This window comes from Lepidochelys olivacea (assembly GCF_965140295.1).
Source record: "Lepidochelys olivacea isolate rLepOli2 genome assembly, chromosome: 24".
Taxonomy (NCBI): domain Eukaryota; kingdom Metazoa; phylum Chordata; order Testudines; family Cheloniidae; genus Lepidochelys; species Lepidochelys olivacea.
In genome coordinates, this window is record NC_140434.1 from 8823140 (window position 1) to 8963267 (window position 140128).

Sequence of the window (140128 nt, forward strand, 5' to 3'; positions counted from 1 at the left end):
GGCAGTCACAGGGTGAGACAGGTCTCACTGAAGGAGCTTCTAACAGTCATGAGGATGCACGGGTGTCCCTGAGCTCTGCCTGCAGAACTATCGTTACCGGGGATGATGCAGGTGAAAGAATGAGCCCCGCTTCCCATTTGGATCTCAAGGTGGATTGTTGAGCATGTAGGTGATGGAGTTGGAGGCATTGAGCCGGGAGCCCAGCGAGGCCTTTCGGAGAAGAACCCCACCTCAACGTTCTGAGACCGGTTTGTCAGTCGCTGCAGGGCAGTTCCAGTAAGGGTGTAGACAAGGAGGCCGCGTTGTGCCAGCATGTGTCCACGGAGCTCCCAAACACCTGTCTGATGGGACTGATGAAGTCACAAATAACCTCTGCCAGCTGGAGCTCTCTGCTTTCCATAAGAGCACCCTCATTCCTACCTCCTTGAGGAAGAGACAGAGGCTCCAGGAGAGGAGACTTCCTCAGTCAGGCGTGTCAGTAGCAGAGTTTGGGATCTTGACTCCCATCCTCTGACTCCCCATCCTGGGCTGCATTTGACCCTGCATTTGAAAGGCTCTGTATCCCATTCCCATGTGCCTGGCCCCCAGGCTGGGAGCTGTGAAACTGGAGGGTTTGATTAGTAGTGTGTGGGGCTGCTGCCCAGGTTCCTTCTACCAGGTACCTTCTACCTGGCAGCGGCATACTCTGCAGTTTTTAAACTGGCGTGAAGCTCAGTTCTCCAGTGGCCGAGCGGCTTCGGCTTGGTCTGCACAGAATTGGATGTGGGGAGTGGAGAATCGTAAGAAAGGGGAAGTGTTCTGGAAAGCCGCTGTGCTGGACAAGCACACCAGAGTCTGAGATAGAGGCCGGAAGGGACTTGTAATAGTATGGACACTCACCCCGGGAGCTCTCCCTGTTGCCCTGCACACCCCCTGGTGGCCTGGTGCTGAGTCTCTGTCCCCCCCAATGGACTTTCAGTAAGTTCAGTGAAGTTCTTATGTAGCGAACGGAGCCCCTTCGGGGGTCTGGTTTATTTAAACAAAGGCCAATCAGCTGTGCAGCAAGTCTTCACCCCCGGTGTCCGGGGTGTGGGGAGGGAACCAATCTTAGTCTGTCGGCCCCACCCAAGTCCCTCATGGCCAGGAAGGCCCCATTTGATCATCTATTAATATGGAAATTCTAATATAAATGTAATATTAGTGCAATGTAATAATGCAGTTATAAATTAGAGTATATACAATATATTGTATGTACTAGAATGATAATAAATGATGATCATGCCTATATATAAACATAATCATAGTCCATTTGCAATTCATGTAGTTATAAATCAATACAATTATCATTAATATTCAAATTATGATTGCAGAATGCAAGATTCAGCTACCTACAGATCTTTGATCATAATCATTAACTTTCAGGTAAAATGGACAGCAGACACACCAGGTGAAACATTTTAAAATATTTCTTCTTTGAAAAATGTCATTTATTAACAGAGGAATTTCCCCCCATCTCTGGCTGTGGTGAGGGAGAAACTGATGAGTGTGGATATTTACCACTGAAAATTGAAAACTTCCAAGTTTAACTTGGCCGTCAATTTAACTTTGCCAGTGGCTCAACCAGTGATTTCCACCGACTAGCAAAGCAAAATAAGAATACCTAACTCTTAGGTATTGTTCATAAGTACATCTCAAAACACTTCAGTCTTTGAATGTACTCATCCTCGTGACACCCCTGTGAGGCAGGGCAGTGCTATTATCCGCATTGTACAGATGGGGAACTGAGGCACCGAGAGGCTAAGTGATTTACCCAAGGTCACCTGGGATGTCTGTGGCAAAGCAGGGATGTCTCCTAAGCCCTAGGTGTAAAACTGCCTTAAAGGTTCCCCAGTTGGCAGGGAGATTTCTTCAGCGTTCAGTGCTGCGCTAAAAGCCGCAACTTTAAATGCACATGCCTGCAAGAGGAGGGAATGCTCGCTGACTTTAGATGTTTGTTTAATTTAGATGTTGAAAAATCTAGACTGGAAAAGAAGACACTCCCCCCTTCTCCCCTCCCCAAGGCTGCAGAAGTTCTGAACTAGCTGATCCTGCAGCATCAGACTCTTGAACACCAGCGCACGCAAGGGGGGAAAAAAGGCCCCTTGCAGCACTGAACTAAGGGTAAGTCTACACTGCAGTGTAAGCCCAGAGTTTGCTCTCAGGCTCCAGCCTAACCCTCCTTTCTGTCTACACACAAATCACACTAAGCCAGGCCTCAGACACAAGGTCTCAGGACCCCATGGGGGTGAAGGGTCCCAGCCTGAGTCAAGCGTTATTGTTTTGCAGTGGCGATGCAGCCCCACTGAACTCATGCTCTGGGAGGCTGCCAAAAGTATCCCACGGGCTGACTTCCTTTGTCCTCGGGAGTCAGGTTTTCCTGCGGTGCACCACGAACAATGCACTAGAGTGGCCACATTTTGGGAAGGAGCTAGGAGGTCTGGGATATGGGGGTTGGACTCAGGCCCCCATCACACAGCGTAGATGATAGAGCCCTCTCTTGGGGCCCCAAGGTTCAACGGATCCGAACCTGGGGTTACAAACGAGTGTAGACCCTCAATTAACAAACCCAGGGTCTGCTACCTCGAGTTCTACGAACCCTGGGCTGCATTGCAGAGGGGTTGAGACCTTCGCAAGGGTCCCAGCCCAAGCCCCAACATATACTCTGCTGTTTTATAGCCCTGCAGCCCGTGACCCTGAGTCAGCTGACATGAGTCAGCTGGGGGTGTTTTATTGCAGCATCGCCATACCCTAAGGGATGAAGTCTTGAACCCTGGGTCCCGGATTGACTCCGGCTCGGACCTCCCACCTCGTGGGGGGTCAGGGTGAAAATGGAAGGGGAGTTAGGCTCAAGCCTGAGTTGGCAGCTCGGGCTCGCGTTGCTGTGTAGACAGCCTCCCACCCACCTCTGGTCTATTTCCCAAGTCCGCTGTTTCCAAACCCTGCAGTTCCCCTTTCTCCCAGCAGGGGCCAGGAGCGACGAGGAGGGAGCCCTCCGCTGCGCGCAGCTGCCTTTCCGCTCCAGCAGGGGGCGCCTGTGCGCGCTCCTCCCTGCCCCTCCCCCCCCCGCCTTGCCCTGCCCGGGAGCGCTCCGTGCAGCCAGCCAGACTCCCGGCGTTCACCTGCCTGTACCTGCCCCCGCCCCCGCCTTCCATCTCTGCCCAGCCCGGCTCCTCTCCTGCTGCCTTCCCCCGGGAGAGGCTCTGCTCTGGGGCGCCCGCCGCCCCCGGGGACGTGCCGAGCTGCTGCAGGACAGGACGAGCCGCCCCAGAGCCGGCGCCAGCCATGGGTCCCTGCTGAGCCACCCAGGGCGGAGGTAGGACGTGGGGAAGAGTCACCGCGATCCAGCCATGGTGAGTTTCCTGCTCCCCCTGGAGACGCTTCAGTCCCTTTAAGATCCAACCCCCCCCGCTGCAAATCCCATAAAGGTCCCGTCCCCGGCGTTCCCCAGTTTAATTATTAGCTAATGGGACGTTTGGAGGGAGGGTGGGGTGTTTTTTTTTGCATCTTAAATCCCCATTCCCCCCCGCCCCCCGCCGCCCCTGTGAGCAGCAGCTGCCATGAATCACCTTGCAAATGGGATAGAAAGAAGCTGGGCCAGAAGTAGCCTCTGGGGCTGCGAAGGATCCTCCTTGGCCTGATTGGGATTCCCAAGAAACCTTCGATGAAGGGAGCTGTAGCCCACGAAAGCTTTTGCTCAAATAAGTTAGTCTCCAAGGTGCTACAAGTCCTCCTTTTCTTTTTGCGGATACAGACTAAGACGGCTGCTCCTCTGAAACTTTCCTTCTCGCCTCACTCTCTCTTTCCTCCGACTTCTCTTCTCTGCCGGAACCTCTGCACCTTCTGGGAGGGTTGGTTTTGCTTTTCCGAGCTAGACTTCTTAAAAGGGCCAAATCCTTGTTGCATCGCTATAGAGCGCAGGGAGAATATTGCCAGACCCCAGCCAGCTGCCTGTGTAGTCCCCACACTTTCTCTGTCTAATCGGGGTGCTTACGGCCCTGTCTGAGTTCTGCCCTGAATATTTACGCCTTTCCCTTTGTGAAGGTTTGGGCCCTTGATCCTGCTCTTGGATCTCTGCACTGGGTGACCCCTGAGCGCCCCCCCCCCCACCCCAGCCTGTCCAGATCCTTTTGCAGGATCGGGGCCTTACAATGGACATTTAAGCTGATGCTAGGTGTCCCGGAGGAGTTTAGACAGGAGATGGTGATGTTTTTAAGGGGTGTGTGTATGTTAAGGGGCTTGGAAGATGGGGGTGTTATTCCTGGCCAGGTTGCCCCGGGAGCCCCTGAAAGGCACCTGTTTCCCCTGATGGTGTAGCTGGAATTTCTGCCAGAGCGCAGGCTGGAAGGAGGGGCTCTGAGTGTCACTGACTTTACTGGAGCTCATAAAAAACACCTGGGAGCTTTTGTGTGGCACTTAGGTGAGAGGCACTTTAGAAATGTTAGTACAGCACCTGGCGCGGTGAGTCCCAGGGCCCCTGAGCTCCTGGGAAGGAGGATGGTGTTCAGATCCCAGCTCAGGGTTCCCATAACAGGACTGTGCTAGGAGAAGGGGTTGTTTTGAACCTGATGCTTAAATGGCTTAGCCATTCCCTCCCCCTGGCATGGGCTGGGCTTTGTTTTAATGGCTGCTTTGGTTTCTGAGGGCAGTGGTGAGAGAGTGCATTACAGATGGGTTTGCAAAGGGATTTGGGGGAGCTCTTTGTGTCGAATTGGGCTGGGGTTCCCGTTGCACCGGGCATCGACCTGAATTGCAGGCCCGGGGCTGCACTGTCGGTGTTGAATAGATTTATTTTGTTTTTAAAACACCAAAAGGTGCCGTTCTGATCATCTGATCTGGCCTCCTGCGTAAAACAAGCCAGGGACTCTCCCTTCGTCCTTGTCTCCATGAGGAAATTGATGGGTGTAGCAATTCCACAAGAGCTTACATGTGAATGCTCTATTCCAGAATAATTACTCACAAAGTGGAGTAATTATTTCTGAGTACAATCACTTTTATTCTGAAATAGTTTGTCTACATGGGGGAGTTACTCTGGAATAGCTATGCCAGTCAAGTTCCCCCATGTAGACAAAAATACCTAAAGATCCCTGCATTCAGCCCATATCTGGTGGTTGACCTACAGTCCATCTTTTGGAAAGAAATGTCCAGTCTCAATATCAGTGACTCTAAGTGCTGGAGAATCCACCCTGTCCCTTGGGAATCTGTTGAACAGATTAATTAGCCTACCTGTTCAATGATGTTTTACTGGGTTCTTGCCTGGGTAATTTTGTAGCAAACAGGAGGAGCTAGTTCTGCTCCTCATCAACCACATGTGCACGAAAATCTGGAGTAAAACAAACCGACTGACCACATATGGGTGGTGGTGGTTATAAAGTTTTTGAGGTTTTAGGGTTACACTCAGGCTGGGTTTTTAAGCTTTTCTCCATGACCATGAGGGTGGGAAACATGTTCTTTCCTTCTAATTTTGAGCAGAGTCTCTCCTGTATTCATGTGACTCCAGCAGCTGGAGCTTGGCTAAGAGTACCAGCTAGTGAGAGGTGGCAACACTGCCGTTTCCCAGCTTGGATCCAGGAGTGTCCTGTTCCTTCAGGACACTGTCATGACAGGCCCTGGCTGCACTCCTGTGTAAGGAGGTTTCGGTCAAGCAAGCCCATCCCCGGCCCGGCCTGCTGCTCGTGGCCCTGGCTCCAGGAGCCAGACCCCTCAGAGCTGCACAGTTTTCAAACCTTTCCTTAAGGTGCTTGGACTTATTGCAGAGCCTGCGTAGACGGCGGCTCTCGTGTGTGGCAGAGGTTTGAATTTTTGGTGGTGCTTAAAACGTTCTGTAGAGAGCATCTCTGCTGCCCGGGGGGTGTGGCTGTCCAGCCTGGGGGGAGGGGTACAGCCGCTTCTCACCCCTGGGGCAGGGGGTGGGGTGGGGTTCGGTGGACCTGCTGAGGCACTGAGGGAGGGGCATCGTGGGCACAATGCCCAGACCAGCATGGCCGGCCTCCTCTGTGATGGGGTTTTAGATCCTGGCAGTTCCTCTCTGCTGCCCCCACTTCCCATCCCCCAAATGCTGACGGGGCTGCAGTCTCTGTGCTGGTAACTTCCCTCCCTGCCCCCCCACCCCAAAGAGACTCCCCGCTCGGCAGGGGGAAGCTGCGGGTTGATGGGGTGCCCGGCACTGGTTCTAGCCAGCAGCATGGGATTGGGGCAGCCCCACCCCACCTTTCAGGGCCAGCAAGCGCTGGTCGGGTGCGGGGGTCACTGACTGGGGTTGGCACGGGGTCTCCATCTGCAGGCTGTGACTGGGGGGAGCACAACCACTCTGCTCTTCCCAGGTGGTGGGGGGTCCCAGCAGGATGCTGGCTACCAGGGCCTGTGGTCATGGCTGAGACCCACTGGGGTGGATGGTGAGCATGGACCCTGCTGGCTTCAATCCTGTGTGTGGAACAGGCTTCCCCTCCAAGCCGTCCGTGGTGCGGCTCTGCTCTGATAGGCGGCTGCGCCCAGCAGGTCACTGGGAATCTATTAATAGAGTGTGATTAATGCGTGTGTGCGACAGTCATCTCTGCTGATTAGAGCCCGGAGTGGGGATGGGAGGGGAATGGGGATAGAGCAGGGGGCTGGGAGCCAGGACTCCTGGGTTTTTTTTCCCCAATCTGTCACTGTGACCTGAGGGGTGGGCAGTCCCTGGGCCTCGGTTTCTCTACCTGGCGTGGTGAGGCAATTTGAGAGCCTCAGACCAAGCCAGGCCCGTCAGTGATGTTGCTGGTCCCTAGCTCCTCACAGAGGAGCCTGTCTCCCTGGGGTGCTTTGGAGAAGGGGGCGGTGTGGGGAAGGGGGTCACGGGTGGCATGGGGAGGGGGTAGGTGCTGTGTGGGGCGGCGTGGGGAGGGGGTTGCGGGGTGCTGTGGTGTAAGGGGGTGGTGTGGCAGTGTGGGGAGGGGGTTGTGGGGCGCTGTGGGGGAGGGGCATCTCTGCTAAGATCAGGGAGGGGCGTGTTTCACAGCGCCACAGGATCAGGCTCCTTGCCTCCAGCCTGACCATCAATTCCTGCCCCCGCCCCCCAGCTGCACCAGGCTGGTTCATCCTTCATCCTGCTCCCTTCCCCGGTCTTTGTGCAGCCGGGGGAGCCCTGTAGGCCCCACCAGGCCGGGGCCCCTGGGGCAGGATCAGGCCTGTGGAGCCACATGCCAGCAGCCTCCCACACCGAAATGTCTGGCCCGGGGCCGTGATTCAGCCCAGTTCCTCCTGCCGGGGCTATGCTTAGCTGCAGCCTCCCGGGCCTGATGGAGGGATCCCCCCTTCCTCCCGGCTGGGCCCTTTGGGGGCAGCCCTGGCCCCCTGTTAGCTGGGGGGCGGGTGTGGCAGAGCCGGCTGGGTCTGGTGCTGTGTTTGTGGGGACGCCGCGCCATGTGCTGGAGGAGCTGGGGGGGGGCAGGGGGGGCGGGCGTGTGTGGGCATGACCGTGCATTGGAAGGGGCAGGAGCATGTGTCTGCTAGGGGGGGCACTGGGGTCATGCCTGCTGGGAGTGGGGGTGTGCATGTATAATGGGAGGATGGGAATGTGGGTGGGTGCCCTGAGGGGGCACTCAGGGGGCCAGATCTTGCCCTAAACCCCTCCACCCCCACGCACAGCGAACTGATGGGTCTGGGTGGGGCCATTATTACATACATGAGCTGGGGCAAACCTTGGCCTGGTAGCAGAGGCCTGGCTTTCAGCCCCCCCCGGCCGAGATGACGTGCTGTACCCCAGAGCTGCCAAGATCCTGGCTCGGGCAGTGCCCGGCCATGCGGGGATAACGCTGCCCATAGCGAGCCCAGTGCCTCAAACAATGGATGCGTTTGTCCCGGCCCCCGGTTCCTCGCTCTCACGCTGCCCTTGCTGGCTAGCGGGGGCAGCTCCGTCTCCGTGAGCCGGGCGTGAATTGCCGTGGCTAGTCCTGTGCCAGCGAAATCCCGCTGCTCTTCCAAAGCCTGCCTGGTTCCCCCTCCGACAGCCCTGCCACCGGGGCACCCTTTGCATGTCCCTGCCTGCAGCGGGGTGAGCGCGTCCCGTGACGTCGAGCGTGTCAGGTTCGGAAAGGGAGCGGCACGTGACTGTCACAAACGGCCACGTGGCTTGTGACATGGATTATGGTAGCATGTGAATGTCCGGATTGAGATTGGGGGACTCCTCATTGGGCCGGGCCCTGCGCAGACCCTAAGTGAGATCGGGCCTCCACCCTGTCGCGCCGGGCCCTGCGCAGACCCTAAGTGAGATCGGGCCCCCCCCCGTCGCGCCGGGCCCTGTGCAGACCCTAAGTGAGATCGGGCCCCCCCTGTCGGGCCGGGCCCTGCGCAGACCCTAAGTGAGATCGGGCCCCCCCATCGGACCGGGCCCTGCGCAGACCCTAACTGAAATCAGGGGCCCCCCTCCACGTCAGTCGGGCCGGGCCCTGTGTGGACCCCAACTGAGATCGGGGGGCCCCTGTCAGGCCAGGGTCTGCACAGCCTTCCCTCCCCCAGCCAAGATCAGGGCCCTCATTATGTGGGACCCTGCAGAGACCCCCTCCCCCCAACTGAGATTGGGGCCCCTTGATGCTCATGCACAAACCCCAACCAAAATTCGGTCATACCCTCCCTGCCCCCCATCGTGCCAGGTGCTGCACACCCCACTCCCAACTGAGATCGCACAGATGTGTTTAGGTTCTAAACCCTTTGGGACAGGGAAAGTCTGTACAGTCCCTGGCACCATGGCTTCTAGGCGCTACAGCAGCAAGATGACAAATAGTTCCAGACAGACACAGGGTGGAAGGGGAAACAGAGGCACAGAGCACAGGTGGGACTTGCCCAAAATCACCCAGCAGGCCAGAGTCAGGAACAGAACCCAGGTGTCCTGAGGCCCAGCCCTGCACTCTACTCACTGGACCATGCTGCCTTTCGTTAATCCTTGTAGTGGGATTGGCCCTGTTGTAGGACCTCCCCAAGGTGTGGGGTTTTGCTGGGGTTAGTAACCCGCAGAGGCTGAAGCGAGGTGCTATTGCGGCTGAGCCCTTCTCGGCGTTGCGTCCCCGGGTTGGCAGGCTTGCATTCGCGGCTGTGTGGACGTGAGGCGTGGAGCCGCTCTGGATTTCAGGGACGCTGTGGGACGTTCAGGGTAGCACGTGATGCATTCCTTGGAGTGCAGTGAAGTTCTCCTGGGAGTTTTCCTGAGCCGATCTGGGATCTTGCCCACACGCCCAGCTCGGGTTAATGAATAACGCCACTGGAGAAGGCAGTTTCACAACCATATGATACGGGGCTGGCTCTGGGCTGAGGGTGTGGAGACGCTGAAAAGGGTGAGGCAGTAGGAATGCAGCGTGGTTTAGTGGTTAGAGCAGGGAGGGACAGGGAGGCAGGACTCCTTGAAGTCTAGTCCCTGCTTTGAGGGTGAGGGGTCTGGTGGTGGAGGCTGGGGGTCTGGAAATCAGGACTCCTGGGTTCATTTCCTGCCTGTGGGTAGGAAGTGTGGTTGAGTGGTTAGAACGCTGAGCTGAGAATAAGGGCCCGTAGTTCTTTTCCTGGCTCTGCCACTGACTCGCATTAGAACCTCGTGCAAGTGAGTCACTTCCTTCCTGCATGCCTCAGTTTCCCCCTTGGCAGCCTGGCAATAGCACTTCCCTTCTCACAGGCCTGCTCAGACTTAACATGGCCAGAGCTCCAGATTGCCCAAGGGGGTGGGCCCGGCCTGAGACACCCTCCTCACTTGGGGAGGCTGGTATGCTGTCACCTAAGCGTCCTACCCACCGGTGGCCAGGCCACGGGCTCGTTATGCGGCAAAGGGGTGGTAGGGCTGACATCACTAGGTACAGTCGCTAGCCCTGGGGTCTCACCAGCTACCTGCCCCACTCCGTGGGCACGAAGGCCCTTCCACCAGCCCTGCCCACATGCCAGGCATATGCTGCCGCTCGGGGAAGCTGGGGTGCTCTGGATTGAGGAGCAAAATCCGTCCTGGGGCAGCAAGTGTTCTGAGCAGCTCTCTGAGCTCAGACCACCCTGGGAGGGCCCTGCCTGCCCTGGCCCCATCCGGGCTGGGATCGGAACGGGGCTGCTCCCTGCCCCAACGAGCTGACCCCTTAAATTTAGGACAAGAGCAGAGCAAACCCAGGCACTGTTGGCCCACAGCTCCACCCAGCCCAGTCTCCCCCCCTCTGGTGGCGACTGGCACCAGCTGGCTCAGAGGAACCCCGCAGTGCCGGGCTAGCCCACCCCGGGGCGACTTTTCCAACCCCCCCTTTAATTAGGGCAGGGGTCCCCCAACTTTGGACTGCTGCACGCTGTCCTCCCCGTGGGAGAGCGAAGCTAATCGCGTCCGCTCCCAGCCCTGCCCTGCGTTCAAGTCTTATCCGCCTTAGACGCTTTCTGTGCCCCGGCCCAGCTTGGCCTTGAGACCCATCCCGGCCTTTGGGGCAGAGCGGAACTAGTGCTTGGCCAGTGCCCCCAAGGGTTTATATCCCCTCCCCCTGACGAGCTCTCGGTTTGTGGTATCTGCGGCAGGGCCTCTCTGTCTGCTCCCCCTTTGGCTGGCACCGAGCGCCCATGGGCCCTGCCACCATCCAAATAGGTCATATTTGTTCCCCCTATTTACTCCGCATGCTCTAGACCTGGGACAGCACATGGGGAGAACGAGGCAGGGGTCACTCCCAAGGGATCATGCACCAGGGGTCGCTCCCCGCAAATCACCAGATTGGCTGTAAAGGTTCTGCAGATTTAAAAAAATAAAAATAAAAATAAACGTTGGGTTTCTTTTTATTTGCCGCCAGCTGCTTGAGCCTTCAGGCCTCGTGCCAAGCTTTCCACAGGGAGGTGGGAGGGCTCCGTGGTTCGGCTGCCAGCCTCGGCCTCAGGAGTCCTGGGTTCAATGCCTTGCTCTGTCACTGACTAACCGTGAATCAGTCACTTTGTGCCACAGTCTTCCCCTCTGTACAATGGGGATAAGCGCGCTGCCCTGCCTCCTGGGGGGCTGGGAGGGTAGACACACTGAAGAGTGTGAGGTGTTTAGATGCTATGGAGATGGGGGACAAATAAGAAACTTGGGTTTTCTTAAAGGAAACAGAATCTCACGTGACTCGGGGAGCTGGGGATTGAATTAACCCCCGTCCCCCCCCCGCAATACTGCGGGAGGGCCGGCAGCACCACAGCTATGATCAGAGTAGCAAGCAGCGATCATGCCCGGCTGTCTGACCCTGCTCCATGCAGGCCGGGGTGGCCCGGTCAAGCACCCGCAAGGAGAGCATCGTCCTAGCCTTGACCAGAGCCTCTGCAGCGTTCCCCCCGCGCTGCCCCTCCTCTCGCTGCCATCCCTTCCCTCCGCGAGTGCCACCGGCATCGGTCGCATAGCAACTGGCCGCTCGCATTGTCTGAGTGGGCCGGGGGACGGAGCGCTTGGCAACAGCCAGGAGCCTGTCTGAAGTTTCCTCGCTGGCTCAGAGCGGGGATGGGGGGTTTGATCACAGTCACCCGGCCTGGGGAGGGGGCAGGGCAGAGCCACCCATCTTCTGTGCTGATGCAGCGAGGAAGTGTGGGGGGGAGAAGTGGATTGTGGGTTGTCTGTTTTTGTGGGGGGCAGTCGTGTGCGCACACATAGCCCAAACAACACACACACACACACGCTCACTCTCTCTTCCCCCCTCCCTCGCATCTCATCCTGGGGTACTCCGGCTCCTCCCAGCTGTTAACCCAGGGGGGCAAGAATTGCGGTTCCCTTTGCCACTACCCTACATCCCAGCCTTCCCCGCCCACTGGGCAAAACCACTAGGTTGTGAGCAGTTTGCACTGCCAGGAGGATTCTGTTTCCATCCGTCTTGGTCAGTTTCTCTCCCAGCTGAAATCAAGGGCAAAGCGTCTCTGTCGATTAATAATGGAGATTGGCAGAGAGGGGAAAGTCAAACCCTCATGCTGCACTCGGGTTGTTAACAACACCTGGCAGGGCTGCAGCAGCCTCTGCAAAGGAGGGTCAGTAGCACCTTTGCTATGGTATAGGTGGGGAAACTGAGGCACACCCATGGAGGGAGAGGGGGGTGACTTGCCCAGAGCCATGCACCAAGTTCGGGATACAGCACTTGCAGGGTTGCCAACTTTTGCCATTTTACCATGCGTATTGCAATATATGGTTAGTTTTTCTTCAAGTCCCGGCTCCTGGAGTCATACGAGCGCTTGAGAATCTGAGCTTTAATTTATTTCTTTTCTAAAGGCAGGTTTCTGGCCCCCGTGCTTATGCAGAAAAACTTGGAAGCAAAACTCTCTAAAGGCTCAGAAAACATGGCCCAGCATTTCTTTGTTTATTAAATCTCATTATTTTAAAGCCAATCTCATGATTTTTGTGGGCTCAGCTCCTGGTTTTTGAACCCCTGGGGCTGGCAAGACGATGGGAATTCCTGGCCAGAAGAAGGAAAAGAGAGAGCGGAGTTCTTTGTTGGCGCCGGATGGAGGGCGAGACCCCAAAGTCTTGCTAAAACGAGATAAATTTTTGTGTGTGTGAGAGAGAGAGACACACACACACACACACACGCAGGTCGTGCCTTGGTGCTAAGGCAGAGGCTGATCATAGCTTTACATCCTCTCGGTCTTTGTAACGTCGTCGTCCTGCATGTCTCTCTATAAGCTACAGACACCCGGGCATCATGCAGCCTCTTCTAGGGTGGAGCACGGCCAGTCACGTAGGATGAAGCAGAGGAGTTTGGCCTTAGGGCCCTGGGAAAACGGCAAAGGGCCAGGGGTCTTGAGTACTCATGGAGACCAGACAAGGCTTTGACTTTCATGATAGCATCTACACTGCACAGCCTTTGGGGCAGGGACAGTCCGGTCTGTGTTTGTACAGCGCCTAGCACTCTGTGGTCCTGGTCTATGACTCAGCTCCTAGGCGCAACGGTAATACACCTAATAAATAACATAGAACGCCTAGTGCCATGCCGTCCTGGTTCATGACTGGGGCTCCTAAGTGTTACCGTAATACACCTAATAAATAATGTACAGTGCCTAGCACCATGGGATCCTGGTCCATGATTGGCTCCTAGGGGCTACCGTAATACACCTAATAAGTAATGTACTGGGCCTAGCACAGTGGGTTTCTGGTCTGTGACTGGGGTGCCCTGGCGCTACCGTAATACAGAGAATAGAAGACCCAGATGAGATTGGGGCTCCACTGGGCCAGGCGCTGCACAGACACAGAGACCGTTCCTGTCCCGCAGAGCCCATGATTGAGACAGACGAAGCCGGGGAAGGGGATCCATGTTTTATGGATGGGAAACCAAGGCCCAGAGAGATCATGTGACTCTCCCAGGCTGTCCATGAACCTAGATCCCCTGATTGCCAACCTGGTGCCAGACTCTCATGGCCCAAACCACCAGCTTAGCAGCCCGAAGCCATCCCCTCCCTGTCTGGAGCGGAACCCGACAGAGGCAGCCGAGGGCACCGTGTTTGCTGAGCACTGGCTTCCCCCGCCCCCCCCCCCCCCGGCCTGAGCTTTGCCAGTCCTGTGACCTGTCCCGTTGTGTTCCCCTCCCCGCGCAGGGCAGCAAGGAGCGCTACCATTGGCAGGCGCAGAATGTCAAGCACAGCGGGGTGGACGACATGGTGCTGCTGGCCAAGATCAGCGAGGATGCCATCGTGGAGAACCTCAAGAAGCGCTTCCTGGATGATTACATCTTCGTATCCTGGCCGGGCCAGGCTGGAAGAAGGGAGGGCGACGCCAGGAACTCGGGGTGGGGGGAATGCCGATTGCTCCCTGGCCCAAAGGGACAGCAGTTTGCAAAACTGCATGGGGATAATTGGGAAATGGGGGTGGGGGTCAAGCCCCAGCTCCCCCAGGATTGGCTGGTTCTGGGTCAGCCCATTGCCAGGATAACACATGGAGCAATCTAGGGGTCTCAGGCATCAGTGAGATGCTTTTAATGATCGTATCAGTATCGTGACGGATTATTAGTATAATTTGTCTCTTGGTAGCGGCCCCAGTGAGATCAGAGCCCTGTTGGGCTGGGCCCAGGCAGAGCCACAGAGTGAGAGACAGTCCCTGCCCAGGAGAGCTCATAGTTTGAATAGGCATGATAGACAAAAGGTGGGGAGGGGAAACTGAGTCACAGAACAGGAATGTAAATGCCCGAAGTCACCCAGTAGGGCTGTAGAGACAGAAATAGAACTCAGGCATCCTGAGTGCTTATCCAGAAACTATCCCTAATCCGTGCTGCCTTGATGGATGGACGGGACCAAATTCAGTATTTTACTCAGAGAATCCCCTAATTAGAGCTGGTTGGAAAACAGATTTTCTGTCTCATGAAAAATTTGGAGGTTTCAGGGTTTTGTTTCATCCCGAATTACGATGAAAAGCCAAAATTTCAAAAAAATCTGCAAAACGAAATTCTGAAGGAAAAAAAAATCATTTGGGGTCAATGAAAATGTTTCATGTCGGTTTTGACCCTTTTACTTTTTAAAGATAAAATAGAGAAAATTTCAAACTCGACTGTCATTCTGAAATGAAAAATTGGAACTTTTCTGAAAATGTCCAGACAGGTTTGAGATTTTTGAAACATTTTCCAATTTTTTTCATGAGACTTCACAGAATCATAGAATATCAGGGTTGGAAGGGACCTCAGGAGGTCATCTAGTCCAACCCCCTGTTCAAAGCAGGACCAATCCCCAATTTTTGCCCCAGATCCCAAATGGCCCCCTCAAGGATTGAACTCACAACCCTGGGTTTAGCAGGCCAATGCTCAAACCACTGAGCTATCCCTCCCCCCAAATGGGACTTAATGGAAATTGAGATGACTGTGCAAAAAAAAACCCTTCAATTTTGAGTAGATGGTGTTTTCCGATGAAAACTGGTCGAAAACTTTCCATCCAGCTCTACTCCTAATCTCAGCCTGGATCCAGGTCTCTCCTTAGTCCCCTTCCTGCTGGACCTCTTAGTTTCCGCTGTGCCACAAACACACACCACAGTCTTGAGCCTGGGGACTGGATAATGAAACTGACTAGGAGCAAACGCAAATTGGGAGCCGATCTCACTGCTCCAAAGGAGGAAAGTGGAGTGGAAGGGTGTGGGGTGATCAACCTGCATTGATGGGGATGAGTAACAGAGATGCTGCAAATTTCTTCTGTATGTTGAATAATCCTGGGTGCTTTTATTAATGGCCAGGTAGGGAGTTTAATTGTAAATGCAGGGGCTCTTGCTTGTCAGGTACATCTGCCTGATGGGGAGTTTATAATGCACGGGTTGCTGTGAGGTTGTAATGACCCCTTGTGTGGGACTGAACCCACCACAGCATGTCCCTCCACCACTTGAGTGAAAGGGGGAATTCTGTTAGCTGGTAAGAGGTAGTAGGCTATTACCCTAGAAAGAGACATGGTGCACAATTTACCGGCAGGTAGCAATGTCCGTGTGTCTGCTGTTTTGCAGATTCGATGGGGGGGTGATTGTGATTTTATGTAGTAACCGTGTGTGGTCCTTTAAATACGGGGTGGGCTGTGTGGGACTGGTGGCTCTGGATCGGGTTCTGAAGAACGCTGGGTTCTTTTCCATTGCTCCTTCCGCTTCCTATTGTCGCTGGTCGATCCTTATCTCGGAAACCCCAGACGTACATCGGACCGGTCCTCATCTCCGTCAACCCTTTCAAACAGCTGCCCTACTTCACCGATCGCGAGATTGACATGTACCAGGGAGCCGTGAGTAATGGCAGGCCGGGGCGGGCCGGGGAGTAAGTGGGGAAACGGCCTCCAAAACATCCCACCGGGGGTTCCAGTTTCCCTGTGACCCCCTCCCTGCAGCAGGGGCTGTCGAGTGGGAGCAGGGGTACCTCTATGCAGGATAATTATCAAATAGCAGGGTGTGGGGACATGGATTTGATTCAGATCATGGAGATGGCAGGAGCCATTCAGCATCAGGCTGGCCTCCCCCACAGCTGTGGATCTCTGCCCTGTTATCCAGACCTTCACATTGTCCGGATCCTGCCCTTGTCCCACAGCGTGAGTGTATCTTGTATCTCATTCTGGGGGACAAGGAAGGGAGGGGGGTAATGTGGCAGTCTGGGTAAATGGGCATATAGCGCATGTGGGAGACCATTACTGTGTCCAGTTCTGGGGCCCACACTTCCAACTGGCTGTTGGCAAATAGGAGAAAGTTCAGAAAACAGCTAGAAGAATTATTCAATATCTAGAAAACCTGCCTTCTAGGGAGGGAGTTAATCTATTTAGTTTACCAAAGAAAAGGATCACAATATGATCTCCGTCTGTAAGTACCTCCGGGGGGACGAGATTTCTGATAGGACGCCACTCTTCAGCAGCCAGCCCAGGGCCGCCCAGCTCTGGTGTCTCCTGGAGCAGGCTCCAGGCAGATCCCCGGGCACATGCTGAGTGAAAACGTTGGTTAATCCTGGGTTGGCTAAAAGGGTTGGCTGTAGTTTGAAGAAGGGTTTCCCCATCAGTGCCTGGCCTGCGAGGGGGTGCATGCAGCGGGGTGACCCACAAGGAGCCCCGGGAGTGAATCCCGGCTGGGAAAGGCCCCTTCTGCCCTTGGGAGGGGAAGATAATTCCTGAAGCTGGTGAGTCACCCAGGCAGGAATTTCCAGCTGGGAGCCCTGCCCTGCTGCCGGGATGCCGAGGGGGCATGTGTGATCCACGCCCCGCTCCCAAGGTGAGATCAGCAACTGGATCCGCCGATGCCTGCAGCACCCCATCTCCCCTCCCCATGGGAGCTGCCTTGCTCCCAGCCTGCCCCCTAGTGGCAGGTGCAGAGACCTTCCCTGCTTGGTGTCCTAGCTAGATCCCAAAGAGGCGTCCGGTGCTCCAATTTCTTTGCTGTTTCAGCGGCAGCCGCCCTATGTTCACTGCAGTTCCCGATTCCCCTCCTGAAAACCCTGCAGCCTTGTTACTGTCCTAAGAGCCGTTGTGGGCTGGGCCCCATTGCCGCGGCGTTCACAGCAGAGTGCTGAGCCCCTGCAAGGGGACCGTGCGCCCGCCACGCTCCTGATCTGCTGGCATCTCCTCTCCAAGGGTGCGGCTCGGGGCTTGAGATCTGTGGACGGATCCGAGGCAGGCGCTATCCCCCGGCGTAGCTGTGAAGGCGCTGAGAAGGAGATCTAACCAACGGCTTTGCGAGAGGCCCGGGGAGAGCTGGCTAGATCAGCCCACTAGTTCCCAACAAGGCTGTTTCCAGGGACGCAGGGGTCTAGGCTGGCCAAGGGATGTGCAGGGAGGCTGACACAAGACTCCTGGGTTCTCTTCCCAGCTCAGCCGCTGACCTTGCGCAAGTCATTTCCCCGTGCCGAGCCTCAGTTTCCCCATCTGTGAAATAGGGGTGGCACTGATCTACCATCCCTGCGAGGGTTAATTAATGTCTGTGAAGTGTTTTGAGATTCTTGGGAGGAAGGCAACGGGATAGCATGATTTGGGAGACCTCGTCCTCTGCCCCCTAAGCCCTGTGTCATTTCGAGGTCACTGTGTCCCTTAAGCCCTTAGCAAGTCTCTTGTGCGTTTTGTTTGCCAAGCGCTCACCAGAGTGGGTGGAACGATGGGAACCAAAGGTCCCTGGTGCTCTGACATGGACTGTAAGTTCTTTGGGGCAGGAACTGTGTTCACTGTGTTTGTACAGCCTACCCACCGCAACGGGGGCCCCCCAGTGCCACCCAAGACAAATAACTAGAGAGCTGGGGTCGCCTCCTGGCTTGGCTCACCAGTGTGATGAGTTGAAGGGGGTTTCAGCCTAGCCCTGTCTCCTCCCCTTCCACCTCCCTGTGTACAATTGTCCTGCACGGTGGAATAACCGAGTCTCCTGCCTGTGTGTTGGTTGCAGGCCCAGTACGAGAACCCGCCCCACATCTATGCCCTGGCCGATAACATGTACCGCAACATGCTGATCGACGGGGAGAACCAGTGCGTCATCATCAGGTAGGGCAGAGCCGAGAAGAGGGGCAGAATCCACTAGGGCAAGGGGGGGGAGGGGGCAGAAGCAGGGTCCACATCTGGAGCCCAGAAGGGGAGGGGGGCAGAAGCAGGGTCCACATCTTGGCATGTGCCAAGTTCTAGTTCTAAGGTCTGACGGCCAGGTCACACACGGGGGGGTGCCAGCGTGGCATGGCTCTGTGTCTGGCTGGCTGTAGCCCTCCAGCGCAATGGCAGAGACTGCTGGGAAAGCCCCCTCCTCCCCCCATGACAACCTAGTGTCGGTCTCTACATTTTACTGATGGGGAAATTGAGGCACGGTCCTGCAGTTCCTGCAGGGTGGGTATGGACGCCAGACAGGAGCTGATGCCTGCTGGGGCGGGTCCCAACACCCACCCTCCTCGCCCATATTCGGGGAGGAAGCTCTGTCTCTGCCTTGTTACCAGAGTACCTGAGCACCCCCCAGTTGTTACCGTATTTATCCTAGTAACCCCCCCGTGGGGCAGGACTGTTCCCTGCAGGCTACAGACGGGCATCTGAGGAACTGAGAGAAGCTAAGAGACTGATGGAGCAGAGAGCTGAGCCCGAGTTCGAGACTGGTGCCCTGACCACTGGGCCATCCTGCCTCCTTTAAAGGAGAGTCACTGTCTGGCTTTGAGCAGGACAGGAAAACGTAGATGCAACCAACCAGCTTCTCCTCCCAGGCTCCCTGACCTCCAGAAGGGACCGGGCTAGGGTGGGGTGTCCTCCCTGGCGGGGCGGAGAAGCCGGCGTTCACCCTTCTCTCTTGCAGCGGGGAGAGTGGTGCTGGCAAGACCGTGGCGGCCAAATTCATCATGAGCTACATCTCCAAGGTGTCCGGCGGGGGCCCCAAAGTGCAGGTGCCACAGGGCGTGACAGGGCGGGGGGAAGCAGTGGGGATCCGGGAGCCTGGGCTGGCTGGGAGCCGTTGGGCTGGGGGTTCCCGGAGGGCCGGAGCCGACGGCCTCATCTACCGAGCACTCTGCTTCCCCCCCAGCACGTCAAGGACATCATCCTGAAATCCAACCCGCTCCTGGAGGCCTTTGGAAATGCCAAGACCGTACGCAACAACAACTCCAGCCGCTTCGTAAGTGCCTGGGCTTCGCCAGTGCCTCCTGACTGGGGCGTTCGGCAGCGCCTGCCGGGGCCTGGCAGACAGCCTGCCCCCTGCAGCCGGCCATCGCTGAGCGCTTCACAGCCACTAACCCGCGCAGCCTCGCAACCCCTCCCTGCAGCTTAGTGCCATTCGCTGCACTTTATGATGGGGGAACTGAGGCACAGAGAGGGAAAGGGACCTGTTGCAATGCGTCCGTGGCAGAGCTGGGAGTGGAGCCCAGCGGGCTCCCAGTTTCCTCCTGCAAAAGCCGCTAGACCCCACTCCCCTCCCAGAGCTGGGGACAGAACCCAGGAATCCTGACTCCCAGACCCCCCACTCTAAACCACTGGCCCCCACTCCTCTTCTGGAACAGAACCCAGGAGTCCTGGCTCCCAGCCTCCCCCAACCCACTAGATCCCACTGCCCTCCCAGAGCTGGGAATTGAACCCAGGAGTTCTGGCTCTTCCCCCGCCACACTCTAACCACTAGCCCCCACTGCCCTCCCAGAGCTGGGGACAGAACCCAGGAGTCCTGGCTCCCAGGAGTTGGCTTGACCACCGGATCCTGCTCAGCGAGGGAGGAGGCCAGATGAACTCTTTGCCGCATGGGGCATTGCTGTCATTAGGCTCCCGGGTGGGGGGTGCTCTGGGGGTGGTGTCTCTGCTGTGGGGACCTAGCCAGGGGGTCCGGCTCACCTGGCCTCCCCTCCCGCCCCAGGGCAAGTACTTCGAGATCCAGTTCAGCCGTGGCGGGGAGCCCGACGGGGGCAAGATCTCCAACTTCCTGCTGGAGAAGTCGCGGGTAGTGAGCCAGAACCCCGGCGAGAGGAGCTTCCACGTCTACTACCAGGTGCGTGGGGGGGCAGGGTCTGTGCTGCGCGGCCTCCCCCCCCCCCCCGCCAACCAACACGTGACCCCTCCGGCCTCTGTCCTCTCTCCCTGCCCAGCTGCTGGAGGGAGCCTCCCCGGAGCAGCGGGAGAACCTGGGTATCACCAACCCGGATTATTATTACTACCTCAACCAGTCGGCGATCTACAAGGTGGACGACATGAACGACCGGCAGGAGTTCCACGAGACACTGGTACGGGGCGAGCGGGGGTTTACACAGCCAGAGCGGTGCAAGGAGCTCACGTCCCCCCATGGTGTCCCCAGCCCCCCCCATCCTGCTGCCCTCATCCCCCAACCCACTTCCTGCTCCCCCCCAACACCCCCATCACAGTGCCCCCAACCTCTTCCTGGTGCCCCTCCATCTCAGTGCCCCCATCCCCCAACCCACTTCCTGCTCCCCCCCAACACCCCCATCACAGTGCCCCCAACCTCTTCCTGGTGCCCCTCCATCTCAGCGCCCCCATCCCCCAGCCCACTTCCTGCTCCCCCCCCCGCCACCCCCATCACAGTGCCCCCAACCTCTTCCTGGTGCCCCTCCATCCTAGTGCCCCCAATCCCCCAACCCACTTCCTGCTCCCCCCCGCTACCCCCATCACAGTGCCCCCAACCTCTTCCTGGTGCTCCTCCATCTCAGCGCCCCCATCCCCCAACCCACTTCCTGCTCCCCCCCCCGCTACCCCCATCACAGTGCCCCCAACCTCTTCCTGGTGCTCCTCCATCCTAGTGCCCCCATCCCCCAACCCACTTCCTGCTCCCCCCCAACACCCCCATCACAGTGCCCCCAACCTCTTCCTGGTGCCCCTCCATCCTAGTGCCCCCATCCCCCAACCCACTTCCTGCTCCCCCCCAACACCCCCATCACAGTGCCCCCAACCTCTTCCTGGTGCCCCTCCATCTCAGTACCCCCATCCCCCAACCCACTTCCTGCTCCCCCCCCAACACCCCCATCACAGTGCCCCCAACCTCTTCCTGGTGCCCCTCCATCTCAGCGCCCCCATCCCCCAACCCACTTCCTGCTCCCCCCCGCTACCCCCATCACAGTGCCCCCAACCTCTTCCTGGTGCTCCTCCATCTCAGTGCCTCATCCCCTAACCCACTTCCTGCTCCCCCCCCGCCACCCCCATTACTGTGCCCCCAACCTCTTCCTGGTGCCCCTCCATCCTAGTGCCCCCATCCCCCAACCCACTTCCTGCTCCCCCCCCCGCCACCCCATCACAGTGCCCCCAACCTCTTCCTGGTGCCCCTCCATCCTAGTGCCCCCATCCCCCAACCCACTTCCTGCTCCCCCCCCCCGCCACCCCCATCACAGTGCCCCCAACCTCTTCCTGGTGCTCCTCCATCTCAGTGCCTCATCCCCTAACCCACATCTTGCTGCCCCCCACTTCTGCCACCATAGAGCCCCAAACCCCAGCTGTTCCCCATCCCCCAACCCCCATCCTGGGCCCCTGAGCTCCCATCCCCCCGCCGCGCCCGGCCCCCATTCCCAGCCTGACACCTCCCCCTGCTCCTGGTCCCCAGGCGGCCATGGAGGTGGTGGGGCTCTCCGGGGAGGAGCAGACCCTGGTGCTGCAGATCGTGGCCGGGATCCTTCACCTGGGCAACATCAGCTTCCGGGAGGAGGGCAACTACGCCGCCGTGGAGAGCGAGGACTGTGAGTGGGGGGCAGGGGGCACCGGGATGGGGGTCCCTATTGGGATCTGGCTCAGAGTGGATCTGGAGTGGGGGGGTCCGTCAGGCCTGGCTCAGGGATGGGTGTAGGGGGGTCCCCATCAGGGCCTGCATTGGCGTCTGGTGGGGTGTCACAGCCTGGCTCGGGGCCTGGGGGGAGCCCCCTTCGGGGCCTGGCTTGGGGTTGGGGCGTCCCTGTCAGGATCTGGCTCAGAGTGGATCTGGAGTGGGGGGGTCGGTCAGGCACCTGATGCTGGGGTGGGGCCTGGCTTGTGTGCCCCATGGATCTGCCTCCATCCTTTGGGGGGCCCCACCTTCTCCTGTTTCCTTCCCCGCTCCCATCCTCTCCCTCTGGGGAGGAGGGTCCCATGGGGATACGGCTCCACCGGCCCCTCTGGATGTGCGGGCGCCGAGGAGGCCGATACCCCACCCACCTTGAAGGCAGGCGGGGTGAGGGGAGGCGAATCCAGCAGCCGGGGTTGGGGAGAAAGCGGGGGAGCCATGCTGAGAGGCAGACGGGGTTGGGGTGTTGCCCCTGATACCCTCCCCCCTTATCCTCGCCCTCCCCAGTCCTGGCTTTCCCCTCCTACCTCCTGGGCGTCGACCAGGGCCGGCTCAAGGAGAAGCTGACCAGCCGCAAGATGGACAGCCGGTGGGGCGGCAAGTCGGAGGTGATCGACGTGACGCTCAACGCCGAGCAGGCCAGCTTCACCCGGGACGCCCTCGCCAAGGCGCTCTACTCCCGGCTCTTTGACTACCTGGTGGACGTGAGTCACCCGCCCCGGGGGCCCCAGCCCTGGCCCCCCAGCTCAGCTGCCGGGCCCCACCTCTCTCTGGTGGCCTGGTATCCGGTGACCCTTCCAGGTCTCTGTCACCCCACCACACACGGGGGGGCTGGAGTTTTGGCCTCTAATTTTCCAGGCAAGACCCTGAATTCCCACCCCCGCCTTTCTCTGCTCTGCCCCCAGGCTGTCAACAAAGCGATGCAGAAGGACTACGAGGAGTATAACGTTGGGGTGCTGGACATATACGGCTTCGAGATCTTCCAGGTACCGCGGGGCAGGGGCACGAGAGAGACCTTCCTGGGCTTTCGGGTTCCTAGGTCCCCACCTGGCTCCCCAGCATTAGGGGGCTAGGGCCAGCAGAAGAGGAGAAACACTTTGGGATCCCCGCTCCACCAGCCATTTGCAAACCCCTTCTCCCTCGGGGGCTGGGGGCCGGGGGGAGGTGACAAACAGCACGTGAGCTGGGTGCCAAGGATGCCCCGTGGCTGCTCCAGGGCCTCGGCCTGTCTCAGCTCTCTCTGACACTCCCTTCCGCTGCTCTGAGCGAGCCAGAGCCCCTTTTGGTGACGCTCTGCCCCTCCATGCCAGCACAGCCCTGCCCAGCGGGGACCCCGGGTGCCTGACGGGTCTGTCTCTCTCCCCCCCTCACCCCCGCGCAGAAAAACGGCTTTGAGCAATTCTGCATCAACTTTGTGAATGAGAAGCTGCAACAGATTTTCATCGAGCTCACGCTCAAGGCAGAGCAGGTGAGGGGCAGGGGATGAGGAGGGTAAAGGGAGGGGGCAGGGGGAGGAACAGGTAGTGGGGTGGGGGTGGGGGCAGATGAGAGTCAGGGGTTGGATAAGGGGGGGATGGGGTGGGGGAGGAGCAGGGGGTGGGGTGGGAGAGGGGACAGATGGGGGACAGATGAGGGGGTGGGGGAGGGGACAGATGAGGGGCAGAGGGAGGAGCTGATGTGGGGTGGGTGGAGGAGCTCAGCCAATGGGGTTGCGAGGCAGCGTGGCCCAGTGGACGAGGCACTGGGCTGGGGCCCAGGGCCCTGGGTGCTGTTCCCAGCTCTGCCATTGACCCTGGGCAAGATCCTTCCCCTCTTTGTGCCTCAGTTTCCCTTCCCGCCTGTTGCCTACTGGGCCCTTCGGTGGCACGGCGCAGCCCCCGCCCGAGTTGGAACCTCTGTGGGCTGTGCAGTCTAAGCGCTCGTATCTGCCTGCGGTGGCCGGCCCCCACAACTACCACCACCTGTGGCTGACCTGCAGCTGGGGGTCGTCCCCCCCCGGAGTTCGGACACGGGCAGAGCCCAACTCTTGCTCCCACACAAGATCTGGGGCTGCCTCGATCCCAGCCCCTCCTCACAACAGTCTCCCTCCCGTCCCCCCCCGCCAGGAGGAGTACATCCAGGAAGGGATTCGCTGGAACCCCATCGATTATTTCAACAACAAAATCGTCTGTGACCTGATCGAGAGCAAAGTGGTGAGCGAGCGGCCGGGCTCCCCCCTTCCAAACACCTCCGGCCTGGGGGGGAAGACAACCTGTGTGACCCCCTCCCCCAAGCCTGGGACCCCTGCCGACTTGAGTCTCTGATCCCCACGGAACCTGGATCCCCATAACTGCCCCTGCCCCTATCTGAGCTTGGTGGGGGGCTCTGCCCCCCCAGATCCCCCTTTAATCAGGGTGTCCCCTGTGACCTGGGCTCTGCCTGGTGACCTCTCCTAGTCCCCTTCTTAATCAGGGGCTCCCAGCAATGTGGGGGACCCCCTCCAGCTGCCCCTTAATTGGGATCTCCCCGGAGCCAAGGGTACCCCCAGTTCCTCTCCCTTAATCGGGGTCTGTTCAGTGCTGTGGGGGACCCCGCACCGAGCCCCAAACCCTGCCTCATTGCAGCGCCAGAGCTGCCCGGGAGGAGATGCTGGCTCTCCTGCAGGCCTGCGTTGGGAGCGGGAGGGGCTGGGAAGCGGCGCCCCCCTCCTGGCTCAGCGATCTGGTGTCGTCCCCCCCAACCCCCCCCCAGAACCCACCGGGGCTCATGAGCATCCTGGACGATGTGTGTGCCACCATGCACGCCAAGGGCGAGGGCGCCGACCAGAGCCTGCTGCAGAAGCTGCAGATGGCCGTGGGCACCCACCAGCACTTCAACAGCTGGAACAAGGGCTTCATCATCCACCACTACGCCGGCAAGGTCAGCGCGGGGGGGGTCCTGGGGAGGGCGATGGGGTGGGGTGGGGGAGGGATACATTAGGGTAGAGGGGAAAAGGAGAGGGAGGGGGTGCTGGGGACAGGGTAGAATAGGGGGGTCAGGGAGGGGGATGTGGGGGTGCTGGTAGGGTAAATTAAGGTGGGGGGGTATATGGGGGTGCTGGGGGAGGCTGGGCGGGTGGATTAGGGTGGAAGGGGAGGCTGGGTTGGAGGGTAAAGGGGGTCAGGGTTGCGGGGGGGCTGTCATAGTTGGGGAGTGGGATTGGAGGGGGGTGAGGACCTGGTGCTTCGCCCCAGTAGCTGCGTATTCTAGGCCTTTGGCGTGTCCTGTCCCCCTGGCCCAGTTTGGCGCTCCCTGGCCGAGGCTGGCCTGGCTCCAGGCCAGGCCCCTCTGGGGGGGACGGTGGACATGGGCTCTGTGATGGGGAGGCTGTGTGAGGGAGCCCCCCCAGCATGCCGGCTCCAGGCTGTTCCCTGGGCCGCTGCCTGAGACCCCGGCTCGCCGGCCCGCAGGTCTCCTACGACGTGGAGGGATTCTGTGAGCGAAACCGCGACGTGCTCTTCACCGACCTCATCGAGCTGATGCAGAGCAGTGAGCTGTGAGTGCCACTTCCCTGGGTCGGGAGGGCAGTGCAGGGCAGTGGTTAGAGCAAGGGGGGCCTGGGAGTCCGGACTCCTGGGTTCTGTTCCCAGCTCTGGGAGGGCAGTGGGGGCAAGTGGTTCGAGTGCGGAGGGTTGGGAGCCAGGACGCCTGGGTTCTATCCCTGGCTCTGCTGCTTTAGGACATGGCACTGATACGAGCTAAACGTTTTCATTGCTTTGGGTTATGTATCCGTTACAATAACCCTGCCCTGGAGGTGGTCCTTGGTGTGTGTGTGGGGGGGGAGTCCCTGGCCCCTCTGCCTAGGCTGCTGTGGAGATGGCTGAACAGCATAGTGGGTTTTGTGCTGTGGACGATTATCCCCTTGGAGCTGAGCTGGGGCCCAACAAACTCGTCCCATGCTGGGTTGCTCCTGTGCTGGCCTCCAGCTGGTGACGGAGAGGGCAAAAGGCTCCATATCCCAGTCCCTCCCCAAACCTCCCCACCCCACAGGGCACTGACTTAATTTCCCTCTCTGCCCACCTTAGCCCCTTCATCCAAGACCTCTTTCCTGAGAACATAAACGCAGAGAAGAAAGGGCGCCCCACCACAGCCGGGAGCAAGATCAAGGTACCCGATGAGGTTGGGGGGGGAAGCCCCGTCCCTTTCCTTCGTGGAAATCTCACTGCTTCATCTCCAGGCCTCCCTATAGCTGCTTGGAGCCATCGGGGGATTATTCTGGCTCCTGTTCTGGAGGGGCTGGGGCAGGTGCTGGTGAATCTGCTCCGGTCCAGCTCCACTCGGCAGATTCCCCCCCACCGTTCGGCTGGTTTTTGGCTAATGATGCTCAGCTGTCTTATCTCCCGCTGTCCCCCACAACCCCTCCGCAGTTTTCATTGGACACAGGATGCCTAGCGTTGCCAGACTGTGGCCACGCCCCACCCCAGAGCCAGCTGCGTTTCAGCGATCCCTGGCTGGGCCGTTTAGTAAGGGGGTGGGGTTTGAGAGATTGGACAGCAGATCTGAGCTTTATTTTCGTAGCAGTGGGATGTCTGTCATCATGGGGGTACTCCGGCCGCCCATCACCCTGGTATCTGAGTGCCTAACTTGGCAGCCGTATTAGCTGTGACCCCATTTAAAGGATGAAGGCAGGTGGGGGGTGGATGAAGGTGGGGAGTGTGGGGGGGGTCCAGTTACCATAGAGACCCTCTATCTTTTGGGGCTTAAGTTGATTTGTTCCTTTGAAGAAACAAGCGAATGACCTGGTGAGCACCCTGACGAAGTGTACCCCCCACTACATCCGCTGTATCAAACCCAACGAGACCAAGAGACCCCGCGACTGGGAGGAGAGCAGGTGGGGACCAGGGCCGGGGGCCGGGCTGCTCCGCCCTTCTCCCTTGGGCAGCTGTTGTCCCTGCCCTCTGCCCCCCAATCCCCTCACTCCCAGGCTTCGGCTGTTCCACCCTCAGCCCCTGGGGCGTTTCCCCTTCATTCCTTTCCAGACTGTTCCCTGCTCTATAGGGCCGGGCGGCCTCTCCGAGTGCCTCCAGCCCCCGGCTCAGGGGGTGGCTGGACCCCCATCTCCCTACATGGACGGGGTCTGCTGCCCAGCCAGGAGGAGACGGGTCGGGGAGCGGGGTGTCTGGTTACCCCTTCCTTGCTCAGACCTACCTGTCTCCCTCTCTGGCTTCCTCCAGGGTGAAGCACCAGGTGGAATACCTGGGCCTGCGGGAGAACATCCGGGTGCGCCGGGCTGGCTATGCCTACCGGCGGGTCTTCCAGAAATTCCTGCAGAGGTAGGAGCCGCCCTCCCCTGGGCAGGGGAGGAGACAGGGCACAAGCCTCCGTCCGTTGCCGCAGGCGCTAGGGGAAGGGGCGCCGGGCAGAGGAGCCGGGGTCCCCCCTAGCAGGGAACCGGGAGGGACGCAAGTATGAGCCCATGCTGCCGCAGGGGTCCCCCGCCCGTGGCTGCTCCGTGTCAGCGGCGGCTGAGTCTGGGGCCCCTCAGTGCAGAGGCTTGTACGGTGGGCTCGGTTTGATCCCAGCGCCGGGGGCCAGCCCACGAGGCTGGTGGCTGCTCTGGTGGTCTCTGTGGTGCTGCGTGGGCTCAGCAGGGAGGCTCTGGTCCAGGAACCAAGCCGGGGGCAAGGCCAGGGTTTCCCTGCATCACACCCCATCTCGCTGGGTCCCCGGGGGCTGCCGCTGGAGGGCAGAATGCCAGCTGCTGCCTCTGGGAGACATCCCTCCGCAGCTCCTCCAGCCCGCTCGTTTACTGAGCCCCTAGGACAACCGCCCTCTCCCCCCCAGGTATGCCATCCTCACCCCCGAGACATGGCCGGCCTGGCGGGGGGACGAGAAGCAGGGCGTGGTGCACCTGCTACGTGCCGTCAACATGGACCCAGACCAGTACCAGCTGGGCCAGAGCAAGGTCTTCATCAAGGCCCCAGAGTCGGTGAGTTGGGGGGGGGCAGTCCCTGGAGCTGGTGAGAGGGGGAGGGGGGCTACTTGTATAAGTAGGGGCATAGCGAGCAGATCGAGGGACGTGATCGTTCCCCTCTATTCGACATTGGTGAGGCCTCATCTGGAGTACTGTGTCCAGTTTTGGGCCCCACACTTCAAGAAGGATGTGGATAAATTGGAGAGAGTCCAGCGAAGGGCAACAAAAATGATTAGGGGACTGGAACACATGAGTTATGAGGAGAGGCTGAGGGAGCTGGGATTGTTTAGCCTGCAGAAGAGAAGAATGAGGGGGGATTTGATAGCTGCTTTCAACTACCTGAAAGGGGGTTCCAAAGAGGATGGCTCTAGACTGTTCTCAATGGTAGCAGATGACAGAACAAGGAGTAATGGTCTCAAGTTGCAGTGGGGGAGGTTTAGATTGGATATTAGGAAAAACTTTTTCACTAAGAGGGTGGTGAAACACTGGAATGCGTTACCTAGGGAGGTGGTAGAATCTCCTTCCTTAGAGGTTTTTAAGGTCAGGCTTGACAAAGCCCTGGCTGGGATGATTTAACTGGGAATTGGTCCTGCTTTGAGCAGGGGGTTGGACTAGATGACCTTCTGGGGTCCCTTCCAACCCTGATATTCTATGATTCTATGACCCCCTGAGTGGGCAGCGGGGGAGTCCCCAGGGTTGGTGAGTGGAGGGACCAATGGGGGGGGCCCAGTCCCTGGAGCTGGTGAGGGGGGCTGACCTCCTGGGGACGGAGAGTCCCTGAAGCTGGTGAGCGGGGGGAGGGGAGAGGCCGATGGGGGCACTCCCTGGAGTTGTGGAGGGGACGGGCCCTGAAGTTGGTGAGTGGGATTGTCACTCTGCAGAGCAGGGGGCTGGCTCCCAGCTGGGGATTAGGGAGGCTGGGTCTGGCGTGCACGGCGGAAGGGGGGGGATCCCCTGGTAGCCCCCCTAAGCCGGTGCTCCCTGCCCCCACAGCTGTTCCTGCTGGAGGAGATGCGGGAGCGGCGTTACGACGGATACGCCCGGGTCATCCAGAAGGCCTGGCGCAAGCATGTGGCCGTGCGCAAGTACATCCGCATGAGGGAGGAAGGTGGGTCCCGCACCCCCCCCGCCCCCCCGATTGCCCAGCCCTGGGGAAAGCAGAATCCGGCCCGGCCACCTCCAGCTGTTGCGTAGATATCAGGTGTATGACAGTAGTGCCTAGAGGCCTGAATGGAGAGCAGGGTCCCAATGGGCCTGGTGCTGCACGGACACAGGGCAGGAGCCAGTTCCTGCAGCTTGGCCCTCACGCACTGAATAGACCCAGGCTGGGAGAAAGGACGGAGCATTGCCCTCACTTTCCGGTTGGGGAAACTGAGGCCCGGAGCTGCAGTGTCCTGCCCAGGGTCGTCCCCATAAGCCCGTCCCTCCTTCTTTCTGCTCCTGCGGGTGGCAGCGAGCCTGAGGTTTCCCCACTGAGCGATGCAGCCATCCCCTCCATTGATCGCTGTCCCTGGGGGTGCACGCACACGTACACCGGCCTGGGGAAGCCGGCATGACCCCCGTGCTCTCAGGCTGGGGTAGAGGTGGCTCCTGTTGGTAAGGGACGGGCTCCAGGCGAACGGTTGCTGGGTGTACTGAGAGGGCCCATGCATGGGACAAAGGCAGAAGGGCTTGTCCATCCTAGGAAAACTGCCCCCCCCCCCCGACACACTATTGCTGTCTAGATCAGTGATTGTGGAACAAAATTAGTCTGTCCATCCGTTCCCCCCCCCACCCCGCTGGACCGGGCAGGACTCCAGGTCAGAGTCCAATTCTGGTGCCCACCCCTCGAGAAGGAGGTTAGTAAATTGGGGAGGGGCCAGAGAAGAGCCACGAGGAGGATTCAGGGATTAGAGTGAGAGACTCCAGGAGCTCAATCGATTTAGCTTAACAGAGAGGGATAAGGGGGGACTGGATCCCAGTCACTAATTACCTACCTGTCTTTAATAACGGGCTCTTCAATCTAGCAGAGAAAGGTCGAACACGCTTCAGGGGCTGGAAGCTGAAGCGAGCGTGGGTTTTTAGCCGTGAGAGGAATGAACCCTGGGATCAGTTTCCCCAGGGGCCGGGGGATTCGGTGTCGCCGACAGGTTTTCAATCCAGATTGGCCGTTGCTCTCTGAGCTCTGCTCTGGGAGTTAGCCGAGGGCAGGGCTCTGGCCGGTGGTCGGACTGGCTGGTCACCGTGGTCCCGTCTGGGACCGGAGTCCGGCACTTGGAATCCAGGCCCCGCCTCGCCCCAGAATCCGGCCCCGTGCGGACGAGGCCTGAGTCAGAGTCGGGGCGGAGGGAAGGGGCTACGCTCACCCCTCCCCTGCTCGTCAAGGTTTAACGAGGTCTGACTCCGAGTCTCCCCCTCCCAAAGCCTCCAACCTCCTGCTGAACAAGAAGGAGCGCCGGCCCAACAGCCTCAACCGCAACTTCGTGGGCGACTACATCGGGCTGGAGAACCGGCCCGAGCTGCGGCGCTTCGTGGGCCGGCGTGAGCGCGTGGACTTCGCCGACACCGTCACCAAGTACGACCGGCGCTTCAAGGTGAGCGCGGGGCCCCCCGGCTGCCCTCTCTGCTGCCCACGGCAGGACCGGTCTCTGCTTCCCCAGGGCCAGGCTCGGCTACCTCCAGCCTCCCTCTTCCTGCCTGTGGGCCGAGCTCTGCTCCCCCATTTCCTCTCAGCCCTGCCCCCCCCCAGCCCCACGCACTTGTCTCCATCCTACGCCAGGCCACGAGCCAATGGGTGCTGCCTCCCCACTCCCTCATGCCTCCCAGGCTCTGCTGGGCTTGCCCCACCTCCCCCTCAGCCCCCCACACGTTCCCTGCCCCACCTCCCCATGCCCCCGCTTGGCTCCCCCCCGTTGCGCCTGCCTCCCTCCAGTGGCCCCCCCCCGCTCAGCCCCTCTCCCCCCACACAGACGGTGAAGCGGGACCTGATCCTGACGCCCCGGTTCCTCTACCTCATCGGGCGGGAGAAGGTGAAGCAGGGCCCCGAGAAGGGGACGATCAAGGAGGTGCTAAAGCGGCAGGTGGAGCTGGAGAAGATCCAGTCAGTGTCGCTGAGGTAGGAGCCCGTCGGCCGGCCTGGCAGGCCCGGTGCCCCCGGGGGCTGGTTCAGCCCGGCCCTCTCCCGGGTGCAGCGGGGGCTGGAGTCTGCTCTGCTTCATGCATCTCCCCTGCCCCGGGCGGGGCCGGTGCCCTGAGCTGTCCCTGGGCACCGCCCGCAGCTGGCCCCGGCCTCGGAGAGAGCCTGGTGGGGGCACCCCTGGTCTCGCGTCTGACACAGCCTCTGTTTCCCCCAACCCCGGCAGCACCTTGCAGGATGACTTCCTCATCGTCCACGGGCCGCAGTACGACAGCGTCCTGGAGTCCGTCTTCAAGACGGAGCTGCTGAGCCTGCTCTGTAAGCGCTACGAGGAGAGGACCCGCCGGCAGCTGACCGTGAAGTTCGGCAACCAGTGAGTCCACGCTGCCGCCAGCAGGGGGCCCCGCTGGGCAGAGCTGGCCCAGGCAGCGGTGTTTGGTTACTAGCAGGTTGCGAGGGGGGGCTGGGAGAACCCGGACTCCTGGGTTCCATTCTCAGCCCTAGGAAGGGAACTAGTCCTATGGACCATAGCCCCTTGCAGCCCTAGCCATGGACCATGACCCCATGGCGCTAGGCACTATACAAACAGAGCAAAGAGACAGCTTCTGTCCCAAGAAGCTTACAGTCTAAAAATGGGGTCTAATTAAAGGAGGGAAGATAGTCGGGGCGTGTCAGGACTCCTGGGTTCTATTGCCAGCTCTGGCAGGGGAGCGTGGTGTCATGGGTTAAAGCAGGGGGTTGGAGTCAGGATTCCTGGGTTCTATTCCTGCCCCTGGGTTGAGTGCAGGCCCCTGGTTCGAGATGGGGACTGGGTCTCACATGATCTTCCAACTCACCTTTGTGATATGCTGCTGGTTGCTTGGTACCAGTACCAAGGGCTGCCTGGATCCAAAGCCACAAAACTTCCTCGAGCCGGTGCCTGGCTCCCTGTCTCCCTCCCCGTGCTCAGGCCCCTGTGGTGTTGTGCTGAGCCCAGTGCTTTCCCTCTTGCTTATCTCAACCTCCGATTTCTCAGCTGATTTCTCTCTCCCTCCTCCCCCAGGCTGGAGTTCAAGGTCAAGAAGGACGGCTGGGGCCCCTGGGGGGCAGCGGGCTCCCGCCAGGTCCAGTTCCAGATTTGCCAGGGCGATGTGGCGCTGCGTCGGAACAATGGGAAGGTGCTGATCGTCAGCATCGGGCCCGGGCTGCCCAGAAACGCCCGTGAGTGTCTGCGGGCAGCGGGGAACAGGCTGCAAGGAGCAAGCCCTAGCTGCTGGCTTTCTCCTTCGGCCCTGGGGAAACCTGCCCGGAGGGGGCAGAGTCCCGTTGTGGATGGGACTTGATCTCTATCAGACAGAGCTCTGGGCAAGATGCTGCAGGGCACAGCCCTGCCCTGTAGGGAGGGAGCTGAGGGAGGCCAGCACAAGGGAGGGCTAATCACAGTCGTTCCCACTGCAGGACCCACGCGGAGGGACACCAGGAAGAGCAGCAGTATCCCCGGCCGGAACTACCCCCCTGCGGCAGGTACAAGGCTCCTCTTGCAGCATGGGGGTGGGCTGGGGGGGAGCGCTGGGGCAGATGAATCCAAAGCATCCCATCGCCCCACGGCGGGGGGGAGGGGAAGAGAAGATATGGCCACAGGATGCCTCCGTCAACTTGCCCATAGGGCCAGCTCAGCTGCTTTCCAGGGGGGCCTACAAGACACACATACACTGCCACCCCCAAGAGCTGGACTTTGCCCAGGGCCATGTATTCAAGGCTATGGGGGCACATCCTCCCCTTGGTCAGTGATGGCTGCTTGTACGGCACAGGAAGGGTTAATAGAGGTTGGGAGGTCCAGATTCAGCATAGGAAGCCCCAGGACGTGCCAGAAATGAAAGGGTTAATACACATACACACACTTGCAGGCTGGCCTCTGTGTTCCAGATGCAGGATGCCTGGGTTCCTTCGGCTCCAAGTGATTCTTCCCCGCACCCTTCCTTTCCAGGCAGAGAGAAGAGTGACGCCAGCCGGCGCAGCGGCCCCGGGTCCCGGCCCCCTCTCCAGCACCGTCTCTCTGTCGCCCGCCAGGGCAGCATGGAGCAGCCCACCCTGCCCAGACATGGAGCCAGCCCCAGGGCCAAAGCCTTACCTGCCCAGCTCAACCTAGACTTCATGAATGTGCCGGATCAGGGCGCGGCCGGGTAAGTGCCCAGGGTCACCTCGCGGGGCTCTGGCCCTCTAAGGGTTAACCCCAGCTGCCCCGGACAAGCAGCAGCCTCCCCCAGATGCCCCAGCCTGGCAGTGGAAGCCAGTGGCGCAGGGAGACTCCAGCCCCGAATGCCTCCCGCTCCCCTTTCCTCTAGTCAAACCAGGTGCCTGAGCTCAGCAGCCCCCTGCCTGGCCCAGCTGTGGCCTTTTCCTGAGCTGTGTTTTTGGCTTCCCCTAGCACCCGCTAGATGGCAGCCTCACAGAGCTGGGCTGGGCTAGTCCAGTCCAGAAGGGACAGGAGAGGCGCTGCCTTTCCCCTTGCTGGTGCTAGGCAGGGGTGCTCAGCCTGGGGCTGCCTGGGAGTCCCCGATCCTGCCCCCGGCGCGAGCCCTGGTTCCTAAGGGCCCTGCTGCAGGAATGCTCTGCTGGAGCACCTGTGGGTTTAAAGCACGAGCCCAGGCCTGATCCTGCCCAGGTCCTGCAGGCTGATCGCTTCCTCCCTTCAACTTAGCTGGCAGCGGAGGCTCTCGAAAGAAGCCAAGCCTGTCCCTGGAGGCGGCCGAGCCAAACCCAAACCCAAGCCAAAGCCCCAGCCGCGCCTGCCCCAGTGCCGCGCCCTCTACGCCTACGATGCCCAGGACACAGACGAGCTCAGCTTCAACGCTGACGAATACATTGAAATCATTAGAGAAGGTAAGCAGCCACCCCCCGCCTGCTCACCCCTCCTCCAGCACTGGGTTGTACTCCTCCAAGGGAGTGTGGGTGAGTGGTTAGAATAAGGGCAGAGGAGGGGTGTGACTAGGCTGGCACAAAGGGGATTTGGAGCCCGGACTCCGGCCTCCAAATCCCAATGTCTCACCCACCTGGCTTAGGGCGTTGATCTTGACCTACAGCCCCAGTGGTTAGGGTAACGGACGTGCCTTCCCGGAAGGGGCAGCCCAGGCACAGGAGGGCTCTGGGCCTCCTCAATTTGTCAGTGCGAAGAGATGCTGCCCAACAAGGTTAAAACACACCCCAGCGAGAACTTTGCCCGTCCTGGGAGCACAGGTAGCTTAGAGCCCTCGGCCCCACACCCTCACCGCTGCATGGGCCAAGCTAAGGAAGGGACGGGCAGACGCCAGCCCCCCAGCAATGCCGTGCTGAAGAGAGGGGTTTGCATGCCCAAGCAGCTGGCCTGGTGCTGTCTGACAGGCCCCAACTCGGGCACCCAGGAATTTCAGCTGCAAGCCTTCTCCTGGCGTTTGGTGCCTAAGCCAGGTCAGCCCCATGCCAAGCAGCTGCCAGGCTCTCTGTTGTGCAGGCCCTGCTGCGAGAGAGGCCTCCCCTGCTCCAGCGTGTTAGGGCTCTGAGCAGTGGCTAGCAGATACTCCTGGGCCTAGGCCGTTACGCTGCAGCTTTGAAAAACATCAGAGGTACTTGTGGCACCTTAGAGACTAACCAATTTATTTGAGCATGAGCTTTCGTGAGCTACAGCTCACTTCATTGGATGCATTCCACGGTATGCATCCAATGAAGTGAGCTGTAGCTCACGAAAGCTCACGCTCAAATAAATTGGTTAGTCTCTAAGGTGCCACAAGTCCTCCTTTTCTTTTTGCAGAGAGAGACTAACACGGCTGTTACTCTGAAACCTATCAGAGGTGCCTACAGCTGATGCCACTAAGGATCTGGGCCTGACCAGCTGGGACCCTGCCCTTGTGCACTAAGTGCTGGATGTAGCTCTTAAAGCTCTGCTGGACCATTATGATAATCTAGGCCGAGCTCCTGGGTAACACAACTCAAGTCATGCTAGGCCCAAATTCCTGTTTGAACTAGAGCATAGTGTTTAGATCCCTCAGGGTTCAAAACATGCAGCTTGCTTCCAGCTGCTGGCTCTCCTCCTGTCTTTCGCTACAGGGTTAGAGGTGCCTACTATCAGCAATCTCTCCCCAGGCTGTACCCGCAGCCTGAGCACTGTGGTGAGTGTAAATCACTACCAGGCTGCCTAGGTAGCATTTTATCTGTACTTCGCACTGTGCCAAGCACCAGCTCTTGGTATAACATGGCAGCAGCTGCTGCCCCATCATGTTTTTGAGACCAGCTCTTGGTACAACTCTCTGTACAGCCAGCCGTGACTGCTGCCTGCTTTCTTTTCCTTTTCAGACCCCTCAGGCTGGTGGCAGGGCAGGATACGGGGGAAAGAAGGGTTGTTCCCAGGGAACTACGTGGAAAAGCTCTGATGGCCGTGCCAACTTTATTGCTCCGATTCTGACCCGGGAACCTAGGAGGGAAGAGATATGTCTGCAGGACCCAAAGGGGAACAGCATCAATCAGCCTTGCTCCTGGATTATACATTGCTGCAGGGCTCGATTGAGGCCACTAATTTAAAGCAATTGAGTGGGAGGACGACGACTGGATCATGTTGAGAGCTCTCTTCCTCTGAGGTCTTAGCCCTCCCATCAGCGTTTTGTCTTTCTTCTGCTCTGGGGTGCACGGCGGAGGAGGCAGGTAAGCCTGCCTGTCCTCCTGACTGAGGAGCACCTTGGCAGGCATTGGGCATCTCTTCTCAGGAACCAGCACCCACTGCTTGGACTCAGCGGGACAAGACCAGCTTCGCGGTCTTGTTGTGCAGGGTAAAAAAAAAAAAAAAAAGTCTCCTTCCTCAACTGTATAAAAAGAATAAATTGATAGTTTATTTTCTACACTAACCTCTGTGCTGCTTTCAAAAACAGCTGCAGATTTTTAACTCATAGATGAACATGGATGAGGCTTGCTCGCTTTGTTGGTATTCATTGGCTCCCATTTTATGCTGGAACTGGAGAGCCAAACCTTCTCAACTGTTATTGGACAAGGCCAGCAGGCTGCCTGGCTACCTTAAAGCGATTTCCTTGAAACCCTACAATTCCTCTTCGTTAATAGTTACTACTGAAGAAAAACTACCAGGTAATCAAGTGCGCCATTTTGGCAGGCACACGAGGACACAGGAAACTCATCGAAGAGCAGGTTTCCCAGGTTAAGTTCAGCTGATGTGGTGTGTTTTTTACCTTACCCAGCAGGGAGGTGTCCCCTCCATCCCTTGGAAGACTCAGATGCTCCTAAAACCCTAGGTAAATAGTGGAATGAGTTTTCCCTTCAAACAAAGGCAACAGCAAGTGGATGGCAGAACTGGCCGGTTCAGTAACAGAAGAGCTCCAAGTCCCTGACACTAAAAGGGCCTATGCTGAAGCCCATGTCAGGGGAAATGGACACTGCCACAGCCATGTGTGTTTTAAAAGGCAGTATTGTTCTCATCTCATCATTTCCTCTTTGCTGAGACTGCAGGGAGCTTCTTCCCCAAGTGTTTGCTTTGAAGTGTCCAGCCGCCCATTCAAGTTTCCTACCCCGTTATGTGTCTGAAAGAGAGACTTTAACGAGCCTCTTCCTCAGCTCAGTCCCGGACAGCATAAATCCTCTAGTTTTGTCTATGCTGTAAAAACCAAAGACAGCAGCTTGTAGACGTTCCGACAACGTCTCCCGGCAATAAAGTGCTGTCTAAAGGAACCTGCACCACCTTTCATCCAGCTTCATACACAACCTGTCCCAGCCCTCTGGGACCACATCTATCGACTACATTCGGCCATGCAGACAGTGCAAATGCCACATACCTGGGTTAAAGGGGGAAGTTTCAAAAAAACCCTGCAATTAGAGTCTTTAACAGCTCAGCTGAGCCTTGCCCTGGTGACGAAAGTCAGCGTAATTGCTCTGCAGCTGGCGATGCACCAGGCGTTCAAATCCAATTTCCACTAGATCAACAGTAATAGCATAGAGGGAACGCTGGCCTTCATAGCAAGCTGCTGTGCTAGCCCTTAAAAAGCACACCTACTTTCTTGCAGGCAAGTTTATCCCTCCTTTTACTGTACTGCACTGGGAGATCCTGCAGCCTGTACAAAAAGATGCAATTTTTAAACCCTTATTGCCAGGCAAATATGGTCTTTGCAAGATTACCGTGTTGCCATCAGATAACTCACTACATAAGAACCTGGAGGGATGTTAAGAGGTAAGACTGTCCCCCACTCTATGCCTTAATACAACACAAACTAAGCCACTGTGGCCGTGAGCCATTTGGTACCCAGGCCATGTGACACACACCAGACAGGGGTATAACCACATTTCGACCTAGAACCGGCTGCAGAACCAGGCCCCCAAACAAACTCCACTGAACATGACTGTCTCTAGTTAAAACTGTGGCAACCATTTAATTAACACAATGTACAGCAGAAGTTAAACCACTAAAAGTTTTAATTGCATTATTACTACAAGAATAAAGAATACCTGAGAGCCTTTTGCAGTGCCCATATTTTTAATGTAGCATAATCATCAGTTCACAAACCCCCTCTAAAAACAAAATGCAGTCACTTTTTTTAAAAACAGAAGTCAATCTAAAGGCACTGAAGTGCATGGGAAATAAAATCACCAAAGATTACAAAGCAATTTGTTTATCTTCTTCTCTAAAACTGTAGAAACTTTAGGTTCGTCTATATTATTGAACAGCATTTACACTTTCACAGCTCCAAGCGAATACATTTTTTTTAAAAAAAAGTGTAGGGTTTTTCGGGGTGGGGGTGGGAGAAGAAACAGTTAAGACAAAGCAAAAAACTGGGAGGAAATTTAAAATATGTAGTTACCTTCATTTCAGCTTGGTTACTCTTGCCAGTGGAACTTAATGGCTTACACACAGTTACCACTCCACTGCTGACCGTGACGGAAAGCAGGTTGTAACAACAAGCGTTGGGAATATTGGATTGCAGGTTTATACAGTGAAAGGTTTGAGGTTTTTAAAAACCCCACATGCTGCTGCATAAACATGCAGTTGGATCCAAAAAAAATTGTTTACTATGAATTAAAAAACAACCACCGCCGCATTTGTTCCTTTCAACCAAACCGTCTTCGGAGGGGGGAAGAAAGTTTATCCCATTGAACTTAAAACCAGCAAATCCTTGTTCCTAAACAAGAAAAAATAAATCACAACAGTAGCTCTTTTTTAGTGTATGTTACAGAACTTTTTACAGTTTCAGAGTTATTCACCATGAAAAAAAAAACCCCAAAGTTACCGAAATAATTGCTCACACAACACCCTAATTGAAGCACAGAAGCCAAAGCAACAAACGAAACAAGTTGAAATCGTTTTTCCAAACATGATTTAAGGATGCAGCCATTTGCACAAATTTTGAAAATTCTCGTGGATGCTGCTGCAGTAAGGACAGTCCAAACCTGCTATTAAGATGCGTCCGAGCCCTTACCTTGGCTGTGATCTTGGTCATGGGGTCTAGGAATGTGCTATCGGTGAGGTGGTAGGTGCTGCACTGGCAGATGAGGGACCCAGAACCCAAAGTGTGGGGGGGGTGGGGGGGGAAGAGAGAGAAGAGATGAAAGCTGAACCCAAAGGGTGAGTTTCAGGGCAGTGCTTGCTCTGATCAATGGACATGGCCTGGAGTGGGGTTTTCCCTGCAGATCTTGGATCGAGGCCCTGCAGAGGTTGCAATGCCAGCTGCCATGATTTAAGTGTGTACCGGTACAACAGGCAAAGCCCACCGCTGCAGCCAACGGGCCTGTGTGTGCATATGAAAGCATCTAAGTTAATTTAAGAACTGAATTCTGCATAATTTTTTTTTAAAAGAGGGTTTGGTTTCCCCTTCTGCTTCTAACAAAGCACGTTCTCTTACCCTCTAAGTTACCCTGGTTATTTACAACCAGCTGGGACTTTAAGGATGTGGTAGGTTGGAAAACCCTGGCAGAGGTCCTTTGAACAGACTCTCTCAACTCCCTTGGATTCAAGATCCAAGTTCTCCTGGCAGCCCCAAGCAAGGAAATGGGGTTGCTACCCTCTTCTGTTACCAGATTCTGGGCAAACAGCATTTCCAAGCAGTAGCAGAGATCAGGGGCCCATGGAGTTCCACCTCATCCCACCGATAAGATTAAAGCCCAGCTCTCAACCAACAAGACCTGGGGGAAGGGGGGTCCGGGTGCATCCTTTTGGGTGCCGATTCTCTCCCTCCCCTCCCCAAAATAAAATCCCCACCTGCAACAAAATCTCTGTTTTTGATCAACTGTTCTTTGACCCTCACAGCTGTAAAGAGATTTAGTATTTGCTGATAACTTGGTTCATTTTTTGGTAAAGAGAGAAGAGCTCACAAGCAGAGACCATTACAAACGCTAGCAAGGGGGTGGGGGAAAACTTAATCAGGACGAATCACCCCTCTGTGGTTTCGAGGGATGGCCTTGGGAGGTAGGCAAGGATCAAACTAAACTGTTTCTGGCTTCTCAGACACCCTTTATATAGTACATGCAGGGTTAACTGCACTGCTCTGGCTCTCGGTCCATTTCCCTGCCAGACCTCACTTCCTGAGGTTATTGCTTTCATTTTCAAGACACAAACACACACACACACACACACACACACACACAGAGTTGTGCAGCTCTGCTTGTCACCTGCAGCTTAATAGCCAAATGTTTCCTTTTAAATTCAGGCCACTTGCAGCCGTCAACCCTGTACAGATATTTCAGTTAGTACAAAACCCAGAATCGCATTAAGTTAGTGCAAGTGAACCTGTGAAGAGGATTCATGACACATGCATTCAGTGGGTGAATATACTTAGTGAACAAACCATGAAAACTCGGATCGATGCTGTCAGTTAAGATCCCAGGCAACTACCCGAGAGTCAGGTCAAGATTTCTTCCCGGAGCTCCAGATGAAAATACAAAATAAGCAACATTACTTAAAAAAAAAAAAAAAGAAACCCCCAAAAGTTGGATCCTGCTGTGAACATCCCAGCCAGTCCCCTATCCTGGGCAGCGGCTGGGGGCTTCCCCCACATCAGCGCTCCTGGAGAGAAAGGACTCCCTTCGGACAAGTCCGAATGCGGCAGAGGCATGCTCCCAGTAAACGGGGGAAGCTCCCACCAGAAAGAGCAGAAACAGGGCTCAGGAAAGGTGTGACATCCTGGCACCGGAGCCCTGCCCTCTGAGCTGGGAGACAGCTCCCTGGGCTACAGACCACGCTGGGTAGGGACGACTAACTTCCCTGATCCAATGAGGGGAAGCCACCGCCCTCGACAATCTGAACACGTGCTTACATACAGAGCGGGCCGCATCCCTTGTTATCATTCAGAGCAGCATACGAACCGTTTGCTTGCCTGTGTAGTCTCGGAGCTAGGCTAGACCTGTTGCTTCCCTACACTGTAAACCAGCCCAATTCCCCACCTCGCGTTGGGCTCAGCCGGGCCAGCAACCGAGAGAAGCCAGAGAGCGGATCCGTCCGACATTCCTCTAGGTTTATAAATAAGGATCTCGTTTCTCTTCACAGCTTACATATCCAACCTACGTTCTGAAACGGTGCACAGAGAGGGGAGGCCCAGCTGGGAGCCGGCCCTACGAGCTCTGTGCAGAGATTATATACACACACTGCCCTCTCCCTCGCACCTAGTTCTCGGGGCTCACGTTCTGCCTGGCTCTGATGAAGGCCATGCCATGGGTGCGGAAGTGCGTCTTCAGGTTGAGCTGAGTGTCAAAGCACTTCCCGCACACCTTGCACACGAGTTTACCGTCGGCCGAGCGCTGGGCCCCTCCCTCGTGGCCGCTGCGGTGGCTGGGCTCCTCCACCTCCCCCGCCCCCTTCTTCTTCTTGTGGGTGATGAAGCGGTGGCGGTTGAGAGAGACCTGGGAGGTGAAGCAGAGGCCGCACTCCCGGCACTGGTGGGAGCTCTCGTCTGTCCTGTGCTGGGGGATGTGCTCCTGGAACTCGGCCGCGCTGCAAGCCACGTAGCCACACTTGCGGCAGCGGAAGGGGGCTTTGCGGTCCACCTTGGGGTTCTTGGAAGGTGGTGTGGTGCTGTCCGGCTCCTCGCTACACGAATCGCCCTCGTCCGAGGAGAGCTTCCGCTTCCTGCTGGACACCTGGGGGGAGGAGTTTGGAGAGGCTTGACCCCTAACGCTGGGCAGGGCCTGGGCCCTGTGTGCTTAAACTGCCTGTGCCAGACAAAGGCCTGCCCCACGCGCGGCGGGGGACAGGAGCAGCTCCAAGGAGCTCAGACAAGATGATCCTTTGGCTCCCTTCTAGCCGCAAGATCTCTGGCTGGATGAAAATCCCAACACAGGATCAGCCAGCCCTGGCAGCGGACTCAGCCCCGCCCGCATCCGCTCCTTGGCCTAAATACACTCACGCCACAGCCTCCACTCTGAAGCGCAGCCGCCCTGGCTTCCCTGCTGCCGCCGGCCTTTCAAGCCTACCAGTCAGACAGGAGACTGCCAGCCAAAAGCCAGGGCGCCGCACAAAGCAGCGCTGGCAATTCAGCTGGGGCCGGGCCAGGATTCATGCACTAGCAGGAACGGTGCTGAGGGAGGAGTCCCATAGCCGTCCTGCTAGCGCCCAGCGACCTTCTACCTCTGTAAAACCCCCCTGGAGATGAGATTCTTTGCTTCCTGCCCTGCCCTATTGCACTACGTTGCTGTGGGTTGTTCTAATGGCAGCCATGTTCCCCCCGAGAAGTGGCTGCATTGATTGTAAGTTATTTTAACCCCTCCGCCCCCACTCTCTCACAGCTGCGAGCGTCCATCCTTGCAGCCATCGGCCCTGTACCTGCAAGCTTCCGGGTCCCATCCGGGCAATGACGACCTCTTGGCTCTTGGTCTGGTCGGTCACCTTTATCCCGTGCCGCACCTGAATGTGCTTCTCCAGGATCAGCCGGCTGCTGAAGGTGCGTTTGCCTTCGGTGCAGTACCTGGGAGGGACCAGAGCCAGGGAGGGAATGAGGCTCCCCGGCACCTCGCCCACTGGAGGTGGAGGTGAACAACAGACGACCCCTAGACCTGGTCTACTGCTTCCATCTCAAAGCGCTTTGTGGGCGTCAAGCCCACTTCCCACAGGGAAACTGGCTTGGAGAGGTGAGGTTACCTACCCAGAGGTCACACAGTAAGGCAGTGGCAAAACCAGGCCTAGAACCCAGGAGTCCCAACTCCTAGTCCCCTGTTCTAACCACTACAGCACACTCTCTCCCCAACAGCAGGGCAGGAAACTCAGGAGAGACCCACCCAGTGCCCCAGTCAGACCCCTTCTGGAGCTGAGACTAGATCCCCAGGAGTCCGAGCTCCCCACCTCCCCCAGCTCTGACAGTCTTGCGGACTGCATGAACACCTCCCACCCCGAGCTTCGGATGGAAGGGAGGGGTGAGCTAGTTCGCTTTCACCCCTCGAAACCAGAAGGCACGGAGGCTGCTCGGTACCGGCAGGGATAGACTCGCTTGATCCCCTCGTGGTTCACTCGCACATGTCTCCGGAGGCTGGGGGCGGAGCAAAACGAACGCTCGCACAGACGACACGGGAACTTCTTCACTGACTGGAAGAAGCAAGAGAACAGGTCATGCCACATGCCCTGCCATTGTGTCAACTCATTCTCGAGATGGCCCCTTCTCCCATTGCATGGCGCTTTTATTGGGTGGGGAAACTGAGGCACAGAAAATGGGTCGCTTGCCAAGGTGACGCAGCAAGTCAGGAACAGAACCAGGAGACCCAACTCTCCTGCTGTAACCATTAGACAACACAGCCTGCCCCAGCCAGGAACGGACCCCAGGAATCCCAATCTGCAGGCCTCTGTTCTGTACAATATACAAAACACTGCCTTCCCTACCACCTCAGTGTTCCAACAGGGCCAGGTTCCCAGTGGATAAACTCCACCAGCTCAATCGCCCTGGGATTCCTTCTTACCTTCCCGTGATCCTTCTTCATGTGTGACACATACTCGTCTCTCTCCGGGAACCAGGAGTGACACATCCCGCACGTCCAGCCGCTGCTTTTCGACTTGCTCGCATCCGTCTTGCGCTGAAAGCGGGTCCGCTTTGCCTTGCGCAGCTCTGGGGAGCTGGGTGGCTCGTCTTCCTCCGAGGATGAGGACGAGGACTCAGATATCTTGGAGACCGGTGCTTCCACGGGCTCCTCCTTGGGGGTGAGCAGGGCGACCGGCTTCTTGGTGAGATCCTCCTTGGGTTTCTGTGGCTGGTGAGTGTTCTGTAAGACACAGACAGGGGCATCAGCCTGACAAGGCTTGGATCCGGGTTCCGGCAGCAGCCCATGCCATGCAGTGATCCCGGGGGGAAGGCAAGCCAGGCTTCCCCCAACTCTGCCATGCTGGAGAGGACAGACATGTTTATAGGATACAGAAGGACCTAGACCAATTGGAAGATTGGGCCAAAAGGAATCTGATGAGGTTCAATAAGGATAAGTGCAGGGTCCTGCACTTAGGACGGAAGAACCCAATGCACAGCTACAGACTAGGGACCGAATGGCTAGGCAGCAGTTCTGCAGAAAAGGACCTAGGGGTGACAGTGGACGAGAAGCTGGATATGAGTCAGCGGTGTGCCCTTGTTGCCAAGAAGGCCAATGGCATTTTGGGATGTATAAGTAGGGGCATAGCGAGCAGATCGAGGGACGTGATCGTCCCCCTCTATTCGACATTGGTGAGGCCTCATCTGGAGTACTGTGTCCAGTTTTGGGCCCCACACTTCAAGAAGGATGTGGATAAATTGGAGAGAGTCCAGCAAAGGGCAACAAAAATGATTAGGGGACTGGAACACATGAGTTATGAGGAGAGGCTGAGGGAGCTGGGATTGTTTAGCCTGCAGAAGAGAAGAATGAGGGGGGATTTGATAGCTGCTTTCAACTACCTGAAAGGGGGTTCCAAAGAGGATGGCTCTAGACTGTTCTCAATGGTAGCAGATGACAGAACGAGGAGTAATGGTCTCAAGTTGCAGTGGGGGAGGTTTAGATTGGATATTAGGAAAAACTTTTTCACTAAGAGGGTGGTGAAACACTGGAATGCGTTACCTAGGGAGGTGGTAGAATCTCCTTCCTTAGAGGTTTTTAAGGTCAGGCTTGACAAAGCCCTGGCTGGGATGATTTAACTGGGAATTGGTCCTGCTTTGAGCAGGGGGTTGGACTAGATGACCTTCTGGGGTCCCTTCCAACCCTGATATTCTATGATTCTATGATTCCCCCTTCCCCTCTAAGGGGATCAGCTTGCATCTGGAAGTCTGAGACTCCCATTAGCCCCACACAAGCCGGCAGCTACGCTCTGGGATGGGGAAAGGCAAGAGGTGGACAAGTCAGTGAGAGCGAGAGCATTCCTAGCACTGCACGAGATGGCAGCGTCACTCAGTGGCCCTGATCAGGGCACCCCTGTGCTAGACAGACACGTACAGACAACGAAGAGGCAGTCCTTGTCCCAAAGAACTAATCATCTATGAACGTACTGGAAAGGGCTAGCCTGACAAATACTAAAACCAGTTACACAGGCCTCTAGGGACCAGCACACAGATACAGGCCTGAGCCGGTTCACAGGCCAATCCCAGTGCAGGTAGCGTCCCGCTAAAGAGAGCTGAACACATCCGGGCACCAACACACTGCCCTGCCAGACGGAGAACGTCCAGGCTAGGCCTGTGGAAAGCTGGGTCTTCAGTGAACAGCAGCATTGTGGCAGCTCTGCAACATGGTTACGACCATCCCCACTTTACATGTGGGGAAACTGAGGCACGGGGAGAGAGTGACTTGCTCAAGGACAGAGGGTGTCAGGGAATAGCGCTCGGGGGGTTCCTACTCAGATCTCACCTACCTCTCTAGTAAACGGGGCCCCAGTGCCTGACTCACCTTCAGATGTTCCAGCATGGTGCGTTTCTGGGCGAAGAGCAGCGGGCAGTCAGGACACTTAAAAACGCTGACCCTCTGGTTGAGCAGGTGTTGGTCAAAGTGAGAGGAGAGCAGGGGCTTGTGGGTAAAGACTGTGTCACACATTGCACATTTGTAAATCATCCTGAAAATTGGGGGCGGGGGGGGGAGGAGAGAGAAGAGGAGAGGCGGGTTAGAAATAATCAATGTAAGTTTCTCTGAATTTGGTTCAAACATGAAAGCCCCCCAAGGAATATTATTTACATACTAGGGGCCAGCTGAGATCAGGGCCCCGTAATGCTAGGTGCTGTATAGACAGTGCCTGTCCCAAAGGGCTGACAATCTAAGACAGAGTCAGAGCGGAAGTGACTTGCCCAAGGTCACCCAGCTACTCAGTGGCAGAGGTGGGGATAGAATTTGGGTCTCCAAGTCCTGGGCCAACATCCTGCCCACCAGGCCACACTGCTCATTAAAGATAATTCAACCTCTTGAGTTGTTTCCCTAATCTCAGCAGCACACTGGAGGATGGCGGACACTGTGTGCTTCCAAAGGGAAGCACAGATCCAACTGACCTACCCTGAGGAAAGTTTCAGATTATTTTTAGCTCCTCTGATGGAGGGCAGCAGAGTGCTGGGTAGGGAGAGAGACTCTCTAACAGAGTTCTTATCTAGCACCTTTCATCCAAGGATCTCAAAGCACTTTCTTTTCGTTACCACTCAACCTCCAAGCCCTGACGTATTTAGACCCATTTTACAGACAGAGCCACAAAAAAGCTAAAGTTGAGTGGCTGCCTTGGGCCACCCGCAAGTGACTTGGGGCTTGTCTACACTGGAAACAGTACAGCGCCACCAGTGTGTTAGGATATAGATCTTTAGGCCTGTCTGTAAAGGCCTCTACTCTAATTTAGGTGTATTCTTATCACTTAGCTAGTTCTAGAGGTGTAAATAACTAGGTAAGAATCAAAATCACTGTCTGCTGGTGTAAGAGCCCTCTCTTACTGTGACAGTCTGAGACCCTGTTCTTAGGCTAAGGCCTTTGGCTAAGCAGCAGAGGCAGCCATAAGCTGGGAAGCGACCGGTCACATCCTCACATCCCAAACCAGTCACATTGAAAGAAGGTGCTATTGGGCTGTTAGGATACAATCCTGTCCTGATAATGCCTATCGCCTCCAGAGAAAGGGAAGTGCCTAGAAGATGTAAAAGGAAACTTAGTTTGATAGCATCCTGTCTGGCAAGAACTCACTTATCAATAGCTGGGATGTGAAATCCTCATTTCTTTGTTGTTCTATCACTGTAGTCCCCATTTCCCTATTGTTTGTCTGTATAGTCTGTCTGGTTCTGGGATTGTTTCTGTCTGCTGTATAATTAATTTTGCTGGGTGTAAACTAATTAAGGTGGTGGGATATAATTGGTTAAATAATCATGTTAGGATTGGTTAAGGTATAGCTAAGCAGAACTCAAGTTTTACTATATAGTCTGCTATAGTAGGAGAGGTGATGTTAGTCAGGAATCAGGAAGTGAGTGGGGAAAATGGGAACAGGGAATGGGGGGGTAAATTGGAATCATGTTTTGCTAAGGGGGAATAGGAACAGGGACACAGGTAAGGATCTGTGGTGTCAGAGCTCGGAAGGGGGAACACTAAGGAAGGAAACTGGAATCATGCTTGCTAAAAGTTCACCCCAATAAACATTGAATTGTTTGCATCTTTGGACTTTGGGTATTGTTGCTCTCTGTTCATGTGAGAAGGACCAGGGAAGTAAGCGGGTGAAGGAATAAGCCCCCTAACACAGTGCTTCAGTGTAGATCCTCCCTACAGCGACAAGAGGACTCGTAGTTAATCTGCATCCCGGAGAGGTGGTAGCTAGGTGGACAGAAGAATTCTTCCATAGCTCTTGCACTGTCTACACTGGGGTCAGGTCAGCTTAACTACATAGCTCAGTAATGTGGATTTTTCACACCCCTGAGCACTATAGCTGGGTTGACCTAACCTTTGAGTGTGGACCTGATCTTAGGGGTAGAAACAGAACCCAGGAGTCCTGTGCTGTAAACTCAAGAGCTGCTGCCGCTCTCCAGATCAGGCTGAGCACTGTCTAGTTTTGCAAAACACACCGTGGGCTCTTTAATGACAAGTTGTCAGGGCCTCTGGTTTTCCCTCCCGTCTGACAGGCAGCGGCCTGAACAGCACAGTGCTCCTAGCGACTAGCTACTGTACTTATTGAGGAACGGTCTTTCCTCCATTCCCTCCTGGAGCACCAGAGAGTTTTCCTCAGAAGTTTCCCCACTCCAGCTATTGACCGGGTGGGACCCGGGGTCTGCTCCCCAGATCCCAGCTCGCGGTGGTACCCGGCTGAGGTTACTTACTTGGACTGCTGATTGCTGAACCCCGGGTGCTGCGTGTAGATATGAGCATGGGCGCTCGGGGCCGACTTGAACGCCATGGGGCAGATCGGGCACTTGTGGAAAACCTCGCAGTGCGAGGTCTGGATGTGGGACTTAATGGAATTCACCCCTCCGAACACCACGGCGCAACTGGGGCACCTGGAAGCAAGAACACACGGTAAGGAGGCAGGAATAGGTCTGGGACTCCCCTCCCGCACCCCCTCCCCCCCGTACCAGTGAGCAAAGATGGCCCACGCTGGGCTATGCGCTGGCAGAGTTCAAAGCAGGCTTAGTGGAATGTGCCCAGTTGGAATTCCTTTGCCACTTTCTAGAGGCAAGTGCATCTGCTGCTCTTTGGTCCACCTCTCCCCCCGACCCGGATTTTAGCCCTTCGGTGGGGGTCACTGTCTAATGGTTAACAGAGTAAGAGCAGGGGACAGCTACTCAGTACAGTCAGCTAATGCATTCCTATCTGATCATTGTGCTTACAGAGGAACCCGAAGAGATACACAGGGGCGGGATCAAAATCAGCTCTGCTGGGAGTGAGACATGTGGCCCTACAGGCAGAGAGAGACTTTCAAGACAAAAGCAGTCGAACAGATTTCTACTTGGAAACGATCGGACGAATACAGGGACGTTGCCACAAGCTGCTTGTCTGCAGCCAGCTGCACTTCTCTGCTGCGAGATCTCTGCCCCAGAGAGCCTGCGTTACTGCCCAGGAATGGGCTGACTCACTAGAGCATTTTGGATCCTTCCTGCAGGGTACAGGAAACTGTTCAAAGAGGGAGAGAGCAGGAAACAGCACCAGTTCTGAGTTCTGCTGAAGATAATTGATGTGCATGGAATAAAAATACCACCTATTTCTCAGACAGTGCTTTCCTCAAACCGCTTCACAATCTGTAACGTATTTTTAAGAACGGCCCGACTGGGTCAGACCAAGGGTCCATCTAGCCCAGCATCCCATTTCCAACAGTGGCCAGGGCCAGGTGCTTCAAAGTCAATGAACAGTACAGGGCAATTATCAAATGATCCATCCCCTGTCGTCCAGTCCCAGCTTCTGGCAGTTGAAGGTTTAGGAACACCCAGGGCAGGGGGTTGCATCCCTGACCACCTTGGCTAACAGTTGTTGATGGACCTATCCTCCAGGAACTTATCTAGTTCTTTTTTGAACCCAGTCAGATTTTTGCCTTCACAACATCCCCCTGCAATGAGTTCCACAGGTTAACTACGCATTGTGTGAAGTTCTTCCTTATGTTTGTTTTAAACTTGCCGTCTACCCTCAGAACACCCCTGTGAGGCAAGGCAGGGCAGGGCAGGGCTATTCACCATATTGTACAGATGGGCCACAGAGGCTGACTTGGCCAAGGTCACACAAGGGGTTTTGTGGCAGAACAGGGAACTGAACAGGTCTAGAGTCCTAACCGCTGGAGCATCCTTCTCCTAGCTGCTGGCAACAGGAGACCAGCTGGCAATCCTGGATCCAGAAGGCCTCTTTATTAACAGGCCAGGTGCACCACGGGATGAGTCAGGTTCCTGCCAACAGTCGGCCTGCCGTGGTGTCTCAGCCCTGACCCAGAAGGGCCAGGCTCCACCACCATTCACTCCTTGGCCTCTGTTGAGATTGATAATCCCAGGGGCCAGTTTGTGCCAGTTAAGACAGTGGGGCATGCTGTGGACATCTGCCCAGAAAGAACTGGGATGAGCCTCACCCCATCCCTCCAAACCCCCTAATTTCACATGGCCACCAGCCATCACACGTTTCAGTTACAGCCAACCAGGGATGGATTTGAACTGCTCACCTAGGAGCTCTTGCCCCTTCTTACAGCAACAGGAAAATTCTTCATCAGCAGTTGAACGGATGACAGCCCAAAGAAGGAAGCAAAGCTGATAGTTCATCCTCCACTTTGCACCAGTGACCGAGCCAAGCAGAAAGAATCTGCACGGAAACCTTTCCCTGTGGCATCTGCCCCCCAAAGCCTGTGTCATCGGGCTAGCCCCGTGCTTCTCAACTTAACCTGACTGGGACCCCTCCAGGCTACTCCTACCTAGCTGGGACCGAGTCAGGACCCATCCCCAGCCCTGCGGGAAGGCCAGGGTGATCACAAGCCCCTGATACCGGTTTATGCTGCCAAAGTTGAGACCCGCGTAGCTCCTGGTGTCATGTAATGAGAAGCTGAAAGCATGGCAGAACTGCAGCGTCGTACCTGTACCCCACCCTCCTGGAGAAATGCAGGCAGGCCTCCTTCAGGTGGGCCTCGAAGTTCGCCAAGAGGAAGTTCCCGCCGCACTCAGGGCACACGTGAGGGGGTCGGTTTTTGTGCATCCGTTGATGAGCGTTAAAGCTGCAAGGATTGGGCATCATCATGGGACAGGTCGTGCACACCTGGGGGGCGGGGGAGAAAAGCAAGCACAGGTCACGTGAGCGTCCATCGCACGGCACCTCCTGCTGCCACCGACTTCACTAGGTTGTACAAGAGCAACACACTGGCCACATGTCCCCTTCCCTCCTGGCTCTATTCCTAGCCCCAGGAAAGCCTGTAAACATCTAACCAAGCCCAACGTATGGTAGAAAGAAGCGGTGGGTGCGTGGTTGAATTAGGCCTGCACAAGTTTTGATTTTACAAAGAGGGGGCTGTTTTTAAACTGTTTTCCAACCCAGCACAGGCAGGCAAGGGTTAGTATCATGATAGCGCCTAGAGCAGGGGTGGCCAGCCTGAGAAGGAGCCAGAATTTACCAATGAACATTGCCAAAGAGCCACAGTAATATATCAGCAGCCCCCCAGCAGTCCCCTGCAGCGCCTCCTGCCCACCAGCAGCCCCGCCAATCCGCACCTCCCCCTCCCTCCCAATCAGCTGTTCCATCAGTTGTTTCCCAGCATGCTCTGGGGGGGGGGAGGAGTGAGGGCAGGGCAGGCTTAGGGGAGGGGGTGGGAAGGGGTGGAGTCGGGGCAGGGCCTGTGGCAGAGCCAGGGGTCGAGCAGTGAGCACCCCCCAGCACATTGGAACTTGAGCTACAGGCTCCAACTTTCCAGAGTCGGTGCCTATACAAGGAGCCGCATGGGGCTCTGGAGCCCAGGTTGGCCACCCCTGGCCTGAGGCCAGCTGAGATCAGGGCCCCATGGCACGAGATGCTGTATAAACTCATAAGGTTGGACTGAGAAAAGGCCCTGCTTGTTACTGCCACTAGGTGCCTCAATAGCTCTGTACCTAACCCATGGTAACAGAATCCATGCCCCAAAGAGCATATGAGCTAAACGGAAAAGTCACACGGGGTAGGAGGAGAAACTGAGGCACAGAGACTTGCCCAAGGTCTCTCAACAGAGCCAAGAAAAGAACCCTAGTCTGCAATATACATTAATATGCAACAGTCAGTGTGAACCAGCCCAGCCCAAATACAGCCACCCAGCCAGGTTGCTTGGAGGGCACTGCTTAGCGAGGGCAGGGTATGTCGATTGCATCGGCACTGCAGCACTGGTTCAGTGACTTGTATCCCTTGGGCGGCTGCTGCTTGTACTGACTTGCTTTCCAACGGCTGCTAGGAGAACACAAAGTGTGGAATAAAAGTGCCTTTTTCTGCTTCTCAAAAGCGTAAATAAAAAACAAACAGATGGAAGAGCCCCGTTCAATGTAAGCCAGAGCGGTCTGTTAGGAATTTCGCTCTGCGGTGCATCTTCGATCCAAACTGGTTCCAGAACCCACCCCCTCTTCTGCCATTGTACGAGACTAAATTAGAGGGGAGAGAGACATTAAGAGGTACAGACAAGGGAGGGGAAGGGGATATTTACAGCTCAGATTGAGAGAGAGATTCAAGGAGGCAGTGAGATACCAAAAGCCTGTCCTGAATGGCAGGAGCCGAGGAGGAGTGGACTCGGGAAGCTGTAGCAGATGGCCAGAGAAGCTGAAGGTGATAGTGAGACACCCCCACACCAGGTCTGTGTGAATCCATAAAAACAGAGGGCAGTTTGGAACTGGATCCTAGAACAAACCAGCAGGCTCAGCGGTAGAGCTGCAGGTCTTTGTATGTGAAAGAGCTGTGGTCGGTCAGCATGTGCCGGGACTCCAGAAGGCCATGCTTCGGGAAGCTGTGGTACTTAAGAGGGAAGCAGAAGCCTGGATAAGGCTTTCAGGAGGCGAAGGGGGCCACAGGAAGGGTGATGCTGGGGAAGGAGCTGTGGGAGGAGAAGCCAAGGTCGACAGCTGGAGCCAGTGGATGGAAGGAGAAAGGAGGAGTGCGTGCAGAAGTCTGGGAAGGACAGAAATGCTTGAATTAACCCTTTCAACGCGGACGGCTCCCCATGAATTTGTAATGCGCTTTGGACGCATCTGGAATTTAAAAGGTTGCTGCATAAATCCACAGCCTAGAGCCAGCTACCATATACCTCCTTTCTGGGCCCCTGACATTGCTTCCCCCAGATACCTCGCCCTGTAATTACTCAGGCTTGGGTCCAATGTGCTAGGAGGAGTACAATTTAGCAGCAAGAAAATAGCAGGGAGCAATGGACTGGACAATAGAAAGCAGCAAAGACTAGTTTAAAACAGCCTAGGAGTTACAGGCTTGGAGCGGTTTGTTGTACGCTGACTGGCGAGCCTCTCTCTCAACAATGGAGAAAAGGGATTGCAACACCCTTGGAGCTAGGGCAGACAATCAGAACTCAAGGGGCCCCAGATTGGCACTCCATTGCTGAGTCCAGGCTTGCATGCTTGGGAGAGCATTTTGCAGGACACGCCAGTCCTGACTTTTCCTAAAAGAGACGGGGAAAAGGCATGTGTGTCTGAAGTGCACCCTTATTTAGATTTGGCAACCAAAGCTGCAATTAGATCAAGCTTTCAGAGCTGTGTGTGTATTCACTCCAGCTCTGTCCGATCCTAGGAGTTACTGAAGCAGAGAAAACTCTGCTGACAAGTTCAGGCAGCACAAGAGATTTAAACAACAAAGGAAAAGCAGACAGGAGGGTTTGGTTAGGGGACAGGCCAGTCATAACCAGATCTGGGCTTTTGAGATCAGACATCAAGGACATAACACAGGCAAAGAAGGACAATACAGTTGCCTTGCAGTTCTAATGGCCTCTTGTTAATTCACTTTGTCAATGCAGAGTTAAGGTTGCCTGTCTCACCATATCTTGTGCCCTTCCAGAACATGTGAATTCAGCTAAACTTCCGAAAGCCAGGAAATAAAGAGGTAAGGTACATGCCATCTCCGCAACTTCCCCTTAAGTCTGCCCCCTGGGGGCTGGCAACTGCCCCTGGAAATCCTTTGGTAAGGGTGACAGTAATAAGGGGACATGAGGAAGTTGTGTAGGTCGTGTCAGTAGCAATACATGGCTCTTCCCTGCCATGACAATTGGCAGACGCGGTCTGTGGGGTTAATGGGCGGGGGGGTAAGTGGAAGTATGGTGCTAATTGGAATCCTGAGGTAAAGTTGAAGAGAGCGTAAGAGGGGGTTACGGCCTTGTACAGTTCAACCATTGTGGCCTTACACCTGTGGAGCAGACTCGGTGCGAGTGCAGGGCAGCCGTAGGTAGCTCCTGCTGAGCACGCGGCTCTAAACACATGTTTTGCATTAGGCCTGGTCTACACTGAAGCATTATATAGTCACAGCTGTGCCAGCCAGGGCTGAGAGAAAACCCTTGCTCCTGCCCAACGCCGCTATGCTGGCAAACAATCTCCCCCGCATACAGACACAGAAGAGCGCTTCTGTCACTGCAGCGGGGAGGTGGGGTTCCCATGCTGTTGGAAAAACCCTGGCTGACGGGGCTATGCAAACAGTGTCTGTGGCCCAAACATGCCCATAGGTGTTAGAAGCCGCTCCCGTGCTCAAATGCCCTGTTACCCAAGTGTTCTGTACTCTGAAGGCGCAGGGCTAGGATGCATGTTGGCCATTGTGCAAAGATGACAGAGTTACGGTTGCGTTGCGCAGCTGGTGTCTCCCTTAATTCTAGTTCCTGCTTTTCAGAAGTTTGAGTTGAGCTGAACTCGAAGTCCTGGAAAGGCACAAGGTACCACCGGGCACCCTTAACTCTGCAGGACCAACGCTTCTTGGCAGTGAATTTTTTTTCGGAACCAGAAAGAGCTGTTCTTTGCAGGAGACAGGGTTAGCGGAGGGAGGCGTGATTATCAGGTGGGCTTGAAGGTAAGGGGCTCCTGTGCCAAAGGACGTGGTGTCATTCTCAAAGTGTTCTTCACCCTTCTGTGCATTTTGTTGTAGTACAGTGGTGAGTGTGGCCCTGCGGGGAAATGTCTGGAGGGCGCAGTTGCTAACAAGGCAGGGAGAGAAAGCACAGGCCTGGGTTATTTCAGAAGGGGTTGAAAGTTTCATTCCATGTGGGTTACCATAACTAAGTGTTCGCAAGGAGGCAGGTGTGCATCTCCCCTTCTCAGCCCCGCCCTCCCCAGAGCATATTTTCCCTCTCCTTTGCCCCTTTATCTACCCTTCCACCTTCAGCTTAAAGCAGATCTGGTCATAGGCTGAGCCCTGGCTGGCTAAGGAGCATGATTGTCCAACCTGTGAAACGCCCAGCGTCCACTCTCCGCAGCTATAGAAGCCAGGGGCACGCTCCATCCCTCCCACGGCTGGTAGTGGCACTCGCCCAGTCACCTTTTCTCAGACAGACACTTTCAAAGGGCACCTCAGCCCAACCGTCCTGGAAGAGGAATCTGCTCGCTGCAGCCCTGACAGACACCCTAAGAATGTGGCCCCACATCTTGGCAGGCATTGATGACAAACTGTGGGGCACGCTCTGGCAGATTGTTTGGGGCGTGGGGAGGTGGGTGAGTGGTGACACCAGGCAGCCTGTGGCAGGGACCCTACAGAGGGCAGGGAAGGAGCGCCACCTCCACCCCATCTCAGCTCAGCGGGCCACACAACCTAGAGGCAGTGTTAAAACATTGGGAGCCCTAAGCAAGTAATTTCCCCTCCTCCACCCCCCCCCTCAAATAGATAGCCCAAGCCCACCACTGGCCAGGGCTTACAGCCTGAGCTGGCTGAGGCGCACAGATTACATAAAATCATGGAATCAGTGACCAACTGGAGCCATAACAACAAAAAGTGACTAGGGGGCCCCCTTGGGCTGCTCAGACCCAACCAATTGCTTACTCTGCTTATGCCTAGTGCTGGCATAGCCTTAGTTGTGCAGTAATGGGGGTGGGTGGGGCATGGACAGATTCCGTTAATGGTAAGGGGGCGGTGCGACTGGAGAAGTTTGTACACCACTGCTCTAGGTGACTTTAGCCTTGAAAAGACCTCACTCCCTCCTGGGGCAGACAGACACCAAGTCCTTCCATGGCTAGCCCCTCCTGCTGCTATTTAACATTAGCTTAATCACAGCTCGACCCAAGCTGGCAATTCCACCTCCGGCTGCAGTATCCACCACCCACCCGTCCCCAAGAGCCACCACACCTCTCCTACAAAGGCTACTCCTCACTAACACTCCTTGGGTCTCAAGGAGCTTTCCAGACCCTTTGGGAATCTCTACATCAGACACCCACAGCCTTTGTAACCTAGCAAGGCCCCGAAAGGCCAGCCTTCCCCATGGTCTGCATGCTATCCGTAACTCCAGCTGTGTGAGAGTGCTGAGTCGGCAATTCAGGGCATACCCTGTTCTCCAGGTACACGATCACTTCCCCGCAGAACACTCTGCACGAGTCACATTAACACGCCGGGCTGGAAATTGTATCAGCTGAGAAAGCGGTGCCGCCCAAGCCAAACCTAGCACCAGGGCCCAGCATTCGTTCTCAAAGGCCTGCTGAGGGCAGGACTCTACCTCATGGTCTAGGAGTTGAGCCACCAGAGCACGTCCCCCGTGCCCGTCCAGGTCCCTCTGGAGAGGAATCAGCGTGGGTCTACCCTGGTTTGCAGAATTCCCTGCAGTACACTTTGCATGATCCAGGCATGGGCATCATACACAGCATTGCAATATTCAGAGCAGCAGTACATTCAAGACACTAACAGGGCCTTCTAACTTTGCTGGGATACTAGATGCTACTTTCCAAACAGTGTAAAAGAATTCCTTTCTAACAGGCAGAAATAGCCTACTGCCAGGCTCGAACCCCCAGTCTATGAGGATGGCTGGGGGTCACTGACTACAGCACATCCCCCTGAGCTACTCTGGGACTCTGAATAAGCAGAGCTGATGGCATACTTACGCACATTTCCACATCCTCCCCCTAATCCCCACGCACACACACATCAGTTTGGATCTGTTCTCTAGGTCCAAATTCTCAGGTCAATAACTTTTTCAATATTGTGTCCCAACAGGGTGACGGGTGCCGTGCACGAGGCAGAGTAAATGCCAAGTGACAGACATAGTAAGCGCCCCAGATGTCTGCAAACAAGTGTTACAAGAACCAGCTGGATTTGTCCCATGCTGGTTTTTAAGAGGGCTGTATCTCAGGAACCCCTTACTCAAATAGCCCCAAATTTGGACTGCTATCCCCACTCTGCATCCTCATGGGGCACAGCAAGTTCCAAGCCAATTGCAGTGAGCAGGAGGATTTTAGAGCCAACCTTTAAACAGAGAGCAATGCTCAGCCTTAACTACAGCGTTGTAATACCTGAATTTAAACCATCGTCTGGCTGTCACAGTGCTCGGAAGTAAACAAACAGTGAAGGTGCAACAGCCAATTCCTTTCACAGGAAGGAAGCCAATGAGCCTAACAATTTAAAAGGACAAAGTTAAGGTGGGCAGTATTTGTAGGTCCCCTATGGGACTCTGGATACCAAGGTACGAATAAACTGTATTCAAGCTCATTCTGCCTTTTAAAAACCAAATCTATACTCCGCTTTAATACGGAGACACTGCTGGATGCCATCATGCCGAGCGAACCAGGATGTGTTAGCAGCAAACAGGAAGTGGACGGGATCTCAGGCCTAGCTCTCAAGCAGGGAGCTAATACATCCAGGTTTCTCCACGGATTTAACTTGATGATTAGAATTAATTCCTCTTTGAACAAGAGTTCTTTTTGATTAACCATCCAACCTTGATTTAAAAATTGCCAGTGACGGAAAATCTACCCCACCTGGACCACCACAGAACTAAACCATAGGTCTGGTGCTTCCAAGAGACTCGCCACTTTCCGAGTGATAATACAAAGAAATGTGTTTTTTAAAAGTGCAACAGAGGATTAATTACTTGCTAACAGTTAACATTCCACAGAGGATTAATTACTTGCTAACAGTTAACATTCCATGACAGTGACAGAAGCTGGGGAAATTGTCTGGTATCTCTGAAATATACATGAGTTGAAAGGGACCAGGTGTAAGTGGGTTACATAGAACTGAATGTGCAACTTTATGCTCTTCTCTAACCAGATACTGGGGGCATGTAGGACACTAACTCTGAACTCTCTTGGGAGCTGCATATCTATGTAGAGTCAGCAGACCCTGAACTGTAGTGACAGAGCAGAGAGACCATCCAGTCAATTTAAGATCATTGGTTAGTCTCTAAGGTGCCACAAGTCCTCCTTTTCTTTTTGCGAATACAGACTAACACGGCCGTCACTCTGAAACCCTTTCAAATAGTTTTTCAAGGTTTCTCCATTTCAGCTATAGGCTTCCCTACGAATTTTCCCCCAGGCTAACTAACAGATCCAGTTGTCTGAGATTACCTTTCCTGCGCCACTCTCAGCAATCTTCCTCACCTTCTGCTCCTTCCAGTCTTCAAACTTTGCACATGCTTACATCCCCTATTTCACTAAGGGCAGCACATTTAGTCTCCCAGGTCAATTCCTTCTCTTTTACAAGAAGGTTTTTCAACCCAAAACTTGGCTACCAGAACGTGTCAACGAGCCGTATGGGAGTCAGCTCCCTTGGCTCCAATTCTATGGGGCTGGCCAGGCTCAGCTCCATCACGACAGGAGCAAGCCGGGTCAAATTTGAGTGGCACTGTGACTCCATTTACCAGGTTGCAACGCCACTCTCACAAATTTGGCCTGGTCGTCCAGCCAGGGGAGCTAGGCCATATTAGTGCTGCAACCCCGGAGGTTGCGGGAAGCCGAGCCCAGCCAGACGCGCAGTACTAAAATTGCACTATCTGCTGCTAGGGTAGGCACGGTGTACTTACTACCTTAACGTCTCTCTCACATGTTGTAGGTAAGATATTTCGTAAACCAGATTTTTTTTTTTGCACTGAAGCTATTTACTGGGTCGCAACAGGCCACCAAGGTTTACAAATGGGTCCTGAGCCCCCAAAGGTCAAGAGCCGCTGCTCTACAACAGCCTGGTTTCCTGCAACAGAAGCTGCCTCTGTGAATAGAAATTTTGCAAATAGCAGCCGCACGATACAGGAAGTAATCAGGTACGAGGCAGTAGAGAGAGCTGCTAACACAACAGAGTGCATATACCCAGCGCCTTTCCATCTCAGGATCTCGAATGCCTCTACCTGTGGGCAAACAGCTTCATTCTGCAGAGGGAGAATCTGAAACAGAGGGGAAAGGACTTGCCTGAGGTCAACACAGTGAATCCGTAGCAAAGTCGGGAGTAGAATCCAGGTCTCCTGCCTGCTATGCTCCCTGTCTCACCATTAGGCCATGCTGCCTCCCTCAGGAAAGAGCTAGCAGCCCTGCAATAAAAGAGGGGGCCTCTGGCAGAAGGTTGGAGCTGTTCTACCTACCGTGCTGGGGGTTGTTCCCGGGGTCACAGCCTGCTGGAAGTGCGCAGCGAGCCCGGCTTTGTCCTTGCATTGCTCCTTGCACTCCAGACAGCGGAAGCAGTTATAGCTGGTTTGCTCCGAGCTGCCGGTCAGGGGCAGGATGGGTTGGTCCTGAATCCCGTTCGCTGTCCCCATGGCCTCCTGAGGCACTCCAGTCACTTTGCCAGCGGCGAGGGAGGTCACCGACACTATGGGGGTGATGTCCGGCTGGCCAATCATTTGATCCAGAGCAATAGGCCTCATGACCAAGTGGGAGCACTGCATCACCAGGCCTTTGTCCTTGTGCTCCCGAGCATGCAGGAGCAAGCTGCACTTGTTGAAGAAGACCAGGCGCTTGGTGCAGTGGTTGCAGGTCACTTCGATGCGCATGCTGCGCCGGTCGTAGTGCCGAGCCAGGCTCTTCTCCAGGGCGAAGGAGTCCCCGCACTCCAAGCAGCGGTACCCGAAGGGCGGGAGAGCCAGGCTGGAGTCTGCCGGAGGATTCAGGTTGGGTTTGTAGGTTGGTAAGAGGTTTTTACTGTTCAGGATCTTGTTGAAAGCCTCCACCAGGCTGGACTGGCTCCTGGAAATGACCGTGCCGGCAATGGTGGGCGAAGGCTTCTGCGGCTGCACCATCACCACTGTGGTGCCGTTGACTTTCTGGTTGGCCGTGGTGGTGACGGTGGTGGTCTGGGTCACCGTGCTGACATTCGTCCTGGTGTCGGCTTTGGGGAGGGTCTGCGGCACCAGGTTGATGATGTTCTTTGTCACAGCCTTGCCCGGCAGCACCACGGATTTCTGCTGGGCCACGCTGGCAGCAATCAGCATGGCACTGCTGGCGTTCTGGATGGTGGTGACCGGCAGGACAGTCCCTTTGATTTTGGTGCCATTGCCGAGTTGGACACTGACAATTTTGGGCCCTTCTATGACTTTCAGGGGGCTGGAGAGCTCCATTTTCTTTTTGGGCACCTCCAGCATGCTCTCCTCTTTCACCACTGCAGCCGGGAGCACGGCGCCCTCGGTGGCGGTCTCCTGAGAACCTGGCTCCGAAGGCAGCTTGGCAGCTCCCGGCTCCGAATCGGAGGAGACTCTGGTCACCGTCCGGGTGATGCTGCCGGAAGACGTCTTGATGGTTTTAATTCGTACCTTGAGGGGCCGCGAGGAACTGGAAGAGGGGGAGTCGTTGCTGCCATCATCGTCGTCCTCCTCTTCCTCCTCACCGCTCGACATGCTCCGCAGGGGTTTCTCTAGAGCCTCCTGCTCTTCCTTGAGGGGGCTGCTCCCCAGCAGCTTGGGGGAGCCAAGGGGCCCGGGGCTTCCCTCCGCCAGCGGGGAAGGTTTGAAGAACGGCTCCTGAGGGCTGGTGGGCGAGTCTTTCACTTCGGGGAGGTTGCTGGTGCTGCTGTCAAGGTTTGGATCTGAGCTGGGCCAGGACGTCACAGGGGAATCATCCGTGGAATACCGGACGGTGACCGATTTCAGGTGCCCCAAGGGGCTGTCACGCAGGGCTTCAGCCAAACCCTTGGGGCTGGCCCCATGGTCCAGCTCCTCTGAGTCGGATTCCTCTTTCTTGATCAGGGGAATGGTGGCAGGGGAGCCATTCATGGCCCCTGCTTGGCTGGTTTCAAAGGGCTGCGGGAAAGCTGGTGGGAGGCTCTCTGTGCTCTCTCCAGCTGGCTCTTTGCAGTCTGGCGACAGGGCAGGAGATGGGGTGGGGGATGGGGAGAGAGAGGGCACAGAGAGGGCTTTATCTTTCTGTTTGCCCTCCCGAGGCCCGTCGATCAGATCCGCAGAGTTCTCCTCATGGGGATCGGGGCTGAAGTGGGAAAAGATGTCCAGGGGTTTTGCCCCTTTTTCCTTCGATGCCCAGCACTCTCCATTGGACGATGCCACCACTTCCCCCGGCCTGGAGGTGGGGGACCTGGGCAACTCGGGGGCACCAAAGCCATTCTGCAGCAGGCGGGGCCCGAGGCCGTGCCCATCTTTGCCGCGGCCATCCAAGGGGTCGAGCTGCTCGGGGCAGACCGTGTTCTTCACTATCACGCTGACGGCAGTGATGTCTGTGTGCGGGAGGACATGTTCAGGGGCCACGGGCTCCCCGGGGACCTGCTTGATGTGAGCCTCAGCCTCCTCATGGCCAGAATGGATGGCTTCATTGGTGTCGATGTCCGGAATATCGAAAGCCGCCAAGAGGTCATCGAAATCCGGGGTCTTCATGTCACCCATGGTGAAGAATCCGGAAGAGTCTAAGAAAAGGAAGACAGACGATTTAATATCACAGTGCAAGAAACTTTCCTGGACTGACACGGACCCTGCTGGCATCACAGAGCAGCAGGCCATGCACAGGACCAGAAGCTCGGACATTGTAACCCCAGCTGTCTGTCTGTGTCTCAGGTTCTGACCCCCGTCACCATATGGGCCTCTGTATTTATCCTCACAACCCTTGGGCGGCAGGGCTGTTACCCCATTGTACAGAGGGGGATCTGAGGCACAGAGACACTTAAGGCATGTCTCCACTGCAGCCCCAGGGCGCGATTGCAGCTCACAGACACATACACACTAGCCTTAACCTAGCTAGCTTGGGTTGTGGAGCAGTGAAGCTGCGCTGCGAGTAATTACTCAGGTGGGTTTGTATAGCCTTCGCCAGAGCCCACGCCGCCCAGGCTTCGCTACTCCGGGACCCGCGCTAGCTTCAATCTAACCAGCTCGGGTCCGTCTACACGAGCTGCAGTCACACCCTAGGACTGCCGTAGGGGCATAACCTTTTTGACTCACCCAAGGTCATACAGGAGGCCTGTGGCAGGATGGGAAATTGAACCTGGTTCTCCCAAGTCCCAGACCAGTGCTCTAACCACTAGGCCATCCTTGCTGTCTAGTCCCAACTCTGATCCCCTTGGGCATACATCACTTTGCCCCTCTCCGCTGCATCTTCTTCTGTAAAATGGGAATAAGCACAGCCCTCCCTCCCATGGGAGTTGTGAGCGTTTGTTCGCTGTGTGAACAGGATTCAGAGCGCTCAAGAAGCACACAGAGGCACCAACGATACGTCTCCAAAAACCCCGTTAGCAAACCCTGAAATCCCATTCTTCACAACTCTAGTGTCACGTCTGGCACTTGGATCCTGCTAAGATGTGCCTGTTGAAATGCCCAAAGGATCTAAAAAATATTCTTTACTGCCTCTTGGAACACAGCCAAAGTTCTCTGTGGACAGCCAGAGAAAACTTTTAGTCAAAACCCCAATTTTTCTTTCGGAAAAAAAAAAAAAAAGTTTTGATGTAAAATTTTCAACCAGCCCAAAAGATCAGAATAAAACAAATCCTCCCATCTCCATCATAAAGGAGCCGTACTGCCTCTGTGGGTGGAGTTCCACTGATGTGAACGGCACTGCACTGCTTACACCAGATCTGAATGTGACTTCGGATTCTGAAATCTGCAGAAAGACTGAGAATAGAAAAGGATCCAATTTACACCCCAAAGAGTGGATTATCTGAAACAGACATAGGCCAACTTCTAGCAGTAACCTTCAGATAACCCATTGGAATATTGTGCTATAAAACCATATCTAACCCTTTTGCTCCGTAAGGCGCTACAGAAATATACATGATGAAGTTTACTAGAAGAATTGCCCCTTTGATGTCATAGATTTGTATGAATAAGTGGCAAAATATCTGGCAAACCCCAAAACACTCAAGAAACCCAATTCTAAGACGCTGTATGAAAGATCTTCCATGATTTGGCCATATATTTCCCTACCTCCTTAATGATTGTTTACAACTTTGTAAGAGTTCTACGAGTGGCTGGGTTTTTCACCCCTCATCTTAACTGTGACACTTCCAGGAGTTGGTACTTTAGCTAGCAGGCTTCTTTAGCTACACGGAAGTGTCAGGTCAACCCAGCTACTTCACTCAGGGGTGACACAAATCCACACACCTGACCAATGTAGTTAAGCTGACCTAAATCCCCCTGTAGCAGCACTAGGGCAATGGAAGACCACTGACCTAGCTACTGCCTCTCAGAGAGGTGGACTGCCTATGCCGATTGGAGCATCCCATCAACATAGATAATTTCTACGCTGCAGCGCTACGGACAAGCCCTATGACTATCTGTCAGCAGCATGTTGTTCTGAGTCCCCACAAACACATACGTTAGCAAAACCATTCTGTCTCACTAGGTTTATTTGGGGAAGGACAGGACAAGTTTCTCAGAAGAGCCCTTGTTGGTCTGAATACTGATGTTCTGTTTTAAAATTGGCGCGCACACATGCATGTGGTCTACACGACCAGTGGGAAGCAACAGCTACTCTGTGGCAGAGGGGATCAACGAGGGAGTGGTCTCTCAAAGCACACCTAGGAAAAGTGTCCTAAATAAGAAATGACAGCATGTCTTCACAGACAGCAAAGTCACATCATACAAAGAACACAGCTACAGCGCACGCACACCCTAGCCTGCTCTGGTCCTGTCATTGCGGCTCTGCACAAAACAGATTGTGGAACGATACTAACCTGGATTAAGGCTGCATCCGTTCCAAACTTTTGTAGAACAGTGGTTCTCAACCAGGGGTATGTGGACTCCGGGGTTACTCAGAGGTCTTCCAGGGGGGACATTTACTCATCTCGCTATTTGCCTAGTTTTACAACAGTCTACCTAAAAAGCACTAGCAAAGTCAGTTCAAACTACGATTTCATAGACAATGACTTGTTCATACTGCTCTATATACGATACACTGACATGTAAGTGTAATATTTATATTCCAGTTGATTTATTTTACACTTCGATGGTAAAAATGAGAAAGTCAGCAATGTTTCAGTAATAGTGGGGCTGGGACACTTTTGTATTTTTATTTCTGATTTTGTAAGCAAGTCATTTTTACGTGAGGTGAAACTTGGGGGTACGCGAGACAAATCAGACTCCTGAAAGGGGTACTGTCATCTGCAAAGGTTGAGAGCCACTGATGTAGAAAGCCATCACAAACACTCCTGTGTGATGGCACCAAACCAAAGGCTAGAGCCAAAGCATGGTCTTTATGGTGAAGGCACGTGGCTAAGTGTAGCAGGTAACTGTCTACACTAGCATAATGCATTTCCATGGTCCACTACGGGGGAGGCTACATTGATCTGCAGTGTTCTAAGAACATGGGAGTGGCTGGGTAATTACACAAATTGAATCTATTTCCCCATGTTAAGTGTCCTCAAACCTTCTTGTCAACTGTCTGAAATGGGCCATCTTGATCATCACTACAGAAGTTTTTTTCCTCCTGCTGATAATAGCTCACCTTAATTAATTAGCCTCTTAGAGTTCTTATGGCGACTTCCACCTTTTCATGTTCTCTGTATGTATATATCTATCTTCTTACTGTATGTTCCATTCTATGCATCTGATGAAGTGGGCTGTAGCCCACGAAAGCTCATGCTCTGATAAATGTGTTAGTCTCTAAGGTGCCACAAGTCCTCCTGTTCTTTTTGCGGATACAGACTAACTCGGCTGCTACTCTGAAACCTGTGACTAAGAATGACATAGACACCATGGAAGTGAACGTTTTAACATGGTTCAGGTGGCCAGTACATATGGGGCCAAACCAGGCTAAGAAACCTAGTTCTGAGTCTCAGCTAGACCTGTTTTTATATATGGTTTGGTCTCATTCATTTCAGCCAGACCTCATTAGAAACGTGTTACACTATGACTGAGCTTAAGCAGAGTTTTAAAAACCACTAAGAAAGCCACTGTAGACAGCTTAGTAAGTAGGTTTAGTCTAGTTATATTTTTAACCCTCACAATAGGTCATTCCAAGGGGGATCTCTGTTCAGTTGATTGACCACCACCAGAGACATCACCACACTGCACCAAGGACATCTATCGTACCATGCAGGTGAGCTTCTCAGTGGTACTCTTCCAATGCCCAGCCAAATAGCTCTGCCCTGCAAAACAGACACAGTACGTCTACACTGCAATTAGACACCCCTGGAGGGTCTGTGCCAGCCACTCGGGCTCAGGCTAAGGGGTGGCGATGTAGGTGTAGACTCTGGGACCCTCCTACCTCACATGGTCCCAGAGCCCGAGCCCAAATGGCTACAGTTAAGCAGTTAAACAGCTCCTTAGCCCGAGCCCGCTGGCACTGGTCATCCATGTGTTTATAATTGCAGTGCAGATATAGGCTAGAAGGAGGCTAATGTGGCAAACAGAGTTTGTTCAGAGTCCTCATCACACTTGAAGGGGAAGAGAGTATGAAAAGATGACTCTGCAGGGCCGGGTACGGGACTGTTGTCTACAAGATTGGGAAGGGTTTCGATAGGAGGAAAGGAAATGGCTGGGAGGGCACAAAGGGATAAGTAATACAGAGAATGGGTTGAAATTACAAAAGGGAAAATTTAAGCAACACTGAGACCTATTAAGGCTCTGGCATCATCTCCCAAGGCAAGAGGAGCCCTGTCTCCTGAGACATTGAAAAGCAGATTTGACAGAAGATACTGGAGGGAACAATCCTGTGCTGGACACCTGAGTAGGAACAGAGGGGATTTTATTCACAATAGAAGAGACCTCCTCTATGATTAAACCCCATCCTACACAAACAAGTTTCAAGAGACCACATGATGTTCTTCCAGTCATGACTGGTGACAATGCAGAGATGTCATAAGTGATGTGGGAGGAGAGGCTCCATTAGACCTCTCGGCAGAAGGGCTATGATGAAAAGAAGTGGGATTTCAAAAAGCCGGGACAGAGGATCTCTGTACGTTACGCTCAGCTCCAGCATTTGCCATCTGTTTTCCCAGCACACTCGCCCGCTTAGCCTCACACACGATTCTGCAGGGAAGTTTGTTTTTCAAATAATGATTTTTCCTCACCCCGGTTTGGCAGGTACGACTATTTACAGTCAAGAGAGGAGACAAGCAGGTTGCTGCACACAAAGACGCCCCGGAAAAAAACAACAGTTTGCCTACACCAACAAAGCAAGGATTTGTTTAGGGAAATTCTCCTCCCTGGAACAGATTCAACATGCTCCCTGGATTTCTAGTTTACCTGTGCACACTCCCTCCAATACTAACATGGAGGTTATAGACAGCGCAAAGGATTCTCCCCTCTATGCACAGCTTCCCTCTCACTAGGAACAGACTCGTCCACCTGTGGGCATGGAGAAGAGACAACCAGGAGGGATTTTATGAATGCCAACTTTGACATTGGGGAAGCAGCTCAACCTCAAACAATTTGAAAAGCAGCATTGGACACTGCTTCAGTAACCAAAATGACCTCACGTTTGAGCAGCATAACTCGTCTTTGTCCAGATCGTCAAAGCGCTCAATGGCCCGGGCCCAGCAAATTTAAGACAACGTCTACACTGCGGCTGGGAGCATGCTTCCCAGCCTGGGTAGACAGACAGGTGGCAGCTCTGCTTGAGCTAGGGTTGCCGGAATCGCATGGGCGGCAGTTTGGACTAGCTGTGAGTGCAAACACACCCAGGATACGTACTCAGGCGGCTAACCTGAGCCACCGCCAGTGTTACGCCAGCTACGGGGCTATTGCCAGGGTGCCATTAGCGCAAACAGAGCTAGCGTGTTGCTACCGACAGCGGGAAGCACGTTCCCAGCTACGTAACCTAAGAGAGCCTCAAGTTCCAGGATGGGGAGCACAGTGGGCAGCTCTGTTCCTCAGGCCCAGAGGAACTTTCCACCCTCAGGGTACAGCTTGGCTGGTGCCAGACAGAGCTTCTTTTGGCTGTGGAATGATCTCCCGTGGGAACAATCCCAGACCTCCTCACCTCCTGCTACAAGTGCCAGGTGCACTCCGTCAACCCGCCTTTCCTGATAAACACAATGCAGCGTCTAATGTCTGAAAACAAAACCCTACCAAAACAAAACACTCCACATAAAATCCTCCCTTGGGAGGAGAGAGGGAACGAGCCACCCGTGACAGCTGATGGGCACAATCACAACCCACAACTGGAAGGTGCTCCAACATTAGGGTGACGAAGGCAGCATAAGAGCCCCGACAGAACAGAATCTTTCAGTGGCAGCCTCCGTAGAGATGCCCAAGACCTGGAGGAACCAGAGACTGAAACTAGCTTGGGAGCGAGCACTGCCCATGAAACACCAGTTCTGGTATACTGGACACACCAATCTCGAGGGCTGTCACTTCTCACCTGCAGTGAATTCTCCATCAAATAGGCATATTTTAAAGAATGCTTTTGAAACACTGATCGTAGGCTTTTACGCTGTTGAGACGAGCCCCATCACTATGCGGCCTGGTGTCACATGCAACCTGCACGCTGCTTTTTATTTATGCATCAGACAAATTATTCAACATCTGTCCTAACATCCGGCGTTGCAGTTTACTCCCACTTATTCTACTATAAACAATTTGCATTTATGTCTTCGTACAAGCAGAGGCCCGTGATCTCCACTGAGGGAAAAACCCCCAGACATTTCATTTCTCAAATATAGGGTTACGTCAAATTCTTCCCCTTGTCGTCCTGGTGTTTCCACAGATTAGTTATTTTCTCCTGTGCCTCTTCGGATTAAGTTTCTTGACTTTTTTTTTTTTTCTTTTTTTAAATACACCCTGCCCACCACTGTAGGAGACCAGACCCCATTTTAACCTCCTTCTGTTGTCTTTGAAAACCTCACCATTTTAAAAACAGAAAGTAAGAGGCATTTACAAACCGTTCATAGCTTCCATGCTCCCAGAGACACTCTTCAACTGATCACTCCCTGAAGAAATTGCTTTTTAGGGAGGATCGTTGACTCTGCACAGGGCTGATTACATGAGCGTTTCCTCGTGGTTTCGTGTCAATGGCAAATTCTCCACCCCCACAGGGGGGTTGTGTGTGTTCTTAGAAGTCACTGTTCCACAGAGATCCCATCTGCACCACAGCAACCGTGCCTGGGTCTTCACTCGGAAAACCGGCGGGGTTCTTAACTCGAGCTCACACACGCATGGTAAAATCCCAGTGAAGACAAGGCAGTTTGTAGTTTCCACATGAGTTAGCAGGGCATGGCAAACTCAGACTGTCATGGGACAGCTACTGTGACCTGCTAACTTATGTGGACGCTATAAACTGCCTTGTCTTCACTAGGACTGCAGCAGAGTTAGTTAAACATGAGACTAAAAAATACACTTTTAAAAAGGTTGATCATTTTGGGGGCACTCCACCGCCATAGTTTGGTTACTGATGGTACTGAAAGGCATTCCACCCAGGCTAGAGCGTGACTCAGGAACCAGTTCTTACTGTACTATTTAATCCGCAGATATCTAAGCACTCTGTAAGCGGGGAAGGGCGGGGGAGAAATTAATTATTTTTTGTCAAGGTATAGTCAAGGTCCAGACTTCAGAGAAAATCATACAAAAATTATAACAATGATGATAATAAGCTTAGAATGATGATGACAAAAAGATTTTGCAGTCCATTCAGAAGTGTCTGGCAGTCCGGATTTGGCCAGCAGTCCGCCTATCGACTACTCGGTATAGAGTCACTCTCATTTGACAGATTGGAAAACAGAGTGGGGAAGTTGTAGAGTGACCTAGAGGCAGAACCAGGATTAGAACCCAGATGTAGCCACCCCAACCCTGCTCAACCACAATCCCCATTTTAAAATTAACTAGAGATCAACGTAAGATTTCAAATCTAAAAGCTCACGGTTCTGTTATCAAACTACCACCCATCCACCAAAGAGCACAGTATACAGAAACACCACAGACCAGTTTGTTCTGGCTATGTCTGGGACAAGATGATGTGTTTTTAAACGGAGATGAGCTCAGTGTAAAGATGCACCTCTTTTTCCAGTGAATCCAGAGCCTCTGTCCCCAGTGCCTGGGCTTGGTTTGGATAGTCTGGAACTCAAAAGCAACACAGCCGTTAGGGTCTCGCAAAATGAGGAACTCTTAACGATGAGCCATGCTGACAATCTAAGGGAACATTTGTGCCTTCAATTTCAAGCCAAAAGGATATGGTTTCTGGTTGGCCCCCACGCACATTAACCGTGAACCCTTCATGTCCATTTCTGGCTGGACACGCAGTATGCACAGTATTGCCATTAGAGGGGCGTTTTCATGGCAACTCAACCATGTAACTACTGTTCAATCCGACCGGGGGCATTGAACGGGATACCGGATTACTGAACTGCAATAATCAGTCCAACATGCTTATTAATGGCAGACCAAACTCTCGGTGGGGTAGAATAGTCACTGGCTGAAATGCACAGGCCGCATTGCAAGTGGCCTCCTTGCAGAAGGAGGAAGCAGCTTCTGCAAGTTGCTCTGTAAGGAGAATCAAGTTTTATTCTCCCTCCCCCTAAAGCCCGTTAGCGGAAACGAGTGGCTTGTCTAAGAATGGCCTGTGTGCAAAGGGCACAGTGCAACAGGGAGACAAACCAGATCATGGGCTGCTGCTCTCTGCTAATTGCAGAGCTGGAAAAGTTTGCCAGATTAGAGGCCAACCCAATGGCAGAGGGGTGGGGGTAGGGCAAAAATATATGGTAACTACAGCGGGGTCTACACTGAAAAGTGAGATGGACCCAGCTATGTCACTCAGGGAGGAGGTGAAAAATCCACACTGCTGAGCGATGTAGTTAAGCTGACCTAAATCCTGGTGTAGATGGTGCTAGGTCAACTGAAGAATTCTTCCCTTGACCTAGTTACTGCCTCTTGGGGAGGCGAATTAACTACAGCAATGGGAGAACCTCTCCGGTTGCTTTAGTGAGCGTCTACACTGATGCGCTTCAGTGTTTCTAGTGAAGCCGTAGCTTAAGTTCTCAAACCCAGACCATATGGAGATGCCCCTCTTCCTCCCCTGCTCAGTCAACAGCACTTCCTATCTCGCAGCACCTCCTAACTCTAGGACCTCTCTCTTCAGGCATGGGTGGGGTGTAACAGTGGTTACAGCTCAAAAGGGGTGGGGTGGGGATGGGATTGGGGAAGTGAAAGCTGCGTGCCTGCTTTGGGGATGTCCTGGGATCCTGAGTCTTCTATGACAGGTTTCAGAGTAGCAGCCGTGTTAGTCTGTATTCGCAAAAAGAAAAGGAGGACTAGTGGCACCTTAGAGACTAAGCAATTTATTTGAGCATGAGCTTTCGTGAGCTACAGCTCACTTCATCGGATGCAGCTGTAGCTCACGAAAGCTCATGCTCAAATAAATTGCTTAGTCTCTAAGGTGCCACCAGTCCTCCTTTTCTTTTGGAGTCTTCTATGTCAGTGTTTTTCAAGGCGCTGGGTCGCCTTGCTCTGGTCAGCACTGCCAACCGGGATGTTAAAAGTCCCGTCGGCGGTGCTGCCCGGCTAAGACAGGCTAGTGCCTACTTGTTCTGACACCCCGCTGCGCCCCATAGCGGCCAGCAGCAGGTCCAGCTTCTAGGCAGGGGGGCCACGGGACTCTATGCACTGCCCCCGCCCCGAGCACCATCTCCGCACTCTCACTGGCCAATGGGAGCTGGGGGGAGGGGCGGTGCCTGTGGGCGAGAGTCGCGCGCCTCCACCTAGGAGTCAGATCTACTGCTGGCCGGTTCATGGTGCCAGGACAGGCGGGAAGCCTGCCTTAGCACCCCGGCTGCACCACTGACCAGGGGCCACCAAAGGTAACCCCAATCCTCTGCCCCAGCCCTGAGCCCCCCCCCAAACATGGAGCCCCTTTCTGCACCCCTAACCCCGCACCCAGAGCCTTGATCCTCTCCTGCACCCCAACCCCCTGCCCCAGCCCTGAGCCCCCCACAAACCCAGAGCCCCTCCTGCACTCCAAACCCCTCATCCCCAGCCCCACCCCAGAGCCTGCACCCACACCCCAGAGCCCTGACCCCCTCCCACACCCCAACCCTCTGCCCCATCCCAGAGCCCCCTACCACACCCTGAGCCCCTCATTCCTGGCCCCACCCTGCAGCCCTCGGCCCCACACCCCAACCTCTGCCCCAGCCCTGAGCCCCTCCCCCATACCTCAAACCCCTCATCCCCAGCTCCGTTGGGTCACGGGCATCAACAATTTTCTTCAACTGGGTCCCCAGAAAAAAGGTTTGAAAACCACTGCTCTATGTTGTTAAGAGGCAAAAGTCCCCGTGGCTCTGCAGAATGGTGTAAACCCAACTGCCCCCCAGGCTAAATGGAGTTTCAAAGATTTGAAGGCCAGAACAGATCATCCTGCAGAACATGGGCCAGAGACTCTCACCCCAAAATTACTGCATCAAGCTGCTAACTTTTGGTTGAGCTACAGCAGATCTCTTAGAAGACAGTCTTGATTTAAAGACTCCCAAAGCCATGAAAAATCCACCACTTCCCTGAGTAAACTGTTCCAATGGTTAATTATCCTCCCTGTTGAAACTGCTGAATTTATCTCGTGTCAGCTTCTAGCCACTGGATCTTGCTTTCCTTTTTCTACTAGATTAAAGAGGTCTCTCTCGGGAATCTTCCCACATAGGTACTTGTAGACCGTGAACAAGTCACCCTTTAAACTCCTCTTGGATAAACTAAAACAGGCCGAGGCCTGGTCTACACTAGAAAATGAAATCTGTTTAACCATGTTGGTCGGAGTGTGAAAAATCCACCCCCCTGAGCGAGGCAGTTAAACCAACCTAAGTCCCCATGTAGACTCCCATTGACCTAGCACTGCCTGTACGGAAGGATTCTTCTGTTGACCTGGCGACTGCCTCTTGGGGAGGTGGATTGCCTATGCCGAGGGGAAGAATTCTGAATTCCACACTGAACCGCTAGAGCACGGCAGCGGTGCTGAGTCTGTCTGTCTTAAGCGAAGACAAGCCCTGAGCTTCTTTAGCCTTCCTCCATAAGGCATGCTTTCCACACCGTGAATCGTTCTTGGAGCTCTTTTCTGAACCCTTCCCAACTTAACCTTCTTATTTAAGCGCGTACCTGCAGACATTAGAACTGGACACATTCTCACTAATGCAGGGGGGGGGCAAACTTTTTGGGGTGTAGAAGGGTGCTCTGGGCTGGGACCGAGGGGTTTGGAGGGCAATCAGGGCTGGAGCAGGGTGCAGGCTCTGGCCGGGGGTGCGGGCTCTGGGGTGGGGATGAGGGGTTGGGAGTGCAGGAGGGCGCTCCTGGCTGGGATCGAGGGGTTAGGAGTGGGGGAATCAGGGTTGGGGCAGGGGAGAGGCTCAGGGGTGCAGACTCCAGGCGACGCTTACCTCAAGAGGCTCCTGGAAGCAACGGCATGCCCCCACTCTGGCTCCTATGTGGGGCTGCAGCCAGGCAGCTCTGCGCACTGCCCCGTCTGCAGGCACTGCCGCTGCAGCTCTCATTGGCCACAGTTCCTGGCCAATGGGAGCTGTGGGGGCAACGTGCAGAGCGGAGCCCCCTGGCTGCCCCTACACATAGGAGCAGGAAAGGGGCCATGCTGCTGCTTCCAGAAGCAGTGTGGAGCGGCCCCCGACCCTGCTCCCCGGCTGGAGTGGGGCCATGCTGCGGTTTCTGGGAGCCGCATGGATCGGCCCCTGACCCTGCTCCCCGGCTGGAGCACCAGAGCAGGGGGGCAAACACCAGACCCCGCTCCCCAATTGGAGCTCGAGGACCAGCTTAAAACAGCTAGTGGCTGTAGTTTGCCCACCCCTGCACTAATGCTATATACGAAGGTAACACCACTTCCCTACTTGATATTCCCCAGTTTATACAGCAAAGAATCAGATGTGCCCACTTAGCAACAGTACTGCACTCTGAGCTCAGGTTCAGAGGTTATCTACCCCAACTCTCAAGTTCTTTTCAGTGTCAGAATCACAGAATATCAGGGTTGGAAGGGACCTCAGGAGGTCATCTAGTCCAACCCCCTGCTCAAAGCAGGGCCAATTCCCAATTAAATCATCCCAGCCAGGGCTTTGTCAACTTAAAAACTTCTAAGGAAGGAGATTCTACCACCTCCCTAGGTAATGCATTCCAGTGTTTCACCACCCTCATAGTGAAAATGTTTTTCCTAATATCCAACCTAAACCTCCCCCACTGCAACTTGAGACCATTACTCCTTGTCCTGTCCTCTTCTACCACTGAGAATAGTCTAGAACCATCCTCTCTGGAACCACCTCTAAGGTAGTTGAAAGCAGCTATCAAATCCCCCCTCATTCTTCACACAGTACTCCAGATGAGGCCTCACCAATGTCGAATAGAGGGGAACGATCACGTCCCTCGATCTGCTCGCTATGCCCCTACTTATACATCCCAAAATGCCATTGGCCTTCTTGGCAACAAGGGCACACTGCTGACTCATATCCAGCTTCTCGTCCACTGTCACCCCTAGGTCCTTTTCCGCAGAACTGCTGCCGAGCCATTTGGTCCCTAGTCTGTAGCTGTGCATTGGGTTCTTCCGTCCTAAGTGCAGGACCCTGCACTTATCCTTATTGAACCTCATCAGATTTCTTTTGGCCCAATCCTCCAATTTGTCTAGGTCCCTCTGTATCCTATCCCTACCCTCCAGCGTATCTACCACTCCTCCCAGTTTAGTATCATCTGCAAATTTGCTGAGAGTGCAATCCACACCATCTTCCAGATCATATATGAAGATATTGAAAAAAACCGGGCCCAGGACCGACCCCTGGGGCACTCCACTTGACACCGGCTGCCAACTAGACATGGAGCCATTGATCACTACCCGTTGAGCCCGACAATCTAGCCAGTTTTCTACCCACCTTATAGTGCATTCATCCAGCCCATACTTCTTTAACTTGCTGACAAGAAAACTGTGGGAGACCGTGTCTAAAGCTTTGCTAAAGTCAAGAAACAATACATCCACTGCTTTCCCTTCATCCACAGAACCAGTAATCTCATCATAGAAGGTGATTAGATTAGTCAGGCATGACCTTCCCTTGGTGAATCCATGCTGACTGTTCCTGATCACTTTCCTCTCATGCAAGTGCTTCAGGATTGATTCTTTGAGGACCTGCTCCATGATTTTTCCGGGGACTGAGGTGAGGCTGACTGGCCTGTAGTTCCCAGGATCCTCCTCCTTCCCTTTTTTAAAGATTGGCACTACATTAGCCTTTTTCCAGTCATCCGGGACTTCCCCCATTCGCCACGAGTTTTCAAAGATAATGGCCAATGGCTCTGCAATCACAGCTGCCAATTCCTTTAGCACTCTCGGATACAACTCGTCCGGCCCCATGGACTTGTGCACGTCCAGCTTTTCTAAATAGTCTCTAACCACCTCTTTCTCCACAGAGGGCTGGCCATCTACTCCCCATGTTGTGATGCCCAGCGCAGCAGTCTGGATCACTGCATTGCAGTGTCACTGCATTGCAGGAGACAGTCCCCCATCTTCTCCAGGTGGCCAGCCCTTCTTCATTTCTAGATGCAGGACCTTGCCTTTGGCCACATTAAAACATGTTCAAATGAGCCCCCGCCCCGAGTGATCCAGATCTTTCCATAGAATTGACCTGTCCCAATCAATATTTACCACTCCCTCAGTTTTTGTGCCATCTGCGAGTTTGTATCCTGATCGTACAGAGAAACTGAGGCACGATGAAGGAAGGAATTCGCCCAAAGTCACACAGCAAGTCAGTGGCAGGGCTGGGCATGGAACCCATCCTCTCTGCTCTAAGTACTAGACCATACCACTTCCCAAAGCAAGGGCTAGAACCCTGGACTTTAGGGTCCCAGCCTCGGATCTAACCCCTAATCATTACCACTAATATTAGGCAGCTTTCTACACAGATGCACTGTAAAGCTTCCAACATCCCTGCAGCTGCTCCGCCCAGGGGTTTAGTGCAGGTGCAAGTGGCTTTATGCTTAACTAGGAACCAGGACTGCTGACTGGAGGATACTACCCCCACTCCCATTTAAAAAATACCAATAGAGGAGGAGACCTTCGGTCTATCAACAGAAGCCATCTTTGTGCACTGATGCCCTGCAGTTGCTGGGAGTATTAAGTCCCCACTCAGCACACTGAGAACACAGACCGCGCTGGAGAGTCGGTGCCAGGAACAGCCAGAAAGGCACACAAGGCTCAGACAAAAAGAGGGACTGAATGGTGGGACTATTTAAAGGGCCTGCTATTTCTAAAAGCTGCTTTTCCTGTTCCCCTTCCTGACCAGTGCAGGGTGCTGCCTCCCAGGAGCATTTAAAAAAATAAAATACAAAAAACCAACCCTCAGAAAACACGACATCTTAATGAAGTTGTTAAACGCCATTTGGAACGTTTCCCTCCCACCCCCAGGCCTTCAGCCCTGCCTGTCACTGCGTCCAAGGCCAACTGGAATGGCTGAGCTCCGAGGATCACATGACAAATGGATTAGCTTCCGAGGCACAGAGGCACTGCTCTCCCTGGCCCACTGCTCCTCCCAGGCCTTAAGCGCCCACCCTGGGGGGGGGGGGCCGGGGGGAGAGAGGAGGGAGGCAATCCCTAAGAAAATGACAGATTTACCTGCCAAGGAGACCCAGATTAGGAGCTGGGCAAACCACTCCCTTCTCAATCATTCCTAATGCTGTTCTGAGCTATTTTAAAACCATTCCCCTGCTTTAAAAAAACCTCCAGCCTTTGTGGGCCCTTCAAGAGCAACTGTTTTTAATGAGCAAAACTAGCGCCAGGTGTTCTATAATCTCTCTCCCCAGCTGAGACCTCAGGCCAATGTTTTAGCAGACAGTCTGCAGAAGGCCTTGAACTGGGAGGGAGGGGAAGGGAGAAATCTCAGAGCAGCACGGACCCGGAGCACCTGGCCTTGCTATTCCATATTTCATTCCTCACCCCACACACATGTACACGCAAACAAAATCCTGCACTGTTGGCAACTGGTTTAAAAAAAAAAGAAAGACAATCAATGGCCCTGCTTTTTTGTGCATTATTTATGCAACAGCTAGTGCTCATCCGTTCTAATTCCCCTCTCTGGGGGTAGATTCCCCCCCCACACACCCCAAAGCTGTGCTCACATGGAAGATCAATGCTAATTGTTGACATGATTCCCAGCTTGTGCTGACAAGGGAGTGGGGATTGAACCCTGGTATATGCAACAGGATCTACCAGCTTAGCCTTGTGTTTGGGGCACATCTGCCATCACAGCAAAGAGCTCCTCGCTTTGCCAAACATGCAAATGCAAATGGTCGGCAACAATGGGGCGCTGAACGCTCTACAGAGCGGGTACCTGGATTCTGCGGTGAAGGCAGATCATTCAGATCAAGGGGAAGTGCTATGTTTATTTTAAGACCAAAGAAGTTTTAACAAGTTTTCACGAAAGCTGGCATGAAGAGATGCGGCTTTGGATTGAAACCTTCCCTCACAGTTTGCAAGAGTTGGGAATGTTCTGACTGCTCTAACCATTCAATCTCTCTGCTCTCCAGAAACAGCAAGAGAACAAGAGTGAGATGCAAAAGGCTGTTTTAGTGGGTTCCCCCCCGCAAAAAGGGAATCTACAGGATGCAGTAAGATCGGAGATTTTGAACACTCCAGCCTTGAGAAGCAGAATATGAAACTGACAAAGAAAAATCACGTGAAATTGAACAGTATAAATTTTACTGCCCAAGTTGAGTGAAGTCCAAGAATTAAACAAGATCTCCAGAAGAGAAGATTTTTTAAAAGTTATTAACCTGATAGCACCCCAAAAATAAGAAAAAAATCAGTTGTTCAATAAAGACAGGTTGCAGCTGTGAATTTATTAGAGAACTATAGTTTTATCCCATATCTGAGTGTGTGTATATTTTGGGGGCTTTCCTCCTCTCTAGAGGAACCTGCATTTCTAAATAGCATTTTCCTCTGAAACAAAGACTTTGCATGTACACAGCATTGTTAAGATCTCAAGCACTTGACAAGGTTGGGTATTATCTCCCATTTTACAGATGGGGAAATTGAGGCAATGGGAGGGAAAGTGATCAAACAGTGAGACAATGGCTGAGTACAGAGTAGGATTTAAAAGGCATGGTATTACCTAAACCACATCAACGCTCAATTTTTTAGAACAAGAGAGTGTATACTTTAAACTGCTCAAGTCAAAAGCCTGAGTTAATTTGATCCGTTTAGCATATGTTAAAGTGAACGCTGTCTTGTCCACACTGGACTTTTACAGCATGGTAGCTAACGTGTGATACTGTAAAACCTAACACAGAAAGAGCCGGGAGCAGAACACAGATGTCTCGACACCTCGGCCTAGAATACTTTCAAAAGTTTTACCAGCATAGCTGTCGGGGGGGCGGGGGAGGGAGGGATGATTTTTTTTTTTCAAACTGACACAGCTATCCGGAAAAGCCCTAGTGAAGGCAAATGTTATATCACTAAAAAAAGTGTTTTATCAATATAGCTTATGCTGATGTAAGCACATTTATACCAACAGAACTGTGTCCACAGTAGAGGCTATTGCTGGTATAGCTCCGTGTAGACAAAGCCCTCGTCTCCAGCTCTGACGACTAGACCATGTTGCTTCTATTTCATTACCCAATGACTCTCACTTCATTGGCAGGCACTGCAAATCTCATACCTGTTCTTGAGCCATATTTTCCTCTCTGCCAACTAAAGCATTCCAAGCTTTCTGCGTTATGCCACACCTAGGTTGTCTTCTCTGGGAACACAGCATTGACTTATGAGCCTATTTCTTCCTGCCGGACAACTTCTAAAGATCTCCAACTTCAAAGTTCTTCCCTCCCCACTTTGCTCTGTTTGGGCACTATAATTATTTTTGCTAAGATAGAAAGCAGAAAGAGATCCAGCTGAGCTTTGGAGGAGAGACACCGTTTATAAACAACCTTGTGCATCTCGAGTGTCTTTAATTTGGGGATTTACAAACATTAAGTCTCACAAGCCATGTAGGAGCAGAGGAATATTACACCCCATTTAAGGATTGGGAAACTGAGGCACAAAGTGGGAACTGACTTGCCCAAGATCACAACAAGTCAGGGACAGAGCTGGGTACAAAACCCAGATCCCAGTTCCCCTGCTTTGACCAACAGAGAACAGTCTTAACTGAAATTTATCAGGGCACCTTCAATGCCAGGCATGGAGTCATGGTGAACCACGCTCACTTGCTGTTCAGCTAAGGGGGACCTGCGTCTTTGTTCTGCAGAGCACCGCGCACACTTCAGGTGGCATATAAGCGATGCCACATCTACACAATTCTCCAAATTCACTCACAGCTTCCCCCAGTGATACACCCCCATTTGTTTGGCAACCTATTCCAAAACCACAGCACCTATGCCAAAAATCCCTGCAGCCGAGAGGTTTCCAATACACTGCATTTCTTGCTTTCGGCCTTCCTGATCTCATCCGAGTTTGCTTATCTAGCAAATCTTCAGCAGTATGATTTGCCAACTCAGTCACCCTTCAGTTTCCAGAGCCAGACACCCGATGCAGTACTAACCTGCTAGAAGGGAGCTCCGTGGAGGAGTGCAGCGGGCCGGGAAGCAGGCTCGGGTTTCACATGGAGGAAAGGGATGATAGAAAGCCACACTGGTTAAACAAGCAGCAGCAACACGTTCTACGCCCAGCGTGACATCATGAGGTCAGGGCTCAGCAGGGACAGCTGCAGTGGGAGGGGAGGTTCAGCAAAACAAGCCCCGAACTCCTTGGCGGCTGCAGCTGGCCTTTTGGGAGGATGGCTTTGGCTAGGAAGCGTGGTTTAAGGCAGCAGCTACCCATCTGATGCTCGGTGCAGAGGCGCAAATCCTAGGCCCCTCCACTGCCACCCTCTCTGCCTTGCCCCCAGCAACATTGACTAATTCGTGGGAGGAGCGCCACCTCCCTTGCCATCTGCCAGGGCTGGGATCAGGAGCTCACCGAGTCCATCCTGACGCAGCCTGGCAGGTTCAACACCACACTGAGGGGGAGGGGGACACAGGTATTCCAGGTCTCTTGGCTTCAGATTCTGTTCATCAAACCAGGGGGACAGCACCAGGAAAAGGGGGGAGATGGGGAAGACAGGCAGCAATCACAGCATACACCGCTGGACTCCTGGGTTCCATTCCCAGCTAGCAAGGATTTTATCCTGCCGCCCATCACCACAGCATCTGTGCGCTGCCCGCGTCAAACCACCAGCAGTAATGAAGTCCCTAGTGGTCTTTATCGAGTTCCCCCAGCTCTTCTCCTTGTTCAGGGTGAAATCCCGGCTGGGTTTGGGGTAGGGGCTGTGCATGTGCTGGTTGCTTTGTTTGTGCCAGGTTTATCGAAGGCGAGGGTGGGGTGGGTAGATATGGGCGTTAGTGCTGAGATGGTCATTCTTGCCGTGAGGAAAGGCTTTACCAAAGAGGAAGGTTTGGCAGCATTTCCTAAAAGATGGTCAGATTCTGGATTCGCTGCGGTAGGTTAGGTTAGACAACAGTCAGAATGTTTGTGTTCTGTTCCCCAGCTCTGCCCCGCTTCGCTGGGCAACCCTGAGCCAATACCATCACCGCTGTGCCTCAGTTTCCCCACTTCTAACATCAGAGCCTCACATGGAGGTCATGGGCTTTCAAATGCTTTGAGATCCCTAGATAAACAATGCTAGAGAAGGGCAAAGCAGTGTGTAACCCAGATTTCAGAGTAGCAGCCGTGTTAGTCTGTATTCGCAAAAAGAAAAGGAGCGCTTGTGGCACCTTAGAGACTAACCAATTTATTTGAGCAGAAGCTTTCGTGAGGGTAGAAATACAGGAGTGAGAGATTTTGGTGTTAGAACCACAAACCCATGGCAATGTCTCATCAGCACGGTGCAAAACCCACGCTGAAAGGGTGGGTGGGCAGAAGTGCTGCTAGACAGACATTGTGCTAAAAGATTCCTAGATGTCTTGCAGGAAAAACAAACGTTAGCAGCATCCCCAAAGGCATAAGCTGGCCCCTAGTCACCTTGATGGGCAGTATTAAGCCTCAAGAGGCTAGTTAAAATGCGGGCATTGTTAACTTACCTCTATGACAAAGCAACTCAGCAAGTGTCCAGGTGCTTTTATAAGCTGTGACCTCTATGCAAAGCCCCTGGCTCTTCCTGCATTGATGGAAAACACAAAGGCACAAAAGACCTGGAGTTCCCCTACTTTTGGGGTTAACCTGCAATTTCCTTTTTCTTCAAACACTAAAGTTATTCTGAAGAAGAGCTCTGTAAGCTCAACAGCTGGGCCAGTCATCAAAGATATTCCCTCCCCCACCTTGTCTCTCCAATATCCTGGCATCAACACTGCAAACAACAGGGAAAGCTTTAACAGTGATACTAAGCTCAAACCCCTTATAGGCATTAAGGGATGAAAGCCTCAACCCTGAGAGATAGGGAAGAATCATTCCCATTTCATAGATGGGGAAACTGAGGCATGGTGATGTGACAAAGGACACATGGCAAGCAAATAGCAACACTCCAAACAGAACCCAGGAATCCTGACTCCTTGCTCTGTGTTCCAAATCAGTTTCTTGTACTCTCTGGCCCCAGCTACCCAATAAATCAAGCCCAAAAGATATCGTCAGGTCCTGTCCCCAACCATGACAAAGCAGAGGGTGAAGCTCTTGCTGCTAACTCAATACAAAATTCATAATCGAATTGTCGCCCTTAAAAGACGCTGGGCACCTGCTCTGTGAGGCGTGATTTCCATGTGCCAAGTATGACTATCAGCTGTTTCATTGGCTACTGCTGATCCACGTGGTCATTTCCAGTGAGGTCTCCCCCGCCACCTCCCAACAAATGAAACAGACCCGGAGAGACACACTGAGCTTTCCACAAAAAGCTCACCCCTGGGCTGAGACCAAATGAGGAAAGGATCAGCCCCAGAGGAGAAGGTGTCAGAACAGCATGAACAGATCAGAACTGAGCTCTCTCTGTATGCTGGAGGGGGGCTGTTTGGGGCAGGGCTAGGAGGGCTTCAAAGATGGTTTTTCAAGTGGTGGAAAGTCTCCATCCCCAGGTGTTTCCAAAGCCAAGCTACAAAAATGGCCAGCAAGGGGACCCAGTTGAGGAGCATTTGGGGGGTACAGGATCCAAGTCAGTGGCAAGGACATTGCTACATTTGCCCTGAATCTCTGGGCGTTTGTAGCTTACAGAACATAAGCATACATGGCTCCCAACAAAGTCTGTTATTGTTGAAACGGTTTCCTGACATGGAGATGATCAGATAAGCGACTGTCTGACAAGGGACTGTTTGTAAGGAATGCCTCAAGGCCGCACCTAATGTGCTGGTGCGCCTCCCAGCAGATGGGCAAGCGACCGAGCGCTCCTCAGAGTCCCAGCTCTGCAGACCCCAGCACGTGCTGCTGCTGACCTCACCCAGACAGGGCAACAGGGGCACGTTCACTCCCTTCCTCTGGTATCTGGACCAGCTCCAGATTCGTTTCAGGAGCCTTTTCCGCCTTGGTTTTAAATCCCTCTGTAGATTAGCACCAGCTAACCACTCTGATCCACTCTCTCTATGCTCCTCCCTGTTTGCCTAGCCATAATCTACCCTTTGTTGGTGCAACAGCCTTCTCCTGTGCATCTCCTGCCATCTGAGACACGTCCCCTGAACCCCTCTACCACAACCTCGCTGTTTTCTCTGAATTTCTCCTAATTCCTCCCCTGTTCTCCACCTGCTGTGCAGCTAGCCAAGATTAACGTCTTTGTCCCTTCTGACGTCGAGCCTACTGCCACCCGGCACTTGCATGATTTTGGTGGGGTTGCTCTTTTCCCTACTGTCCTTGGAACACCCTGTCTCCACATCAGCAACTGAGGCAGGAAGGAGGACAGGTAACCACAGTTCTCCCCAAGAACGGTCTGGTCAGAATTCCAACCTCCCACCGGATTCATTCTGGATAGGGGTGTTTTACAGCACAGCCAAGAAGAAATAAAAGCAGCAGCTAACATCTAAAACCCTGCGAGGTGTAGCTTGGCCTCTCCACAGCATCAGTTACAGAAAATTATTAATTTACCCTGGTGGAATTCATGGCTGGCCACTCGCTCAGCAAGGACAACCTGGTACTTCATAGAATCAGTTCCCTTGTGTCCATTTATCTTGGGAAATGGACCCTTATCTATTCCCTGCCCTCATGCCTTCCTGTCTCTGGAGTGCTCAGGGACGGCTCCTTTCACCTCTCCAGGGGGCCAGGTAGGAAACAGTACTCAGCCACACCTATTGATTGGACGTTTGAAGCCATCCAGGGTTGTTTCCCCCTCCCTCCCCAGGCAGGGGTGAGTGATTGGAACTTGGCCATTATGCTAGTCTCTTTGTGCAGCTCCCCCCAGCACAGACACGCACCCTACAGCAATGGAAGTTGACAGCCTACACCACCTCCCCGAGCGGTTGTAGCTAAGGCGACAGCAGGGGTTAGGCTGGCTTTGCTCCCGCGCTCGGGGGTCTGGAATCTTCACACTCCGGAGCGCCGGAGCTATGGCAACCTAAGAGCAGCCCAGGCCTAAAACTTGTAAGGACTTTCAAAGGCCACTCCCCTGTGAGGCAGAATCTGAATACAGTTGGCTGGCCTGCATGGAGACCAGACAGAGGGGCTTGTGTACATGGGGACATTATTCTGGAATAAGGTAGGGTGTCCATTTAAAGCATGAAAGCTATTCTGAAATTAAAATGGCCACGTGTAGAGGTATTCTGGTCAGTTTCCGGTATAGTAAATCCACCCACCACAAGGAAAACAAGCCATACCAGTAAGAGCATAGCTGTGTGCACACTAGGCTCTACGGGCTTCTGCTGACAGCGCCATGCTGGTCAGGGATCCCACCTCTTCACAGCCCACATAGCTGGGCCGGCAGAAGTCTGTAGTATAGACACAGTTTAACACGGTGATACTCAGACCTCAGTGGTTCTGGAGCCAAATTAGTGATCAACGTTACCCATATATAAATAAATAAAATTCGGACCAAGTATTATTTTATCGACTACAATTGGTTAACAACCCAGTAAACGCATCCTGATTGGTTGGTAACTTAGACTGGTTGAGAATTAAATCACACAGCCTTTTAACATGTGCTGCAAAGAGCTGCAGGAGACCCATTGAAGAGCCACCTGCGGCTCAGTCCGAGTATCACTGGTCTACAGTCTGATTTAGGCCTAAAACATAGACCAGCATAGCTATGCCGACCAGGGGTGTGATTTTTTTTGCTAACACAGCTATGCCAGTACAAGCCCTAGTGTAGACACACTTATAGCAGCATAAACCTGCTTTTGCTGGTACAGTTTGTCTCTTGAGCCTAATCACACCACAACATTTTGCTGGCACAGCTGTATCAGCTAGGAGAGGCTTGGTCTACACTACAGAGTTAGGTCGATGTAAAGCACCTTACATCGACCTAATTACGTCAGCGTACGTACAACAGCCTTGCTCCCATCGATGTCAGTGCCCTACACACCGACATCACAACTCCGCCTCCACAAGGGGCGTAGGCCTTATGTCAGCGTAGTTAAGGTGACGCAGGGCCCGTGTAGACACTGCAGGTCGAGCTCTTGGCTGTCACTCTCTCCCGGCTGCTCAGCAGCCTGCGTGGAATGCGTACGGCCAAATCGCAGTCCCGCTCCTAGTGAACGGGGATCCATGTCGCAAGCACTTCTGGCGCTAACTGGCCCCCCTGTTGGCAGATTCAGCAGAGAGGGTGAGGACTGAACAGGCCAGAGGGGTTAAACTCTTTCTCGCATAGGGGTGGCCCCTCCAGATCGAGCAGAGGCAGACGGGCAGAGGATAAACAGAGGCATTCCATCTGCAAAGCTGACAATGATGCAACACCTTCTGCTGGCCATGAACTCTCAGCCACACTCAGGATTTCAAGGCAGAGCTAATGGTCAAGGCTAAATTACCTTACAGGGCCACGGGAGTGTTTTTGGAGGAAGGAGCCAGGGGGCTCGCTCATTATAATTACTGTTCTCCTGTGTTTCCAGGTCCTTTCATTCAACCCTGCAGCCCATCAGCATCTCTGCTCAAGGAATCGAGATCTGCAGCATCTAATGCTTTGCCCATCATCCAAGGAGCCCAGGAATTAAGTTTCACAACCCTCTTTACAGACGGAGAAATGGAGGCTGCGAGAGGCGGAAGTGACTTACTTAAGGTCACACAGCGAGTCAAGACAGAGGCTAGGAAGAGAACCCAGGAATCCTAGTCCCCAGTCCCTTCACTAGCAGACAGCTCTTTTAACATTGCGCCGTGACAGATGGGAAGATTCCACCCTACTCGGTTACTCACCTGCGCAGGTGCCTCAACACGGGCCTTTCCTAACAGCCTCACTCATCAGAAAGATACAGCTAACCCAGCTTACAACCATCTCAGACCAAGTGGAGCCCCATTTATTCTGACCAAAGCTAAGCCACTTCCCCTCTCTGTGCCTCCATTTCCCCCATCTGCGAAATGGGAACAACAATACTCTTCGATCGCTGTAAGGCGCTTTGAACTCTGTGGAGGAAAAGCAACTATGTTACAGGCCTCTAGTTAGAGGGACACCTCTGCAGACACAAACGGCTTCTCAACAGTGATCGGGACCAGAAAAGGACCGAAGCTAAACATATGCCTGCCTGAAGATTTTGTACCTGCTACTTTTTTTAAACAAGCCAGACTTAAGATCACGGTAAGAAATAAGTAACAAAATCCCTCTGTTTTTCCAGGTGTTTCCTTTGTGCATTTAACAGCACTTGTTTGTGCTTTTCCCCCTGTGTGTTAATAAGCATTCTGATTATACAGGATTAACAGGAAAACTAGGCACAATTTCCCCTTTTGCTTGTGTAGGTGCTGCTGTGGGAAGGCGAGAGAGGAGAGAACAATATTTAAAAATAAAGAAATAAGGAAGTGTGGCTGTAACAGCTGACAGGAGGACCGAGGGGCAGATATAATCCCTGAAATCATCTTAGCTTATTTTTAAAAACTGACGAGAGCTCCCAATGGCAGCACACTTTAAAAAAATCACTCCAACTTCTGAAACCAAATCTAGGAGTGGAACCCAGCGGTCCTGATGCCCAGTCCCCTTCGCCCATCAGTAGACAACACTGTTTTTCCTGGATCCACACCCAGCGTACAGATTCCACCCCAGGAAATTAACTACTGATGCAGGTGTTCTAAGAATTCCAACATGAACCATTTTATAATACTTAGAACTGTTGTACGAAGCTTGGGTAAGTTCCATTCTCCCCATGGAGCAAGCAGGGAATCCAGGGAACAACGCAAGACAGCAATAAATTGAAATGAGAACCTGACTTGCAGTCCTGTACTCCATCTACTAGCAGATCACAGCTGCCCTTGCAGGGGAGAAGACATAAAACCTGACTAGAGGCTGGTTAGTGATTAAATTCCCATAGGTTTAACAGAATTAAGTCTCTACCATCTGCTAATTTCTGGAGACACCAAACAAACAAGTGGTGGCTTAGATCCAGGGCTGCTTAGAATTTGGCCAGCCTGGAAAATGAAGTTTTTAAACATTGGCAGGCTTTTGTTGAGGTTGTTTTTAACACAAACTGGTCTCAACATCAACACGAGGTGAAAGAAGTGATTCTGTTAAACAAAACAAAACCCTACAGAGTCTGAGTAATGGGCAGCCTGAGGTGGAAAAAGAGATCCCATGGGGCAATACTTTGCGGCGTATACTCTGCACTCGGGGCAGCGTCTACCCTAAAGGGTTCTGCCAGCGTAGCTCGGTCAGCCAGGGGTGTGAAGAGTGAGATCTCGGACTGATAAAGCTACGCTGGCAGCCCAGCACTAGTGGAGATACAGCTTGTTTGCCAGGGTAGCGTATTTCACTCTGGGGGCTGGAATAAGCTACGAGTGCAGTTTTGCTGGTATAAACTTTGAACGCACTAAGAGCACTTTGCTGGTTTAGTACACCAGTATACCTACACTGGCAAAGCACTCCTGGCATAGACAAGGCCTACACGGTGTCCTCATTTGGATAATTCACTGAGATCTATGCAAGCACTAAGCATTACAACTCCCACCCCCAGTATTGTTTCCATTTTACAGGTCGGGAACTAAGGCCCGGAATCTAGAACTGACTTACCCCAAGGTCACAGTGCCGGGACTTGTCTACTCTAGGAACGTGCCCTGATTTCACACATCAGGGGTTAGCACTGATGCTACTGCACAGGTGTAGACAGGGGAAGCTGCGTCAAGCTATAATTTGCATTTGCGCTCATTTAGCCAGCCGTCAAGTTGCACAGAGGCAAGTCGCACCTCAGCCTGACATTGCCACACATGCAGCAGGCATTGAGACAATTCCCCAGTGCAGCTAAGGCCCGATTTTCCTGGCAGAGCAAGGAAGAAAAGCTACTGCTTCTAGTACCTCTAGGCAATGCTGTTTGGCGAGTAAGGCAACGCCAGCGTAGCTACTGAACCAAGCCACCAGAACAGCACAAACAGGTTAAAATGAACATTTGTTGTTTTATGAAGCAATGTGTTTTATTACATTCTTCTCCAGTAGTGGCCTAGAGACTTCAATCACCACTTTGCTAAGCGTTCTATATACACGTGGTATGAGACAGAAGCTACCCCAAAGAGCCTGCAATCCAAGCAAGACAAAAGGTGGGAGGAAAGGAAATATCCCCATTTTCCAGATGGGAAATTGAGGCACAAAGAGATGAAGCGACTTACCAGAGGGTCAATGATAGAGTCAGCAATTGAACCCCCTTGTATTTCAATGTTTTAACCACGAAGCAACGGAGACTTCCCAGACCTGGAAGTCTGCAAACCCCATTACCATCTACTGGTGCATTTCTAACATACCCTCACCAGCTCATCTGGTGCCAAATACAGCACCTAAATTGATGTTCTGAGATTTCTAGAGGACCCCACTGTTATCTTTATGCCAACAGAATTTCATGCTATTTTCACCACATTAAGTTTTACAATGTATGTTTCAAACTCAGCCAGGATCTCTCCTTTCATTCCAACACTGGAAACAGATGATCTTACACATATACTGCAATGCCAAGAGGGAAAAGGAAGGAGATACGTAGTTCTCTCACTCTAGACCCACACACCAGTGACCCTGTGCCATAAATGCACACAGCTTCTATTAGTACATTAATATTTTTACAGTATCCAAAAGTATGTTTAGATGATTTCCAGTACAAATAAATTAAAGCCTGCAAAACATATTGAAAGGGACGATTTTACATTAGCAATAACAGAGATTAAAATAGATGACCTAGAAGAATTTCAGAAATCAGAGATGGATGAGATCAAGGAAACTGTATAAGGTCTCCGTCCTTGCAAAATGCTGAACGAACAATGCAAGACCTGCACCGCACAAAATTAGGCCCCTAAAAGGAACAACACATCAGCATCAGAAAAACCCGCTATTTGGGTGATTTTCTGAAATGCTTCCACCATTGCTAACAAAGAGCCTGATGCTACAATCAGCTGCAGGCAGACACCTGAATCTTTGCAGAGCCCTACAGGTTTCACTTGGTCTCCATGCAAAAGTAAGGGCCCTCATACACAGCTGAGACTGCAGGATTAAGGCCAAAGGTGAAAGCACAGGTATAGCTCACTGGTGTTTATACCACTGTCCTCTACACCAGAATAGGAAGACAGTGGTAAAAACCCCTGCACATCTGATCTATGCTAACAACAGTGGGACTGTATTATAGAATAGACAGGCAATTTTTCACACACTCAAAGAACAGACAGGGCCAGCAGTCGCTGATGACACAGGTTAAATCCTGGGACACTGCTTAGATCAGATACAACCTAAACATCAGAGGAAAGCAGATCTTACTTACACCCCACAGTTCACTACAGAGAGAATTAATTCTGTTTAAAAACCTGATCATCTTCCCACAAACAACTTAATTTTACAGAACCACAAGACTGCCCTGCAAAATGATTCCACAGAGACATAGACTAGCAAAGAAGAGGCTTTCAGGGGGAAGATGCCCAGGAGGCAGTAACTGGTCTGAAGCAAACCACCAAACGCCCAGGCTGTCTAACAACCCTTCCTCGTCACAAACAAAAGCCAAGAGGCCTCAAAAGGAAGTGACCGAAGCCCAGGATAGACTGTAGCAGACTGTAACAGTTACATTTTAATACTGTACACAACTTCCTTGCAGAACCCATCCCCCTCCCCACAAGGTTCAACCCTGATCCTCCATTACCTTGTATTCACACACTCCACACACAGAGTTTAGGAAATAAAAGGGTCTCAGAGCAGGACCATCTACCCCACTTCTTGTTTCCACTTCAGGAGTTTGAGGGGCTTTCTAGTGAGATACCCACAAGAGCTCAGGGGGTGGCCACAGAGGAGGCAGTCCCTTAGTGCCAGAGAACTCCTATTTGCTCCCACGGAGCTGGGGGGCAGAGGACACCTCGAATCCAGAATTCACTCTCCATAAATTGGTGATCCATAATGACATCACCCTTTAGTCACCTTCTCAATAGTCCAGGGTCCCAGAGAAATACCCCTTTATTCAAACAACCCTCCCCAGGCACTGGGGAGCCCAGGGAGATCCCAGGAATTGGGGAGTCCCACAAAACCCCCATTATTCATGTCCCCATTTGGGGGCACCTAGAGACCGACCTTAGTGACATATTCCTCCCCACGATTTGGGGAGGAAACCCATAAAACCCTCTTGTTCACCATCTCCATATTTGAGGAGGACCAGAGAGACACGCCACCTTATTCACACCCTCCTCCCCAGGAAACGAAGGGGCACCAGAGCCTCTTATTCACTCCCCATGTCTGGGGGTACCTAGAGAGACCCCTAAGAACCCGGGGGGGCCTTGAGACCTCTTTTTTATTTTCCCCATTTGGGGGACTCTCTTATTCACACCTCTCCCCGGGGAATCGGGGGGGCCCTAAGGAGACCCCTTTATTTCCCTTCCCCTTTTGGGGGGTAGAGAAACACCCCTCCCCCTTACTCCCCACGCGCTGGGGGGCGGGGAGACCCCCCCATGAATTGGGGGGGCCCACAATAAGATTTCCCCCTCATTCACCGCCTGCATTTAACGGGGTCCCCCCCAGGAATTGGGGTGGGAGCCCCCCTGCTCCAGGGCCGGCGAGAATCGCGGGGGGGCTCGGCCGGCGGAGGGGGGGGCTGCGGTGGCTCCGCAGCGTAGCGGGGGGGCTCGGCCGGGCCGGGGGGGCTCGGCAGGGGGCGGGGCGCCAGCGCAGGGGCAGGCGGGGGGTATTTACCGGCTGGCCCCTGGGCTCAGGCGGCTGCTGCGGCGGCTCCGCCCCGGCTGGCCGGGCGCTGCGGGGGAGGGTCCCGGCCCCAGCTCCAGTAGAAGCGGGCGGGGGCGCGGCTCCGATCCCAGCCCCAAGGCCCCTCTCCGGCTCCAGCTGCTTCTCAGCCACTTCCTGCTTCACCCTCCTCCCCCCGCCCCCTGCCCGCTGGGGCTCGCTCCCCCTTACACCGACCCCATTGGCAGGTGGGCCTGGCACTCAGGGGCTGTTCCCGCCCTCCTCCCTTTCCATTGGTTACTTTGTCTGTCACTCAAGGGCTTACCCCTCTTATCTCATTTCCCATTGGTTGGGAAACAAGCACCTCCGAGGCAGACCCGCCTACCCTGCCCTGTTCCCATTGATGGCCGCTTCTGCCATTCAAAGGCTTACCCCCGCCTACATCATATCCCATTGGTCTCTGGCTCCGCGGCTGCAGCCACTATCTCGTTCTCCATTAGCTGGGAAACCTGTCAATTAGCTCTGCTCCGCCCACTCTGAGCCTCGTTGGCTGGCATGGCTGTCACACAAGGGCTAATCCTCGCCTCTATTGATCAGCACAGCCTGACAATCAAGAGGACCCCCAACTGCATATCCTTATACTGGGGACCCGCATACTCAACTGGATGACCCGCCTACTCCCTAGGCCGATTGGTTGAGGACAATCCCCGTTAGCTGGGGGGTCTGGCAATCTCCCGACCCCAAACCCCAAGGACTAGCGGAATGTACCTCAGGAATGGCCTCCTTCCACGCCCAGGCCCATTGGCTGCCATGGAGATGGTTCCCTCACTCTCTGCCCTTTCAATTGGCTTGAAAGCCTGTCACTCAAAACGCTCCTCCCAACCTCTTAGTCCAATTGGCGAACACAGCTGCCACTCAGATGAGTCCCTATCCACTGTCGTCTCTATTGGGTGAGGGGCATGTCAATCAGGACTAACCCCTCACATTTTATTGGATGCCGTGGCCATTGCCTGCCTTACCCCTTGCTCACTTCCTCATTGGCTACAGCCTGCACCGATTGCAGCTCCTCCCCACCTATGAGAAGGCCAGACCCAGCTGCTAGCACTGCTGATTGGCTGAGACCCAATGTCCTCGCAAACCCATCCCCTTCGGCCACACCCTTTTAATTGTAAACAGTCCTCCAGTGATTGCATTGGCTGCTGCCATCCTAGGAAGGGCAAGGGAGTCTGGGAGCAGGAGAGCAGAGAATTCTGGGAACTGGGGGCACAAAATATTCAGGTGCAGGGGATTCTGGGAGCTGGGGCACAAAGGATTCTGGGAGCAGAAGAGCCGAGGATTCTGGGAGTTGAGGCACGAAGGATTCTGGGAGCTGGAGAGCAGAGGATTCTGGGAGATGTGAGGAGCTGTGGTGACACATGGCTTGCAAAGGGCCAGGCTCAGCAGACTTTCAGTTGGCCCATACCTTCAAGGCCCCCAACTTCCTGTCTCAAACTCTCCCACCCCTGCAGACAGGAAGTGAGTTCAGCAGCGACAGCCATAGAGCACTCCGCCAGGCTGGGGTGATGGTAGCCTCAGGGCCCTGTTCACCTCAGATGTCAGTTCCTGCTCCCCACCTAAAGCAGAGTCCCCGTCAAAAAGTCCAACAATCAGGCAGACCCAGCCCCTAAAAACAATGAAACTGGCCCCAAAATGAGATTTTTAAAAAAGATTAACTGGTGGGTTGTGCACTGTTTGCTGAACACCCCCTGCACACCCCACTGCATGTACGACAAGTACAGCATGCACAAGACAAGGTGGGTGAGGTGATATCTCTGATTGGCCCAACTTCTGTTGGTGAAAGAGACAAGCTCTTGAGCGACCTAGAGCTTTTCTTCAGGGCTGGGAAACTTACTCAGGTTTCGTCTACACCACAGACTTAACGTTGGTATAACTGTGTTGCTCATGAGGGCATGTCTACACTACAATCTTAAATTGACCTAGGTTAGGTCAATTTACAGCCACCGCAGTAAATTGCATCTGGATGGGACAGGAACTGAGAGCCTGGGGCAGGGCAGCCAGGCTGTTGGGACTCAGGGGGGCAGCAGACCTCCCTAGGAGGGTATGGGGAGGCAGCTGAAGCTGAGAGCCTGAGAGGCTGAGTGGCAGCCCAGCTTGGAAAGGAGACCAGGCAGCTGCCCAGCTGAAGAGCCGTGAAATTGACAAGACAGCCAACTACTGATGTAAGTAATCCTGTGTTGCCCTAACTACACTGACATAAGCCCTACATCTCTCTTGGAGGTGGAGTTATGATGTCAGTGTAGTACGGCACTTACATCAGAAGGAGCAAGGCTATAGTGTGTACACTGACATAGTTAGGTTGACAGGTTTCAAAGTAACAGCCGTGTTAGTCTGTATTCGCAAAAAGAAAAGGAGTACTTGTGGCACCTTAGAGACTAACCAATTTATTTGAGCATAAGCTTTCGTGAGCTACAGCTCACTTCATCGGATGCATACTGTGGAAAGTGTAGAAGATCTTTTTATACACACAAAGCATGAAAAAATACCTCCCCCCACCCCACTCTCCTGCTGGTAATAGCTTATCTAAAGTGATCACTCTCCTTACAATGTGTATGATAATCAAGGTGGGCCATTTCCAGCACAAATCCAGGGTTTAACAAGAACGTCTAAGGGGGGGGTGGGGGTGGTTGGAAAAAACAAGGGGAAATAGGTTACCTTGCGTAATGACTTAGCCACTCCCAGTCTCTATTCAAGCCTAAGTTAATTGTATCCAATTTGCAAATGAATTCCAATTCAACAGTTTCTCGCTGGAGTCTGGATTTGAAGTTTTTTTGTTGTAATATCGCAACTTTCATATCTGTAATCGCGTGACCAGAGAGATTGAAGTGTTCTCCGACTGGTTTATGAATGTTATAATTCTTGACATCTGATTTGTGTCCATTTATTCTTTTACATAGACACTGTCCAGTTTGACCAATGTACATGGCAGAGGGGCATTGCTGGCACATGATGGCATATATCACATTGGTGGATGTGCAGGTGAACGAGCCTCTGATAGTGTGGCTGATGTTATTAGGCCCTGTGATGGTGTCCCCTGAATAGATATGTGGGCACAGTTCGCAACGGGCTTTGTTGCAAGGATAGGTTCCTGGGTTAGTGGTTCTGTTGTGTGGTGTGTGGTTGCTGGTGAGTATTTGCTTCAGGTTGGGGGGCTGTCTGTAGGCAAGGACTGGCCTGTCTCCCAAGTTTTGTGAGAGTGTTGGGTCATCCTTCAGGATAGGTTGTAGATCCTTAATAATGCGTTGGAGGGGTTTTAGTTGGGGGCTGAAGGTGACTGCTAGTGGCGTTCTGTTATTTTCTTTGTTAGGCCTGTCCTGTAGTAGGTGACTTCTGGGAACTCTTCTGGCTCTATCAATCTGTTCTGATCTATCAGTCTGCTCTATCAATCTCGTCCCCTAACGCCCCTACTCTACTTGCGCTATATTGATGACATCTTCATCATCTGGACCCATGGAAAAGAAGCCCTTGAGGAATTCCACCATGATTTCAACAATTTCCATCCCACCATCAACCTCAGCCTGGTCCAGTCCACACAAGAGATCCACTTCCTGGACACTACAGTGCTAATAAACGATGGTCACATAAACACACCCTATACCGGAAACCTACTGACCGCTATTCCTACCTACATGCCTCCAGCTTTCACCCTGACCACACCACACGATCCGTTGTCTACAGCCAAGCTCTGCGATACAAGCGCATGTGCTCCAACTCCTCAGACAGAGACAAACACCTATAAGATCTCTATCAAGCATTCTTACAACTACAATACCCACCTGTGGAAGTGAAGAAACAGATTGATAGAGCCAGAAGAGTTCCCAGAAGTCACCTACTCCAGGACAGGCCCAACAAAGAAAATAACAGAACGCCACTAGCCGTCACCTTCAGCCCCCAACTAAAACCCCTCCAACGCATTATTAAGGATCTACAACCTATCCTGAAGGATGACCCAACACTCTCACAAATCTTGGGAGACAGGCCAGTCCTTGCCTACAGACAGCCCCCCAACCTGAAGCAAATATTCACCAGCAACCACATACCACACAACAGAACCACTAACCCAGGAACCTGTCCTTGCAACAAAGCCTTGCCAACTGTGCCCACATATCTATTCAGGGGACACCATCACAGGGCCTAATAACATCAGCCACACTATCAGAGGCTCGTTCACCTGCACATCCACCAATGTGATATATGCCATCATGTGCCAGCAATGCTCTTCTGCCATGTACATTGGTCAAACTGGACAGTGTCTAGGTAAAAGAATAAATGGACACAAATCAGATGTCAAGAATTATAACATTCATAAACCAGTCGGAGAACACTTCAATCTCTCTGGTCACGCGATTACAGACATGAAAGTTGCGATATTACAACAAAAAAACTTCAAATCCAGACTCCAGGGAGAAACTGCTGAATTGGAATTCATTTGCAAATTGGATACAATTAACTTAGGCTTGAATAGAGACTGGGAGTGGCTAAGTCATTATGCAAGGTAATCTATTTCCCCTTGTTTTTTCCAACCCTCCCACCCCACCCCACCCCTTAGACGTTCTTGTTAAACCCTGGATTTGTGCTGGAAATGGCCCACCTTGATTATCATGCTCATTGTAAGGAGAGTGATCACTTTAGATAAGCTATTACCAGCAGGAGAGTGGGGTGGGGGGAGGTATTTTTTCATGCTTTGTGTGTATGAAAAGATCTTCTACACTTTCCACAGTATGCATCTGATGAAGTGAGCTGTAGCTCACGAAAGCTCATGCTCAAATAAATTGGTTAGTCTCTAAGGTGCCACAAGTACTCCTTTTCTTTTTATAGTTAGGTTGACATAAACTGCCTTATGTTGACCCAACAGTGTGATATAGACACAATCCACACCCCTGAGCGATGTAGTTATACTGACCCAAACTCCTGGTGTAAACAGTACAGGAGGGCTTCTCCCATGGACACAGCTACCCTCTTAACTAAGCTCTACAGTGCCATATATATAGACAAGCCCTTCGGGTATGGCAGCTAAATACAAGGTGGAACAGACTGTTTAGCATAAATAATTAACAGGTATTTCAAGGGACCATTCAAGGTGAAGTGGGCCATTAACGGTGGGGGGAGCAGCTGACACTGACCTGCTGTGTGACATAGAACCACAGAAGGGACTGCAAGGGTGATCTAGTCTAATCTAACCCCCTGCCAAGATGCAGAATTTGTTGTTTCTTGTGCAAACCACTTCATCTTCATCGGATGAAGTGAGCTGTAGCTCATGAAAGCTTATGCTCAAATAAATGGGTTAGTCTCTAAGGTGCCACAAAAAGAAAAGGAGTACTTGTGGCACCTTAGAGACTAACCCATTTATTTGAGCATGAGCTTTCGTGAGCTACAGCTCACTTCATCGGATGCATGCCGTGGAAACTGCAGCAGACTTTATTTATACACAGAGAATATGAAAAAATACCTCCTCCCACCCCACTGTCCTGCTGGTAATAGCTTATCTAAAGTGATCATCAGGTGGGCCATTTCCAGCACAAATCCAGGTTTTCTCACCCTCTGCCCCCCCACACAAATTCACTCTCCTGCTGGTGATAGCCCATCCAAAGTGACAACTCTTTACACAATGTGCATGGTAATAAAGTTGGGCCATTTCCTGCACAAATCCAGGTTCTCTCACCCCCTCACCCCCCTCCCAAAAACCACACACACAAACTCACTATCCTGCTGGTAATAGCTCATCCAAAGTGACCATTCTCCCTACAATGTGCACAAGTCCTCCTGTTCTTTTTGCCAATACAGACTAACACGGCTGCTACTCTGAAACCTGTCACTTCGTCTTTGTGCCTCTACTTCCCCTCCCAACTTTTGGCTGCCTTGGCTATTTAGACTGCAAGCCTTTGGGGCAAGGATTGTCTTTTAGGATGTGTCTGTACTACACCCAGCAGTATGGGGCCCTGATCTCATTTGGGGCATCTACAATACCACAAGCAAACAGTAATTTCAGATGTATAAAAAGGCCATTCAGGGGAACAAAATGGACAATAGCAAAAATGATGCAGTACCTTGTTCTTGCCAGCAGCCAGGGCTGGGGGGCTACACTAGTCCATGCACTTTGGAAGAAGGAGCAACAGTATAAGAAGCAAACAACCAGGAGCCTAATCCAAAACCCGTGTTGTTGGTAAGTGGAAAACTCCCAACCCCTGTAATGGCCTTTGATTCGCATCCTAGAGAAAATAGGGATTATTCATCAAAACTTGGACACAAAATTTCATTGTCGGGGGAAACAAATAGAAATGTTGATGTGTCAACAATGTTTGAATGGAAAGATATGAGGAGAACTGCGTGCCCAGCAAAACTGTTCCCGATGGTCTGTTTTCTAGGTAAGGCCCTAGGAAGGAGAAGACATACTGAAGGAAACTCTCACAGACTTCACATTTAAAGGTAATTCTTGTGAAGTTGGATTATGAAGAGACTCCCTGCTTAAAGAACTACCTTGAAATTCCAGTATGGACAGGCCAAACAGCAGCAACGCAAATCAAGATCCTCCTGCGTCAGGGTTTCAGCCAGACACCTGCCAGTGGCAGGAAAGGATTCCCCCCGCCCCCTACGATATACTCTGGGAGGATTTCTTTGTCATGTCCTTTCTCTGAAGCATCTGGAGATGGCAACGGCTGGAGATGGGACATTGTACGGTAAGGGCCAGGGCTCTGAGCGCTTTCTTGCTCTGGTGCTTGGCTGGCTGTTCTTGCCCGCCCCACATGCCCAGACTGATCACCAGATATGGGGTCAGCAAGGAATTTTCCCTCAACTCAAATTGGCAGTGACCTGGGAAAGAGGTTTCACTTTCCTCTGCAGCGTGGGGTACGGGTCGCTTGCCAGGATTATCTGGGTATATCTCACTTCATCGTTTTCCTGCCATTGCAGAGGTCTCCGGCACTGGTGCACCTCAGTCCCTGCCATGCGCTCTGCCTGTGGCACATAATCCGCTTGTCTCCTGTGGGCTGTGATACTTTGGTCTCATTTTGGTTGTTGGGTTCTTGTGTGGAGGAGGCTGGGTGGGGCTGGTGGGCTCTGCTATGCAAGAGGTCAGACTGGATGAGCCGTGGTCCCTTCTGGCCTTAAATTTTATGACTGTCACATGACTGGAAACACCAGATCATGAGTCTGCAAAGCAGCCTAGTTACAATGGTGGAGGAAATGAGTTCTAGCACAAAAGAAAAGGCTCTCCAAGAAGGAAAGGTGTTAACAGTGGTTTTGGTGGGATTGTTACGGCAGGTGACACTTAGGGTTGCCAGGAGTCCAGTTTTGACCAGAACACCTGGGACCCTGGCAGCTCTGGTCAGCACCCCTGACTGGGCCGTTTAATGTCTGGTTGGCGGGGCTGGCAGGCTCCCTACCCGATTTTGTGCGGCTCCTGGAAGTGGCCGGCATGTCCCTCCGGCTCCTAGGCGGAGGTGTGACCATGGGGGCATTGGCCAATGGGAGCTGCGGGGATAGCGTGTGCAGGCAGGGGAAGCGCCCAGACCCCTATGGCTGCACCTCCACCTAGGAGCCGGAGAGACATGTCAGCCACCCCAACCCCCTGCCCGAGGCCTGAGCCCCCCCCCACACCCAAACTCCCTCCGGGAGCCCGCACCCCCTCATGCACCTCCAGCTCTGAGCCCCCTCCTGTACCCCAAACTCCTCATCCCTGGCAGCACCCCCAGCTGGAACCCTCCTCCCCTCCCCCTCCTGTACCCCAACTCCCTGCCCCATCCCAGAACCCCCTACCACACTCTGAATCCCTCACCCCCAGCCCAGAGCCCCCTCCTGCACCCCAAGCCCCTCATCCCCAGCCCCACCCCAGAGCCTGCACCCCCAGCTGGAGCCCTCCTCCCCTCCCCACTCCACCCCAACCCCCTGCCCCAGTCCAGCGAAAATGAGCAAGTGAGTGAGAGTGGGGCAGAGTGAGCAGGGATGGAGTGAGCAGGGGCCAGGCCTCAGAGAAGGGGGTGGGCCTCAGGGAAGGGGCGGGGCAAGGGTGTTCGGTTTTCTGCAATTAGAAAGTTGGCAACCCTAGTGACACTAGATGGGTCTGAGGGACTTATGGGTCTTCAACGCTGCTCTACAGGGCTCTTTGAAGCTAGCAGGTTCCACTCTGTCACCCAGAGACCTGCCAACTGTTGTCAGAATAGGAGCTGAACTCAGACAGAGGACCCCAGTCCCCGCTGATTGGCAGAACACAGGGGGTCCTGATTGGTCCACAGCCCCTATTTAAACCCAGCACAAGGAGGATTTGATCCACCACCTTACTCTTGACTGTGTGCCTTGTGTTTCCTGCTTCCCTGGCTTGACTTCCTGGTATCTTGGCCTGGCCTAACTCTGGTTACTGATCTGTGTTTCTGCCCTCAAGTTTGTTTTCTGCTTCTGATCTCCTGGTAACCTGACCCTGTGTGCCTCCTGACACTCAACTCTCTGTTTGTGCTGTAGCCTATCCTAGACTCTGACTTCCTGGTGTCTGAGCTGGCCTGATTCCTGCTTTGACCAGACTACCCATGTCCTGCTCGTGACAGCGTCTTCCAAACGATTTTTCTTAGTATTCGAGCAAGTTTTGATTCCTGGGGGAAGACATAATTTATGCAAGATTCACTGTAGAGGCAGCTGTGTGAACAGCACAGGAGAGTATTCTGGAGTCAGAGTTGCTCCCTGGGACCCTGGCATTGGTGTTGGCCTGAGAGACCAGGCAGAAGTGATGTCTCTGCATGCTGTTTGACCATCTCTATCCCAGGACTTTTGCGTGTGTGTGATCAAATACACAAATTCTTCTTCTAAGGCAGTGGTTTTCAAACTCTTTTTCTGGGGAGCCAGTTGAAGAAAATTGTTTTTGCCCATGACCCAATGGAGCTGGAGATGAGGAGTTTGGGGTATGGGAGGGGCTCAGGGCTGTGGCAGAGGGTTGGAGTGTGGGGGTGAGAGCTGCGGGGTGGGGCCGGGAATGAGGGGTTCAGAGTGTGGGAGGGGGCTCTGGAGTGGGGCAGGGGGTTGGCGTTCAGGAGGGGGTCAGGGCTCTGGGATGGGGGTGCAGGTTGTGGGGTGGGACTGGGGATGAGGGGTTTGGGGTGCAGGTTGGGGTTCTGGGTTTCGGGGGGGTGCGGGATTGGGGCGTGTATTTACCTCCAGCAGCTCGGGGTGCAGAGGCAGGCTTCGTGCCTGTCCTGGCACCGCGGACCGTGCTGCGCCCTGGAAGCGGCCAGCAGCAGGTCTGGCTCCTAGGCAGAGGCGTGCAAGCGTCTCCGTGTGGCTCTCGCCCACAGCTCCCATTGCCTGGGAACCAGTGCGAAGCCGGTGCTCGGGACGGGGCAGTGGGCAGAGCCCCGTGGCCCCCCTGCCTAGAAACCGGACCCACTGCGGGTCGCTTCTGGGGCACAGCGCGGTGTCGGAGCAGGTGGGCAGTCGCCTGCCTTAGGTGGGCAGCACCGCCGACAGGACTTTTAACGTCCCGGTCGGCGGTGCTGACCAGAGCCACTAGGGTCCCTGGGTGCTGAGCAAGACGACCCAAACTTTGAAAAACACTGTTCTAAGGAAACCTGTGACACAGAGGCTGTGTCCCCGCTGCAGCCCGTCTAAGCGCCGGTGTGGACAGCGCTGTGTTGGCGGGAGAGCTTCTCCTGCTGACATAAGCTGGCAGGAGAGCTCTCTCCCATCCGCTTACAGCAGCTACGTTAGTGATCTTACAGCGGCGCAGCTGCATCAGTGCAGGCAGCTGTGGGGCTGTAATCTCTCTACCGTTGCCGTGCCACCCTAGACTGTGTGGCTGTATGTAAATAAAACAAGTTACACAGCGAATATACCTCGCCTCTTCCATGGGGACTCTGGCCAGCAAGCCCCCAGATGCCCGCTACTGCTCATCAGAGGTGCTGGAATGGCACACAAGTACCAGAAGGGCAACAGCCCAGATGTAGAATTGCCCAGGATTTGGGCAAACACGTAGGACCTGCACTACGCCAAATCACTTTATAAACAGGTGCCTACAAAGCAGGGAAACGCATGGCCTGAGATGGCTTTTCCCCAAGGGGGCGTGCAGGACTGGGTGGAAGTTTCTCCCATACCAGGCTAACAGCAGGGTTAACATGGGGTGAGGGTGATGGTTTTCATTTCCCCGCAGGAAGTGGGTCTCAGCTTGCTGAAGATTTTTAACCAGCTGTTCTCTGGGTAGAGTGAGAAGAGCTGATCAGAAAGGAGGTAAAGAAAGAAGCTACAACTGCAATAAATAGCTAATAAAATGATGCCCAGCTGAGCTGCAGGTGCCATACAGAACAGACCTCCGAGCACAAGCCAAGCTGTAACAAGCGACTTGAAGTCAGGTGGCTCAGAAGAAGCAGAAGGCTTGGACGTGAGCTGCGACTGAAATCTTCTACTGAGGCGCAAATCCCAGGACTGGGGGAGGAAGCCGCCACCGGGCCATGACGGCAAAACAAGGGTTTGCAGCAGTGCCCACAGGAAAGTCTTTGGCTGGCGTATGTTCTGCGTGCACAGACTTCTCATGCCAAAGGGTTTGAATAGCAAATTCTGGTCATAAACCTGGCCCAGATGCAAATGGGTTAAATCACCTCCTAGGGAGCTGCCTTTGCAGGAAAGGGACCTCACCCAGAACACTGAGATGGTGTCACATGAGTGCACGGGGTCTGTTAGACACATCAGCTGGGTGGGTCCACACACATAGGAAGAGACTGGAGAAAGGGAGGGGCAGAAGATGGCAGTGGCAGATGTCATATGGGTGGGACTGGCCCATGCCGTAAGAACTGGGAGAAGTAAGACTTGGACTTTGCCTGGGCTCCTATGAAATGAACAAGAGACTTTTCCTACTGACTCACGGGGAATAAAAACATTGGGGGAAGCCACAACTACTCCACAGGGCACTGTGTCCACTTGTAGGGCTGGCAGTGCCCCATATAGAGGTCACTGAGCCTGCTACAGCCTTGGCTATGAGAGGCTCTTGCTTTTAGATGCAGGGGGGCCAGGTTCAGTTCCCCACCAAGAGGTTTGCTGAGGAGGCAAGAGCTAAAATCTTCATCATCCGTCACTGGGGTTTGGCAGGTTCCGCAGGGTATAGGAAGCTGCAAGCTCAGCACTGTTGGGCTGGTACTGCCTTTTGGAGCGAGTCTGTAGCCCTCAGGGTTGCAGAGATAAACTTGAAGATGTGAGTGACACCCCAAAGATTCAAAACTCAAAGAAAAAGAGCTTTTCAGAACTCATGATTCTGGGGGGAACCTGACTCATGATTGAGTCGCCAGCGAGACGAGGGACCCTTAAACTTGTTGCGGTGACCTCACTCCTTGCCAAGGTAACATGCTACATGAAAATACAGGTATCTGAGTGGTGACATCACACCACGAAATCATGCACCGTCACTCTCCCAGACATGGGGACATCACTGGTATGCAGCGAGGCAAGATGTAAGAGCCACCTCTTTGGGCCCTGCACAAGAGCACGGGGGGACATACATCAATGTGCAAGAGCAGCCCGAGGGCAGGGTGGACACATACAGAAAGAGAACATGGACCCGAAGGCAGTGTTGTCTGGTGGCTAGAGCACTGGACTGAGACTCAGGAGACCTGGGTTCTATTCCCAGCTGCTACTAAGTTACTTCCCTGCTCTGTGCCTCAGTTTCCCCATCTGTAAAATGGGCATGATGGCACTGACCTGCTTTGTAAAGCACTATGAAAGCGACGGATGAAAAGTGCTTGAAAAGAGCTCAGGATGATTATCACCAGTGACTCAATAATGTTGCATCACAGCCCCTTTTAACCTCACCACCACCACATCCACATCGCAGTGATCTGCAGGCCCTGGGGATGGGGCGCATGCCAAGGCTGTCTGACTCTTAAATTCACAGTGAGCCCAGAAACAGCAGAACAAAGCACAGGTGCCAGCTCTGCAACATGCTGCTTCCCTGCCAGGGAAGACATTCCATTTGCAGATTTCAAGGTCAGACGGGACCATTGTGATCTTCCAATGTGACCTGCACAGAGCAGGGAAGCCCGTCAGTGATTCCTGCATTGAGCCAGAGGTGAAAGTAAGCCGGTCCGGTCCGGTCCAGCGTACCGGCAAGAGCTGGTACACCACCGACTGTACCGGCTTCCCCAGGCCAGCGATTTAAAAGGCCTGGGGCTCCCAGCAGTGGCCGGAGCCCCGGGCCCTTTAAATTGCCACCAGAGCCCCGCTGCCAGAGCCCACGGGTAGCAGAGGCAGCCGGGAGCCCCAGGGCTTGGGCGGTGATTTAAAGGGCCTGGAGGAGGGAGCCCTGGGCCCTTTAAATTGCCGTCAGAGCCCCGCTGCCAGAACCCTTTAGTAGCAGCTATGGCCAGAGCCCCAGGCCCTTTAAATTGCCGCCTGAGCCCCCCCCCCCGGCTCCCGGCCGCCTCTGCAGCTGGTATCTCCAGCAGTGATTTAAAGGGCCCAGACCTCCCAGCCACCACTACCGCAGCCAGAGCCCCACGCCCTCTAAATCTCAATTTAAAGGGCCTGGGGATTTAAAGGCCCTGCCCCCTTCGGATTGAGGCCCCACCCCCCTGCTCAGGACTCCTGCATAGGAGTAAGTCCTTTAAGGTTTCAGAGTAGCAGCCGTGTTAGTCTGTATTTGCAAAAAGAAAAGGCGTACTTGTGGCACCTTAGAGACTAACCAATTTAGTCTCTTAAATTACTTTCATCCCTGCATCAAGCCCGTATCTTGTGGCTGGGCTAGAGCAGAGCTTTCGGAAAGCCAGCCAGGCTCCCTTTAAAGACTCCACGCAAAGCAGTTTCCCACGTGAGGCCGGAATCCATTCCAGTGGTTAATTCACCTCATAGTTAAAAAGTCACAGCTTGTTTCTAATTCAACCTTTGGATTTTTCATTAGGCTGTTCAAACCCCTCTTTCTGCAAACATCTGCTTTGCCTCAGGCCATTGTGATGATTGTATAACATGAATGTTGAACACACAACCAGGATGGGCCCAGACTGGGAGCGCTTTGGGGTAGGGGACCACCTCTTTGTTCTGCCCCTCAGAGGCCCCGAGCCAGGACTGGGGCACCTAGGGGCTATTGCAGTACAGATAATAAATAAAAATAAAGGTGACTTCTCTCTTGACAAAGACAGTTTAGCAATTCGAGCAGAGGCCTGGAAGTTCTGGCCCTGGGCCGGCCATAATAGTCCAGTATCCTGTTTTCCAGCAGTGACAAGTGCCATCGTCCAGGCTCAGCATCTGGCAGTCAGAAGCTAGGGACACCCAGAACATGGGGTTACTTCCATGACCATCTTGGCTAATAGCCATCGATGGACTTATCCTCCGTGAACGTTATCAAATTCTTTTTTGAGCCCACGTATACTTTTGGCCTTCACAACATCCCCCGGCAACGAATTCCACAGGCTGACCTGTGCTTTGTGTGCAGAAGTACTTCCTTTGGTTTGCTTTAAACCTGCTGCCTGTTAATTTCATCGGGTGACCCCTGGCTCTTGTGTTATGCGAAGAGAGAAATAACACGTCCCTGTTCGCTGTCACTGCACTGGTCATGATTTTATAGACCGCTATCCCAGCCCCACTTAGTTGTCTCTTTTCTCTGCTGACCAGTCCCAGTCATCGTAATGTCTCTTTTTATGAAAGGTCTCAGAGCAGCAGCCGGGTTAGTCTGTATTCACAAAAAGAACAGGAGGACTTGTGGCACCTTAGAGACTAACACATTTATTTGAGCATGAGCTTTTGTGGGCTACAGCTCACTTCATCGGATGCATCTGCTCGAGTTTTTTCATGAAGTTGAGAGATTTCCACTCCATACGGCTAAATTCAGTGCCTTGCATAATGACAGGTTTCCTTTCCTTTTCTTTTTATGGAAGTTATTCCATCCCATAATCATGTTATTACCCTGCTCTGTCCCGTTTCCAGTTCTAATAGATCTTTTTGGAGATGGGGCGACCAGCAGTGCCCACAGTATACTAGGCTGGGGGGCGTACCATGGATTTATATGGTGGCATTGTTGTAGCATGACCCTGCCCTTTCTATACACTGGGGAGAATGCATCCGATGAAGTGAGCTGTAGCTCACGAAAGCTTATGCTCAAATAAATTGGTTAGTCTCTAAGGTGCCACAAGTACTCCTTTTCTTTTTGCAAATACAGACTAACACGGCTGCTACTCTGAAACCTGGGGAGAATGAGTCTTTCCTGCCTCTGCCTTGGGCAGAGGGATTTTCTGGTGGGACATAGGAGCTAAATCCAGGATCCCCAGGCTGCTCACAAATTTCTCCTTCCCAACCAGCATGGCTGAGGGCTCCAGTTACCTCCTCCCCAGCTTTATTTTCCACCTGAGGGGCTGAGACCAATTTTACCCCCCCAGGGTTCAGTACCCAGCCTTTAATTGCGACTCGCTTTCAGCTCAATATCACAGAACAATCTTCCCTTTATGCTGCCTCGAAACCGGCAGAGCACAGAGCCGGCCCCTTTTCTAAAGCCAAGTGGGCTCTCACAGGAGCCCAGCGTGACACAGCACATCCAAGCACACAGGGGCCCGTTTGTGTCCCAGCCCTGCCTTTCGCCAGCAGGGGCCAAGCCAGCTTATCAGTGATCGGGTTTCCTTTGAAAGGCCCTTTTCCCAGGAGCTTGGAATGTGGAATCTGAGCAAGGTCGGCTGAAAGCAGAGCTGGACTGTGCTTGGGGTACTTGTCGGGGGCGGGGGGGGGGGAGGCCCTGTATCAGTCTGCCCTGGCAAGGGGACTGCTCTCCCTCCATCGTTAACCACCCTAGCTGAGAAAGCCTGGTTAGCGTAGTGATGGTGGGGAGTTCTGCCCCTCCTTTAAGTAAGGTGACCCCCCCACCCCGTGAAATAACGAGACATCTTCTCCCAGAATTTCAGGTCTTTCCAGGACCCAGTGAGCCTCCCAGACAGGGACAGAGCTAGAGTAAGAGCAGAGCAATCCCTCTGGCCGTGTCCCCCAGAAGAAATCACTTTAGCCAGTGCTCCAAATGCAGCATTGCCAAACCCCCCCCCGTTCAAAAATCCTGAGTCAGGCTCACCAAAAATCCCAAGATTATGTATAAATAATAGATTTGGGGTTCTTTTTATTTAGCCTTCTGCTTTTGGGGCCTTTAGGGTGCACCGGGGTCACATGTTGAAGCTTTCTCCACAGCCCTGAGGGCCAGAAAGTGACTTTTTCTTTAAGAATGAAGGCTGAAATCATCACGTCTCCACCTGACTCCAGGAGCTGGGGCTTTAAGGAAAACAAGAATCATCATGAGACTCATGACAAAAATCAGGGGAGTTGGCCACACTGCAAATGCAACTGTGGCACTAGAGTTTAGGGTAAGCAAAGAACCTGTGGGTTTTTCTAGAGCACCTTCCAAGCCAGCTGCAACGCCAGGACACTTCACGGAGTTGACAAGCAGCCGATGAAGAGGGAGCAAGGCGTCTGCAGTGAGAGCTGGAAGATCCAGGAATTTACTACCAGTGAAAGACTCTGCAACATCCCCTAGGCAGCCTGCAATTGTCCATTCCTAGCAGGGTGTTAGTCACCATCAGAGACCCCCCAGTTCTGGTGGTAGGCAGGGCTGGCACGTCAGCCTTGAGCCCAGCCATCAGGGAGTAGAGGGAGTTATTTTGCACCGATTCAGAAGCCAGTTGTAGGATTCCAGATTTAGATCTGGTCTCAAAAGCTCCACTGGGCCGTAGCAAGCCCCAAGTTCTGGGCTGCTCCCCGTCATGCAGGGCTGAGCTCCATGGGAAAGACGCACTGGGCGAACATAAAATGTGAATTTCAACTTGTGCCAAAGATCAGGGGGGAGAGGCCTATTTCTGCATAAGAGGGGCTTTGTGTGGTTTAGGGGAATTCAGCTAGAAACTGGACTAGCTAAACTGATCTCACACTGAAATGACGTCCACGCAGCCCCTCACACCAGTTCCTATATTGATTTGAAAGCACATTCCCCTTTATGCCCATGCAGCTTCCTCCGACAGCCACACCCTCAGTCGCGTTCGCAAAGCGCAGGCTTGGTTGGAGGTAGAAAATCAACCATTGGGGTCGGTGGGTGTTTTATTTTAAAGCCACAGACATTGATGCTGGTTACGGGATGGGGCTGGGACATTAGCTTGGGATGTGGGCGACCGGCGTTCAGTTCCCTGCTCCAGTCACATCTAAACTCCAATTTTAGGCATTTCTGTGAGCCACAAAGTCCCCCTCAGCCTAACCCTGTAGGTGCCTCAGCTCCCTCAGCACCTACAGTTCTGCCGTAAGCGTGTCCTCGGTGCCGGTGTTTCTGCCTCCAGGTGTGCACACAGCTGTCTCCCATCAGCGCCCTGGCATGATCTACGACTGACCCAGGGACAGACGGTTGTCCAGCTGCCTACCTTGCCTGCAGGGCCTGATCCGGCAGATGTGCTCAGAGGTTAACGCCACACAAAACGGCAGAGGAGGAAGACCCCTATTCAGATCCTCTCTCTTCTTCAGGCAGAGGGGGGAACTGAACTGGGCTCTGCCAGGTCCTGGGGGTGTACCCTAACCCCTGGGCTAACGCTTGTCAGGGAAGTGCTCCTCTTGCTCCAAGATGTGGAGTTAAGCAAGCACCTAATGCGCGCTTGCAAGAAACAGCTTGGGGTGTTTGCAAAATGTTCTAGAGTCAGAGCATTCAGGAGTCACTTCGAGAGGGGCAGTTCTAGACCGTTCGTTAAACCCCTCAGGCTCCGGCAGATCACTCTGGGCACAGGGCCTGGCCTGGGGGTGGGGGTGGGGGCGTTGTTTAAGGCACAAGCCAGGCCATTCTTTTCCCCTGGCACAATGTGTTCCAGAAGCAGAACATGATCTAAAGGGGGGGGTGGGATTCCTACAGCCCCCCCACACCCCCTCATCATGCCCTGCGAGGTTCTGATCATGGCTGCAGACAGAAACCGCTTTGGGCTGCGCGCTCAGGGCTAGTGTGGGGGACGCATGCAGAATAGGACAAAGAGGCAGAATAGGACAAAGAGGTAACTCAGGCTGCAGGAAGGAAGCAGGGCAGGGGCAGGGGCAGGTGCAGGGCTGGGAGGCTCCCACATCAGCCTCAATCCCATTGGACAGGCACAGCCCAAGTAAGGCCACCCCCCCAGCTTCGCAGCCCCTATAAGATGCCCGGAGGTCTGGCACCACTGGCTGAGTACGAGAAGGGGTCTAGATCGCCTAGTGCTCCTGGGGAATGTCTGCTGAAGAGAAGAGACCTGATTCCTGGCCGGTGGGACTGCAGCTGAAGAGCCCCCCATATGTAAGTGATGGATCAGGCGCTGGATGGGGGGGCGGGTGACAGACTGATCCTTGGGGAGAGGCATTTGGGGAGCACGGGGGCGCTCCTCCTCCTCCCGCTGCTGCCAAATAAAGCCAGGCTGGGCTATCAGTGCAGCTGCATTTGGTCCTGGGAAGCCTGGTCCTTCCCATGCCCCAGCCCCAACGTGCCCTCAGCTGGGTGGGGAAAAGGAGCACAAAACACCTGCTAGCCCCCTCCCAGGGGGCAGAGAAATTTGAGGTGGGATGGGGAGATGCCCAAGCACTGTAGGTGAGAATCAGCCAGGGGGAGAAGTCAGGGGAAAGGGGTCAGGACCAGGGAGGGTACAAGGGTAACGTGGCCGGAAAAGCATGAGAGGCTTGAGAAGGGACATAGCCCAGTACAGGGGGTGACGGTGAACCAGGAGAGGAGGGGGACGACCTATGAACCTCCCTCCACACACTGGAGCCCACAGACTCTGAGCAAGAGGCAGGCTGGTCCCCCAGCCCCGCACGGAGGGGCCTATGCTGGGTGCCCGGCTCCAGCCACCCTCGGCTGTGGCTCCTTCGCCCCTCGGCTAGCGCAGAGAGGCACCAAGCCAGCTTGCAGTTAAGGAAACCCCCATCATGCTGATGGCAGAGACGCCGATCTCCGCTCGGGCATGTGCGGGCGCCACGAGTCAAGCCTGCCCAGAACGGCTTCCCTCTCTCCTTCCTTGGCCACAGCGGTCCCTGGGTTCCTTCAGCAGCATCCTCCCAACAAAGGCCTGTGCGTTAAGGATGAGGTGGGTTACTCCGGATGGGGCTGCTGTCCAGCCAGCACTCAGAACAGGGTGCTAAGACTCCTGGGTTCTATTCCTCACCCGAGGGAAGGCGTATGGTCCAGTGGTTTGAACAGAGAACTAGGCCTCAGGAAGCTTGGCTTCTGCTCCTGGCTCGAGGAGGAGATGGTGCTCCACGGATGAGCACAGGAGCTTAGAGGCAGGACTCTTGGGTTCTCTTCATAGCCTGAAGGGAGCAAGATCTAGTGGTTAGAGCAGGGACCGGAGATCTTGGCTTCTGTACCTGGCTCTGCTGAAGTTTTGCTGAGAAGTGCTCTCAAAGTTCAGACCCCCTCTCTGTGGCTCAGTTTCCCCACCTCTCGGCAGCTAGTAGCCCAGCAGGACCACTCCAGCTCCGGAGGGAATCAGATTTGTCTCAAGTGTCACGTTTAGGTTCCTTTAAACATCCTACGAAGCTCAGCCGATGAGAGCGGGCTACAAGGGAAACGGGAGTTGCGGCAGCATCAGAAGCCCAGATAGCACTTCCGTGGCCTGGCGCAGGAGAGAGAAATTGTCTGGAAGCAAAGGGACTGTGAATTTCCACAGCAGTTTCCATCCAGGCTGCTCCTGGCACTTTACCACCACCCCTTCTCTTAGCCTCATACCCTCCAACAGGCAGGATTATAGCCCCCATTCATAGGCGCTGAGGTGAGCAGAGTATGAATGGGGCAGAGACCATCTCCTTGTACAACACTGAGTGCAGCAGGGGCCCAGTCCCCAGCTCTAGGCACTGCCGTAATACACCTCACAACGGGCAGAAGTAGGTCTGACGTTACAGACCCCAGGCCCCTTCCAATAGCCAGCTGGGAAGGGAGCTGTCATGGCCCCTCCAGTCCCCTGGCCCCTCTGCCAAGACGGGACCATTGCCTGGGGTGGTTCCGTGCTGGGCTGAGACTTGCCAAGTTCACTTCACACATGGGCCACCAAGTGGCAGCAGCTTCCCGGTGCCACCACGCTAGGCTGGATGTTGAATTGGTGCTGTGGCAGCAATGGGCTCTACAACCCAGGAAAGAGCGAAGTCCGGCCCATGCCGAGGTTGGCTGGCAGCAGCTGGGAATCCGGCCTGCTGCAGAGTGGGCCTCTTGGACCAGATAGCTCCGGCCATGGGATCCTTCTCAGCACACCCCCTGTCTGCAGCATGCTGCCCAACACTCTCCCTCTTCCTCAGACCTTCCACTCCAGCCTGGAGATGCAGGGGCCTCCTCCCTCCAGCCACAAGCTGGTGATCATGACCGTGGGGGCGGTCGCGGTCCTCACCGTCAGCATCGTAGGGGTCCTCGTGGCAACATATCTGGGGCGAGCTACCTGCATCCAGGTACAGGGAGGGGATTGCAGGGGGATGTGTTGGGCCTGGCTCCCTGTGCAGGAAGGAAGGGAAATCTGAAAGGAGAGGAGAGGGGCAGGGGGTCCCTAGCTGAGCAGATCAGTTTGCTCCAGGCTAGCAGGGGAGAACAAGGAGGGGAGGGCGACTGGGAGGAAAAGTAGCTAACAGGGGGATGTCTCTTGGTGACCAGTCAGTGGGGATTGGCCCATCCCCCTGTTCCCTCTAATCCAGTCTCCTTCCCTTTCCCTCCCTCTTCACCCTGCTCAAGCGAGATGCCTATGGCTACCTGCCTACACAGGTGAACGTCCAGAACGAAGCGTCGCTGCTCTTGGCTCTCAGCGAGCTGGGAGAACAGGGGGTCGCGCCAGGGATAACCTGCGACCTGAGAAACGTGAGTACAGTGGGTTTTGGGTGCCAGGGAAGATGTGGGTGTCCATCATGCATTGCAGGGGTCCCTTCCACACCAAGGCCCCCTCTGCTTCGCCAACAGCCTACACAGGACTACCACTGAGAGGCAGCCACCTCTGGGGTGGGACACAGTGGAGGGCGAACAGCCCACAACAATGCGACCGAGAGCTGAGAACCAGGTGTGAGAGAAAATCCCACCCCTGATCGGGCTGCAGAATAGGATGATCCCAGCTACGACTGGCTGCCTCCTACCCAGAATGCCAGGGGGGGTGTAATGAACACAGTCCTTGCTCGGTGGGAAGTCTCCACAGCAGCTGCGGACAATGGACGCAGCGGAGGCCAGCAGGACAGGCTCCATCGCCATCTGCTCTGGTGTCTCCTCCCCAATGCTTATGCTTCCCAGCTGCATCAGGGCAGTGCCAGGGCCAGGCTAACTCCTGCCATGAGCACAGATCAGCAGGGAAAGTCCCATGTGCTCTGGCCCAGGGAGGAAGCACACACGAAGCACCAGCCTGTCCCCAGCTCGATCCAGCGCTGTGGGATTAAACACTTCACCTCCCTGCCTAGGGGCAGGAGCTCCCTTGCTGCACCACCCTAACAGCGCCCCAGCCACGAAGCCCTGCCCAGAGGCTACTACAACAGGCTTTCACGGTGGGTTGCTCTTGCTTTCCCCCCTCCCAGCACCTGATGGTGTACCACGGACAGCCAGAAGGGTGTGTGGCCCGGAAGATGGAACCCTCCGACCAGCTGCCATCCTGCCAGGAGCTGGAAAGCTACTTCCAGGCTGTATTGGTAAATAACCGCCCAAGAGATGCTGCAGCTGCCCCCCTAACACCTTCCCCCCCATCAGACAGGGCCCCTCAAATCCAGCCAGTCTCTGGGGGTGGGGTGACACTCCTGCTCAGCGGGGATCTGATAAGAGCAGAGGCCAAAGGTGGCTGGCCTGCAAGAGAAGCGTTTCCCCCTCCCCTCTGACTGACAATGGCACTGCCTAGCCTGCAGAGATACTGACTTGTACACCAGAGGCCTACACTGAGCCCGGGCTGGAGCGCCGAGGTAGCCATCATTCCCCTTCTCCTCTCCAGCGATAAGAATAGCCAGGCTGGATCAGACCCAAGGTCCATCTAGCCCCCTATCCTGCCTCGCCACAGGGACTCCAGAATAAAAGTGAGACCCCTGCAGCAGGCAGCAGTGGGATGGCCTCCCCCTCCCCACGTTAAGGGCTCACCCTGATCCCTACCAGAGCCTGACTTCAGTCCTGAAGCTTCAGGTTTTATCTCCCACCCACCGTTTCAACTGTTCTAATGCTAACAGTCAGCCAGATCCCGCTCTCCAGCCAGCCGTGCAGGACAGTGCTGGAGTCCGGGGAAGGAGGGCAGTGGCCCAAGGAGGGGAGTGGCAGGGAAAGGAGCCCAGTGGCCCAAACCTGGGTAGCTCTGCCATTGCAATTCCATTTACATGTGGCGGGAGGCAGAGGAGCTGGAACCACAGCCTCACCACTGCCCGCCAAAGGACTTTCTCCACGGATCAGCCACAAGGCAGCCAGGTGCTGAGGCTGAGACGTGCCAGCCCTGCGGCACAGGCTAGAAAAGTATCCCGCTGGGTCAGAAGGGGCTGAACGATGGCAATACTAGGCCCAGGTACCCCCACCCTTACACGCCTGCTGAGCATGCTCTGGTGCAGGTTAAAGGAGCTCAAAAGCAAAGCGGGATTGGGGGGGGGGCACAGGCTGCAGGAAAGATGAATCTTTCTCTGGGCAGCAGGTTGAGCCTGAAAGGGAACCACAGCATGGATAAGGCCCACAGGCAGAGCCTTCCCCCCCCTAAGAACCAGCAGGGCCTACTCGTCCGGACTTTTATTAAGCAATTGAGTGCTGGACCACAGGGGCCATGCCCAAACTGAAGGCACCTCCGTAGGCAGTGGCCCGGGGCAGCAGACTTAAGACGCTCTTTGGCTGACGTATCAAAGCCTCCCACTCAACTGTCTATGATCCCACTGCAGAGAAACGCCACACTGGGGATTACCTTGGATGTTCAGAGCATGGGGACCGGCTCCCTGGGCAGCCTGACCACTCTGCTGTGCAGCAACAAACCCACATATTTGATCACAGCCTTTGCCCGTAAGTAGCAAGATCCCAGGTGCAAGGCTCTCCAGGGAAATCGCTGTGCATGTTAACCAGCTTGGGGCAGGTGGAAAAGCCAAGTCTGCAGCCATGAAATAGACCCAGTTTTGCAAGACAGGGCTACGCAAACCTGTGTGAGCAGCCTCCGGAGACTGATGCTGGCCCTGCTAGCCACAGGCTCCATCTTCCCTAAAAGGGGCGTTGCCAGAGTTATTTGGCCAGCTGGACTCAAAAAGTTAATATAGGAGTGACATCACAGTGAGTTGCAGATTTGCCTGACCAAGTCCTGGGCCCTAGTTACATTGAAATGTCCTGTAAGGGGGATCCTGGACAGAGATGCAAAATTAGGAGTGCAGAACTAGGTCTAGGCATAACAAGTTCTCATTACTGTGTTGTCCACACACTTCTACAATAGCTGATTTGACAGCAGCAAAAGAATGGCAACCAATGCAAGCTCTGCTGGAATTAGCTAAAGGCTATTATTCCTTGGTCCGGCTGAGAGCTGCCCCATTTCATGCAGTGGTCTGCCTCTCTGGACAGTCCTACTCAGCAACTCAGGGTTAAGAGAGGATTCCCAGCTCAGTCACTTACTAGGACACACGAAAGAGGTAGTGGAACCCCAGTCCTTTGGGACACTCTAGAACTAGGCTGGTCAGAGCAATAGGGGGGCGACCGTGCACCGGCTGTGTGCCATCTCTTGTTTCTTCGCTAGTCTCTATGAAAACAACAAAACCCGTGACAGCAGCCTCTAAAAGAAACCAGCCTATCATGTTATGATGAGTGACACACACCCTGTGGTGGCAGAACAATCTGGGACATGCCCACTGGCTAGTCGGGCATATCTAAGAGCAGAGGTAGCGAGAGCTGATCAGCCATTTATGGCCCATCAGGGCAGAGGAGGGCTATTGCTTACTAAGCTCTTGATTTTGTGTCCACACAGCTTCCCCCAGGCATCACATAAGCATGGTTGCTTAGCAAGCCCAGAGCTCATGCAGGGAACACCAGACTGCAAATCCAGCTGTCCTGGCTTACTGTATTAATTCCAACTACATCCATGCGGGATGGCCACGCACACGTCTAAGAGTTTCTAGCCTTTGGTTCTATACTTTGGGGGAGAACCAACAAATAATAAGCATGGGATTCTGTATCACTGCTTTGCATGAGATAATCAGTAGCAATAAAATACAGAGATGTGACAAGTTGCCGAGTTACCCGTAGCATCAACATGTATCTAACTAATCAACTCAGAAGCAAAAGCCAGTCTGCAGAGATTCTTCATTCCGTTGTAATTCACATGGGTTTGGTGCCTCCTTAGCACCTTCTGTACCACTCGGTGGGGATACGAGGAAGATACATTAATGACTGACACAGTGATCAATAAAGAGCACCACAAAACAGCCTTTGTCTCAGTGTGGATAATTTCTGGTGCAGATAATATTTCCTAGCAAGCATTCTGCTGCGCAGGAGCGAAGGATTCCTGAGCAGAGCCTTTGGCTTTTAAATCTTTGAGACAGGGAGAGTCACCACTTGGGTATGTTCTCAGCAGCGGATGTAACGGGGGTTCTGTTGTAGCACATGGATTTTGAATGGGTGGGTTGAGGAGATAAAGTACACTGTGCCCTACAGTCCTTTAAAGACTACAGGCCAAGGCACTGGTGTCCTCACTGCTCCGCAGACGCAGCGAGGGAATCTCTATGTATTCTGCACTGCACCCGTATTCACCCAGAGGCTGTCTGGTCTGAAAGTAAAGCTCAGATAAGGCCATAGAAACATGATGGTGCCAGACTGCCTCTTGGAACTGCTGAGAGCTTGAAAGTGCAGCCAATCCATTTGCACTTCAGGGCTAGCGGGATGGGTTTTAAGTCCCGGTACATCACAGCCGGAGAGACAGTCCCTGCTGTTTAGGCCTGTATGAAACAATGAGCCTGGTACGGCTCAGCCAGAAGATATTTTTGGTGGGCAAGTTCACATGGCTGAATAAGTCTGAACAGGGAATTTCCAACACAGCTCTCATCCTGATCTGCAGGGCCATCTGCTGGTCCAGCCTTAGGCTTCCTTTAACATACCTAACTCCCACCCTGCAGGATCCCTTGCTACTCTATGGGAGGGGATTCATGAGAAAGCTTGTAGAGTTCTTAGCAAATAGAACGTGCTGAGGTAGAATCATAGAATCATAGAATATCAGGGTTGGAAGGGACCCCAGAAGGTCATCTAGTCCAACCCCCTGCTCAAAGCAGGACCAATTCCCAGTTAAATCATCCCAGCCAGGGCTTTGTCAAGCCTGACCGTAAAAACCTCTAAGGAAGGAGATTCTACCACCTCCCTAGGTAACGCATTCCAGTGTTTCACCACCCTCATAGTGAAAAAGTTTTTCCTAATATCCAATCTAAACCTCCCCCACTGCAACTTGAGACCATTACTCCTCGTTCTGTCCTCTGCTACCATTGAGAACAGTCTAGAGCCATCCTCTTTGGAACCCCCTCTCAGGTAGTTGAAAGCAGCTATCAAATCCCCCCTCATTCTTCTCTTCTGCAGGCTAAACAATCCCAGCTCCCTCAGCCTCTCCTCATAACTCATGTGTTCCAGTCCCCTAATCATTTTTGTTGCCCTTCGCTGGACTCTCTCCAATTTATCCACATCCTTCTTGAAGTGTGGGGCCCAAAACTGGACACAGTACTCCAGATGAGGCCTCACCAATGTCGAATAGAGGGGAACGATCACGTCCCTCGATCTGCTCGCTATGCCCCTACTTATACATCCCAAAATGCCATTGGCCTTCTTGGCAACAAGGGCACACTGCTGACTCATATCCAGCTTCTCGTCCACTGTCACCCCTAGGTCCTTTTCCGCAGAACTGCTGCCTAGCCATTCGGTCCCTAGTCTGTAGCTGTGCATTGGGTTCTTCCGTCCTAAGTGCAGGACCCTGCACTTATCCTTATTGAACCTCATCAGATTCCTTTTGACCCAATCTTCCAATTGGTCTAGGTCCTTCTGTATCCTATCCCTCCCCTCCAGCGTATCTACCACTCCTCCCAGTTTAGTATCATCCGCAAATTTGCTGAGAGTGCAATCCACACCATCCTCCAGATCATTTATGAAGATATTGAATAAAATCGGCCCCAGGACCGACCCTTGGGGCACTCCACTTGATACCGGCTGCCAACTAGACATGGAGCCATTGATCACTACCCGTTGAGCCCGACAATCTAGCCAGCTTTCTACCCACCTTATAGTGCATTCATCCAGCCCATACTTCCTTAACTTGCTGACAAGAATACTATGGGAGACCGTGTCAAAAGCTTTGCTAAAGTCAAGAAACAATACATCCACTGCTTTCCCTTCATCCACAGAACCAGTAATCTCATCATAAAAGGCGATTAGATTAGTCAGGCATGACCTTCCCTTGGTGAATCCATGCTGGCTGTTCCTGATCACTTTCCTCTCATGCAAGTGCTTCAGGATTGATTCTTTGAGGACCTGCTCCATGATTTTTCCGGGGACTGAGGTGAGGCTGACTGGCCTGTAGTTCCCAGGATCTTCCTTCTTCCCTTTTTTAAAGATTGGCACTACATTAGCCTTTTTCCAGTCATCCGGGACTTCCCCGGTTTGCCACGAGTTTTCAAAGATAATGGCCAGTGGCTCTGCAATCACAGCCGCCAATTCCTTCAGCACTCTCGGATGCAACTCGTCCGGCCCCATGGACTTGTGCACGTCCAGCTTTTCTAAATAGTTCCTAACCGCCTCTATCTCCACAGAGGGCTGGCCATCTCTTCCGCATTTTGTGATGCCCAGCGCAGCAGTCTGGGAGCTGACCTTGTTAGTGAAAACAGAGGCAAAAAAGCATTGAGTACATTAGCTTTTTCCACATCCTCTGTCACTAGGTTGCCTCCCTCATTCAGTAAGGGGCCCACACATTCCTTGACTTTCTTCTTGTTGCCAACATACCTGAAGAAACCCTTCTTGTTACTCTTGACATCTCTGGCTAGCTGCAGCTCCAGGTGTACTTCTGGGCCTTTACCAAATGGCTTCTGTGCTGAAAGCTAGGGAACTGCCTCCTGCTAGAAGGGTGTTGGCTTTTAATAAAGAGGCAATTAAAGTTAAAATAAGGCCTCTCCTTCTGCCCCTTCCCCAATGCACAGACGAGAACGGCTCCAGGAGAAGCACACTAGCGTCACTCCTGCAAGCAAACACTTACGTATGTACAGCAGCACTCTGGTCATTTAGTCTGAGCTCCTGCATAACACAGGGCAGAAAATTTAATCCAGCGATTCTTGCATAGAGCCCAATGACCTGGGCTGAGCTGGAGTACCTGCTCGAGAAAGACATCCCAGTCTTGATTTAAGGACTCTGAGAATTTACCATCCTTGTGATTCCATTCTGTTGGTCAGTTTCTCTCACCAATAATAATTTGTGCCCTCTCTCTCCTCTGAACCTTGCCAACTTCCACTTCCCACCACTGGCTCTTGTTAAGCCTTTGCTAGATTTAGGAGCACCAAGGTACCAGATCGATGCATAACTCTTCCCTAGGCAGGTAATCCTGTTTGCTTCAATGGGGTTACTCCTGTGAGTAAAGTTACACAACTGATTAAGCGTTTGCAGGATCTGGGCATAGTGGGGAAGGCTCTCAGGGGTTTATTTCCTTTACCACAAAGGTCCCCACGTACCACAAAGCTGAGAAGGGAATATATGTAAGATCAGCAAGCCGGGGATGTTGGTTGGAAGGTTGGATTTGGATTCAGTTCAGTTTAAGGCAGCTCAGGATACTGTGGAGTTAGGGGACCTGCATGCTAGAGGGGCTGCAGACTATGCAACACAGCTTTCCATGGCAGAAGCCCTGTCTACACACAGGCTGTACTGGTGTAGTTAAAGCAATTGACCCCAAGTACACTTATAGCTCTATACAAAGGTGCTTCATACAAATATAGCTATTCCCACACGGGAAGGGGATGCAATACCCCAGTATAAGGCTCCTCTATCCCAGTATAACCAAGTCCAGACTAGGGGCTGTTCTGGTAGATTAGTAAAAAGAGAAGCATTCCCCTAACCGATGGTTATATCAGTACAAAAGCTCTCTCTAAACCAGACCTAAGAGATGCAAGGAATTCCACTTGGACCCAACTAATCTGGTTTAAGTGAAGCCCTCTCCCGCTCAGTAACCTCATGGGCCTAAGGGGGCAGCTTTCCCTGGAGGCAGGTCACCCCATCACTGCAGGGATTCTTGCACCCTGTTCTGAAGCAGCTGGTTCTAGCTTGGAGTCAGGAGACTGGGCACCCCTGCCAATTCCTATGTGGCTCTAAGAAAATCCATAAGCATGTTCTATAGTTACTTTAGGAGGGAGATGGAAAAAAATTTAACGTTTTTATTAACTGTTACATCAAGAAAAAAAAATTCCTACCCTCGCCCTGTGATCGCTCCACAGCTACCTGGAGAACAGTGATTAAGTAAGTTGAAGTTATTAGGTTACATGGACTGGAACATGCAGGGCTGAGATTATCCCAATCGCTTGGCGGTGGCAGGGAGGTCAGTACCCCAGTGCCATCACTTCTTCTCCTCTTCCTTTTTGTCCTTGTTCTCCTTGGAGGCCTGAGAGGCCAAGGAACCCATGGCATTGCGGATGGCCTCATTGTTGGGGTCGACGCCAGGCAGGTTTTCAAGCACGCTCTGTAGGAACTCTGGATCTTGCATCACATCATAATCATCTTCTTCCTGCACATCCATGTAGAGAGAGTCACTCCCCACTCCCTATCAAGAAGATTGGCTGGGATCTAACAGGCTGGCACTGCTTGCTTGAAACACTCCACCCTGTTAGCAGGTGCGGAGCATGCTAGGGAAGGTTTAAGTGGATTCCAGGAACTCACTGAGCCTGGCAGCTCTTGATAAGGGAGATGGGAGCGGCTCTGTGGGGAAAGGGGAACCTAGGGTGCGAGCTGAGGAGTCCTGAGGGAGGAACCCCAGCAGCAGCCAATCCTACTGACAACGCTTGAACTGAACTGTTATGTTAACCAAGTCTAAGGAGAGGGGGAGTTTGGACTCCACACAGAGTGGATGTCTTGAGAGATAGGGAAAGGGGTGGCTGGGGAGACCATCACCTTGGTAGGTTCTGATGTGTCCATGGCTGCACTGCTATCAACCTCTCCCGATTCAGCTTGGGCGAACTCTGGAGAGAGAAAAGAAATGTCTTGGCTACTGAGTATTCACCACCACCACCACCTTTACTGCAATCGTATTTATGCTGGGTTGTCAGCAGGGTGTGTATGTAAAGATATTGAAGGCGACTTGCCTGTGGCAGTTAGTGGGCCAGGAGTTTCACAAACCAGACATCCACAATTGCAGGCCTTCAGGTCGCGAGTCTGTCAGCACTTGATCCCATCCTTGCCTTACCCAGCTGTGCTTATGCATAGCAGCATATGGCAAATCATTCCCTCCCCACTGATCTGCTGCTCCCTGCTACAGACACCATATCAGTCAAGACATGCCTGGGATAACACTGATGGATGCAGAAGGAAGCCTCAAGGCAGAATAGTGAGAGCTGAGAAAGGAGATTCAGGCCTGAAGGCCTGACGTGAAGGTTCCGACACCCCTCTCCCCCAGACAGGTAGGACATTCATGGAATTCAGGCCACTCAGACAAGCACTCACTAACTTTGTGCCTCTCCATTTTTGGGTGCCCACCCTCTGTCAGACGTTGATAGGTGTTGAGAACCTGCTGCTGTCTCTGAATTCACTGGGACAGCTCAGTCAGCGCAGGATTTGTCTTCAGGGATTAGACAGATGTTCTAAATTCTAGCCACTCACCTGGCCCTTGCAGAGACATCTGCATAGCATAAGCAATCTGCTCCTCTTCTGTCATGCTGCTAAGGTCGGGCAGGCCAGCTCTACCAAACTCCTGCTGGGTGATCGTCATCTTCAATAAGGCATCGTCTGAATCTAGCACAGGGATAAACAGAGTACACATTCCTAGAGCAATTCCCCAACAAATTCTATATTCAGAGAAGAATCCCTGCCCACCACTGAAGGGCAGCCACTTCTGGGGTGGGATGAGACAGCTGCACAAAGCGCACAGCAACAATGCACAACAGTTCAGGACAGGAAAAAATACTGCATCCAACTGAAAGTGCAGGGGCAGTTTTTTAGGGAAGGCAGAATGTAGATACCCGAGAGGGAGTGGGCTGAGCTACTGGGGCTAACCGTATTCTTGTGGAAAGTGCCATGGGATCTCTAGCCAGTACAAGTGATCAGGGCCTTCTTTTACATCTCAAGTGAAGAGGAACACCACACTGGAGGGATATAAGGAACTACCATGTTGAAAGGAAGTGTACCCCTCCCTAATGAATCCCCTGCAGCGCCGTAGGTGTCCATCCCACACAAATGCAACCCAGGCCCTGCTTAGCACTGGAGGCTGGACACAATCTCAGTACAAAATGATCTGGCTGCATCAGCAGCCTCCCCCGCCCCGCTGCATTGAACTCGCTGCTTTGCTCTGCTCACCCCGGCTCCTCCAAACGAAGAGGGATTAGATCCCCCGCCTAGTTTCTTACCATCCCCACCAGTGGCTGTAATTCCTGCCTCAGCAGCGGAGGCAGCTGCAGCTCTCCTGGCCTCTTCCTCCTGCCGCTGCCTCTGCTCCTCCATGGATACACGCAGCGCCTGTGGAGCAGACAATGGGGTAAACTCAAAGCAACAGCACGTTCACAAACAGTTCGGCTCCTTCAAAGCCATTCTTGGTTCCACCATCTCTTACCAGCGCCAGTTCTGGGTCCGCGCTGGGATCTACTCCAAACTCAAAGTCGCTAGCGCCAAGGCCAAGCATGGCACCGCCCTCCCCAGCCAAAATGGGGGAACTGATGAGGGCATCGGCAAGGCTAGGGCCAGGGGGAACAGTCACCAGGTGGGAACCAGTCCCATCCTTGCCGTTTAAGGTGTTAATGAAGGCAGTCAGCTTGTCTGTGTTGGCTTCCTAGGGGAGGGAAAGAGAGAGGTTAGAACCAGACTGACTTCCTCCCATTGACTTGGCTCAAAGGAAACGATGCTGGGCTGCCCTATGAACTGTAATAACCCTGACGTCCTCTTACCAGCTGGTGTTCAGAAAGGGAACTCATCTATAAACACAGAAGTACAGAGAACAGTGATCAGTATGCACCAGGGGTACGGAGACACACCACATTTCAGAGCTGGAAGAGGCCATCTATATAATGGGCCCCCTCCAATGGGCAACTGATTAACGCTCCCAGGAAGTCCCTGTGCAAAGTGAGGACAGTTGACCTGGAACATTGCTCTATTCAATTCATCCTGAGTTTGCTCGTGTTTTAGAGTCCTGCTCAAAGGAAGTGCCAGTAGTTTCCTTTCATAGTGCTGTGACCTCACTGGAGGATCAGGAACCTTATGGCCTGGGTGTCATCTGACAGTCAGCCTGAGGGTGTACCAGCAACACTAGAAATGAGATTGTTCCCAACAACCAGAACAAACTTTGGCCTATTTTTCCTCTAACATGGGCACCACATGTCTTGAATACAGCACTAATTTTCATACTATTGCCCTCCACCAGAATCCATGTTACACTGAGGTTTTGCTCTATCTATCCAGATAGAGCAGATCAATGTGATACGGCAACAGGCCACTCTGCTTTGCAGCTTGCTCATCAGCTACGCTGCGAATGGTTGTGGTAGATTTCTGGGATTCAGCTGTCTCAGTTTAGGGAATAAAACATCATTCTCCGCTGAGTACGAGTTGGCCTGTAGGAAAGACGGTTGGCTGGGGTATCATCCTGGCATCACTGATGCCACCCACACTCTAATGATCAGGAAAGAATAGTCACAGAACTTAAGCAGGCCCTGTGAAGGCTGCTCCCTCCGGAAATCTGGAAGTGGAGTAGGGATTATTGGGGAAGAGAAGGGAAAACCGCCAAACCAATTATTTTTCCCTCTCCCCTGGAATGTCATTACCAGCTTGGTTCCAAAATCAACCAAAGTCTTTTAAAGTGGTGATAAGATTCTTTCATAGCCACAGTGTTGCAGCTCAGAAACACCACTCGGAGGCATGGGGTGAGAGACCCTGGATGGAGAGGGGTCACCTCACAGGACTAGATGCCAGACCGACAAAATTCAACCACAATTTTATTTGCAACAATCTCCACTGTTCCTTAGCCTTATACCACAATACAGCCCTCTGCCCAAGGATGTCAGAAACCAACACTGACTAATGTAGCCTGTGACTCACAGAGGTGTGTTCCAGATCATTAACTATATTTCATGAACAGTAATTGAAGTCTTTGATGCATGGTTGCAAGGGAATATGGGAACTTCACACGGCCTTAAAGGTTTCATCCTAAGGATGGGTTGGGGTTTTTCATACAAAGGGCAAAGTATGTTTTGTATACAAAGGTTTGTGCCACCTGAGTGAAACTCAGAATTACAGCTGGCTTTCTATTTTCAGCCAGAACACTGTGAAAAGGCAGGTGACTAAAGTATGCAGAAAAGAAGTTAAAAAAAAAAATATTAAAAGACGTCCTTCAGTTCCTTCATTTATGGAAACAATTTTAAAAATCCAATTTGTTTTCTTTTTGCCCTTCACTGATGGTGAGTCTAGACCAGTCAATTTCACTTTTAGTTAGAGTCAGTTTCACTAAAGCATTAGCAGAAGCCTGAAATGTTTGGGTAGGAAACACAGCAGGGGAATATTTGAGAAGAGAGTCTCCTTTGGAATCTGCAAAATATTAATGGAAGGATTTCTGTTGTCTGAACAGATCAGCCTTAAAATCCCTGCTGAAGAGATTAAGATGGGGGAATTGTGATAGTATTCTTCACTGGTGTTCCCAGATAGATAGGAGACAAGTGTTTGAAAATGAGATGTAAACCCCTGGCTGGAGTTTGTATTTCAAAGACTCTTGGGAGATCAGTTTAAAACTCTCACCTCTTCTCCAAAGTTGATAATGTCAACATTTACTTTCTCCTTTTTAAGGCGCTTTGCCAGTTTCACCAGCTGCAATAAAGAGAAAGGAGTGTTAGCCTTTCATCACTTGTCTTCAGCTCCTACATCTCCTCCACGTAACAGAAAGCAGACAAAAGTGCGTGGGATTCGTTCATCAGGACACAAAGCCAGATATAAAAGCATCTAATTTACAGGTGCCAGTCTATACAAGCTTCATAGTAAGCGATTATTTCTGAACAGTAAAATGTTTGAGAGGTTTCATCTCCATTATACTCCTATGAAAACCAAATAGGCCAGAACTTAAAATCAATCCTTAAAGCCAGCAAGCTTCTTTTAAAGAGACACACGGACAATCTGAATTACATTACATCACCTTTTTAATTGTATGTACTTTGACTTAATTAATAAGGCACTTATCTAAAATTCTGAATGTTTTTTTATAACCAAAAAAAAAAAAAAAAAAAAATCCAGACAAATACAATTAAGAGTTCAGACTTCTGACTGTTTGATACTTGAAGGCTTTTTTAATACTGCAACAAGACATTTAAGCATGTTCTGATGCATGATCCAATTTAAATTCCCTCACCTACTGGGGGCAGATTTAAATTTTCACAGTTGCAGGGAAATTATGGGGCAGTCAGACAATTATTTAATCACAACACATGTTGAGATTCAAAAAGTTAGAGAGTTATAACTGTTAAAACACAAATTGTCAACATCACATCAAAATATACAAAGTAAATATCCTTAAATCAAACTCTAAGTTCTCAAGCAGCATTTTTCAATGGAAATATTTTTTCATGGGTTTGTATGTGTACAGCGAAATCAGTGTTTACCAACATTTACCTACAGAAATGGAATCCTTCCAAGCCTATGTATAGAATAGGATAAACGAGGCTCTGTTTTGATAGAAACCTGTATTGCCTGGAAGCTGAGTTAGTTTATTTGCATCATTCCTTCTTTTCCATTTTCACACCCACCCTCCCACCCCCTTTCAGTAGCTCACATTCTAGTAGCAGGATTTATCAGCTAAAGAGTCGTCTCATTGGGACATAAGCTTTGAGCCTTGCAGTTCTTGATACAGATTCAATAAGATTGCTGTAATATGAATGCTCATTAAGATTTCTTAGAACCAGGTTTTCTGGATATACAGACTGACCAACATAGTCAGTTCAGAAACGCATTGAACAGTTCCAGTTTCAAGAAAGCAGCTATTATGAGGTACTTGATATCAGGGTGATGAGAGCAGTATAAACACCTAGATAAAGAAATTGCTGTGAAAACTGAAGGCACGTCTACATTTAAAAGGCTGCACTGGCTCTCCCATCAACATAGAGCTGTCTACACGGGGGTTAGGTTGGTATAACTACGTCGCTCTGAGGAGTGGATTTTTCACACTGAGTGAGATTGCCATGGTTATATGACATAAGTCTGTAGTGTAAACCAGACCTGAGGGTTCACCATCACGGATTAAACACACCCATGAAATTGCATCTAACTGGTCACGCTTTACTCACATCTTTCTCGTTATCTTCCACGGGGCTCCCAACAAAGGCAATGATACGCATCTTGTGATTCTTGCCTTGACGATGTTTCAAAGCCAACTGGAAAATAAGAGTTGTCATCCAAGGTGAACATAAGAACGGCCATACTGGGTAAGACCAAAGGCCAGTATCCTGTCTTCTGACAGTGGCCAGTGCCAGCTGCTTCAGAGGGAATGAACAGAACAGGGCTATTATTGAGTGATCCACCCCAACGTCCTGTCTCAGCATCTGGCAGTCAGAGGCTAGGGACACCCAGAGCATGGGGGTGCATCCATGACCATCTTGGCTAATAGCCATTGATGGACCAATCCTCCATGAATGCATCTAATTCTTTTTTGAGCCCACTTATACTTTTGGCCTTCACAAGATCTCCTGGCAACGAATTCCACAGGCTGACTGTGCATTGCGTGAAGTAGTACCTCCTTTGGTTTGTTTTAAACCTTCTGCCTGTTAATTTCATTTGGTGAGCCCTGGCTCTTGTGTTCTGTGAAGGGGTAAACAACACTTCCCTGTTCACTTTCTCCACACCACTCATGATTTCAGAGACCTCTGTCATATCCCGCCCTTAGCTGTCTCTTTTGCAAGCTGTACAGTCCCCATCTTTTTAATCCTCAAAAGGAAGCTGATGGTGACTGATGTATCAAGAAAATGTAAATGCCCAGGAGGGAGAGGAGTTGCGTGGGATAGAAAAAATGGGACATTGTACACACACACCTTGGAATAATGGGATGAACCTGAACTAAATAGCAGGAGGCACTTTTATGAAGCAAGACTCGTTAGACTGAGGAGTATTTTCAAGATGATATAAGCCGTAGTGTAATAAGCTGCTTTTAAGAGTCTGCTGCTTCTACAACATGCTTTATAAGGAACTGGCACTAGTAATGTCACTTCTCTATCAAAGGATTCCAGCATAACAAACATTAGTTTAGTTGCATTTGTGAGGCAGGTATTATGATCTCTATTTTGCACCCAAGGAAACCGAGGCAAAAGAGAATCATTAAGTGACTTACTCGATGTCTATACGGCAACTCCACGCCCGCGGCTAGCCCGTGCAAGGGGACTTAGGCTCACAGGGCTCAGGCTGCGGGACCGTTTCACTGCTATGTAGATGTCTGGGGTCAGGCTGGAGCCCAGGCTCTAGGACCCTGCGATATGGGAGGGTCCCAGAGCTGGGTCTGAGCCCAGACGTCTACACAGCCATGAAACAGCCCTGCAGCCCTAGCCAACTGGCATGGGCCAATGGTGGGTTTTTCTTTGCTGTGTAGACATAAGTAAATCTGTGGCAGAATTGGCAACAGACCAGAAGGTCGGCCTCCAAGTCTTGTGCCTTAATTACAAGACCATCGTTCCCCCCAGGGCTTTGGAGCGGAGCCCGGAGTGCGGAGCAGCAGATTTCTGCCTGTAGCTGGAGCAGAGCACAGCTCCAAAGCCCTGGTTCCCCCTCTAAATATCTATGAATAATAGCTTTCCAGATGTACACACCAGAGGATGACATGAGAAGCACATATACCAGTACAGAGCGAAAGTACAGGACAGAAGGGAGTGACTAAACCTTGAGACCTATTCCATATGTTTCAGGGTAACAAATGCATCTCTTCTTTGTGGGTGCGAATTGACGGAATTTGGCCCCTGTAAATTGGCTGCACACACATGAGCTATATTGCAACTGTAACCCAGCAATTTGGTAGCAAATAAAAAGCCATCTCCACAGACTCAGATTCTCTCTAGTTTATATTTCTCTTTCTACCCCTTCACCAAACAGCCTCATTGATTTCCCCACACTCAACTTCTCAATAGAATTATTCACCACGGTAGCAGACTGGATTACACTAAATCCCATAACCTGGCTCAATTCCAACTCGGGCAGTTACATGTCACTTGTCTAAATTCACCTCACACTTTCAGATGAAGACATTTAGTATCCTAAACTATGATGAGACTTTATTACAACAATACCAAGCCCTTATCTAGCACTTTTCATCCTTAGATCTCAAAGTGCTTTACAAAGGAGGTCAGTATCACTATTTCTATTTTACAGATGGGGAAACTGAGGCACGGAAGTGGCATGAATTATTCAAGGTCACCCAGCAGGCCAATGGCAGAACCAGAAATAGAAACTAGGTCCCCGAGACACAGTCCAGTGCTCTACCTATGAGACCACACTAGCAGTAAGCAGAATGCTTTAGGATGAGAGGGGTTATAGAAATACAAGACGACAACTCATTTAAGAAAAGTCATGAACAAGGTGTCACTTACATGAGCAACTCGAATTCCTGTACAAAAGGTAATTTTCCCTTTGGGTTGCACCGTGTGTAATTTGGAAAGGATCCGTCCTGTGTCTGGGGTAAGTGTGGTCAACACTTCACAGTTACTAGAACAATATAAATGGTTGCATTGTTATACGAAGTCCTATCAAACCTCCCAATACCCCTTGTAAGGTAATATCCTTTTGCAGGTGGGGAAATTGAGGCACAGGGTCACCCACAGTCACATGGAGAAAACAGCAGAAGCCAGTTATCCCTAGATCTGTGCTCAATACACTAGATCAGTGTTTCTCAGCCTTTTCAGGTTGGCAACCTGAAATGTGAGGTTAAAAGTGTGTGTAACTCCCTTACATTTACTATAAAAGGGTCAGAACTGCATCATTGATAAGCCTATGTAATTTGTGTTTTTTGAGAGGCTGACAGAATACTTAACCTTGCAGGATCAAGGTGTGCAGGGAGCGGGATCTCTGTTGTAGTTTTTTATAATCCCCTCCCTTATCCCCCGCACTGCCTTTCATGACCCTCTTACCCACATGGGGGTTGCAACCCACTGGCTGGGAAATACTACACAAGAGCAGTGTTACTCAAAGTGGTGGTCCACGGACCGGTGCCAGCCCGCGAGCCATCGGCGGCCGGTCTGTGTGCACATTGGGAAAACAAATTGCCGGTCCCCCACATCAGAGAGCTCGAGAAGCACTGCCCTAGACCACACTCATCATTTGGGTGGGAGAGCAGGAGTCGTTTTGATTTCTAGGAGTGGGAACTCTACAGACGTACTTAGCTAAGGTAATGAGCCCCACGTTGTTCTCTGGGTTGCTACGGGTTTTTGAGTGGCACACGATGTTGACAGCATCTTGCTGAGCTTGCAGGCGAGTAGGTAAAAAGTCCCCATTTCTCATGTATTCACTGTTGTCAACACTGAAATACAGAAAGAATCAGACAAGGTCAGAACTAAAAAACAGGCTTGTCTGGTTTTTACCCTAAGCTGGTTCATGAAAATGAAGCCTCAGGATCCTAGATCTGTGGCCAGATGGCTAACAACATACATGTCTCCTCGTCCTTGTCAATTCTTAAGGCAGAGCGAGAGAGCAAGAGAAGGAAGCATACAAGTAGCCTGCAAAAAAAAGTCAAAGGCTCTTCAGCCAAGGCAGAACCGACCTACAGAAATCCCATACTTTACATGCTCAAGAATCTTGAAATTCAGATGCAAGAACTAAACCCATTTTAAAGCCCTGGTTATAGTAGGACAATGCAGAGGCCTGTCCTTTGGGCCTATTGCAGACTCTGAGAGTCCATAGTCCAGTCCATGAGTCCTAAAACTGGGCATGCAGCTCCCCCCTCCCTGTAACTGCCAGCTGAAGAGCACTCAACCTCAGCTGCATGTTCTGAGATTCGCAGGTGAACACAAAGAACAAACAATTTCTCTTCATTCATCAGCAGTATTAGCTATGGTTGGAGACAGGACAAAGAATAGCTGGACCAATCTGATGAGGCAATACCCTTGTTCCTATCAGTATGTATACGCAAATCTCTCTTAGGGTTATGAACATTTATTTGACATTTTAAGAAGTAGCCTACAGCTTTTTGATATTATAGCAACTTAGCACTGCTATAGTTGTAGCTTCCAAAGTGCTTTGGCAAAGGTGAACAAATATCCATGCCCTCATTTTACAGAGAGGGAAACTGAGGCACAGACAGGGGCGACAGGTCACACAGAGTCAATGAGAGCTGGGACTAGAACGGTCATCTGATGTCTCACAGCCCCAGGCGCTAATGAAACATTTGATGCAGCTCAGGCTCCTGGCAAACTGTCAGCATGGCGGTATCCCAGAGTCCAAGCACCCCCCGTTATACAGATTCGATTGTTTGGGATACGGAAACGTCTAGGGGATAAAAAAGGAGACTGAGAAGCAGAGCTTCTGGGCTCTGTTCTGGACACTGCCACTAACTCACCGGAGGGAGGGACTTTGGGTGAGTCACCCCTCTGCGCTTCAGTTCCCTCCCCCTGTGTAAAATGGGGCTAATTCTCCCTTGCTTTTTGCAACAGGCATTGAGCTCCTTGGGTGAAAGGTGCTAAACATGTGCCTAGTATTATCAAGCGGTGAATTACCAGCTTTGTGGTTTCACTTCTGTTCCCAACAGAGAACGATTAACATCCCAGCTCCCCCTCAGTTAACAGGAGCTGTTACACTGCAGTTGTGACCTGTTAGCTACACTAACAGCGTAAGTCAGATTTACTCTCCACCTACCAGCGGGCTGACCCATTCCATGTAAGCTAGCACATCTGCAACACTGATGGCTTGCTACGATAGTGCTTTCATTGAGGATTGGCTGAACAAAGAGGGGCTCTACTCCAGTGGTCTCCGACCTTTTTATGCCCAAGATCACTTTCTGAATTTAAATGCATCCCAGGATCTACCTAGCCCCTTCCCCACGGCCCCATCCCACTCACTACATCCCCCCTCCCTCCGTTGCTCATTCTCTCCCACCCTCACTCACTTTCGCCAGACTGGGGCAGGGAGTTGGGGCTGAGGTGTTTGAAGTGTGGGAGGGGGTTCCGGGCTGAGCCTGGGGCAAGGGTGTAGGAGGGGTTGAGGGGTGCAAGCTCTGGGAGGGAGTTTGGGTGCAGGAGGGGGCTCTGGCCTGGGACAGTGTTGGGGTCAGGAGGGAGTACAGGGTGCAGGATCTGGGAGGGAGTTTGGGTGCAGGAGGGGGGTCCGGGCATGGGCAGAGTGTTGGGGTACAGGAGGGGGTACAGTGTGCAGGCTCCAGGAGGGGGCTCAGGGCTGGGGCAGGGGGTTGGGGTGTAGGCTCCTGCTGTGGCGCTTAACTTGGGTGGCTCCTGGTCTGCGGCACAGTGGGGCTAAGGCAGGCTCTCTGCCTGCTCCAGCCCCGCGCTTCTCCTGGAAGCTGCCATCTCTACAGCCCCCGGCAGAGTGGGGAGGTATGTGGCTCTGCGTGCTGCACCCAGGCACCGCTCCCACAGCTCCCACTGGCCACAGTTCCCCGTTCCTGGACAAAAGGAGTTGCAGGCAGGAGCAGAATGTGGAGACCCCCCTGATCCCACCCCCTTTCCAGGACTCAGTGGCGCGGGACCAGGGCAGGCAAGGAGCCTGCCTTAGCCCTGCTGCGCCGCCGGACTTTTAGCAGCCGGAGATCACGATCAGCTATCAGAGACTCCAGGATCTACCAGTTGGTGACAATTGGTGACATTCAACTTGATGGCATGTCTGTCAATAACATGATAACTTTGCAATGCCAGAGCTGATCCATTCTAAAAATGTCAGAGAATGTTCAGTCTAAACATTAATGGGCAGAAAACTATGGATTTGGTGAAAAACAAAACAGGGTCACTGATGCCTTCCGTGCCCCCCACATCTCAGCTCTTCCTAATAGAGTTTAAAATGCTGTGCCCCTGAATGACGTAACTCCCAGACAGAAGAAATAATGGAGGGCACACAGAGCTCCTACCATAGGGCAATGAGGGGTTGCAGAGAGTTCCTGAAATAAGGCACACAAACAGCTTGTGGGGCAAATGGAGGCAAGGAGCCCCTGGTGTGTGCAATGAGTTCAGCAGACAGAAGCAACTATGTAGTAGTTTTGTCTCTGTGCGATTTTAAACCTTTCACATACAGAATGTCACTGCACAGGATCCAGTTTTAATCCTTGCTCTCCTGGCTGTAGCACACAAAGCCACTTTCTCATGCCAGAAGGCATCATTTGTATTAAAATGCAAACCCTGTGTGCTGCTGAACGCAAATATTCTTTACTACAAAAAGCAGCCATTCATTCACACACAAGAATGGAAGTGGATGTGTGTAGTAAGAAATAGCACATGGCATATGGACTTCAAAGTGCTTTGCTAACATTAATTCTAACAACCCTGAGAAGCAAGTTAATACTCTTATTTTACGAGACACAGACATCATGACTCCTCAAGGTGACAGTACCAGTGGCATGATGTGGGCCAGAAACCAGGACTCATGACTCCCAGTGCCCTGGTCTAACCCACTACACCCCCCACCCACATGGCCCAGCTCTTCTTGCCCTGCACCTTATGCAGTTATTGTCACTATGTGAACCTAGTGTAACAATGAGGGTAAATACACTGCCAGACTAGAATGGTAGCCCACTGCACCCATTCTGCACTGGTGTAGGTGACCATACAATGTACAAGGCAACAATGGACTGGACTCACTAGACCTGGGATTTTATATTCCAATTTCAGAACTCACTCTACCAAAGTCATGAAATCAACAGCTACAAGAGAACAATGATTAACCTGACACTGTCTCTTATTTGAATCTGACATAGTTACTTAGCAAATCAAGCTACTGTGATGTCTCTATCCAACTAACTGAAGAGCTATTTAGTTACCATATACAACGCACAATGGAAGTTTTGTGCATCTTATGAATCTCTGCCATTGCTACATTTGGTAATTAGACTACAGCAACTAATGGGTCTGAGGTATTGTAGTAACCATAATCTTTATTATGCTCTGAACAATAGTAAGTTTAATAGTAAGTTTAGTGATTTTTTTATGCATCTCTGAAGTATAAACTTATTTTCTATGCCTGATTTTAGCTCTAGCTATCAGCTTGGTAATGTAGAAAGCAAACCTAAGTAAAATGGTGGTCAGTTTATTTATACTCTCCAGTTCTTGGGGGGTGGGGGAGAAGGGTCAGACACTGTATCCTGTGAACAGTCTCTATTGTCTGCTCTTGTTACAAGCTACTCTGGGCCACATCAAACCCGAACCAGCCTTGGCTGTGCTATGAGATAATGTGTGGGGGGTGGACAGGGAGGAAGGTTGGGGGTTGAATCCAGACCGGGCTAAAGGTAAGTTAACACAGAGGAGGCCCTGGCTATCTTTGTTGATCCAGTGTGAAGTGGATTCTAGTCTAGCTGTCTCAAATGCTCCCACTTCTCAGTCCCAACTGATCCTCCCAGAGAGCACCCCTCCCCATCCTCCAGAGTCTGACCACCACACTCTGCCCTACAGATTCTCCACAGCATCAAGCCCTCCCCAACCAATGTCAAATATTTGCCTTATCGCACCTGACCCAAATGTCACCACATCCCAGCACTGCCCCCCTCTGAATCTCCTGTCCCAGACTATCATCCATTGCCCACTAAACGAAAGCCCTCCACAGCCAAGGAGAAGCTCCCCATCCAAACAACGGTCATCTCTATAGCCCTCCCAGTCCAGCCTTACATCCAAGTTAACAACTCTCCCTGCCCTTCCCTCAGCCAGCACCAAACCACCTTCTAGCCTGGAAGGGACAGCCAGCTTAGTCCCCTCACCAGTCCAGAATTAATCCTTCCTCCCATAAAAGGGCAGTGATTCTCATCACCTTGTGACCACCCCCTGATCCCTTCAGTCTATTACTGTGCCCCACAGTCCAAACTAGAACTAAGTCACCCAACAGATCCCACTTCCCCCCACAGCCTTCTACTGATGCTGCCCATTCATCTTTTCCTACCCCATCCCCAGCCCAGAACTGGGATGGCCTCTGCCTCTTTCACATCCCTGCTCCCAACCTGCCACTCATCTCCCACTCCCAGAAATCTCCCCAGCCAGGTCCTGCTCCATTTACCCCCTGCATGACTTTAACCCAGCCCTGCTCCAGACCCCCTTTCTGGCACCAGCCCTCCCCAACTCCCTCTCACCTCAGACTTTTCCCCACACTGAAATCTCCCCAGCCTGGGGCTATTCCACTCCCGCTTGCCCCGTCCTGCCTGATCCAAATCCAGCCCTCCCCTCTCCTAGTTCTCCCCAACCCCATCAAGTCAGCCCTGCTCCTCTTCCCCATCCCCTTAACCAGATTCTCACCCTGGTCCTGCCCCTACTTCCCCCACAGAGCCTCTCCAGCCTGACCCTGCTCCACATCCCGCACAACTCAACCCCAACCCCTCCCTTGCCACCCCCCCATCCCTGCTCCTCTTCCCCACCCCACCTAGGCCTCACTCTCCCCTCAGCCTGGCCCTGGCCCTGCCTCAGAGTCCCCCCTGCCTAGGGATATTCCACTTCCCTCGCATAACCCTAATCCACCCCCACCTGCCCTCCTCCAACCTCCCAACTAGCCCTGCACCCCTCCCCCCAGGACCCTAAACATATGTGGCCCCTACTTAGTCCTGTCAGTCCCCCCCAGATTCTCTCCAGCCTGACCCAGTGCCACATACCCCATTGCTCAACCCTATCGCCCACTCTGACAGCCCCCCCGACCCCGCACTCAGTGCAGTTCTCCTCACCCCAAGCTGGCCCTGCCCGCAGGAGTCTCCCCACCTGGGGATATTTCACCCCCTCACCTGCCCACTGCTCTCCCCCATCCCCCCACAGCCAGCACTGAACCAGCCCCCAGCTCCACATCCCCCCCTCCGGTGCCGCTCTGCTCCACCCCGGGTGAGCCCCCCTGCCTGACCCTGCTCCCCCTCAACCCACCCCCACAGCCCCACTCCAGCCCCAGAGCCCCCCTGCCTGACCCTGCTCCCCCCCACCCAGACAGCCCCGCCCCGCTCCTCCCCCAGAGCCCATCTGCCTGACCCTGCTCCCCCTCAGCCCCCCCACCCCAACAGCCCCCCCAGCCCCACTCCCCCCCCAGCGAGCCCCCCCTGCCTGACCCTGCTCCCCCCCACCCAGACAGCCCCGCCCCGCTCCTCCCCCAGAGCCCATCTGCCTGACCCTGCTCCCCCTCAGCCCCCCCACCCCAACAGCCCCCCCAGCCCCACTCCCCCCCCAGCGAGCCCCCCCAGCGAGCCCCCCCGCCTGACCCTGCTCCCCCTCCCCCCAGATAGCCCCACTAACTCCCCTGTCCTGCTTCGGGCGAGCCCCCACGCCTGACCCCGCTCCCCCTCATCCTGCCCCCCGGCCGGGCCTAGACAGCGGAGCAGGAGCCGGGATGACTCAGGGAAACCCCGCGGGGGCCCGGTCCCCGCTCCCCGGGCCCTGGCCCGGCCTATTCTCGGCTCCTCCCCGGGGCCCCGGCCCGACCTCGCCCGCCTCGGCCCCCACCCCAGCAGCCCCTGCCCGGCCCCGGCTCCGGCTCCTCACCAGACCATAGTGCTCTCCAGCACCATCTTGCCTCCCTCTGAGACACCGGCCGGGCTAGGCCCCGCCAACAAGCCGCCCTCGCACTGGCCCAACCTCCAGCCAATCACCGGCGCCCATCTTAAAAGGTCGGCCGCAAGGGCCGCTGGGAGTTGTAGTTTCATCGCGCCTTCCCAAGGGGCTACAGGAGGACAACTTCGTCCCCGGCCGGAGGGGGAAGGGCTGGCGTTGGAGCTAGAACCCGCCCCCGCCTTGCAAGAAAAGTGCGTGCAGGCAAATCGTCTCAGGCAGGGGGATTAGTTGCGTTTTATTCCTCCAGCAGGAAAAGTTACTTGGCCCAGAGGAATGGGCTTTTGCCCTGGAGGAATTGCCAGGTTTTTCCAAACAAAATTGCTTTGGAAATTTCTTGGCCCTGATGCAGAATTCACTTGCCGGCCCTTTGTTGTGATAATAATGGGGGGAAAGAGAAATGCGTGAAATACAAATAACGGGACTTACAGAGCTGGGAGGGAGGGCACTTGTACGTTGTAGGCCTGCGTGGAGCTTGCAGGCATTATTTTGAGAACGTTCTCTGGCCTGGGCTAGACAGGAGGTCAGACTAGATGGTCACAGTTGTCCCTTCTGGCCATTTAGAACTGGGCTTGCAGGAATGGACAAGCACTTTATTCCCAATTAAAGCTTTGTAGATGTGCCATTGCGACAACAATTCCTGGCGTGGCTGCCTGCCAACAAGTGAGCGATTTGGAATGTGTGTACCCACAAGTCAAGTACATGGAGGAGCGCAGCATCTGCTAATTGTTTGGGAGTAGCGCATGGATGGGTTAAGGACATAAGAACGGCCATACTGGGTCAGACCAATGGTCCATCTAGCCCAGCATCCTCTCTTCCAACAGTGGTCAAGGCCATGTGCTTCAGAGGAAATGAACAGAACAGGTAACAGAAGTGACCCATCCCCTGTTGCCCGTTCCCAGCTGCTGGCAATCAGAGGATAGGGACACTATCCCTGCCCATCCTGGCTATGAACTTATCTAGTTCTTTTTTCAATCCACTCCCAAATCCCCTGTCCTCGCTGCCTCTCCCATCAGCTGATTGATCTTGCTAGGTCTCCGAGATCCATCCTACCCATTCCCCCATCCCTGCCCATCCTAATAACCATTGATGCACCTATCCTCCATGAATTTTTCTAGTTCTTTTTTGAACCCTGTTATAGTTGTGGCATTTACAACATCCTCTGGTAAAGAGTTTCACAGGGCCCCTGCACATTTCCTTGATCAGTATCACATTTAGCTTCAATCCATCCCATCCCTGCCAGTTAAAATTACCCAGAGGATGGTAGCCTTGGTTTACTAGGCTTGTGGTAACTGAAAACTCCCACATGTTGCGCACATACAGATCTTACAGTGTAAGCAAAGATACCAAACTCTTAATTGTTTTAAAAGCAGCTGGTGCGAGAGAGATGTCCTGACCGTATTTGGCCATTGGGGGTCACTGCATTACCAGCTCAAGAGGTCCGAACAGGTACTTGTTTTTCTCTGGAAGAAACATTTTTAAAGGTGGACTTGAGGTTTAGATGGTGAAATTCAAACCTGGGACCATTACACATTTTGTTTAGGGAGTCCTTCTGCATGAGTGGCTTGTGATGATCTCTCTACCCCATGTTTAAAGTCAGCCCCAGTAACAAAACAATGAGCTTTGTTATTTTAACTTGCTTCATCCATCTATAATAAGGGAGACAACGTGATCTAGTGGGTAGGGCACTGGATCAGGAGTCAGGAGATCTGGGTTCTTCCATTCCTGGCTGTGAGGATGGGTGAGTCACTTCCCCTCTGTTTCCTCTCCCACCCTTTGTCTGCCTTATCTATTTAGATTGCCTAAGCTCCTTAGGGCAGGGAATGGCTCTATGTGGCTAGGTCTACACTACAGAATTACTTCGGTATAACGACATCACTCAGATCCACACCCCTGAGTGATGTAGTTATACCGCTCTAAGCGCTGATGTAGACAGTGCTAGGTGGACAGGAGATCTTCTCCCACTGACATAGCTACGGCCTCTGGCGGAGGTAGATTAATTCTGCCAACAGAAGAGCTCTCTCCCAGCAGCGTAGCTTGTCTTCACAAAAGCACTACACAACTGCATTGGACTGTGAGCTGTTCAGTGCAGAGAGAATGGGTTTCTCCAGCATGCAGCACAGTGAGGTCCTGACCCTGTTTGAGGCCTCTGGCGATTACAGCAATATAAAGTAAGTCCCCCTTCTGAGCCAGCTGGGTCACACACATGTCAAAAGCCCCTCCCCTGCCAATTTGGACGGTTATTGGTATATTCTGAAGGCACATGGGGGAGTGCAGAAGCACTTTGATTTCACCAGGTACCCCCTTCCCAGGACCAGCTCTCTAATGCATTGTAGAAGGAGATGTTAATGACAAGGAGGTCATGCCAAAAAGGTGTGTACGGACAGTGACACGGAGAAGGCAAAATCCCTTTGAAAAACAGGGTTTTCCACCACAAGAGACGCCATGATTCAAACAGACCCCAGTTCTCGCCACTCGTCAGTAGGACATAGGCGGGGCTGCCCGCAACCCGGAAAGCAAGAGAGCTGGTCCAGTCAGGACCCCGCCCGGTTCTCTTTAGCTAATAAGCTAGCCAGGGCTTCCCCTAACAGAGTTATGTGTACCACTGGGGGTACACGAGCTTGATACTCCAGTCACATCACAGAATATTTTTAAGGGGCCGGTATGTGAACCAAGGAAGGCTGGGAGCCGCTGTGCCAATCCCATAAAAAATAATAGCTCGAGGGGAAACGTGAGCCAAAGGGCCTGCATTCTGCTACCCTCAGCAGACAGCATAGCAAAGCAAGCACACAGCATATGAAAACATACCATGTTCTACCTAGGCCAATTTGTTGTTCAGCAGAGTTCAGCTGACGTTTGACCTCTCTTTTTCTCCTTCCTTACAACTAACTTTGGGCCTTGTCTCTTTCATCGAAGGGTTGCAATATGCCCTTTACTGCAGAGTGGGGTGATTTTCCGAGGAAGGCACCGCTGTCTGTCTAGTTCTTAGCACAGAGCCCTGGGATTGCATTCTGTCACCAGTCTGGCCACAGATTTTTGCACTGTGACCAAGAGCAGGTAACTTCAGCTCCCTGGGCGTCCATTACTCCATCTGTAAAATAGGCTTATGCTCAAGAACCAGCGCTAGGCACTGTACAAACACCGAACAAAGTGTGACAGGGTGAGGCTAGATGGCTATAGGAGAGTAATTTTTTTTTTTTAAACTGGAAAAAAATCCTTTATTGTAGTCTTTGAAACACAACATTCCTCTTCACTAAATCAAGCGGAGTAGGTATGAACTGTCGCTTCTTCATTACAGGAAGTTGGAAATGGTAGTCACATCAGGCTTGCCAACCAGCTGCAGCATAGATCAGCGTAATTGCCTTGCTTCACGCTCAGACTCCAGCAGCATCAAAACATCCCCCTCACGGACAGGCCCCTTTACGTTTCGGATGATGGATCTACTGGTGTCGTCCATGAATTCAACATGAACCTGGGTGCACTGGCCCTGCGAGCCCGTCCGGCCCAGCACCTTGGTGACCTGGGCCAGTTTGATGGGCTGCACGCGGCTTGTATCCATGGTGGCTGCTGTGGGTACGATAATTTTTTTTTTTGAAGCAAAAAAGGTATTTTTTTATTTGCATAACACACTTACAAACAAAACAACAGCATATGCAATGTGTAACACAGCAACCAATCGCAATTGTTTTCTCATTAGCTTCAGGGGAGGGAAGTGTTCAAGCTTGCCTGGGCCCAGAACAGGGGGCTCTCTCGACTCTTGTGGTCTTCCACCCTTCCGAATTACCTGGTGGTCCAGAGCGAGGGGGCCTCATCGACTCTCAAGGTCTGCCACCCCCTTGAGTTACCTGGCGCCACGCCCGAGTGTCACCAACAATTCCCTCCTCTGAAAGCACCCAACAAAAGGGGCAGGCTGTGGGGTGACAACCCCGGGGGAGACCCATGCACCCACGTGTGAAAGGACCCCTCTAAGGTGATGGTGTCCACAGCAGCAATGGCTGGGGCTGGGGTCCCTTACTCTCTTCCCCAATCAAAGGGTCAAAACAAAGGGAGCCGGACGGGGACACCGAGCAGAGTGCCTCGGACAGCGCCCACTGCTCCTCAAAAGCATCAAGGGAGTCAGTGGACGCCGCCCAGAAGAACTCCGCCCAGATACACGAACGGACCGAGGACTGGAAAACGGCCCCACAGTCACAGGAAACTCCATCGGCCAACCTCCTCTCTGGTTTTATAGATGGCCGTTTTAGCCAGGGCCAGGAGGAGGTTAACTAGGAGATCCCGCGACTTTGTGAGGCCACGGATGGGGAGTGCATAAATAAAAAGGTGAGGGGAAAAATGCAAACAAAAACGTAATAGAAGAATTGTGAGGAGCCGGAACAGGGGCTGCAGCCTGGTGCACTCCAAATATACGTGCGCCAGGGTTTCCCTCACACTGCAAAAGGGACAAGTATCTGGGATGGGGTTGAAGTGCGCCAAGTATGTGCCCGTGCTCACAGCTCCGTGAAGGAGCCGCCAACTGATGTCCCCGACGGGCCTCGGAACCAAGGTGGAAGACAGGCTGACCCACGGGGGCTGCTCACCCTCCAAAGGTGGCAGAAGGTCTCACCACTTTATGTCAGGGTGGGACACTACGGTGAGAGCGTGAAGGGTGTGGAGCACGAGCGTGTATAGATGTTTCCTTGGCGCGGTTTGGAAGCGTACCGGCTGCAGTTCATGCAGCTGGCTTGCCATAAAGGGATGAGGGGGTTGATTGGGTCTACAGGGCAGGGGTCCAATTAAAAGGTCCAGCGGACCTGGGGTAGAGGATGGGTGGGGCAGGGCGTGCCCTTGAGCAGGACCCGACTGAGGTAAGCTCTAGCAGCGGGCAGCAAAGCGGCCCTCACCTCCTGAAGTACGCGCGGGGGGGGGGGGGTTACAAGGTCTGGAGAGCCCCATGCGCCGAGCGAGCGTCAGGGGATCCAGCCAGTCTCCCCGGTCGTAGTCCAGGAGGTTTCCGACTCTCGTGACTTTTGCCAGGAAGTCCGTGACCCATCCTGTAGGTGAGTAATTGTTCATGGAAGATGCAGACCCGCCAGTAGGCCGTGGTATCCTACTTCCCCGTCCCTTTACCTTCCCCCATGAGGGCCCTTCTGGCCCAGAGGATTTGAGAAAAGTCCCTGGAGAGCAAGTTGTACCTTGTTGCGGGAGCCACGGACATCCTCTAAAAACTTCTGCAGCTCTCCTCGCAGCTCATGGGGGGGGTGGGGTTATGGTTTCCCGGTTGTTCCCCAGCGGGGCCCTTCGTGCAGCCCCGTGGTCCACTAAAACGGACAAGCAGGGTGCGGACCCCCAACGGGGTGCCTGATGGGCTGGAGCTTCTAGGCCTGCCTCAAGCTCTGGGGCAATAGGGGGCGGTGGAAGGAAAATAGCAGCTCCTAATGGGTCAGGGCAGGAGAACACAAAGGCCGCTCCCTGGGGGTCATCAGTTGGGAAAGAAAAGGAGACAGCCCTGGGGGCGGCGATAACATTACAGGAGGTAAATTGGATAGGGGTAGGAGCACGGGCGAGGTTCTGGGTTTCGGGAGGCAAGCAGCTGGATGGTGGCGCCTCCCGATCAGGCTCAAGGGTTAAGGGGGTGGGGAGGGAGCTCTCAGTGACACTGGGCATGCGCTCTGTGGTGGATTTAGCAGCCAAAGCATCAGGAGGTGGATTATCTTCTGTAGAGCCCCCGCCCGGGAAAGAAGTCGATTGCTCTGCACCAACGGGGGGTGTCCCTGGCGACTCGTGTCCCGGCCGCGTGGCGCCGGCTGTCACCTGAGCAGGCTCAGTGGTCGTCAGCGGGGTGCCATCAGTGGCCAGGTCGATGGAGGAGTCCAAGGGCTCCTCGGAGGTGGGAGCGGAAGCAGCAGTTAAGGGGAGGGAGTATGGGGAAAAGGGGGTGGAGTGAGGTTGCCCAGATCGAGATTTGCTGGCAAAAGGTCGTCCTCCCCCGGGCGACCGGGGTCAGATCTAGGGCATCAATCTCCTTGAACATGGAGGAGAGGACACTTTCCGCCGCCCCAGGATTCTCCCCGCCGGCACCTGCCACGACGGTTGTCTCGGGGTTCCCGGGGGCTTCGGGTAGCGTCAGGACAGAAGGGGCTTCCTCGAGGGTCCGTGGAGGGTAGACACTACCCTCTGGTGCTGCCACGTCTTTCCCGGCTGACACCGGTGGATGGGACGCACTCGTGGGCAAAGCGGAAGGTTTGGCATCGGTGCCCCCCTTCCTGGTCTTCCGGGGGGCCTCCGCCTCGGGTAGATGAGGCAGAGCTCGAACCTTCCGCTTGCCTCGCTTCCTCTGGACTAGGGCCCAGCCCTCCATAGCATCATCTGGGGGCTGGTTAGGAGGGGTCGTGTCAGGGGGTAAAGGCGATGGCTCAGGGACTTGGGGGGGAGTGGTGGGGCAGCATAAGGGAGGGAGGATTCCCCTTGGGGTAGACTCTCTCCCATGCTTGGTGGTATCTCTGCCACACCCTCCTCCATAGGCCCCGCCAGATTGTCAGCAGCGAGGGCGGGGCTCTCCCGCTCGTCTGGGCATTGTAGGGGAGGTGCTCCTTGGGCCTGAGCAGGAGAAGTGATGGTCCGAAGAGGAGGGGGGTGGGTTCAGGTACCGGGTGGCCAGGGGCGTCGGCAATGACAGGGCCGATGTCCTGCCGGGTCTCGGGGATCCCAGGTGCCCCTCCTTGCCTGGCTAAGGGGCAGTCCGTCCGGACATGCCCCGACGCCCGGCAGAGGTAGCACCGGGCCTCCCCCGTGGAAAAGTACACCCGGTAACGGGTCCCCTGGTGGGGGACTAGGAAGGACCCCTCGAGCGCCTCTCCATCACGTGCCGCTGACGGCAGTAAAAGTTGCACATGCCGGCGGAAGGAAAAAATGTGACGGAGGGTGGGGTCCTTGCAGCCCAACTGGAGAAGACTGATGACAGAAACAGGTTTCCCCAGGGTGGAAAGGGCTGGTAGCAAGGCAGCATTGGGGAGAAAAGGAGGGACAGAGGTCAGGACCCCGGTAACCTCCATTGCCGATGCCCCAGCGGGGGCGGTGGCAGGTGATTAACAGGAGTTGGGGTCAGGTAGAAAGGGACAAGCTGTGGGGTGGACAATTCAGGGACGGGGGGGGGGGCACATGAACCACCGTACACTTGTCCAGAGAGTCCTGTTTGGTTGGCTGGTGCTTCTGGCCCACGCCAGGCAGATGTTAGACGGCCAGCAAAGACGGTGGAGTGGGGGGGGGGGTGAAGATCGTAGTGTGGGGGTTGGGAGGACACAGATGGATCGGGGGGCGGCTCCGTGCCACACCCCCTGTGTCCCTACAAACACAGTTAAAACACAGTCAAGGCCTCCCCCTACACGAGAGCACAGTTCGAAAGTTACTCAGTCTTAGGCCCCCTCCACGGCGATTTGTAGATTCCCCGGGCGGTGTTCCTCCGGTGGACGGCTTTTTCTCTGTCTGTTCCGGGCTTTCTTTTTTGCATTCCAGAAATGCCAGAGCAAGTGATAAGAGTCCTCTCAACCGGAGATGGGTCCGCAGACAAACAGCAAGTGGCTGGGTCTGGGTCCAGGGCCTAGGTCCTTCCACTCCCTCGCTCTGGGGAAGCGGGCCGGCCGGCCCCCCCTTCTCAGGCGGGGGGTTTTCAGCTGGAGCGGCAGCAGCGTCCGAGGGCGGGCGGGGGGGGCTAACAGCTGGCCAGCAGCCGGCCAGCACTCTAGCAACACCAGAGAAAGAAAAAAAAACAACAAAAAGAAAAGAAAGGGGGGAGAGCATCTGGCCTGGTCGGGGTGGGGGGAAGCCAAAAGCAGGGCCAAAAAGCAAGGAAAGCCTAGGCCAGAGGGCGGCAGCAGCAGGAGAGCAGGCTAAGTAGGTCCCTTTTCCCTGGGTAAGGTAACAGGGAAGGTTCCAGAACAATCAGGAACCTTCTGGAGACAATTAAGACAGGCTGATTAGAACACCGCAGCCCATCAAGAAGCTGCTAGAATCAATTAAGGCAAGCTAATCAGGGTGTTGCCGGCACCCAGTGCCGAGAGGCTGAACAACAGCTTGAGTGGTTCGTTACCCGGTGTGCTACACCCAATAATCACAACGGGGTGGAGAAGCAGAAAAGTTTATTTGCAGCTGCAAAAAGGTACAGGGAGAATAAAATCTCAAATCCTGCACAACAGAGCAGGAAGTTACACAGGCTTTTATACATCCTTTTTCCCAGCATACTTATCCAATAGCAAGCTGCTCCAAGTATCCATATAGCCAGCCAATCCAGTTCCCAGCTAGTTCCCTGATTCTCTGTATCATTTGTTAAACTATACATAAAGCTGCTTTATTCAGCATTGTTCTTCCATATCTCCCCTGTTTGGCCTTGCTTAGTTTCAGGCAGTCTGACTCTGCAACATACTGTTGCAGATTCTCAGCATAACTGCTGTGTGTGCCTCCAGGCAGGGGGGCCAAGGACACTTGGGCCTAGCACACAGAGCTGCTGCGAGTGCCTCCAGGCAGGGGGGGGGGGGCAAGGACACCGGGGCCTAGTGCGAGGGGGCTTCATCGACACTTGTGGTCTTCCATCCCCTCGAGTTACCTAGTGGCCATGCCCCAGTGTTCCCAACAAGGGCACCTGCGTTTTAAAAAGGAGCTCACTTCAGTTTGTGGTGTGTGTGTGGGGAGCTGGGAGTGAGAACGCGGACTGTTGGAGGACTGAGGTGTACAAGCATTATCAGACACCAGGAGGAAGGTCCTATGGTGAGGATAAAGAAGGTGTTGGGAGGAGGCCCTGGGGAAGTAGCCCAGGAGTTGTAGCTGTCGCACAGCTGTTCCAGGAGGCACTCTAGACAGCTGCATTCCACAGGGCCCTGGGCTGGAACCTGGAGTAGAGGACGGGCCCAGGTTCCCCCCAAATCCTCCCAACTCCTGGTCAGACACAGGAGGAGTCGACCTGGACTGTGAATTCAGAAAAATGGCCAAGCTGAGGGCTGCCGTGAAGCTACAAGATGAGCAAATCCGCCAATAAGCGCAAGACCCACCAAGGTAGAGCAGGAATTTTGTCACAAAAAGACAATCCCTACCCCCAAAAGCTTCTAATCTAGGCATAAGACAAGAGACAACAGCTGGAGGAGTGCAAGAAAAAAGTGAGGCCATATGGTCAGCAAAACTGGCTTTGCACACCAACAGCCTAACTGTTGTCAATATTTTTGTAGGCCTTACAGCAAAGGAGAGTTTAAAGGAGGATTACAAATATAAGAACGGCCATACTGGGCCAGACCAATGATCCATCTACCCCAAATCGTGTCTTCTTACAGCGGCTGGTGCCAGATGTTTCAGTGAGAATGAACAGAACAGGGCAATTCTTGAGTGATCCATCCCGTTGTCCAGTCCCATCTTCTGGCAGTTGGAGGTTTAGGGACACCCAGAGTGTGGGGTTGCATCCCTGACCCTCTTGGCTAATAGCCCTTGATGGACCTCTCCTCCAGGAACTATTCTAATTTGTGTTATAACCCAGTTATAATTTTGGCCTTCGCACTATCCCCTGGCAACAAGTTCCCCAGGTTGACAGTGTGTTGGGTAAAGAAGTTCTTCTTCTGTTTGTTTTCAATCTGCTGCTTGTTAATTTCATTGGGTGACCCCAGGTTTGCGTGTTCTGTGAAGGGGTAACTAACACATCCTTATTCCCGTTCTCCACACCAGTCATGAATGCATAGACCTCTATCCTCTCCCCCCTCAGTTGTCTCTTTAAAAAGCTGAACCGTCCCTGTCTTTCTTAATCTCTCCTCGTATGGAAGCTTGTCCACCCCCCTAGTCATTTTGTTGCCCTTCTCTGCACCTTTTCCAGTTCACATCGATCTTTGTGCCAGACGAGAACACTGTAGCTTTGCAACAGTTTACAGGGTGCTTGTCC

At 53.2% G+C, this 140128-nt stretch overlaps 4 protein-coding genes and 1 pseudogene across 13 annotated transcripts; 2 read left to right on the forward strand and 3 right to left on the reverse strand.

Moving 5' to 3' along the window:
- The first annotated feature begins 3096 nt into the window (after window positions 1-3096).
- On the forward strand, window positions 3097-37143 carry LOC311512713 (unconventional myosin-Ie-like). Its single transcript, XM_084614044.1, has 28 exons — window positions 3097-3368; window positions 13534-13671; window positions 15589-15678; window positions 17804-17898; window positions 18686-18773; window positions 18911-19000; window positions 19727-19858; window positions 19956-20090; window positions 21416-21548; window positions 22136-22332; window positions 22534-22614; window positions 23010-23096; window positions 23734-23820; window positions 24359-24526; window positions 25057-25142; window positions 25672-25753; window positions 26371-26477; window positions 26821-26919; window positions 27431-27575; window positions 28554-28668; window positions 29964-30133; window positions 30509-30654; window positions 30902-31048; window positions 31718-31875; window positions 32113-32178; window positions 32642-32837; window positions 33356-33537; window positions 34984-37143. The coding sequence occupies exons 1-28, from the start codon at window positions 3366-3368 to the stop codon at window positions 35058-35060; spliced, it is 3300 nt and encodes a 1099-aa protein (XP_084470170.1). The 5' UTR covers window positions 3097-3365; the 3' UTR covers window positions 35061-37143.
- A 260-nt stretch (window positions 37144-37403) lies between these two features.
- On the reverse strand, window positions 37404-88226 carry ZNF687 (zinc finger protein 687). 5 transcript variants are annotated; one of them, XM_084614042.1, is made up of 9 exons: window positions 88198-88226; window positions 57497-59760; window positions 49094-49272; window positions 46872-47048; window positions 44494-44656; window positions 42559-42858; window positions 42078-42190; window positions 41435-41576; window positions 37404-40752 (listed from the first exon to the last, which is right to left on the reverse strand). In XM_084614042.1, the coding sequence occupies exons 2-9, from the start codon at window positions 59738-59740 to the stop codon at window positions 40279-40281; spliced, it is 3792 nt and encodes a 1263-aa protein (XP_084470168.1). In that variant the 5' UTR covers window positions 59741-59760; window positions 88198-88226; the 3' UTR covers window positions 37404-40278. The 5 variants fall into 5 exon arrangements, with proteins under 5 accessions (XP_084470168.1, XP_084470165.1, XP_084470167.1 ...); XM_084614039.1 differs by lacking the exon at window positions 88198-88226 and adding an exon at window positions 87442-87624; XM_084614041.1 differs by lacking the exon at window positions 88198-88226 and adding an exon at window positions 86405-86645.
- On the forward strand, window positions 81833-110778 carry LOC311512714 (uncharacterized protein). Of its 5 annotated transcripts, XM_084614048.1 has the most exons (8): window positions 81833-82113; window positions 82211-82890; window positions 93852-94163; window positions 106696-106842; window positions 107120-107242; window positions 107941-108051; window positions 109261-109378; window positions 110322-110778. In XM_084614048.1, the coding sequence occupies exons 3-8, from the start codon at window positions 94149-94151 to the stop codon at window positions 110354-110356; spliced, it is 549 nt and encodes a 182-aa protein (XP_084470174.1). In that variant the 5' UTR covers window positions 81833-82113; window positions 82211-82890; window positions 93852-94148; the 3' UTR covers window positions 110357-110778. The 5 variants fall into 5 exon arrangements, with proteins under 5 accessions (XP_084470174.1, XP_084470173.1, XP_084470175.1 ...); XM_084614047.1 differs by having other exon boundaries at window positions 81833-82890; XM_084614049.1 differs by lacking the exons at window positions 81833-82113; window positions 82211-82890 and adding an exon at window positions 93633-93649.
- Window positions 110779-114727: 3949 nt separating this feature from the next.
- PSMD4 (proteasome 26S subunit ubiquitin receptor, non-ATPase 4) lies at window positions 114728-130274 on the reverse strand. The gene is made up of 10 exons (XM_084613409.1): window positions 130171-130274; window positions 123894-124034; window positions 123109-123223; window positions 120826-120912; window positions 119291-119359; window positions 117123-117338; window positions 116920-117028; window positions 116177-116308; window positions 115472-115539; window positions 114728-115088 (listed from the first exon to the last, which is right to left on the reverse strand). The coding sequence occupies exons 1-10, from the start codon at window positions 130194-130196 to the stop codon at window positions 114921-114923; spliced, it is 1131 nt and encodes a 376-aa protein (XP_084469535.1). The 5' UTR covers window positions 130197-130274; the 3' UTR covers window positions 114728-114920.
- Window positions 130275-133570: 3296 nt separating this feature from the next.
- LOC311512785 (small ribosomal subunit protein eS28 pseudogene) lies at window positions 133571-133801 on the reverse strand (annotated as a pseudogene). Its single transcript has one exon. The product of its transcript is annotated as a small ribosomal subunit protein eS28 pseudogene (transcript).
- Between the last annotated feature and the right edge of the window lie 6327 nt (window positions 133802-140128).

Bases quoted from the DNA above. Each gene is read 5' to 3' on its own strand.
- LOC311512713 (XM_084614044.1), top strand. The intron at 18,774-18,910 runs GTGCCACAGGGC...CTTCCCCCCCAG, and splicing joins GCGGGGGCCCCAAAGTGCAG to CACGTCAAGGACATCATCCT. The intron at 21,549-22,135 runs GTGAGTGGGGGG...CGCCCTCCCCAG, and splicing joins CGCCGTGGAGAGCGAGGACT to TCCTGGCTTTCCCCTCCTAC.
- PSMD4 (XM_084613409.1), bottom strand. From the start codon at position 130,196: ATGGTGCTGGAGAGCACTATGGTCTG. The intron at 116,309-116,919 runs GTAAGAAACTAG...TCCCTGTGCTAG, and splicing joins TACAGCCACTGGTGGGGATG to ATTCAGACGATGCCTTATTG. The intron at 115,089-115,471 runs GTGATGGTCTCC...ATGGATGTGCAG, and splicing joins ACACATCAGAACCTACCAAG to GAAGAAGATGATTATGATGT.
- ZNF687 (XM_084614042.1), bottom strand. From the start codon at position 59,740: ATGGGTGACATGAAGACCCCGGATTTCGATGACCTCTTGGCGGCTTTC. The intron at 47,049-49,093 runs GTACGACGCTGC...TCTTGCTTCCAG, and splicing joins TCCAGGAGGGTGGGGTACAG to GTGCCCCAGTTGCGCCGTGG. The intron at 44,657-46,871 runs GTAAGTAACCTC...CCCAATTTTCAG, and splicing joins TTCAGCAATCAGCAGTCCAA to GATGATTTACAAATGTGCAA.
- LOC311512714 (XM_084614045.1), top strand. From the start codon at position 106,492: ATGTTGAATTGGTGCTGTGGCAGCAATGGGCTCTACAACCCAGGAAAG. The intron at 107,243-107,940 runs GTGAGTACAGTG...CCCCCCTCCCAG, and splicing joins TAACCTGCGACCTGAGAAAC to CACCTGATGGTGTACCACGG. The intron at 108,052-109,260 runs GTAAATAACCGC...ATCCCACTGCAG, and splicing joins GCTACTTCCAGGCTGTATTG to AGAAACGCCACACTGGGGAT.